General features: G+C 42.3%; 3 protein-coding genes across 9 annotated transcripts; 1 reads left to right on the top strand and 2 right to left on the bottom strand.

The window, feature by feature from the left end:
* Window positions 1–34,737: 34,737 nt before the first annotated feature.
* On the bottom strand, window positions 34,738–35,777 carry LOC109872280 (transcriptional and immune response regulator). The gene has a single exon (XM_020463466.2). The coding sequence runs from the start codon at window positions 35,635–35,637 to the stop codon at window positions 35,332–35,334; it is 306 nt and encodes a 101-aa protein (XP_020319055.1). The 5' UTR covers window positions 35,638–35,777; the 3' UTR covers window positions 34,738–35,331.
* Window positions 35,778–53,103: 17,326 nt separating this feature from the next.
* LOC109882360 (zinc metalloproteinase-disintegrin-like brevilysin H2a) lies at window positions 53,104–66,008 on the top strand. 2 transcript variants are annotated; one of them, XM_020474470.2, is made up of 22 exons: window positions 53,104–53,228; window positions 54,415–54,500; window positions 54,696–54,772; window positions 55,063–55,141; window positions 55,244–55,320; window positions 55,412–55,595; window positions 55,854–55,916; window positions 56,165–56,236; window positions 56,570–56,739; window positions 57,957–58,038; window positions 59,212–59,345; window positions 59,620–59,797; window positions 60,641–60,730; window positions 61,213–61,408; window positions 62,082–62,187; window positions 62,299–62,455; window positions 62,581–62,667; window positions 63,420–63,513; window positions 63,756–63,864; window positions 64,025–64,112; window positions 64,225–64,314; window positions 64,428–66,008. In XM_020474470.2, the coding sequence occupies exons 1-22, from the start codon at window positions 53,171–53,173 to the stop codon at window positions 64,458–64,460; spliced, it is 2,310 nt and encodes a 769-aa protein (XP_020330059.1). In that variant the 5' UTR covers window positions 53,104–53,170; the 3' UTR covers window positions 64,461–66,008. The 2 variants fall into 2 exon arrangements, with proteins under 2 accessions (XP_020330059.1, XP_020330053.1); XM_020474464.2 differs by having other exon boundaries at window positions 64,210–64,314.
* Window positions 66,009–66,278: 270 nt separating this feature from the next.
* On the bottom strand, window positions 66,279–138,904 carry ppp3cca (protein phosphatase 3, catalytic subunit, gamma isozyme, a). Of its 6 annotated transcripts, none has more exons than XM_020474435.2 (14): window positions 138,224–138,904; window positions 121,182–121,379; window positions 117,756–117,880; window positions 92,406–92,517; window positions 87,717–87,862; window positions 86,067–86,206; window positions 83,683–83,760; window positions 80,806–80,900; window positions 79,956–80,081; window positions 79,649–79,726; window positions 79,089–79,179; window positions 76,796–76,893; window positions 71,600–71,626; window positions 66,279–69,564 (listed from the first exon to the last, which is right to left on the bottom strand). In XM_020474435.2, the coding sequence occupies exons 1-14, from the start codon at window positions 138,291–138,293 to the stop codon at window positions 69,422–69,424; spliced, it is 1,527 nt and encodes a 508-aa protein (XP_020330024.1). In that variant the 5' UTR covers window positions 138,294–138,904; the 3' UTR covers window positions 66,279–69,421. The 6 variants fall into 6 exon arrangements, with proteins under 6 accessions (XP_020330024.1, XP_031661405.1, XP_020330032.1 ...); XM_031805545.1 differs by having other exon boundaries at window positions 66,279–69,555; XM_020474443.2 differs by having other exon boundaries at window positions 79,089–79,176.
* Window positions 138,905–144,179: the final 5,275 nt, after the last annotated feature.

The following is a 144,179-nucleotide window of genomic DNA, read 5'->3' as shown; positions in this document are numbered from 1 at the left end:
TGGTAGTAGATCATGCCATTTTAGCATGAATATTCTCCTCTCATCACAACTGACTGCTTGGCATGATTTGATTTGTGGAAGGCTCCCCATGCTCTGAATGAGATTTGAATTCTAACCTTCTCTGTTTGTCAGGAGTTATGTTGAAGTTTTTACCAGATCGATATAGTTCTAACGGAGAGGTGGACACAGTGCCAGGACTGGAATTCACTCATTACTGAAACGTGGTTAAAGGTGTGGTAGATCTACAGTAAAGGCTGCTATAAAGGAAGACAAGGGGCATTACAGAGGAAAGCTCATTCTCATAATGTACGCTATGGGATTTCATCTGTTTGCATGGTAAGCTATTCAATTTTACTGTACCATTACACAGTACATGCAGTCCGTGGGCCCCCTTTTACCAATACTTTGTCACTGAAAACATCCTGGATTAAGTTTAACTCCCAGTGAACCCCACAGCAAAACACTGAATGTCACCCAGAGATAAAAACGTATTGTGTTGCTAAATCTGATTGGACATTGTGAAACACTAGCTCGCCCATTGCAACCAGATCCCAGAGAAATGGCCATGTTCAATTCATTTCCCATGTGGTGCAGGACACTTGAGAGCACAGGAACATGGCTTTTGTTTTGCTAGACGTCTACCGAGCCTGTATATGAGCTAAGAGCTAGCTGATGAGAGCCTGTCACCAAGTGTAATATCTCTGCTGCAAAGCATCTTTGTTTCCATAACCCCCTGACAGTTAATACTGTGCCAGGGGATACCTGTTGAATATTTGAAGCCTTTTTTTTGCAGGCCTCCTGTGGAGTGAGATATATATAAGTCATTTTAACACACTTGCTCTCAATTTAAAAAAAAGATGGCAACAACTGATAAAGCCAGTAGAACATTTGTGACCAGAAGCCTATGTGTTATGTGTGTGTGCGGAGTTTTGAAGATGAGCTGGAAGTACTCAGACTGGTCATATTGTACTGCATGTCCACCTGTAGAAAGGATCCCCTGCAAACTAGTTTCATTACACATCTCCCCGAGTTACTGTTGCCAGGCCCAACAAGGCTGGTGACTGGTGAACCACTGATCCATTCACAACACTTTGTGTTTGCAATTTTAGGGACATCAGAAACAGTGCTTTTAACATGCTGGGGCCATATTCGCATCTCCAAAGGTGTATCCACCAATTAAAATCGTCAATTTAGTTGCACGTGATCAAACGTTACGTGTTAGCTGTTCCCATTACTTACATAACCTGGCTGTCACACCCTGACCATAGTTTACTTTGTATATTTCTATGTTTTGATTGATCAGGGTGTGAGCTGAGTGGGCATTCTATGTTTCATGTCTAGTTTGTCTATTTCTATGTCTGGCCTGATATGGTTCTCAATCAGAGGCAGGTGTTAGTCATTCTCTCTGATTGGGAACCATATTTAGGTAGCCTGGGTTTCACTGTGTGTTTGTGGGTGATTGTTCCTGTCTCTGTGTTTGCACCAGATAGGACTGTTTCGGTTTTTGTTACGTTCTTTGTTTTGTAGTGTTTGTATTGATTCGTGTTTTTACGTTTGTTTATTAAACATGGATCGCAATCTACATGCCGCATTTTGGTCCGACCCTCCTTCACCACAAGAGAACCGTTACACTGGCACATTTATCCCAATGCTAACTGGAGCAGGTTGCCGTGATTATTTCCTGTAACAAATTCTGCAAAGCAATTTCTACTTCCAAATTCAAGGTTTCCTTTTTTCCACAGGGTCTGTCACAATTGTAGAACGCCAATATTGCACGATACATCATTTACTAGGCTACTATCTACTAACATTAAACAAAATTCACAAAGTTTTCGCATATATGACAAAATCCCCAAATGTTTTTGCTCATCCGTTTCACACACATCCATGTGCTTCTACAGAAAAAAAAGATAAGCAGGTCTATACAACATTTAAAAGTCAGAGCCTTATGGTCTTGTCAAATAGCTGTCATGTACCGTCATCATCATTGCTTCCTGGTGGCGCACACCACTAAAGGGTTGACTCTAAAATGAGAGTGCACATTAACCATGGGTTCTTTCAGAAACTGTCAGATACAGCAAATGTCACTGTAAAAGTTTAAAACGTTCTGACAACGCCTCCAGAGACATTTGATCGAGTTCACAATTTTTGTTTATTTTAGAAAAGGCCTTGGCCTAATTCCAATACTTAAAAACTATACAGCAAATAAGGGCGTTATTGTCACCATAAAAGGTGAATGATGGGCGTTTTTCAGGCAGAGTTTTAATGCTTGTTCTCAGGACGGGTCTGATTTATAACGGGAAACATGTGTATATATGGCGTGCACCAAGTTCATAAATCTCTTTTCAGAAATGGCCCACACAGACATTTAGTGTGAAATGTATGCAAAGGTTATAAATGAGGCTCCTGGGATTTGAACTCACAACCTCTTGGTTCACGGCATTCCGATCTTCCTGCTATGACACCATGTCTGTATCAATGACAAATTTCACCTGTACTCCTACACTTTGCACTTCAAAGTAAATCTCAGCTCTCTTAAAAAATACACCCAAAACAAACAATTATATTTAGGGACAGATCACAATTTACTGGGGGGAGGTTTGTCAAACTTATTTGTTTGCTTTGGGAAGGGTTGTGGTCTTTTATTGGACACAGGGAAGGGCATTGCGTTTTTTATCCTCTTTAACATTCGCTCTTTTGCAGTTTTTACAATATAATTTCTTCCATCCTTACCAAATGTACTCATCTGCTTGCATGTGCCTCCACTATATCAAGGTGTTTTAGTACTTCCCTTACGCGCTACGCTTTTCTGTGTGCTAACTTTTACTATACCACAGGTCAGTATAGTCTACCAGTCTAACAATCTATCCCGCCCTTTATCCATCATTCTTAGTGACAATAGTGACAATAGTGCCAGGTGGATTGTTTGTCCAGATCTGCAATGATGTCCTGGTAACTTACAGGGAACTACACAAAGGTTCCCTTGGGATCATCACTTGATGTCCTACCATGCAAACAAAAATGAGTCGTAAGGATGTCCTCGGAACATCACAAAATGGTTGCCTAAAGTGCCAAGGAGTCAGGACGTTGTGTAATTGTCCCATGGATATGTTGTCTAGTTCCCGGTTTGTTCCGGGAACATCCCCAAGGACGTTTTTAGGACTAGACAAAAAAACTCAACAGGACAAAAACTTCCAGGGGATGATGACACATCTTAAAAAATTCCTAAAAACTTCCTTGGGGACGTCTCTGGAACCAAATGAGAACTACACAAAAACCTCCAGGGGACCATGACACAGCATCCCAAGAACGTCCTAAAAATGTTCTCGGGGACGTCCCCGGAACAAACCGGCAACTAGATAAAACCTCCATGTTGTGACAAAGCTCTTAAAAGAAAAAGTGAAGAAAAAAAATGAGAATGGAATGGACTGTACCTACCTACATGTATATTTATCCTACTGTTTTCAACAAACAAATGTAAATTATTTGACAGCATAGCACCACTTGCGTCATGTCTCCAACATTGAAGGACTGGAGAAATTAATGTTCATCCCATCACGCACCACATTAGGTCATCAGATGTCTCTGCAAAAACAAGTGAATGCTAGCTAGGAAAAGACACCGCATTCATACGGATTTTCACGAAGTGGGCAGTTCGGATTTGTCACTTCAAGCCAAAAATATATCATACTTTGACTAAAACAATGACTTATTGACTTACATTGTTGTGCAACATCATAGGTAAGCTATGGCCATTGTCTTTCACCTCGGGAAAAAGCGGATTTCTGGGCATTTAAAGTGACCTAAAAACATGATTCTCTGTCCTTATCCATGCCCAATGGCATACATTATTTAAGATGAACTGTTTGATCTCTCATATCCATATTGTGGCAAAGAAAGAACAACTAACTACATGATGTAGCATGTGATGCAGACTTTTTCTACAGATAATTGTCCTGCTTAGCTTCTGTTCTTCTCCTATGAACGCCGAATGAGAGAATGAGTGATGACAGATTGAAAAACATTGAGTGCCCTGAAGGCGGCAGTCCCTCGCTAAATGACAATGTCAGTGTGCGAGATCAGGCTGATAATACAGACACCTGTCAAGTGAATGGTTCTCTCAGCTGCTGAGGAATGTCAAAGTCACTGTCACTGGCCTCATTGTTGCCTGTGTTTCTTCTCATGCAGCTAAATCACCTGCCTAAAGATGTACAATCCCTTCAGCTATTTGTAGTACATTTATCCATCATGTTGTTAATAGGGTACTGTATACCCAGTGGAATATGACAAGAAGTAGCCTAAATGTGTATTGACTTCCTTTCAAATCACTATTGTGTCCCCTCCTGGCTCTGCACTTTAATCTCTGACGGATTTATTTTTAGCATTTTGAGGTGCTGGAGATTATCAGCGGCACATCAGTGATGACTATTGCAGAGGCGCAACTTCAACATTCCCTTATCGCCATTCTGCAGGGGGCATATAGTAATTGTGACGGTGCTAAGCAGATCTAACCAGGATTACTCAAACTCAGAGAGAGTCCCAAATGGCTCCCTATTCCCTATATAACATACTACTTTTGACTAGAGCCCTATAGGTCCTATGGGTCCCATGGATCCTATGGGTCCTGGTCAAAAATAGTGCACTATATAGGCAATAGGGAGGCATTCGGGACAGACTCTGAGTCTGAGTAATCCTGTTGAGCCTTCAGACTCCGAGCTATACACTCTTAACTGGCGGCCATCTCTTTATTTTTATAATATAACACTGTTCGGCTGTATCTAACCCGTGCTTACAATTTCATTTTTTTTTTTATTCAGACATCCATATGATCTTATCTTCACCTTTAACAGAATTCACAGAATTCACTTACCTTTATAATTAATCAGCGGGGGTCTTAATTGTAATTTTCAGCAAAAAGTCACATACATTTTGAAGCCAGCCTTCCACTGGGGTCTGTGTCGCTTTATTGTGGCATCACTCTTGAGAGTCTCAGAGAAGGTAAACACATTAATGTTTTACAGAAACATTTCATATGACAAATCTTTTTCCCTCTCATTAAGTTACTTTTTGTGCCAAAACCCAGGGCTGTCAAATAAAGCGTAGAGTTATTAAATTACACTAAGTATGCTTCCCACTGAGTTTTTAATCATAAAACTGTTTATCGGATTACAACAAAAGCTATCTTTTTACAGGGGGGAAATGAAAATATGATTCAGTCCGAGAGGAGCGAGAATATATTAGATTCAGATAACTAATCAGAACGCTGTGTATTAAGATGAATAGCACAGTTGTCTTCATGCCCACCATGACTCTCTGTAGATGTTTCTCTTAAAGTGAAGGGTGACTTGCGTGTACATGTATGTAGACAATGTGGGTCCAATTTTTAACAATACATTAACGGATGGTCCAGCTGTGACCGTTGTTGTTTATTTATTTCATTTTGTTGTTCTATGCTCAGATAATTATGCACCTAACCCACTAGGCGTATGCCGGGTGAATCAACGTGGATATCACGTGGGAATTACGTTGAACCAATGTGGAATAGACGTTGAATTGACTAATGAATTCACATTTGCCCCTTGCATTTGTCCATTTGCTCAATCAAGCACACACGGTACCATGCAGTACCACCAGTTATATTAACACTGCACCAGTCACTTTGGTCAACCCTGAAATAGCAACGTCCCGAAGAACAGACGACAGCGAAGCATGACAGTATGTTTTGCTCTGTTCATTTCCACAGACAGGATCAGGGATGTGACATTCTCCATATTCTCCCCCAGCCTAATTGAGTCCCACACCCCCTCCATGCGTGTTCTCCTTGTAAAGCAGGTCATTAAAGATGCATGAGATTTATCCGCCGCTGGTGTGCCAAACTTGGCTGCATGTGGTCTCTCCATCTTTCTTTCTCTGCATGCTTCTTACTCTCTCTTTCTCGCTTTCTCTCTCATCTTTCTCTCTCTCTTGCCTTCTTTCTCTATCCACGCCTCTGTCTCTCTTTCTCTCTGCCCCCTGGATGTTGTCATGAACCTGCTCTGCGCTCCTCTATTCTCCCCCGAGTTCTCCCTCACTCAAGCCGATCAAAGGTTTGAGCGACAACAATGTAAAACAGTTCCCAGGCATCCACCACACTGGGGAATTTCAACACCCTCTCTCTCTCTCTCTCTCTCTCTCTCTCTTTTCACATACAGTGCTACTATGCATCGATTGCCTTGTAAGAGTGAGAATTGGAGTTGATGATCAATGATTAGCCGTGCCTGGCCTGTGTCTTGTAAATTCCTGTCGTCGCGTGAAACGATTCAGAATAAAGACACGTTTTGTAGAGCTCCTTTATGCTGCCTCTGACTGGTCTTAACTTTTTCATGAGTTCTTCTTCTCGCCATCTGACAAACATGTCGGAAGGGGTAGTAGTTGATGGAGTTTGGTAGAAGGGTTTTGACGTGGGTGGTAATTGTGCTGAGCCTGCTGGCGGGGTCAGCTCTCAGCCGTAGGGCAAGGTTGTGCTGCCCCTCCTACAGGTTGGGGACCAAGGTTTGAGCTGGACCGCCACTGTGCAGGAAGCCTGAAGGGTGACTCAATGGGGGACGGGGGACGGGGGAGTGGGTCAAAGGATCAGCACAACCTGCAGTACGACTGTTTGTTAGGCAGAAGTACAAAGGAGTGAAGATGGATACCGTTTATTAAATACTATGAGGGTGGTTGATTAGGCAAGGGGATTCAGGCAAGCGGGGGGGGGGGGGGGGGATTTTGCTTCTTAAAACGACATGTACAGTTTTTCTTTTATGGTTAAGAAACAGGGATGTTTCTAAGTGAGTAACACATCCCACTGGGCACACCATTTGGGTAATATTTGATTGAGACATTGATCAATGAGATAAACCTTTATTCACACGCAGAAAGACAGCCAGACGTTTGTTGAATTCCCTATGTTTTATCACTATGCTTTCAACCTTCTAAAAGCACAACCAAATTCCAATGGGGAAACAACGTCAGAATTTTTGTTTAGTTGACATCTAAATGTGTTATCACTGTGCTACATCTAATAACACAACCAAATGACCTGGATGGCAGTTGAGAGTACATGAAAATACAAAGTGAAAGTGATCCATGTACAGATTACTAGAGCAATTGTGAAAATCTCCACAGACCTGCGACCTTTGCATGCTATATTGAACATGCACGCTTTCTATGATGACATAATCATACATTTATAGTTCTAGTAACCTCAAAGCGTGTCCATGGATGTGTCACTCCTTTTAAGGTTGAATACATTCTGTTACATTAGCTAGTATTATAGCCTTAACTTTAGGCTATTTACTGTATTACAAAAGTCATATTGAATTATGTTTAATTGACAACACAACCAAATACAAGCATTTAAATTATACCTAATGCTTGGATAGTTTCATTTGAGCCACTTACTTAATCCTTTTCTTTAACATTTATTTTTTGTTTAGTTGGAGAAGATTTCAACGTATCATTTGTTAAAGGCCCAGTGCAGGAAAAAAACATTTTTCCTTGTTTTTCGATACACTTTATTAGGTACACACAGTTAATTTGGTACACCCATCTAGAACAGCCTGAATTATTCAAGGGGAATGGTTTCTCAATTGGTATCAAGGGACATTGCGTGTGTCAGGAAAAGGTGCCTGGCCCCGATGATCATACCATACTCAGTCGCTTAGGTCACTCGTTTTGCCCATTCCAATGTTCAATTGAACAGTAAGTGAATACCTCAATGCCTGTCTGCCTGCTTTATATAGCAAGCCATGGCCACGTGACTCAGTGTCTGTAGGAGCGTTACATTTTTGTGAACATGGTGGTGTACCTAATAAACTGACTGTATATTTTATACTTGGAATAATACTGTGAAATTGTGAAAATTATGATAATTCCCTTATAGTGTAAGAGCTGTTTGAAAAGACTGACATTTCAGCCTGTTTTGGTGGGATGGAGTTTTGACCTGCCTGGTGACATCGACAAGTCATAAATGAGTTAATAGACCAATAAGAAAGAGAGTTCCAAACCTCTCTTCCAACAACAGCTAGTTTAAGTTTTCCTCTCCCACTCAGACCACTCGCAGCAAAATTCTAGCTTGAGGAAATATTATTCGCTAAAAAGCTATTTTTGTTTCTTTTTGACAATTTCGATTGAAAACAATCACAGTTTAGGTACTTATTTGTTACCTAGAAATTATTTTGATATTAAGATAAAAACAGATGCATTGGACCTTTAACTTTTCGACAAGTAATAGGGCATTTACTGTATTGCAAGAGTTATGTTTTTATTTAACTAGGTAAGTCAGTTAAGCACAAATTCTTATTTACAATGACAGCCTAGGAACAGTGGGTTAACTGCCTTGTTTAGGGGCAGAGCGACGGATTTTTACCTTGTCAGCTCGGGGATCCGATTTAGCAAACTTGTGGTTACTGGCCCAACTCTCGAACTACGAGGCTACCTCCCGCCCCATGTTGAAGTGTGTTTGGTTGTCAATGCAACCAAAAATCTACATTTGAAGGAGGTGTATCTTTTGTGCCACTGACTTAGTCTAGATTTAACTCTGTTTGTCTAAAAATATATATTTAATTGATATATTGGATTCACGTCTCCATCTCAACCAGAAATTGAAGTTAAAGAATAGTACTAAATCAAATCAAACTGTTTTTAAAGTGCCTTTAAATATTGATTTGATTTGGCTTAGTCCTATTCTTTAACTTCGATTTCTGGTTGAGATGGAGACGTGAATCCAACATATCAATAATTATTTTGTAGACAAACTGGAATTAAAAGCCAGATTAAGTCAGTGGCACAGATGGAAATATCTAAGCAATACATCTCCTTCAAATGTTGCATTGACCACCAAACACAATTCAATATCCAGTTTGTCTACAAACCAACAAAGTTAAAGAATAGGACTAAATCAAATCATACTTTAAATGGACTTGAAATATATTTCGATTTGATTTAGTTCTATTCTTTGACTTTTTCGGGTTGAAATGGAGACGTGAAACCAACATATAAATTGTTAACTTCAAGATTACATTTGAAATCAATTAAAGCTTGAAACCCTATGCCTATATGTATTGTCTATTTTTCATTGAACCCTGGGTTGAATTGAAACAATAGTTGTTGATGACTTCGCAAATGCTATGTAGGCCTAAATAGTATCATTGATGATATACAGTGCCCGCAGAATGTACTCATACCCCTTGACACATTTTGTTGTGTTACAGCCGAAATTTTAATTGGATTTAATAGAGAATATTTTGGGTCACTGGCCTGCACACAATACCACATTATGTCAAAGTGGAATTATGTAAAATATTTTTTTAGGAATGAATAAGTAATGAAAAGCTGATGTCTTGAGTCAATAGGTATTTAACCCCTTCTTATGGCAAGCTTAAATCAATTCAGGAGTAAAAATGTCCTTAGCAAGTCACATAATAAATTGCATGGACTCACTCTGTGTGCAAAAACAATGTTTACCATGACTACCTTGTCTCTGTACCCCACACATACAATTATCTTTAAGGTCCCTCAATCGAGCAGTGAATTTCAAACACAGATTCAACCACAAAGACCAGGGAGGTTTTCCAATACCTCACAAAGAAGGGCATCTATTAAAAAAGCAGACATTGAACATCCCTTTGTTCATGGTGAAGTTATTAATTACACTTTGGATGGTTATCAATACACGCAGTCACTACAAAGATACAGGCGTCCTTCATAACTCAGTTGCCGAAGAGGAAGGAAATTGCTCAGGGATTTCACCATTAGGAGAATGGTGATTTTAAAACAGTTCCAGAGTTTAATGGCTGTGATAGGAGAAAACTGAGGATGAATCAACAACATTGTAGTTACTCCACAATACTAACCTAATTGACAGGAGTAATTGATACAAGTCAAAAGCTGGGACACACCTACTCATTCAAGTGTTTTTCTTTATTTGCACTATTTTCTACATTGTAGAATAATAGTGAAGATATCAAAACTATGAAAGAATACATATGGAATCAGCATATGTGGGAACTCCTTCAATACTGTTGGAAATGTATTCCAGGTGAAGCTGGTTGAGAGAATGCCAAGAGTGTGAAAAAAATAAAAAATAAAGAAAAACCCTTGCATGAGTAGGTGTGTTCAAACTTTTGACTGGTACTGTATATATTATATTGGATTTTTTCTTCACAGTAGTAGTGCACTGGGCCTGCACAAACCACGTCTGCTATAGAGGGCTCTCAAGTCTGATACCCAGGCCCAGGTCCAGCTTTCATTTGAAATGCATGGAAGCTTATGAGCATTATGGCAAAATGGGACGTTTACATGAACAAAAATCTTAAATTGTTAAATCATTTAATGGTGTATTTGACCTGGAAAGCAACAGTAGTTCAGGAAGACAGGGCTTGACAATGGGCGAGTTGCTTTATTAAAGTGATTCCCGGGTACTTTTGTATACTTCTTTGCCAATAGTTCTGAAAGGAGCTCTCACGAGACAAAACTAAAATGCTGAGGGGCTGAAGTTTATTGGCTAGATCTCGAATTGCTAGGGGCCTGGTGCATGTGGGGGAACATTTTGGGAAAATGGCGCAGCACAGCTTCCAGAAAATGTTACTATCAAACTAGGGATTTCTTGGCTAATTGATGTAAGACTGTAATTCTGCTCATAGATTATGCATGTATGAACTACTGTACACGTCGACACATCCAGCCCAAAGCGGGAGGTATGAAAAAATACTTGGTGGTTTCCAATGTTCCGGAGCATGTCTTAAAACGTCAGTAAAACATTTTTAACACATGAATAAACAATTATAGATATACTTTTGAGATAGGCATTCAGTGCTTTTGAGATAGGCATTCAGTGCTTGCCAAATTGTGAGCCTACTAAGCTCAAATCAAATCAAATTATATTTGTCACATACACAGATGTTGTTACGGGTGTAGTGAAATGCTTGTGTTTCTAGCTCCAACAGCGCAGTAATATGTAACAATTCACAACAAATATACAAAATACACATAACCTAAAAGTAAAACGATGTAATTAAGAAATATATAAATATTAGGATGAGCAATGTTGGAGTGGCATTGACTAAAACACAGTAGAATGGAATTCAGTATATACATATGAGATGAGTAAAGCAAAAATATGTAAACATTATTAAAGTGACTAGTGTTCCATTATTAAAATGGCCAGTGATTTCAAGTTTATGTACATGGGGCAGGAGCCTCTAAGGTGCAGGGTTACGTAACTGGGTGGAATAATGGTGAAATAATGGTTTATAATTGGTTGGTTGAATAATGGTTTATTCATCTTGATGGTTGTACAGTCGTCTCAAATAAAACTGTGAAGGACCTCGGCGTTACTCTGGACCCTGATCTCTCTTTTGAAGAACATATCAAGACCGTTTTAAGGACAGCTTTTTTCCATCTACGTAACATTGCAAAAATCAGAAACCTTCTGTCCAAAAATGATGGAGAAAAATTCATCCATGCTTTTGTTACTTTTAGGTTAGACTACTGCAATGCTCTACTTTCCGGCTACCCGGATAAACTTCAGTTAGTGCTAAATACGGCTGCGAGAATCCTGACTAGAACCAAAAAATTTGATCATATTACTCCAGTGCTAGCCTCCCTACACTGGCTTCCTGTTAAGGCAAGGGCTGATCTCAAGGTTTTACTGCTAACCTACAAAGCTTTACATGGGCTTGCTCCTTCCTATCTTTCCGATTTGGTCCTGCCGTACATACCTACATGTACGCTACGGTCACAAGACGCAGGCCTCCTAATTGTCCCTAGAATTTCTAAGCAAACAGCTGGAGGCAGGGCTTTCTCCTATAGAGCTCCATTTTCATGGAATGGTCTGCCTACCCATGTGAGAGACACAGACTCGGTCTCAACCTTTAAGTCTTTACTGAAGACTCATCTCTTCAGCGGGTCACATGATTGAGTGTAGTCTGGCCCAGGAGTGTGAAGGTGAACGGAAAGGATCTGGAGCAACAAACCGCCCTTGCTGTCTCTGCCTGGCCGGTTCCCCTCTCTCCACTGGGGTTCTCTGCCTCTAACCCTATTACAGGGGCTGAGTCACTTGCTTTCTGGTGCTCTTCCATGCCGTCCCTAGGAGGGGTGCGTCACTTGAGGGGGTTGAGTCACTGACGTGATCTTCCTGTCTGGGTTGGCGCCCCCCCTTGGGTTGTGCCATGGCGGAGATCTTTGTGGACTATACTCGGCCTTGTCTCAGGATGGTAAGTTGGGGGTTGAAGATTTCCCTCTAGTGGTGTGGGGGCTGTGCTTTGGCAAAGTGGGTGGGGTTATATCCTGCCTGTTTGGTGGGGTGCGTCACTTGAGTGGGTTGATGACACCCCCTGTCCTGTCTCAGCCTCCAGTATTTATGCTGCAGTAGTTTATGTGTCGGGGAGCTAGGGTCAGTCTGTTATATCTGGAGTACTTCTCCTGTCTTATCCAGTGTCCTGTGTGAATTTAAGTATGCTCTCTCTAATGTTCTCTCTCTTTCTCTCTTTCTTTCTTTCTCTCTCTCGGAAGACCTGAGCCTCAGGACTACCTGGCATGATGACTCCTTGCTGTCCCCAGTACACCTGGCCGTGCTGGTGCTCCAGTTTCAACTGTTTTTCCTGCGGCTATGGAACCCTGACCTGTTCACCGGACGTGCTACCTGCCCCAGACCTGCTGTTTTCAACTCTCTAGAGATAGCAGGAGCAGTAGAGATACTCTTAATGATCCACTATGAAAAGCCAACTGACATTTACTCCTGAGGTGCTGACTTGTTGCACCCTCGACATCTACTGTGATTATTATTATTTGACCATGCTGGTCATTTATGAACATTTGAAAATCTTGGCCATGTTCTGCACAGCCAGAAGAGGACTGGCCACCCCTCATAGCCTGGTTCCTCTCTAGGTTTCTTCCTAGGTTTTGGCCTTTCTAGGGAGTATTTCCTAGCCACCGTGCTTCTACACCTGCATTGCTTGCTGTTTGGGGTTTTAGGCTGGGTTTCTGTACAGCACTTTGAGATATCAGCTGATGTAAGAAGGGCTATATAAATTGATTTGATTTGATTTATAATTGCAACTAAAATGGTCATAAGGCAACCTATTATTTCGTCATGTAAATTTGCAAGGGTTTCACAGTTGAAGAACATTCTCACTTTTAGATGGGATGCATTGGTGCACTTATTTATTTAGCCCAAGAATTAAGGCATCACATCAAGATCTGCCCATCGGTGCAACGCACTCACCTGGCTTTTCCATTTCAAGAAGCTTCAACGGTTAACTTGACCCCGCCCTTATAAAATCAAAATCAAATATTACAGGTGGAGAAGTATCACGTTATTCACTTAGCCTACCACAGAGAATAGAGATGAGAAGCATTTTTCACACACTTTTTTATGGAAACCCAAAGGAGTCATACCTAATCGCAGAGTGGCTTTCCATAGCCCCCTACAGACACGGTGGCGCACCCTGTCCATTGTGCTGAAGTAGCACAGTGGAGATACAGTATTACGTGAGACACAATCAGCATGTTAACGTTAGCTAGCTAGGTACTTGTGTCAACACACCAATGAGTAGTTAATTTTCAATGTAAACACTAGCTAGCTTATTAACGTTCGCAAGCACTATTATTAGTATAACGTTAGCTGGATAACAACTAGGTAGCTAGGCCTTAAACGATAGAAATCATGATAATTATGATAACAGAGATATTGGATGTCACGCGGTATAAAGGATTTGGAGACAGGCGCAGGAATACACAATAGGGTTTTTTAATACACCCAAAACAAACACGTATACAACAACACTGGGCTGTACCCAAACAAAAGAGCGAGGGTAAACCTCATTGAATGACACGGGATGAGACCCGTAATACACAATATATAAAGCACGCAGCATAACAGCTGCACCAACGCATAGGTACTCACACGACCAACGGACATGGGAACAATAACCGACAAAGACAGAGGGAACAGAGGGCACATATATAACATACTAATCATGGGAAATGGGAACCAGGTGTGTGTAATCTGACAAGCGAGTCCGGGGTTGATGATGATGAATCCCCTTCAGTGAAGCCTAGAAAGCCGGTGACGTAGACCTCCGGAACTGGTGAACAGAATGAGCAGCAGTACCGGGAGGATCCGTGACATTGGAGGAAGTTCCCTATAATATATCTCATTATAGCTAGCCAGTGGGTTAATTTTAGAGTGTCCTTTCCTAAATTGTCAAAAATTCTTCTACTTTACAGATTCCCACAAGGTTTCAGACTCCAGGATAGGAAAATGCTTACAAGAAAGAAACAGATGAAGACACAGATGTTGTTTCCATTGTTACTAAGTAATGTTGTATAAAGGGGAGAACAAGACAATCCCATTTTCTCTGAATTAGCTAGCTAGCTACCTAGGCTACTCACCATAGGGCTGCAGATTTGAGTAAATATTTATTTTATGTTATTGAGTGAGTCTATATCTTTGTTTATTCTAATTAATCAAATTATTAATCCAACAATAGAAATCCTTATTATTTTGTAAGGAATGTTTTTACATGTTGCAAGAATATTGACTAAATTAGAAGCTCAGCTTTTGTTTTGTTTTCACTTTGCAATGAGTAGTCAGTAAGCATATGGTAATTACTCATGGGTAACTACAGTGCCTTGCAAAAGTATTCAGACCCCCTGGATTTCTTTCACATTTTATTTTATTACAAAGTGATGTTTTTTCTTCTACAAACTGCACAAACTACACAAAATACAAAATACTCTTGAATGTAAATGTAATATCATTGATACATAAAACAAAATATATAGAACAAAAATATGGTCTTTGCACAATTATGTAGACCCTTTGTTTAGGCAAGCCTCATAAAGAAGTGCAGTGATTAGTAGATGGGTAACAATAACAAATCAGACAGCAAAAAAAAAACAGCAATGGAATAAAAATGTTGGTCTAAATGCGAAGCCTTATGTTTGGGGCAAATCCAACACATCACGGAGTAACTGCCTCCTTATTTGACATCAGTAAAATGCTGGGGAGTTTTTCAGGATACCAATGAATTGGATGGAGCTAAGCACAGGCAAAGTCCTAGAGGAAAACCTACTTCCATTTGCTTTACACCAGAAACTGGGAGAGGAATTCAACTTTCAGCAGGACAATAACTTACAACACAAGGCCAAATCTTGGTTGCCAAGAGGACAGTGAATATTCCTGTCTAGCCACGCTCCCCAACATCTTGACAGAACTTGACGAATTTTGAAAAGAATAATTGGCAAATATTGCACAAGGTTTGCAAAGCTCTTAGAGACTTACCCAAGAAGACTCACAGCTGCAGTCAATACCAAAGGTGTTTCTAACATCTATTGACTCAGGGAGCTGCAACTATTATATTTTTTGTTTTAAAAGTTGTATTAATCAACAACAACAACAAAAATCTACCACTTTGACATCAGAGTATTTTGTGTAGATTATTGACAAAACAATGACACTTCAATCAGTTTTAATCCCACTTTGTAACACAATAAAATGTGAAAATATATAAAGGGACGGAATACTTTGCAAGGCACTGTATCAACAGTTTGTAGGTAATGTACTTACTTGTAACAATAATTACAAGTACCCCTCAAGATACAGTTCATTTTACTAGCTGGTAACTACATTGTGCTTCGGCAGATATTACATGTACTCTGAGGTGTACTAGCGTGTTTATCTTCCCACTTGGATGGTGCTTCCAGAAGCCTTAAAATGAGGGCCAGGATGTAAGGATGAGTAATGTATTATATAAGTACACATTTATTAAAAGTAAGTACCCCTCAAGATACATGTATTTTTAACTTGCAAATCCTGTGTAACACCTAGTACTTATGCAGATAGTACATGTACTCTGTGGTGTACTAGTTGGTTTATCCTCCCGCTTGGATGGCAAGGAGGTTCAGGTTGTCATAACGGGCAACATGCACATTCAGTATAAGTACATTATTAAATTATAGTATTTAGTAAACTCAACGAAATTAACCCAGATTACTGCTACTGTAGCAACAATTAGAAGCTATTGAGACACCAACCTTTCTAACATAATCTGGACACCCAGATTATCTGTCCACGAGAGATTACAACCTTGTGATAGTTGTTACTGAATCGGATGCAGCTCTGAGAAGAAGCAAAAAACTGAATTGGTGATTTTAGTGGAATCTTGCCCATTTGTAACAAGCATGGTAACACACATTTGTTGTTACAGTGTAACTATAAAATATTTCAATACCTGTTACAGTGTAATTCCATATGTAATTACACTGTAATAAAGACCCCTTAAAATGAAGTATTGCCAAGATCTCTCAATAATCATTCTCATGAGAGCACATTGGTAGTAGTCAGTGACAAATTAAGCTTGGCTGGGCTTGGTGTAAACGGATAGCTGTAGATATAACAACTCTCCAGTAGGAGGCGCTGACATCCCTGCCTACTGTTTTTTTTTTTTTTAACATTATTTCAATATTACAAATTCAACATATTTTATACAAGGTTTGTCTATGTTGAAAATGATTTACCATGATATCATAATGCTTACGTTTCCAAATCGAATCCAAATTGACAAATTACGTCTTAAACAACGTTGATTCTACCAGTTTGTGCCTAGTGGGGTGTAAAAGTGAGATTTGGAGTTCATGATCATTGATTAGTAATGCCTGGCCTATAAATTCCCATCTGTCACTGTCACGCCCTGGCCTTAGTATTTTGTGTTTTCTTTATTATTGTGGTTAGGCCAGGGTGTGACATGGGTGATTATGTGTTTGTCTTGTCTAGGGTTTTTTGTAGATTGATGTGTTTGTGTTCAGTGTAGTATTCTAGGTAAGTCTATGGTTGCCTAGAGTGGTTCTCAATCAGAGGCAGGTGTTTATCGTTGTCTCTGATTGGGAACCATATTTAGGCAGCCATATTCTTTGGGTATTTTGTGGGTGATTGTTTCCTGTCTCTGTGTTTTGCACCAGTTAGGACTGTTTCGGTTTTTCCACCTTTTGTATATGTATATTGTTCACGTTATCATCTTTATTAAAGATGTTTAACCATAACCATGCTGCATTTTGGTCCGCCTCTCCTTCCCAGGAAGAAAACCGTAACAGTCACATGAAATGATTGAGAAGGTGGTTGCTTCTAGAGAATAAAGATAATCCTGTAAACAGCGCGTTACAGCCTCTTATATGAGGACAAATATGTATTTTATGTTAAAAGCATGATAGCAATCTGAACCCACTGGGTACAGACGTCAGTTCAATGTCTAATTTTGATTTACATTTGGCTGAGTTGTCAACTAATGGGAATTCAATGTTAAATCAACCAAAATGATCCTGTCACCCTGTCATTGGATTTAGGTAAAGAATTGGGTGAAAAATACAAAATTCCCTTACGTTGATGACTTTTTGCAAATCCAATCAGTTTTTCACATTGATTCAACATCATCACATTGCATTTTTGGTTGAAATGACGTTGAACCAACATTGATTCAACCAGTTTTTGCCCAGTGGGGAATGCACACGTATGTTAATGACGAGTGTCATGCAGCAGTCTTCTCATGGCCTCTATATGGCACAATATGACCGGGCTTTAGATGTGTTTTATCTGGTTGCATACAGTGCACATTCCATGACAATATTGTTGGCTCGGCTGAGTGGGTGTGTGTTGTTATTTTTTCCTATTGCGTGTGTTAGTGAAGCTAAAAGCCTGGTGTGATTGAGGGTAGTAGCATGAGAACAAGCATAAGCGGTTGAGTGCATAGTGCCCTTGCAGGATGACCTGAGCCTGTAGGCGTTTGTGAGTTTTTGCTTCCTGTGGCTGATGGCTACATGAGCGGCTCAGCATAATGGACTTAGACAGAAGCACTGCAGGGGGAGGGGCATGCAGGCAATCTTTTCTGAGTCAAATGTGAAATGAGGTCAGACTAGGGGACAAATTTGAGATTTGTTTTAATGTTACTGAGATACAGGGTGGATGTCTTGACTTGAAATGATCATCCCTCACTGCATGACATCTAAATGAACTGTACTTCTACTACTGAGAAATAATCAATAATGTGTTAACATTACCCCATCTCCTGTTAGTTATATTCTGTTCTATTCTAAGTTAGAACACGCGACAATGTCACAACTGTCAATACATATTACAGATTTAAAAAACACATTGTAGACCACTCCGAGAGTTTAAGGCACTTCAATCCTGCTTCTACCTCCACAGAGAAGACAAGGATAATCAAGATGTCCCTTAAAATGGGTGTTTGTCACAACAGCCATTGTTTCAGCTGAGCACTCACTCACGCAGAGGAAAACACTTTTCAACCCTCTTAACAATTCCCCTGAATCTTAAAAATGTGGATCAAGCCTCCACTATACAGACAGCATAATTATATCCATTTCCTCTGAGTGAATATCTGTGTTCACATCTGAGATCTGACAGTCACTATGCCTCATCTCCATACAGATGGCTTTGCTGGAGACTGCTGGAGATACAGGCTACGTCACAAATGGCACTCTATTCCCTATATAGTGCACTAGTTTTGACCAGGTAGTGCATTATGTAGGGAACAGGGTGCCATTTGGGATGCATTCACAAGCTCAGCTCTCCCACAGTGATTGGTATCCACCACTAGGCAGGCACAGCCTCTGGCAGCAAAACAGCAATTAAGGGAAAATAGCCATGTCAAATTCAATGACTATATTTCTGGTCGTCTTGATAATCATTTCATGTCTTGGAAAACCCCACAATCCCGCCTGCTCAGCAAAGAGGCAGTGTTGTTTCAGAGTGAGAAGTACTCAGAGAGGACAACAGGGAGATAAAGATAAATAAAAGAAGAGTCCCAATACTGTCATTAAATCACCAACAATTAATAAGACTTCAATATCTGACCTCTATAGTATTACTATAGCTAGCCTCAGGCAGTGGGCCAACACTTTCAAACCACCGGTGAACATTGTCCACTTCCGAAATGGTATCCTATCCCCTAAGATAGTGCACTACCTTCAACCAGCGAGACACCCTCCCTAGGCCCTTTGTTGCTCAGCTCTTCTATAAAGGACCTTTCCTTTTTAAAGAGGGCACATGCCCGCAGTTGTGTGTGTTCAGTAATCATTGTGAACAGCTGGCCTTTAGCTGGGGCCTTGAATACACCATGCCCTAGGGTACAGGAAGCAGTACAATGACCTAAACATTGTCCCAGCCCCAGTCCATGCCATAGCCCTATAGCAGCATCAAATACGGTGAAAGTGTGTGTGCATGTATGATAGTGTGTGTGTAGGTGTGCGTGTGGCGTCAGCATGCGCGAGTGTGTGTGTGCGTTGTGTGTGACAGTGTAAGTGTTTGTGTGGGAGTGCGTGGATCGAGACCTGAGAGTGTGCATGGAGCCCTTGCAGATTTGATCAGTGCAGATGGGGGGGATAGCAGCCATTGGTTAGCTATTCAACAGTCTGCTTGGAGACAGAAGCTGTCTCTGAGCCTGTTGGTCCGAGACCTGATGCTCTAGTACCCTTTTCTCTCTGTCTACTCTGTGACCTTTTAGTATTTCATGTGTATTTCATTATTTTTCTCCAAATGTCAACATATTGTCATTGTCCATTAAGCCAGTTGTGCTAAACATGATCTGAAGTTCAAGTCACCTCTTGGGATCAAATAATGGATGTAGTGGACAATACATGTTCAATAAGTAATTAATTATGACCCCCCCCCCCCTTTTTGATAGGTTGAATAAAACATAGAAGAAAGCATGGTTGTTCTTATATCCTCTCCTGTCTTTTAAAAGGGTGAGTCACATGTGGATGTTTTAATGCTCTTTCTTGCATACCTTGCTTCCGTATGCTTGGTATGTCATTGTCAAGTTCTAACCACAATGACCTTATAACAGTGACCATTGAAAACAGCACAACAACATCTTGACTGAAGTGTAAAGTGTCAGAAACAGACAATCAGAAATAGAGCAAATGTCATTCCCATTCCCAGCTCTTCTGGGAACTTTGTTTATTGTCTTGCCCAAAGTCTGAAGTATGTGCTCAGAACAAGTGATGGGATATTTTGTGTTGTTTTTCAATGTTAAAACTTCGATTCTAATTTCATAATAATATATGATCTAATGATGTTAATATGTATGCTTCTTCTGTACTGCACATACCTGCTATTCCAATTCCTGTACATTGCAACTAAAGCTGCAGTGTGCAGTTTGACCACAAGATGGAGGAATGGTGCAAAGAAAAATAAGTTGCAAATGGAGAAAACAGTACGTGTGAGGGAATATAGCACAATCAATTGTTTTTTTTGTTTTCATTTGACTTTTGACTTTTATTTATTACCAATGTTAGTGATGTACATCCCATGGATTTCAACTTCCATTAGACATTGCCCTTTCATCTGCTAGTATGTAAATGATTAATGGTTCATCAAAATCGGGCAAAAAATCACTAGAGATTTACATCGGAAGTAATCTGTAACATACAGTAACTGAACATACAATAACAGTACATCCTTTTATAAATGCTCTGTAGATGAACGATGCTTTGACCTTTAGCCCTGCAACAATTACACAAAAACACCAAGGTTGTTTCCCAAATGGCACTATATTCCCACTACTTTTGACAAGAGTAGTGCGCTATATAGGGACTAGGGTGCCATTTGGGACGCAGTAGCTGCTCTTTTATGGGGAAATTATGGAGATAAGGACTGCATGCTGAAGAATGTGGACATTGTTATCATCTGGAGCTGCTGTCTTGCACTGGCTGATGGGATATATTAACTAATCAGGAACATATGGCAAAAACCTGCATGAATGAAAAGAACAGACTCAGAGGTATATGAATATGTACTATATAGCCTATATATATGAATACATTGAAGAAAAAAGGTTGAGAAGATAGGTAGAGGTACTGTAGAATGGAGGTAGAGGATAAATATGTCATACAGAACACACACAAACACTGGGAGGGAAGGAGTGCCTGGGGTTCAGAGTTCATTGTAGCGTGTCCTGGTGACCTGAACTGGCAGGAGCACAATCTGTTCCGGCCGGGTGGACTCATTAAATCCAGCCAAGTACTCGTTTGTTTACTTGTTTGTTTATTTAAACTACAATTCCATACAAAGGGTTTGTTTGTACCCTAGTCTATCACCAGTAGAGGATGTTTTTAATTTTAAAACGGTAGCAAAGCAAGATACGCTAATACACAGACAGTGCTACATTCTCCAAAAGAGCACTGACAGCATACTAGATTATAGATGGCATGAGCTGGAGTTCTGTATTGCTCTACAGTGTAGGGAAGGTAGCCTAGTCATTATTATTGACTGCATGTTTGTTTTACTCCATGTGTAACTCTGTGTTGTTGTATGTGTCGAACTGCTTTGCTTTATCTTGGCCAGGTCGCAATTGTAAATGAGAACTTGTTCTCAACTTGCCTACCTGGTTAAATAAAGGTGAAATAAATCAAATAAATAAAGAGCGTTGGTCCAGTAACTGAAAGGTCTTTGGCTCTAGTCCCCGAGCTCTGGGTGAAAATTCTGTCAATGTGCCCTTGAGCAAGACACTTAACTCTGGATAAGAGTTGACTCAAATATATATATATATATATATATATATATAGCAAGACACTTATATATATATATATATATATATATATATATATATATATATATATATATATAAAATGTGTAGGGGAAATGCATAATTCAGTCAGTAGATGGAGCTCTTGACATATAAAGTTTTGGTTGGGATTTCCCAGTCCAGTGCACTGCTATAAAAACTTGAACAAATACAATCATCAGGTGAAGTGAGTAAACACACACTCAGCAGGGCACAAGCAGACTGGCTCCGTCCCAATGGGCCCTATATAGTGCACTACTTTTGAGCAAAGCCCTATGGGTCCTGGTCAAAAGTTGTGCACTACATAGGGTGCCATTTGGGATGCAAGAACTGTGACTGATGTTATCAAAGAGTCAATAGACATTTCTTTGTTTTCCAGTCCATTTTCTAGCCCGTGTTCGAAAGTGAGCAGGCTCTAGGATGTACTGTAAGAGACGTTGGTAGAATGTGTGGGCCTGGAACAAAGCTCTGGTGCGTCAACAACAAGACAAAGCAGCTGTCACAAATACGCTGCAGACTGCAGCATCACACTGCCTTAGGCCTCTCTCTCTCTCTGTGTCACTGTCTTTCTCTCTCTCTCTCTCTCTCTCTCTCTCTCTGTCAATCTCTTTCTTCAACCATAATTTTCTCTGCTGCAAACACACACACACACACACACACACACACACACACACACACACACACACACACACACACACACACACACACACACACACACACACACACACACACACACACACACACACACACACACACACACACACACACACACACACACACACAAACAAATGCAGGCAATTAGACTAGTCAAATGACACATGAACACTATTTGTGAGGAGGAGCCGGTGGGTGGGAGGAGAGATACTACTACTTGGATACAGTGTGCCCCTGTCTGGTGAGAGAGCGCGACATTGACAAATAAAACAAGATAAGCAGGTCTGATTTAGCCTGCTGGAGGGTTCTGGGTCATTCCACTAGTTGACAACAATACATGTAGAACACAGCAGCTCGATCTGTGTTGCTTTCTACCCAGACTGCTCTTCCATAGTGTGTGTATGCAGAGAGGTCTTTGGACTGCTCGCTCCCTCGACTGATTGGCAATAAGTGGTGAAGTTTATACCCAGCCAGACCAGTGTTGTGACATAACCTCCTGCCTGCCTGACTCAGGAAACCACCTGACACCTCACTCTGAGCAATAAGCAGCTTAGCGTTTCCATCCATGCTCCTGCTACCTGTTATAGTTTGTGTTGTTGTTTTTATTTACCCCAATTTAAGAGTCATTTGTAAGATGAGTCGTTCCAGCATTAACTTTCTTGATCCACAGTCACACCTTTATCCATTCTATCCTTGGTATTTGAAGAAAAAGCTGATAGGAATTTGCAAGGATTGATTTGAGACTGGCTCAGTCACAAGGTGCTTTAGGCATTGTTACGAGAGACACTGAATTGGATCTGCTCACCAGAGTGTGACAGAACAGCCTCCCGAAGCACATGTAGGACAAAAATACCATACGATATGGCTCTGCATAGAAAAAGAGCCAGAGCTTGAAACGAAATACGAGGTTACGCTTTTCTTAATGCATTATGATGTCTTTATAATACTCAAATGTTCTCAATGTAAATGTTTATATTAAAATGGAATATGCACTGAGTAAAACCAACATTTGGAACACCTTGTTAATATTGAGTTGCACCACCCCCCTTTTCATTTCAGAACAGCCTGAATTCGTTGGAGCATGGACTTCATAAGTTGTCGAAAGCGTTCCACAGGGATGATGGCCCATGTTGACTCCAATGCTTCCCACATTTGTGTCAAATTGGCTGGATGTCAATTGGGTGGTGGACCATTCTTGATACACACAGGAAACTGTTGAGTGTGAAAACCCAGTCACCTTCTGAATGGCACACATACACAATCCACGTCTCAAGACTTGAAATCCTCCTTTATCCTGTCTCCTCCCCTTCTTCTACACTGACTGAAGTGGATTCAACAAGTGACATCAATAAGGGATCATAGCTTTCACCTGGTCAGTCTAAGTCATGGAAAGAGCAGGTGTCCTTAATGTTTTGTACACTCAGTGTATAATGCATCGTAAGTACTCCTAAGCATGTATGACCCACTTATAATATACTATAATCATCTCGTAATGATCCTGATGAAATACTTTCCATTTTAAGTCAGTTGATATTTTGGAGGTGCTTAGCTAGATGGTAATTGTGTCACTGTACCAGGATTTCACCTGTTGCAGTGAGTCATCTGTGTTTTGGTCAGGCATTGGGTACGGGACGGTCATACATCCTGGCAGGCTGACAGATGAGCTGCTTATGGGCTTTAAGTGTTAGGCTTCCGCCCGTGATAAGGTGGCCTGCCTAGCTGGCATACTCTCTGACGCAGCGCCCTCTCCAACTCACTCTGACTTGACTTGCTGTGTTAATCTGAACAGGTTTCAAACCGGTTCTTTGGCTGCGGTACCCAAGCCCAGGCAGCTCTGGTTGGGGTACCGACTGCTGCTACTACTTGGGCCAGATACAGTGTGATACTGTGTGTGTTCTCTCTCTGCACAGCCAGATGTGTAGTTACTGTCTACTCAGCTCTGGGTGTCTGTGTCTTAGATGTTATTTGGACATCTGCTGGTCCTTTTCTAAGAAGCTCTCTGATGTTATTATCTGTCAGACCCAGAGGTTATTCTGGGGTTTGTTATTTTTGCCATGCCCTCAAAAGTTTATCCAAATATCATAATTTCCAATGTTTCTGTTATTTTGAACTTGTTCAAATAACTCTTTCGAAACTTTGGGAGTTTTTTGCCTTGTTACACAACCAATGTTGATGTGATGATGAACTCTACTCTAGTATTGACAGCGTGTCATTGGGAGAAAAGTACTGAGATGGATCCATTGTTTCTTCAATAAATGTGCAGAAACCAACATGTACTTTTTCATCGCAACACAGCAAGAGCCGCTGAAACAGTATAGGAGTGGTGAAACAAAGATCAGTGAGACAGAAGAAATCAAATCGCCAATGACATCTTTGCTCTCATTTATAGATTTAAAGTTGCCCTGGTTTGCACACAGTATGTAGACATATGGAGCTTTTACACTGACTCTACCCTTTTGTCCCCCTTGGCTGGAATTCAGGTGTTAGTTTAGTGTTAGTGTTATATTGATGGGTGGGGGGCTGCAATTGAGTTGAGTTGCATTGACCCAGCGTACTGAGCACTAACCCCTTTCCTCACAGTACTGTACGTTACCCCATGGGTGTGCCCCAAACTGCACCTTAGACTCTGATCAAAAGTAGTGCGCTATAGGAAAAGGACTGAGAGGGAAAGAGAGAGACTGTTTCTTTCGCTGTTTCCTGCATTACTGGTTCACTTTATGTAGACTGAGGATATACAGAAGAGGAAGTGCATTCCACAAATAGAAAGATCCTATAGTACAAAGAGTTCAGTAAGTACTTGAGTTGTTTATTGTTCAGTCAAAGAGACATCGTGTGATGAGCAATATGGAGGCCCAGATAGTGGCTGTGGCTGTATTATAGACTGCAAATCAATCCTATAGACACAAGGAACTGTGTTTTCCACTAAAATACCTTTGCATGTATGCACTGAATAGTAATCTAAACACACAAACGATTGACCCTTCATAACCGCACAACAGATTAGGAAGCAGTCATTTACGGGCCTTAAAGATCTGACTATACGAGAGACCAGAGAGAGGCTAACGTTGGCCTAGCTCCTGAGGTTAGCCAGGCCTGATACGGATCAAGCCGCGAAGCAATAGAGGCTTATCAGTTTCCCTTTCCCTTATCAAGTTCCTGTCTGAGCTGATGAATGTGAGGCGAGTCTGCACAGGGAAAGAGCCATTGGGCTGTATTCATGCTAGCCGACACTCACATAGTGGTTGTTTTGGAAGTGTCGGAAGTGGAACTGCGTTAGAGCTGTCAAATCCACAAGCGGCTCCCGGCATTATACCTAAAGCCGACATTGCCATTGGCTGTATGGAGTCCCATTAAGGGAAACCCCATTCAACCTTGTTTACAAGCGCGAACACTGGAATGTGTGGCTTTGTGACAATGATCACAAGAGCATCTGCTCACCGATTTGACAGTGCCATTACACCTCTGACACTGCCAAAACATCAGCTGTGCGGGTGTTGGCTATCGTCGGTTAACGCTTGATCTGATTTAATCTAGGCCAGGGATCGACAACTATCTGCCAGTTCCCCCTTTTGTAGGCATGCGATTCATATTTTTTGGTCGAACTCAGTCAGGGTCTCAACGTAGTGTTGAGAGTTAAAATAGTAGAATACACAAGGTCAGGGGCATCATGCACCCCAACAATCTGAGGGGGGGCACAAAGTAGGTGTTGTTGTAGGGAGGTGGTCAGAGAATTTTGGCATAATCATTATAATTGTATGAAATTCAGTTCTCAGTTTTCACCATTCCTGACATTTAATCCTAGTAAAACTTCCCTGTCTTAGGTCAGTTAGGATCACCACGTTATTTTAAGAATGTGAAATGTCACAACAGTAGAGAATGATTACTTCAGCTTTAATTTCTTTCATCACAAGGAAACACATGCCGTCATCATTGCTTTGCACAAAAAGGGCTTCACAGGCAAGGATATTGCTGCCAGTAAGATTGCACATAAATCAACCATTTATCGGATCATCAAGAACTTCAAGGAGAGCGGTTCAATTGTTGTGAAGAAGGCTTCAGGGCGCCTAAGAAAGTCCAGCAAGTACAAGGACCGTCTCCTAAAGTTGATTCAGCTGCGGGATCGGGGCACCACCAATACAGAGCTTGCACATGAATGGCAGTAGGCAGGTGTGAGTGTATCTGCACGCACAGTGAGGCGAAGATGTTTGGAGGATGGCCTGATGTCAAGAAGGGCAGCAAAGAAGCCACTTCTCTCCAGGAAAAACATCAGGGACAGACTGATATTCTGCAAAAGGTACAGGGATTGGACTGCTGATGACTGAGGTAAAGTCATTTTCTCTGATGAATCCCCTTTCCGATTGTTTGGGGCATCCGGAAAAAAGCTTGTCCGGAGAAGACAAGGTGAGCGCTACCATCAGTCCTGTGTCATACCAACAGTAAAGCATCCTGAGACCATTGATGTGTGGGGTTGCTTCTCAGGCAAGGGAGTGGGCTCACTCACAATTTTACCTCACACAGCCATGAATAAAGAATGGTACCAACACATCCTCCGAGAGCAACTTCTCCCAACCATCCAGGAACAGTTTGGTGGAAAACAATGCCTTTTCCAGCATGATGGAGCACCTTGCCATAAGGCAAAAGTGATAACTAAGTGGCTCGAGGAACAAAACATCGATATTTTGGGTCCATGGCCAGGAAACAACCCAGACCTTAATCCCATTGAGAACTTGTTGTCAATCCTCAAATTCTGACAAACTCCAAGCATTGATTATGCAAGAGTGGGCTGCCATCAGTCAGGATGTGGCCCAGAAGTTAATTGACAGCATGCCAGGGTGGATTGCAGAGGTCTTGAAAAAGAAGGGTCAACACTGCAAATATTGACTTTTTGCATCAACTTCGTGTAATTGTCAATAAAAGCCTTTGACACATATGAAATGCTTGTAATTATACTTCAGTGCTCCATAGTAACATCTGGCTAAAATATCTAAAGACACTGAAGCAGCAAACTTTGTGGAAATTAATATTTGTGTCATTCTCAAAACTTTTGGCCATGACTGTACACTCAATTATTATTTGGTAGCATTGCCTTTAAATTGTTTAACTTGGGTAAAAATGTTTCGGGTAGCCTTCCACAATCTTCCCACAATAAATTGGGTGAATTTTGGCCCATTCCTCCTGACAGAGCTGGTGTAACTGAGTCAGGTTTGTAGGCCTTGCTCGCACATGCTTTTTCAGTTCTGCCCACAATTTTTTTATAGGATTGAGGTCAGGTCTTTATTTTTCCACCGGCACAGGTTTCATAAATTCACAAATAGCGATTAAATATTCACTTACTTTTTGAAAATCTTCCTCTGATTTGTCATCCAAAGGGTCCCAGCTATAACATGTAGTGTCGTTTTGTTAGATAAAATCCTTCTTTATATCCCAAAAAGACTGTTAAGTTGGCGCCATCGATTTGAGTAATCCACTCATTTAACATGCAGAGAAAGGAATACAAAAATCTACAGCTAAACTTTGTTAAAACAAGTCAAAATACGTTTCTATTGACTCCTCAGATACCCTAACATTTTATCAAACTATAATATTTCATATGCAAAGAAGTATGTTCAATAGAAAAACGATACTAGCAGGTGCGTCTCCTCTTCGTCGCACGCGCTGACACATATTTCCTAGACTGTGTCCCTGTAGTAAAACGTTATTCTTACTCGTTTTGGAAGAAACAAGCCTGAAACCTTGAACATTGAGTGCTGACACCCAGTGGAAGCCATAGGAATTGCATACTGGGAGCTATAATTAAATATTTCCCTATACTTCCTTGTTATGCCTTAGGGGTTTAGTACAACTGCCACACTGGTATATAGTATTATAACTATAAGAATTAAAGCAATTTTTGTCAATTGTGTACATAGCCACAGGAAGTCGGAGTGCTGAGGGTGCTGCAGCACCCCCTGAAAAATAGGAAATTAAAAAAATCTATTATTTTATGTCTTTAAAAAAAATTCTCACAAAGTAATGGACTGGGCCTTTACAAATCCTGTATTTGCGGACTGATATAGCCGTCTGTAGTGCAGGCAACCCTGCCCCTCCCCCAAGCTTTATCAAATTAATTTACAAACATACCCATCAAATCCTACCCATCAAATCAAATCAAATCAAATGTATTTATATAGCCCTTCGTACATCAGCTGATATCTCAAAGTGCTGTACAGAAACCCAGCCTAAAACCCCAAACAGCAAGCAATGCAGGTGTAGAAGCACGGTGGCTAGGAAAAACTCCCTAGAAAGGCCAAAACCTAGGAAGAAACCTAGAGAGGAACCAGGCTATGTGGGGTGGCCAGTCCTCTTCTGGCTGTGCCGGGTGGAGATTATAACAGAACATGGCCAAGATGTTCAAATGTTCATAAATGACCAGCATGTTCGAATAATAAGAAGGCAGAACAGTTGAAACTGGAGCAGCAGCACGGCCAGGTGGACTGGGGACAGCAAGGAGTCATCATGTCAGGTAATCCTGGGGCATGGTCCTAGGGCTCAGGTCCTCCGAGAGAGAGAAAGAAAGAGAGAAGGAGAGAATTAGAGAACGCACACTTAGATTCACACAGGACACCGAATAGGACAGGAGAAGTACTCCAGATATAACAAACTGACCCTAGCCCCCCGACACATAAACTACTGCAGCATAAATACTGGAGGCTGAGACAGGAGGGGTCAGGAGACACTGTGGACCCATCCGAGGACACCCCCGGACAGGGCCAAACATGAAGGATATAACCCCATCACATTCACTGACAGTTGAAATAAAATCAAATGAGGTAGGTCTCATTCTAGTCTACTACAAAGATGGTGGATAGTATACTCTTACTCTGTAAAGATAGTCGACTCAGGCCATTTATCAGTGAAGTTCCGATCTACTTAAGGGGAGTGCTCTCCCATAGACACTAACGCGATAGAGGCTGAGTCTGGTCAGACAGGAAGAGGCGAAGCAAGAGGGATAACTGGGCCCAAAATCTTCTCCAGCAGGCATGACGCCTCTGCACGAGGTACAATTTCTACATTTGGTTGTGCATCAGCAGTTTTACTCTTGTTATGTCAGTCACTGACAATCACCCAATTAGCCCATGCCAGCTAACATTTTTTAATTGTTAAGGTAGTCTAGCCAGCTGTCTAAACTTATAGTAACCATGGTCGATTTACCGATTGGGGCCCCCCATTGATTTTGTTGGTCACTCTCACTCAGATATCATTCTCAAAACTGCAAACATTTCTCTCCGCCCCGTGACAAAATGTGTAGAAATAAAGAAAACTTGTTTTAAAACCCCACAACACCTGGGTCAAGCACCCATTGGCCTATAACTCTATCAGTCTCTGTGTAGGTATAACCAGCCTTATACCAAGTGTCAATGATGGGATCTGTCTGCCAATGTACTCGCCATATTCTCATAGCATGGATGTTATGTGTTATCTGTGGCGACGATTGCACCTGACCAGCACTGATAACAGTTGACCCTTGAAATGGCACCTATATTCAGCCATTACATCAAAGCTACTGTAGCTTGTGTTCACTTTCCAGAGAGAATGTTAAAACATGTCAGTCATGGTGGGTTTTGCTTTTCAAAGATCAAAGACAATCGAAAGACAGAAGTATCCCAGTGTACCATATACAGTGTGTACGCCACAACCTAAGAAAGATGACATTAGGGAATTCATGGCCTTCTTCATCCACAGTGCAGTGGGGCAAGAAATACTCATTCACCTAAGAACCTTTTCATAACCCATCGTTACAAAAATCTTCATCAGTGAGGACCTAAAAGTGATATATAAATAGAAGCTGGGATCTGCCATTGTCTATGTCTTGGCTTAGCTTCCTCCTCAGGCCTATAGTCCAGCTGCACCTGCAGGGCCAGGAGCAGGGCAAAGTGGGGAAGGGGCACTGGGGGGTTGGCGTGAGGGGCGGAGGGGACAGGACGAGGGAGTGAAGGAGAGAACAATGGCAAGGCCGCATGGTGGAACTGGAGCGAGACAGCCAGTCTGCTTGGCGTACTGGCCAACCCAGCCCCAGGAGGAACCTCAGCGCCACACAGGAAAAGGCTTCTCTGGAGCAGCCCCCCCTCCCCCCCACACACACATAGACAGACAGACAGGACAGACAGACAGACACACACACAGCCATCCCAGGTCTACAAGCCCGGCCCCGAACATAACTCCAGCTCCAGGGACGTAACGCACACAACCGAAAGAACAGGAAGTCCTGTCAGAGAGGGAGGGGAGGGAGGAGAGAAATGGTTACACAATCTTAGAAGAACTGCTCTGCATGGAGAGATCCCCCACTAAGCCCTGTTCGGCATTGATGTAGTGCTGAGGTGTACAAGATTACTGTTCATATCAACACCCAATACCTGTGAGTTGAGAAAATAGTTATTCGACCCATTGTGTTAGGTTTAAAGGCCTAGCCTTTAACGGGGACAAACACAGTGCTTGATTTGGGCAGGAGCTAACATTAGCTGAGTACTGGAACCTCACATTTCTACTGCTTGAGCTCCTGTTCCTCTTGTAGAATATAAGCTCAAATGTATTGTGGAGCACCTGCACCTAAATATAAACAGTACCGGCACCTATTTAAGTCCAAGTCAAGCACTTGACAAGCTGACCTGAATGGGACAACCTGGTTATGAAAATAAAAGTTAAATAAATAAAATACAGTAGCAGGTAGCAGGTTTTCATCAAGGATCTCTCTGTACCTTGCTCCGTTCATCTTTCCCTCGATCCTGACTAGTCTCTGAGTGCCTGCTGCTGAAAACCATCCCCACAGCATGATGCTGCCACCACAATGCTGATGCCAGGTTTCCTCCAGACGTGACACTTGGCATTCAGGCCATATAGTTCAACCTTGGTTTCATCAGACCAGATCATTTCTTATGGTCTGGGAGTCCTTTAGATGCCTTTTGGCAAACTCCAAGCGGGCTGTGCCTTTTACTGAGGAGTGGCTTCCGTCTTGCCACTCTACCATAAAGGCCTGATTGGTGGAGTGTTGCAGAGATGGTTGTCCTTCTGGAAGGTTCTCCCATCTCCACAGAGGAACTCTGGAGCTCTGTCAGAGTGAACATCAGCTTTATCACCTCCCTGAATTTAGGCCCTTCTCCCCCAATTGCACAGTTTGACTGGGCGGCCAGCTCTAGGAAGAGTCTTGGTGGTTCCAAACTTATTTCATTTAAGAACGATGGAGGCCACTGTGTTCTTGGGGACCTTCAATGCTGCAGACATTTGTTGGTACCCTTCCCCAGATCTGTGCCTCGATACAATCCTGTCGCGGAGCTTTACCCGTCAATTCCTTTGATCTCGTGGCTTGGTTTTTGCTCTGACATGCACTGTCAATCGTGGAACCTTATATAGACAGGTGTGTGCCTTTCCAATTCATGTCAAATTCAATTGAATTTACAGGTGGACTCTAGTCAATGGAAACTGTATGCACCTGAGCTCAATTTCGAGTCTCATACTAAAGGGTCTGAATACTTATGTAAATGAGGTACTTCTGTTTTTTATTTTTAATACATTTCTAAAAACCTGTTTTCACTTTGTCATTATGGAGTATTGTGTGTAGATTCATAATGAAAAAATGTAATTTAATCAATTTTAAAATAAGGTTTTAACATAACAAAATGTGGAAAATGTTATGGGGTCTGAATACTTTCCAAATGCACTGTATGTGTCCCCACTGATAATGGACTTGTCATGTCAACACCCGTAATAAATCCATGGCAACAGGAAGAGACAGTAGAGTGATGTTTTGTTTGGGAAGTGAAAGAAGCATCAGTGTGTCTCCATGGTTCTCCTCTGGGCTCATGACGGGCCAGCAAGGGTCATCTCAAATGGAACTGACTGACGCAACACACACACACACACACACACACACACACACACACACACACACACACACACACACACACACACACACACACACACACACACACACACACACTGGCCTCAATCTACAGCGCTGCAGGACCAATCCTACACAAATTGCACCAAACACAACCAATACACTGATTCATCCAAAAACAAAAGAGGAACTCAGACTAGAGTTAGTTGTGTGTCGCTGTCTACGACATAATGCCAGTGATTAACAACCACAAGAATGTGCCAAAATCTAGATATCTCAGATATTCCAGAACTGGAACCGAGTCATTTCTGTGTGATTGTTTTGTGTACCCTTTATGAGGTTGTCAGTACTGCTGATGCGCTTGGCTGGCTGGCTGACCCCCTTTGGGAAAAATGAATGAGTCAGACTGTAAGACACACAAAGGAAAAGTATTGGTCAGTTCCTGTTCGTCTCCATCTGTACCTCTAGCAAATTCCTGACTTTCCTGTATGGAGCCCACTTTTTCATCCCATTTGACCTTTAGGAGGTCTCTCTTTCTCTCTCTCTCTCTCTCTCTCTCTCTCTCTCTCTCTCTCTCTCTCTCTCCCTCCCTCTTACTGCTGCCCCCAACCCTTTCTCTCTCTCTCTCTCTCTCTCTCTCTCTCTCTCTCTCTCTCTCTCTCACTGCTGCCCCCAACCCTTTCTCTCTCTCTCTCTCTCTCTCTCTCTCTCTCTCTCCCTCCCTCTTACTGCTGTTATTCACTGTCTGTTGTCTGTTGTGGGGAACACTTGAAACCAAATGAGTTTTTCAGTAGATGGGATGTATGGGTCACAGAGTTACCAGAGCAAATACCAGAACAAACCAGCTTTTTCAATCCTTTATCAAGAGAGAAAATATGAGTCATGAGGGTAACTTGCGGCTGTTATAGATAGGATCTTCCCAGCTAATGCTGACTAATATTAACATCCAGCTCACTCTTAGTTCCTCTTCTAAAGAGCATGATTAAAACCGGTCCACACTGGAATCAGAGGACCGTCCTTCTGATCAGAAAATCCCGCCTCTACTCCCCTCTCACTCTCTCACTCCCTGTCACCATAGCAATGGCACCAACACAGAGGCTAGATGGTCGTCTGCCACAGTGTCTGTTGACATCAAAGCAATGCAGCACTGAGCTGTTTGAAATGGAGGAAGAGTCATTTGAACATAAACCTATAACAATCATGTCAGGCACTTTTTTTCAAACCGAGATGGTCAGTTACTTTTTAGTGTGTTTATGAAGCAAAGAGCTGTGTTTGATTTTCCCAGGGTTAAAAAGCAGATCGCGCAGACACAAAGAACGTGATCTAGTCAGGGCTCTATTTAATCCATAGCGCTGAAGATCGGATTTATAGTGCGATTGACAATCCAAGTCATTGTTCCCACGGTCACGGAGACTGCATTAACAGTAAATGCTGCATATGTTGGCTCAATCGGAAATTACCTTTATATTTTAACGCAGATCTTCTGCGATACGGACTGAATCCGGACACTAGGGTAGTGAAAGAGTGAAAGTGTGTGAATTTGTGTGTGGGTGAGAAAAAGAGAGAGAGACAGAGACAGAGACAGAAAGAGAGAGAGAGTTTGTATGGTGTGTTTTACCTAGCGTCACCGTGCCTGTAGGGTCTGGCACAGGTAGATATTTTCCTGAGAAATCCCCACCCTCAGGCTAGAGGCAGGGTTTCCTGTGTCTGTGGCAAGCAGCGGCCAAGTACATGTTCAGATGTCAGACAAATCATCCATCGACTCTGGTTTGAACTGGTTTGAGACTACCAAAGCAATGAGATTAGCAGACTCTCACTGATCCCTATGACGGCAGCTAATCCAACCCGTAACAAAACCCTGATAAAAATGACAGAACTGATTAAGACCCTAAAAGTGTGTGAAAAGATGTAAACTGTTATTAGACAGTTTAATAGGTGATATTGTTACTGTACTGTCTGATGAAAGACAGGTAAAGGCAGCGTATTGTAGAACCTCTTAACACAGCAGACCTAAACCCTGTAATACTAGTCAAACAAGCTCTTATCTGCAGAGCGGGGATGATGAGATACACCTTAGACAAACACTGCTGTGCACAGCAGCAAACCTCCCCAGCAGAACTGGTTTGCACCGGTCTGGAGTAAGCCACATCAGAGGGGAAACTGATGAAGGTTAACCACATCAAGCAATGTGTAAATCCCCCCCCCCCCCCTCTCGTTTCAGTCCTGCCATCAGGTACTATATAGCACTGCATCAGGTAATATACAGTCCTGCCATCAGGGCGTAGACTTAGGTCTTATCATATATATATATATCTTATAAGCATTTTTATCTCTGTGTGAATGTTGCTGTTTATATGTTTACTATATATATTTATCTTATCCAACTTGCCACAAGTGAAGTTCCATCTGGAAAAACAGTCATTTTATTATATAAAGGTGTAACTTAATGGAATTATTAATAAAGGGTGAACCCCATTTTAGACTAAATGAAGCCTGAAAGAATTACAGTGTATTTACAAACTAAGGTGAAAACAGGCCTATCAGAGAGGATTCAAACAAAGTAATGTGATGTGGAGTCATTTGAAATGAAAGCAAAGAGAATGGACATTATATTTCAATAATAATTTATTAAAGAAATTGCAAAAGGACATTTCATAAATGCATGTCATTATATTGCTGTAACATTTTTGTTATAAATACATTTGTGGCCACTAATAAACCGTGTTTATAGCAGGTATCACAAAGTTAAAATGATACAGAGACAAGGCATATGTTTTCACCGGAACAGGCATTTTCAGGCAGTTTCTTCGGCAGTCTCTTCTTATAATTACTATGTACCAGCAAACAGGCACCTATAAGGTACACATTGAATGTGAAGCATTCGACAGAATGCATAGTCAGTCAGGGAGAGCATCGTGTCTCCATGTTTCTTTGTTCGGGACAACAACCCTCGGTATTCCATTCACCTCCTTCTTTCTCCATCCAGCACGACGTATCCAAACGAACATACCATTACGCATGGAGTGCATGTTCATGGAATAGTCTCACTTTGTTGCCTTCGAAGCAAGTGGCTTGAATTTAGGCAAAATCCATTCGAGGACGTTTCTTCTCCATGACAGGTCGGCATTACCTGACCAACCGCTGCAGCGACATTGTTGGGCACTTCAATTCAACTCATTCAGCAGAGCCGAAAGAGAATGTTCAACGCAGTTTCAGCATGTGGCGAACCAGGCCCACGATCTGGAAGAACTTGTCCTTCTTTCGCTGCTTGAGCGCCATCAGAGCTTTGGCCGTCTCCGCTGGGTCCTGCGTAAAGGAGAAGATGCTCCTCACCCTCTCCTCCGCTTTCTTGTCCCCGGTTTTCTCGAACAGCCTCATCACCGCGTCCTGGTTGACGTTCTCGAATATGTTGGGCACGGCCTTCTTGCGGTAGGCAGTGTCGAATTTGTTCCCGTGGACCGATGGGCTGACACGGCGAGAGTCGGAGGATACAATGTAGCTAGTCATCTTGATGACTCTCTTGTAACGGCTGCGGTGCAGTCTCAGGAACTGGTCCAGCAACTCCTTTGACTGGTGTTGTAGGGGGGAGAGAGAGCACTACTCGCCTGAGAGGGATTGCAGTGAGTGAACGCTGTGAGCGCTGCCTGCGCTATTTAAAGGGATTATAGGGAAGCTCGTGCAGTCAAGCCCCAGTTACAGAAGTGACATCACTGGTTCCAGGGAATGACTGACTCTCTACACCGACTGCAACAGTAAGCTACTTACAGTGCCTTCAGAAAGTATTCACACCCCTTGACTTTTTCCTAATTTTGTTCTGTTTACAGTCTGAATTTTAAATGGATTTAATTGTGATTGTGTGTCACTGGTCTACACACAATACCCCATAATGTTAAAGTGGAATTGTGTTTTAGAAAGTTTGACAAATTAATAAGAAATGAAAAGCTGAAACATCTTGAGTCAGTAAGTATTCAACCCCTTTGTTATGGCAAACCTAAATAAGTTCAGGAGTAAAAATGTGCTTAACCAGTCACATAATAAGATGATATGGACTAACTCTGTGTGCAACAATAGTGTTTAACATGATTTGTAACTTTTTTAATGACTACCTTCTCTCTGTACCGTGCACATAACATTTTCTGAAAGGTGCCTCAGTCAAACAGTACATTTCAAACACAGATTCAACCACAAAGACCAGGGATGTTTTCCAATGCCTTGTAAAAAAAAGCAGGCACTGAATATCCCTTTGAGCACGGTGAAGTTGTTAATTACACTTTGAATGGTATATCAATACACCCAGTCACTACAAAGATACAGGTGTCCTTCCTAACTCAGTTGCCGGAGAGGAAGGAAACCGCTCAGGAATTTCACCATGATGCCAATGGGGACTTTATTACAACAGTAGCATAGTTTAATGGCTGTGATAGAAGAAAACTGAGGATGGAGCAACGACATTGTAGTTTCTCCACCATACTAACCTAAATGACAGATTGAAAAGAAAGGTGCATGTACCAAATAAAAATATTCTAAACCATGCATCCTGTTTGCAATAAGGCACAAAAGTAAAACTGCAAAAAATGTGGAAAATAAATAAACTTTATGTCCTGAATACACAGCGTTATATTGTTATACAGTGTTACACAACACATCACTGAGTACATCTCTTCATATTTTCAAGCATGGTGGTGGCTGCATCATGTTAAAGGTATGCTTGTTATTGGCAAGGACTAGGGAGTTGTTTAGGATAAAAAATAAATGGAATGGAGCTAAGCACAGGCAAAATCCTAGAGGAAAACCTGCTTCACTCTGCTTTCCAACAGATACTAGAAGACAAATTCACCTTTCAGCAGGACAATAACCTAAAACACAAGGTCAAATTTACAGTTGTTTACCAAGATGAATATTCCTGTGTGGCCTAGTTACAGTTTTGACTTAAATCGTCTTGAAAATCTATGGCAAGGCTTGAAAATGTCTGAATTTTACTCTTCCTGGGGTCCAAACAGGAAACAACACAACAAATAAAATACAAAATATTCATAAATATACATACATAGCACTGAGTTTACATTACAATTTAGCCATTCGACAGACACTCCCTTTCAGAGCGACCCACAGCTAGTGAATCTTTTTTTAATTATATGGTTTTATTGCTAGTTTGAGTTACCTGGGGTGGCAGAGAGTTCAATTTAGTCATGGCTCTATTTAATATTGTGTGTTTCCCAGCCTTTGTTCTGGACCTAGGAACTGTGTAGAGACCTCTGGTTGCATGTCTTGTGTGATACTGATGAGTGTCCAATCTGTGTGCCAACTGCTTGAACAGACAGTTCGGTACCTTCAGTACATCAACACCTCGCACAAAGACCAAAAGTGATGCAGTCAATCTCTCCCCAACTTTGAGCCAGGAGAGATTGACATGCATGTCATTGACATTCACCCTCCATGTAAATCTACGTGCAATATGTGCTGCTCTGTTTTGGAGCAACTACAATTTGCCTTTGTCCTTCTTTGTGGCAACTGACCACACAACTGGACAGTAGTCCAGGAGCGATAAAACGCTAGTGCCTGTTGAACGCTAGTGCCTGTTGAGCTTTTCTGATTGACTGAGATATTAAGAAAGCAGAGCAATGCCTTATCAAGGACAGACCACTTCCCATTTTAGTAACCATTGAGTCTACATGTTTTGACCATGATAGCTTGCTATCTAGGGTGACACCCAGCAGTTCAGTCTCTTCAACTTATTACTGTTGCTGTCAGTATTATTACTGCCTTTACTTTCTAAAATATAAAAACAGGTTACATTTAAACATTCCAGTTAGTAGCACTATAAATACCCTTCGTTACTTTTTCCAAAACCAGGGGGGATGTTGTTGTTTTTACTGGCAGGTCTGACTGGGGAGGAAGGGGTGCATCCCGAGACCCAGCTCCATACTGATGATAACAGAGTGTGCATCCCAAATGGAACCTTATTCCCAATTGGCCCTGGTCAAAAGTAGTATAGTATATAGGGAATAGGGTGGCATTTGGGACGGAGCCAGAGAAAGGCGTTCCTCTTTAAAAACGTTGGAATGTATAAACTCCACATCATACACAATCGTCTAGGGCACATATCTTGTAAATACTCACTGTGAATGTTCATTGAGCTTGAACCCTCAAGCTGCCCCCCCATTCCTTAGCATGTTTGCCCTGCCTGGACTGAGGGAAAGTTCCCACTGCCCTTTGTTATGTAGTTCACTCCCCTCATTGATGTACACACTCCCTTACATGGAAACAAAGGTTAGAGACTGTTACCTCTCTCAGCAATTGTTCTGGTATGTGTCTCTAGAGAAGTTGTTTAGAGAGTTGTGCCAAGGTATGGAATGTTGGTTATTTTGTCATTGTCTGTCTGTGCTGAGTGAAAACAATGTACAATACAGAACCCCTCACTTAAACTCCGTTTATGTACTGAGGCCCCAGGGCTGTCTGTACACTGTCTCGCCACAGGATACTTGCCTGTCTCGAGCTGGCATGCGAGTTATGACTGAGGACACAGAATATTAGCCAGGTTCCGGAAAGGTTGAGTCAGCAAAATGGCATATTTATGACCCAAAAGTACTTGAGTTGAGTTTATTTTATTTTTTACATGGACACTGCACATTAATCAACGTTTCAGTAAAAGTGCCGGTTTTAGCCAGCCGGCTAATTTTCAACCGCAGTCCCTGGGCAGGTTATTAAAAACAATTACAATATAGACAATAGCAACATAGGACAAGCAAGACGTAGCATACAGACAGAGCAACATAGGACAAGCAAGACTTGGCATACAGACATAGCAACATAGAACAAAAAGCAGCAAGACAAAATTCATAAAAGCAACAAAGTGTTTCCACACCTCACAAGCTATAGACAACAGACAACATGGAAAGCGGCAACACACAGCTAGGGACCATGTTCACAAATTTGATTGACCTTTAGCCATGTCTTCAAGCATTTTGTGAAAGTGTGATATGTGGTGCAGTTATGTGTGTCTGATGGCAGTGTATTCCAGACATGGGAAGCTCTCACAGAGAAAACGGATTTACTAAAGGTGCTTTTCCTTAAGGGAACTATACATTCACCTCTCATGGTAGACCATGTGGATCTGCTGCCATATGTTTGGGTTTTCTGTTAACAAAAATACTGAGCCAGGCCATTTAGGATCTAGAATGCAAGACATGCGTCGGTGTATTGCACAAGATTTTCCCAACTCAGGAGCTCAGGAGCTTTCTGAGGATGTAACAGTGATGATTGCTATTGGGCTTCCTATCAAGCACTTTGAGAGCCTGTTTGTAGACAGACTGAATAGGTCTTAATGTTGTACAGCAAGCTTGGGCCCAACTAGTCAAGCAGTATGTTAAGTGGGGGAGTATCATAGATTTGAAGTACAGTTTTGCTACCTCTGCAGTCAAACAATTTCGTATAAATCGGAAATTAGATAGGTTGAATTTGGTTATTTGAATTACCTTTTTCACATGCTTTTTAAAAGAGAGGTTGGGATCAAGTATGATGCCAAGGTGCTTAAAATCAGATACCACCTGTAGCTTCTCCCCTGACACATGTACATCTGGCTCAGTAGCATCTGTTGCCCTCTTTGTGAAGAACATGCAAACAGTTTTTTTCACATTGAGATGCAAACACAAGTCACTGAGCCACTTTGTAACCTGGACCATTACATTAGTGAGTTCTTGTGCAGCTTGTTGTTTGCTCTTTGCATGCACTGTATCATCTGCACACATTTGAACTTCAGACCCAGTACAGACAGAAGGCAGATCATTAATGTACAGGCTGAACAGGAGGGGCCCCAGTATTGACCCTTGGGGCACGCCCACATCATAGCTAAGAGAGGGCGACAGCTCATTGCTCACTCTGACACACTGAGTTCCGCCTCAAGGTATGATTTCATCTATCTCAAGGCATCAGGGGAAAAGTTGAACTTGGACAATTTTGTGATGAAAATCTCATGGTTAACAGTATCAAAAGCCTTCCTTAGGTTCAGAAACACACCCCCAACAACGCCCCCTTTGTCCATCTTGGACTTCACATTTTCCAGAAGAAAGCAGTTGGCCGTTTCTGTGGAGTGTTTCGCTCTGAAGCCAAACTGTAGGGCCTATAGTTACTCACATCAGCAGGGTCGCCTGATTTAAAGATAGCCGACTTCCATACCCTTGGAAACACCCCGAGACCAATAGATGTGTTGGTGACCTTAGTCATAGGGCCAATGAGTGACTCTTTGCAGTTTTTAAGAAAGGTAGAGCCCAGCCCAAACACATCTTTGGCTTTAGAGTTATTTAGTGAGCTAATCACCTTGTTCACCTTTGACTCAGAAACCTCCCTTATGATGAAGACAGGTTGAGCGTCATTCACGAGCACTGAGCCCAAGAAACCAGTGGAGGGGTTCTGTGTCAGTACCCTGACAGAGTCAATAAAGTAGGAATTGAAGGCTATTGCTATTTCGACTGCATCCTGTGTTAGATTGTTATTCACTATGATTTCTAGTCTTTTTGCAGTGTTACTATGCTCTTTCCATGTTAACTTTTTTAGATTCTCCCAGATCAGTTTAGAATTTCCCTTTGCTTCACAAATTATGTTAATAAAAAAGTTTGCCTTGGCCTTCAGAGCAGAGACACTGTCATGTGCACAAGTACAGTGAAATGCCTTTCTTGCAAGGTCTAAACCCAACAATGCAGTAATCAATATGTCAGTATGTATAGGGGTAAGGTGACTAGGCATTGGGATATATGATAAACAGAGTAGCAGCAGCGTACATGATGATTCTATGTGAGTGTGTGTGCATGTGTATAGAATCAGTATAAATGTATGTGCATGTTATGTGTGTGTGAGCAAATGAAGTGTGTGTGTGTGCGTGTGCGTGTGCGTGTGTGTGTGTGTGTGTGTGTGTGTGTGTGTGTGTGTGTGTGTGTGTGTGTGTGTGTGTGTGTGTGTGAGCGAGCATGTAGAGTCCTGTTAGTGTGCATAGAGACAGTGCCAAAATATGGTAAACTCAGATAGTCCGCGTAGCCATTTTGTTAGCTATGGCTTGGGGATAGAAGTTGTTCAGGAGCCTGTTGGTATCAGAGTTGATGCACCGGTACCGCTTGCCATACAGAAGCAGAAAGAACAGCATATGACTTGGGTGGCTGGAGTCTTTAACGATTTTCCAGGCCTTCCTTTCACACCGCCTGATATAGAGGTCCTGGATGGCAGGGAGCTTGTCCGCAACACCTTCTGTAGCGCCATGTGATCGAGGGCATTGCTGTTGCCATATAAAGCAGTGATGCAGCCAGTCAAGATGCTCTCAATGGCGCAGATGTATATTTTTGGGAGGATATGATGGCCCATGCCAAATCTTTTCAACCTCCTGAGGGGGGAGATGCGCTGTTGCACCTTCTTCATGACTGTGCGGGTGAGTGAGGATCATTTTCAACTGTGAGACACAGTCACAGACAGCCAGCGCTGCACAATGAGATCTCTTGGTGCAGCCAGCGGGGAAACAGAAGGAGGGGGGTTCGGGCCATTTACCCCGTTCTCTCATGCAGACAAGTGTCCCCGTATTAATCACAACAAAAGGGCGCTAAATTTAGCAAGGGTCAAAGGTCTTGTCATCATTCTTCCCCTTGGGGTCAACTCTGTGGAGACTCCTTTTCCAGACATAAACTGTCTCCGCTTGCTTGGCAGAACAGTTTGTTCATGTCTGAATCATAAATGTGTACTAGACCAACAGGGTCAATGTCCTTCTGTAGCTATCTCTATCCCCTATCCCCATGTCTTGATCTTGTCTGCATCTTGTTTTATGATGGATTCTAAGATGCATTATATGACAGTATATAGTGCCACTGATAACCACTATCTCTATCACTAATATCAGTCAAATTCAATAATATTGTCGTTGTGTCCAGTGTTATGAGCTGGCATTCTAGTGGTTTAAATGAGGTAAACTGATTTTCTTTTAGTTCTTCTCCATCCTGTCTGTGTGTGCATGACTTACCTAACTCTGTCACAGCTGGAGTTCGAGTTGCACCATTGTCGGATATTCTTGGAGCTCTGTCTGGAGTGGATGATTTCATGCATTGTAGTTTGGGATAGGATGTCAACCAGCCAGTTAACGTGCCCATGTCCTATATTAATAATGTAGGGTGTGGGTGTTGATATTTCTATCCAGTATTATCTTAGTGAGGCTTTATGGCAGACTGAGCAGTCTAGGACACTTCTGCGTCCCAAATGGCACCCCATTACCTATTTAGCGCAGGTTATTGCATGTCACTCAGATAACTTTGTCAAATAACTGTCAAATAGGTACGTCAAGCTGTGTGTTGTTTACTCAGCTACTGTCGTTCTGACGGGCACAGTTATTGTCACGTTGGTATGAATGATTCGGGAGACAGGCGCAGGAATGCGTAATAGTTTTTTTTATTACACCAAAATTAAGGCGTGCCGTGTAAAGGCACGGGGACAAAGACCAAACAAACACGTATACAAAACACAGGGTAGAAACCCAAAACAAAACAGCGAGGAGTACCTCAAATAAATAACACAAGCACACAATGATTAACACATGGGACGAGACCCGTAATCATCTGCGCAATCCACAATGGCACGAAAGCCAAAACACACATGCACCACACGCACCAACGGACATTGTAACAATAATCAACAGGACAATGGTAAACCAAGGACACACTTATTCAATTACTAATCACTGGGAATTGGGGCCAGGTGTGTGTGAGACCAGGTTGTTCTGTACTGAACGACACAGTCCTCTTATCATATAGGGTGGGACAATTACAGTTCTGCTGTATTCACTGGGGGGAGGGGTTGCATTTTCATTGTTGGACATAAAAAAACTGTATGTAAGAACATCAGGATTTTAATTTTGGAAATCTGTTCCCAGGTATTTCCACGCATAATAGAGAGACACGTGATCATATACAAATGTAAGTAAGGTTTGAAATGATTATGTTTTAGTCAGATATTATATCTGTTTGGGCTTCTTGCAGTACATTTGCCGTATTCAAATGATTAGTAATTATGTTGCGGCCCCCCGACCATCTGATCAAAAATAAATCATCCAGTGGCTGAATCTAGTTGATGATCCCTGCCTTACAGGAATCTGTGTTGCTGGCAGAAATCATCCCATAACCATGACCCAATGCCACCTTATTACGCAATTCTGAGAAGTGAATTTGGGCCCTGGCTGTGTTTATAACAGATCTTACCCATGGCACCTCTCCAATGGCAGTGGCAAGCCAGCATCTTTTTTAAATAGATTTTTTATTGAACCTTTATTTAACTAGGAAAGTCAGTTAAGAACAAATACTTATTTACAATGACGGCCTACAAAAAGGCCTCCTGCGGGGACAGGTGCTGGGATTTTAAAAAATTATATATTTTTTAATATAGGACAAAACACACATAACGACAAGAGAGACACCACATCACTACATAAAGAGAGGCCTAAGACAACAACATAGCATGGCAGCAACACATCAATACTCATAGTACGAACCAGGCCGGCATACCAGACATATTCCTGCTTCTGACTGGCAGTCAGGCAGGGGCTCAGAGGGATGGAACACTGAACAGGGCACTGGAACACCGAAGCACTGCACTACCGAGGGATATAAACATTATCAGAGTTAACCAACATTACTGGTGTGTGTGTGTGTGTGTGTGTGTGTGTGTGTGTGTGTGTGTCAGACCTCTTTCAAGATGAAATGACATGTTGTCCACCCAATCAAAGGATCAGAGAATGAATCTAGTATTGACCGCATAAGCTACAGCTAGCTAGCACTGCAGTACATAAGATGTGGTGAGCTGTTGACTCAAAGAGAGAGAAAGACAATAGTGGAACAGTTTTGAGATAATGCATTTCTTCAAAAATGAAGGAGAAGCACAAGAGAGAGAGAGAGAGAGCTAGCTGTATTTTCTTGTCTTTTTTTTCACTTTCACTTACTTAGCTAGCGAATGCAGCTAGTCAGTTTAGCCTACTCAAACACCCAGCTCAAACATAGAGGGTAGCCATGTTAGCCAGCTGTCTATGGTTATCAGAACACTGGTGCTTTTCCAAGATAAGCTTTTGGTTTTGTTAATGTATTGCTACCGAGGCCCGCCGGTGTAACTGCTAAACTGCATGTGCTGCATTATTGTAGCCGGTTTACTAACGCGTTAGTTCTAGTAGCTATGTTGATCATGGCGTTAGCTAATAGGATGACAATGATGTAGGCAGGGTGAAGCGGTTATGATGGCTTGGCTTGCAAAGGTTTTTTCACCGGGTCACAGACAGCTGATGTGTTGTGTGCTGTAGATGCGAGAAGGAACACCTAGCGTCAATTTCTGCGGCCCCGGGGAAATCAACTAGCATAATAAAAAATTCACCTGAAAAATGTGTCATTTTAAGTTAGAGATATTGTTGCGACACCGCATCCGCCGATGTCTCATTTCCGAATCTGAGGTGAAGGTGACAGAGCTAGAGCCGGTGTTTGTCAGACCATGAGATGAAAATCGGTCTTCACACAAAATCTATTGTAAGCGTCTGAAAAGTTTGGCCTACAAAACTATTGCGAACCCTCTATGGAAAGAGGAGACTCTCACTAACACGATGGTGTTCTCAGTTCTCCACAAATGTCTTGGGATTGGTCTGAAGTCGGTACAGCCGATCTGCCAACTTCTGTCTGTAGCGTCCAAACAGTTTGGGCTACACACTAACCTTTCCACCCCTCTGTGGGAAGGTGAGACTCTCATGAATGTGTTGGTTGTTTTGCTCTAGGGCGCCCACAGGCCTCACAAGACTTGTATGAAGGTCTCCCGGTACCCGTTGAAAAGATTTATGGAAGTATATATGGAGACTATTTAGAGTAAAAAATAAGGGGTTAAATATATGTAACCAAAAAAAATCCTGATCCTTCTTATACTGTATCTCTCAGATATAGATATAGATACTTCCGAACCTACTTCCTTTCAATTTATTTGGGGAATCTTCTGTTATTCAATGCGTTTTAATGGGCCAAATAAAAAAATCTGTGTTTTAAAATTCAAAATCTAAAAGCTAAATTATCCTGAGTATGACCTTCTTAAAACAATTCTATATAGCTTAGTAGAACCCCCCTCTCCCAGCTTAGACAGGGCGTATACTGTAGAGGGATTTATTAACGAGCAAAGTGATCATGCTGTTTGTATGTGGCTGCTATGAAGGTTACAATTAGTGTTAGGGTTAGAATTAGCTTTAGGGTTAGGAGCTAGGGTTAGATTTAAGGTTAGGGTTAGGAGATAATGTTAGGTTTAGGTTTAGGGTTAAGGTTAGGGTTAGGGTTACGGTAAGAGTGCAGGTTAGGGTTAGGGAAAATACAATTTGAATGGGACTGAATTGTGTGTCCCCGCAAGGCTACCTGTACAAGACTATGTACGTGTGTGTGTGTGTGTGTGTGCGTGTGTGCATGTGCGTGCTTGCGTGATCTCCTGACGGTAACACAGGTGCATTCATCAGTTCACTCATTGGCCTGTGACTGAAAAACACAGAGCAACGCTTGACTGACTTTTAAAGCCTATTATAAAGAGGAGCTCTTCAAGGGGGGTCCAATCCAGTTTTAGTGTCAATAAAAGTGTAATACCTACAGTTATGGGAAATAGGCTTAATAAATCATCTAACGGAGTAGGGTTTACCAGAAAAGGTTTTGTGTTTTAGATGACATCCCAGTTTTTCTGGGATGAGTTTCATAACCCTCAGGGAGCCTGGCGCAGAAGGCAGGCAAGAGAGATCGGGCAACTTTTGGCCAGAAATTCTGGAGGCAGCACTGGCACGCACAGAGCAGGCAGAGCTATAGAGCTTGTGTTTCCTCTTTCTCTCTCTCTCCCTTTGTCCTCCTCTCCCCCAGGGACAGGCCTGAACATGCAGATTAAATGACTGTGCATCGCTCCCACACACAGCCTGGGCACCCAGGCAGGCAGGCAGGCAGCATTACACAGAACCGGCTCAAACCGGCTGCTGCCGGCTCGCCTCTACCTCTGATCATGGTTGGTTACACTAAGACGGCCACGAGGGCCATGGTGCATCTGTCTTCACATCACTATCCAATCAGACTCTGAACTCCAAAGACACATCAAGGCAACACATGATCAGGTACCTCATTAGGGTCACTGCATGGTCCTAGGGGGTCAAGGTGACATTCCAGACTAGGGCACCATCCCAAATGGCATCCTGTACCCTATATAGTGCACTACTTTGGACAAGAGAACCTGGTCCAAAGTAGTGCACTATGTAGGGAATAGGGTGCCATTTAGGATGCATCCTAGAATTATAGGTGTGAATAGCGTAGGACTGTACCAAATCGGGTCAGAAGTTTAAAAAAAAGTTTTTTTGCTTTGTCTTGCATGGAACACACAAGAACATTAATAGGTATCAGTAAAACTTAATGTCTCTTGATATCGTACAGTTTCAGTTACAACATAATAACCACTAAAACCAGAACAAAAACCGACACATTGTTTCCGTTCTATGTGTATCATTACAGATGTTCCGGTTTTCGATGGAAATGGAATGAGAGCCTGTGACACGACTTTTGCTTATGGATGTTAACAAGGCAACACTCCATCTTAACTTGTCCTCCACATTTACTGGATTGGTTGAACAGTGCAGAGAACCTCCCCCAACATTTATTTTCTTCGCATCAAGACCAGTATGTAGGGGATCTAGTTTCAGGCTTTTCTTTTACACCTGCTTAGTTAGGTTAGGTTACCTGTGACGAACACTGTTGTTGTGTCTTTGAGATCACCTGTGGGTCATGTGCCTTACATACCATCTCCATGGCAATGCAGGGACACGAACAGGAAAGGTGAGGGGGAAGGGATTTCCAACAATACCACACGCTGAGGTGACAACAAGATCAGGTGAATGGGGGAGAGGGAGTAGGAGGGTAGGAGGGCAGGGTGAATGACATCAGCACGTTCGCCTGTGTCACCAATCACCATAGTAATGCAGTCCCACTCACAACTTAGTCAGAATGGTTAGTACATTAGAATGTGGCTTCCTGTCACAGTGGCAAATGGTTTTGGCCATATTGTCCGACCACATCAGAGGGATATGGCATCCCTTTCGTCCCACTTATTATGTAAGTGGTTTTGGATAAGATGTTGGCCAAGTGGGCGGTCACGTGTGTTTGAAAGGCAGAGGATCTGAGATCGAGTACCAGTAAGGACTTTTTTAGGAAGGAAGCTATACTGTTAGGCACGCACAGGAACGCCAGTTACAATAGCGATGGACACAATTACTTGAGTAACAATCAAACTGACAGCATAGGTCCTGCCAAGAACAATTTTATCTTGGATCTGTCCTATTGGCTCTGCCGACCTAACATTGAGCCTACAATCCCATGGGGAGTCGTTTGGACTGGCGCCAGGTGAAGGACAGGAAAGTTCCAGAGGAGAGTGGGAGAGGCTCTGGGAGGGACAGGCTCATTGTTCATCCTGGCTGGAGGACAAGGTCAGAGCAGGCAGACTTGAGGCTGGTGCTCCCTCCCCAGGGCTCAGTCTTGCCGACTCCCCTCTCTCCACCCCATGGCTGGGGCCTCCACACTCTCCGCTCCTGGAGCTCCCTCCCCCTGTCCTCATGACTAGAGCCTCCCAACTCCCTATACTCTCCATTTCCCTCTCCCCACAGCTGGGGCCTTTGACTAGCTCCCTCCTCACTCAGTGGTGTAAAGTCCTTAAGTAAAAATACTTTAAAGTACTACTTAAGTAGTTTTTGATGGTATCTGTACATTACTATTTATATTTTGGACAACTTTTACTTTTACACACTACATTCCTAAAGAAAATAATGTACTTTTTACTCCATACATTTTCCCTGACAGCCAAAAGTACTCATTGCATTTTGAATGCTTAGCAGAACAGAACATTTTTCCAAATTAACACACTTATCAAGAGAACATCCCTGGTCATCCCTGCTTTGTTTGTAAATGATGTCTGAGTGTTGGAGAGTGCCCCTGGCTATCCGTAAATTTAAAAACCAAGACCATTGGGCCGTCTGGTTTGCTTAATATAAGGAATTTGACATTATTAATACTTTTACTTTTAATACTTAAGTATATTTTAACAATTACATTTACTTTTGATACTTAAGTATATTTATAAACAAAAACATTATATATATATTTTCACTCAAGTAGTATTTTACTGGGTGACTCACTTTTACGTGAGTAATTTTCTATTAAGATATCTTCACTTTTACTCAAGTATGACAATTGGGTACCTTTTCTACTACTGGTCATATATGGGCTGGCAGGTAGCCTAGTAGTTAGAGCGTTGGGCCAGTAATGGAAAGGTGGCTAGATCGAATCCCTGAGCTCACAAGGTACAAATCTGTCGTTCTGCCCCTAAACAAGGCAGTTAACCCACTGTTCCTAGGCCGTCATTGTAACTAAGAATTTGTTCTTAAACGATTTGCCTAGTTTAAAAAAAATACACTAAGTGTTTCAGCTGGGAAGAATGCAGATGCCTTTAATCATCTGCTAGTGTCTGTGGTAGCCCCTACCTACTGAGAGCAGCAGAGTATGCTGTGTGCCAAAGGACACATTTGGACTGGGAGCACTGGGCCAAAGGCCCTAGAACCAACAGATTGGCTAAGGGACAACATTACAGCACTTATTTACAGTAACTATCTGCAGACTTTGACGGAAACCCTGGCTAAAGCTTGGGATATCCACATCAGCACTTTCAATGGTCAAGCTAGCGCTTCTGAACTCTAAAGAGTAGGGTTGCCCGGTACTACAAAACAAAACGAATGTGTGGTTTTCATTGGTGTAATGGGAAATTATTATTCATTATTTTCCTGTATGTGATTTACTGTTGATATGGATTGATACGTATTACACATGAACGTATGTGTGGGAAGACGCAGACAGATGCATCCCCCTGGGAGAAGGAAAACAGGAGTTAACCATGTATGTTTACGCACCATATTTAATCAAGTAGTTTTCACTTGTTAGTCTACAAAAATCTGTTGTAATTAAGTACTGATGTTCTACCTTTGACCTGTTTAATTGCCGGTATCAAATGTCTGCCCGTCTTGAATGTTGTGGTTAAAGTTTGACGCCCGACTGGATTCAAGGGAACACTGATAATGTGTCTGTGACACTGTGTGATTCTGTAGGAGCTGATGTTGTGACTTCCTCTCGGGGCTGGTGGGGCTGGTGGATGCTGGTGTTTACAGAACATTTGGTACTGTGCGTTTAATATATAACGATCTTCTCAGAGAAGGATCGTTAGACATTTTCTCGGCTTCTGTTCTGGAGGTGTCTCCCAGTTGCAACTTGTAATAAACCACTTTTTATTTATTTATTGATATTATCAACGACTGCTCTCCTTGTCCACCTGGAAATCCCCTTTACAATCGGGCAACGATCAAAGTGGAGCAAAGCTAGTGTAGAGGAGGTCAAGTTACGTCAGACAATCTACAGCTGTTCTACAGCATAAAGGAAAGTGTGACAAATGTTAGTGTCTGTATTGTTTCTATAAAGAATGAATTAATATGACCAACATTTATTACCATTCTCCACACAAAAATATGATAATTAAAATAAATAGGTCATCCAACCAGACAGTACCTCATATTATACAACCTGCAGTGGGGTGTATTTATTAAAATGCAAATCCTACAAAACACCAAAGAGATTTACACATAGTAATACGTAACAATACTCGAATAATAAAAACAGAAGGATTGACCACAACAGAGCTGTCTTGCGACTGGCCCCGCAGGAAACAGTGTGAGCTCAGAGAGGTTTTATTGTGCTTAGCGTGGCTGCTTGGATGAGGAACTGAGAGCCGACAGCTCGGCCATGGACTAGCCAGGGCCTAGTGCAGGGCCTATGCTGGTTCAAACTGGCCAGCCGGAAAAATAAACCAATCTTGCAGATGACTTAACTCACTACAAGGCAGGGCTTTGGATATCCACCAGCATAGCATCAGTTCTAGAGCCACAACATGGAGAAAGCAGGTCAGAGAGGTACAGCAATATCAGTATCAGCAGCTCACCATACAGAGAGAGACAGGCCGGGAATAACATTCAACCATACCAACAATTATTCTCCCAGCATCTCAAGGATGATTAGAAAGTGCACAAGCTCTCCTGGAATTGTATCATAGAATGACGGATAGTGAGGAAAGAGAAGAACAGAATTAGGTCAAACAGACATGACTCTCCAACTCCACAATGAGACTAATTCTATAAAACCATTCACATGTGTTTAACTCTTTCTAAATTTAGCCGAGAAGACAGGAGGCTTATTGTAAGAGATAGTGTTTTGGAGCAGAATAGACCATGTGTTGTAGTAGGCAACATTATCCCTGCTCTGTTGTTTAAGTCCCACACGTGCAGTCGGCTACTCTAGCCCAGTGGATCATTCCAGTCTAGCATGAACTTTCAATCTCTCAGCTGACTTCTGTTGTTTGCGTTGTTCTGGAGTTCCTCCTTTTCAGCCATCTTGGTCAAGGCTGCATCTTCCAATCTGGTGACATTAGCAAAACTCCATGGTAACCGCCTCTGCAGACCAGCACCACAGACAGACAGACACGAGCGGTGTTTGATAACATCCATTGTAGAATGGACGGATCGACAAATCACATTAGACTGAAAAACATCTACAAAACGTCACCTTGTATCCTCAATAACTCAGTCGCGTTTTGACAAAAGTCATGCTGTCTGACGTAAGACAAAGCACCACAGAGCCTCATTTTTTTTTTACGGCTCAGCCCACAGCATTGTGTTACACAAAAATAACTAGACAGTGAATACAAATGAAGGCTCTACTGAGCTTCAGTCATATCATTAATAATCATGCAAATTCTGTAGGTTATATTAGAAATCCCCTAGTTTCAAAGCTTTAAAGGATGCCTAAGTTATTTATATTGATGCTGTATTCTATTAAGAATTCAACCTGGACCACACATGCAAATGTTTTCTGCAGTGGCAGTTCCTCATTTGTATGGTTCCTCACAGTGACTTTCAGCATCGCAGTCTGCACCAACACGCATTAAACCAAGCAGCAATAAAATACATGCATAGACAGCTCTCGTTTGTCATGATAGCAATAGCATAACACTGCAATCCGTTTTACAGGAGAGGCTTCAGCTTCAAAAGGCAGATTTAACCTCCTTCAGAGACAGGGAATCATGAATCATGCAACATGGTGCGTGTTGGAGAAAGAGTTCCGCATAAAAAGATCCAATCCCAAATTCGAGCATAATCTCCCCGTCTCCCAAAAGTGTCTGAGATTTGTCTGATTTGTCTTTCTTTATTGGTGACATGCATTGTAAATGGTGCATACAAATCCAATTATAAAACAGTGGTGCACAGTCCTGCCACACACTTTCCCTCTGTTATCAAGGACAAAAAAACAAAGAACAGATTGCCATGTCCCTGGCAAGGCTCCAACCACAGAGATGAGCAAACAAACCCAGCCAGCTGTCCTCTTTTTGCCCTGTGCTCATATCTGCCCCGGGCAGGCAGGCAGAGCAGAGAGACAGGCAGAGAGGTAGGGAAGAAGGGAGGTAGGCAGAACAGAGCAGGCAGAGCAGAGCAGAGAAGGCATGCAGAGGCAGGAAGAGCAGAGAGACCGAGAGGTAGGCAGAGCTACAAACTCTCACAGTCTCACGTCAAAATTAGACGTTCATCCATGTTTCTCAAACGTCAAATTTCAAAGTGGTTAAGGTTATGTTTAGGCATGATCTCCTCATTTTTAAGGTTAATCATTCACTCCAAATGGTTATGGTAAGGGCTAAGGTTTGGGACAGGCTTAAAGCAAGAATATGAAAACAACTTTCTATCGCTGGATTTGAACATGCAACCTTTGCTTACACCCATACGCCATCCCTGTCCGCAACGCCAAAACCTACTTGAAGGTAATAGCACTGATGCCCCTAGTTGCTGAATTCCACATCAACTTCCGATGTCCTCAGACATGAACGGACGTCGAATACTGACTTATATCACGGGTGACCTGCCTGGGCAGAGCAGGCAGGCAGGGAGGCAGAGCAGGAAGAAAGGCAGGCAGGGAGGCAGAGAGGCAGGCAGAGCAGGAAGAAAGGCAGGCAGGGAGGCGGAGCAGGAAGAACGGCAGGCAGAGAGGCAGGCAGGGAGGCAGAGCAGGAAGAAAGGCAGGCAGGGAGGCAGAGCAGGAAGAAAGGCAGGCAGAGAGGCAGGCAGGGAGGCAGAGCAGGAAGAAAGGCAGGCAGAGCAGGCAGGCAGGGAGGCAGAGAGGCAGGCAGGGAGGCAGAGAGGCAGGCAGGGAGGCAGAGCAGGAAGAAAGGCAGGCAGAACAGGCAGGCTTCTGAGCTGAGCTCCACTGTGGACTGCAGTGATTTACTTGGGATGAGAGCCTGAGGTATTATGAGGAGAGATTGCCCTCTTGTGGTGCTATATTTTCCTCACCATTTTGTATTTATTTTACTCTCAAAGGTTAGTTTCTCCTAACAGACAAAAACAGCTTACCGGAGGCCAGGACTCACATGAGTAAAATAATATAATAACATTAATATGACTCAGTGATTGGTCAGTGTGGTAAGTGGTGAATATTGCTTACATGTAATTGAAATGTTCTGTTTAAATGTGTACGATGTTTTGAAAAATATACCGAGATAGATACCAAATCAAATGTTATTTGTCATACGCGCCAAATATATATATTCTCATTGTACCCTTAGTCACAACATTACAGAGATTAACTAAGTAAATACATGTGTTCATACAGTACTTTTCACTTTATAGTGCACTACCGGTCAAAAGTAGTGTACTTTATAGGTAATAGGGTGCCATTTGGGAAACACAGGCACTGTATCAAGTTGTGTGTACACTAGCTATGACTAACAGGAAGTGGCCATGAACACCACTGGGCCATGAAAAACAAACTCCATCACTGACAGGCTAGGGCCGCCCAATAAGGTGTGGCCTGTAGATGGTATCACATGAGCATGCAACCAGGTAACCCATTAAGCCCCTCAGACCATCACTTGTGTTTCAGTAGCTGTTTGCACTTCGACAATGACACATACACGTCTATTGTGGATCTTTACCCTAACTGCCTCCCTCAATCTCTCAGGTAAGTCATTGGATACACCCGTCTCCTCACAGCACAATGGCACAGGTTAAGCCCTAGTCAGCCATATTCAAAGGGCACTTTATTCAGACTGGTTGCATTAACAGTACAGTGAGTATATAGATACAGAGAGAAAAATTGCTAAAATGCCATCTGGATTATTATTTTTTTACTGCTATATTGATAGTAAATGTAGCAATTGTATAACAAGGGAACAACATTCCCACCTTTTCATTGTCAATAATTCAATTTTGCCCATATTCTTGATGTTAATAAGCTCACCGGTTAGAGACCAAAAATCAACCAAATCTGCTGAACAGCACTGCAAATAGCTCTATATTCAAAATACTGACTGAAGAAGAATTGTTCAGAGATTAAATTATTTAATCACTTTCTACTGTGTTTTTGCGGTTTAAGTGATTTATTTTTTACTCAGACACCCCCAACCCTTTCAAAACCTCCCACTCCAACAGTCAAGAATCACTGATTTATAGTGATAAATCCTTAGCCAAGTCTCATTCTCAAAGCGACTATTGGGAAACATCACTTTAGTAGTGTTAGTAAGTGTTGACACACCAGGTGCTGTATGGATGGAATGACAAGACAGAGATTATTGCATTATCTGGTAAACTCACACTGATTGTGGTGGACATCGCCCATATGTCAAAACCTTGTGCTGTGGAAGTGTCTGGAAACGAGATGACCAATTTAATTACATAATTCCCAATGTTCCTCTACGGCCCAATCATGGCTCAATGGGCCAAGGTCAAGTACAAATCAAACAGGCCTGACATAGAACAAGAAAGGGTAATGAGGAAAAACTAAAAAAACATCTGTCCATGTGTCAGCCCTTGACAAACACTCTCTAACAAAACAGCACCTAGTATAATGATCATATACGAGGGTCAAACAGCCTGTGTTCATCATGTATCTGAGGTATTCATACTGTAGTTTTATTAGACAATGTGTAAACGTGAATGAAATGCATTGAATATAAGGAAAGCTGGGGTTATACTGCTGTAGTTCAAGGGTAAAACACTGCTATGCTGCCATCTGACTGTTCCTTACCAATGGACCAGTCAATGCCTGAAAACAAGGTTCAGCTTATGACACGTTTAGAATAGAATGGAAACAGACAAAGATGGTCCATTCTTGAACTCTCTCTATCCCTCACGTTCTCTCCCCACAGTGAGTCATGTTCCTCTTGAAGGAGTGAGGGACTATGAGGTAGTCCGACCCATCAGACTACATACTCTGCGGAAAAGAGAAACCGAGGTACATTCGTCTCCTGTTCTTCCTTCCTGCACAGGAGCTGTTTTGCTGTGAAGTACTCTGTAGACCTCAATGCCAACCTATTCTTTGTTAACAATTGTGTTTACTGCTTGTAACAAAGTGGTATAAGAGACCATGTTAATATACTGAGGAGAGATTATATCTATGGTATCAACTAATCCTAATCCTCTCTCTCAGTCATCCAGGCCAGAAACGTTGAAGTATGCAATGAGAGTGGGTGGGAGAGACATTGAGATGCATCTGGAGAAGAATAGGTATGTACTCTGGCAAAAGACTCCTATCTCATTCTCCAAAATGTTGACCTCTCACACGAGTAGGATTATCACATGCTTCTTCTTTCCCCTAAATAAGGAACGGCACTATGTGGAGAACTGTCTTTCCACAGTCTTATCTTAGTTGCCATTTGTAGCCACACACTGCATCCTCAAATATATATTTTTTAAAATACATGAATTTTGTTATCACCTCATGAATTCCTTTGAACATGTAGGTCAGTCTAAGGAAATTATGTAATAAATAACTTAAAAAAAAAAAATCCCCTCAGGGAATTACTCACGAAAGACTATAGTGAGACTTACTACACTGAGGATGGCACACCAGTCACCTCTACGCCTCAGGATATGGTAAGTGATTAGAACATACCCTTGATAGGTAGCCGTAGGCTGTTTATAAGTGTCTTGATTAAGGCCCTTTAACCTCGCCTTCTACTTAATTCTCTTCTCCAGGATCACTGCTACTATCACGGCAGTATTGTGGATGACAGTGAGTCTACGGTCAGCATGAGCACCTGCGATGGACTCAGGCAGGCAGCACTACATTCCTATTAGTCCACAGTGAAACACTATTTCATCCCCTAAATCGATTGTATAATGTCTTATGTGTTTTTATTTTAGTGGATATTTCAGAACGGCCGCCCAAAGGTACCTGATTGAGCCCCTGTCAGGGGGGGATGATGGTGATCACGCAGTGCTAAAATACGAGGACCAGAGCTCCAAGCCTATGCTGTGTGGAGTCACTAATATTACCTGGAACGAAGACTACCCTTCCATTACTAGCAGGAGCCGTTCTCGAGCCTCAGTAAGACATCCAATCCATGAATACGCCCTAGTTAAATATAGTCTGATATTCCCTAACAGGAAATGATGTGTTCTGATGAAGGCCATTGATGGCCGAAACAACACATTTTTTACTTTGCGTGAATAAAACATTGAGTTTTTAGTGGTGAGCGAGCGTTGAGCCTTTTCAATGATGATCCCAATCCTTTATTGGTTGCACCTCAACTCACATTGGTTTAGCGCCCTCCACTTCTAACCACAACGTTTTCCTGTTTACTAGGGTCCATCTATACTTCAACAGCAAAAATATGTTGAGCTTGTCCTCGTTGCAGACAACCGTGAGGTAAGAACTGACAATACACCAGAAACACAAGTGCCTCACCTGTACCCGAATCAACACAATAAACTTCAACATTTCATTCTTATCATTTATTTGGCCAATATTTTTTGACCAAATAATATTTAGGAAAGCAACATAATATCTATAAAATAATGTTAATAATCATATCTAATTGGTGAGCAATGCATCGTGACAGGGTGTCCGTTGTTCTCCTGTGCGCACTAAAACATATCGCATCCATACTGTTTCAGTACAAGAAGATGGAGAGTAATCGGGGAGAGCTGCGTAAGAGGATATTTGAAGTGGTTAACTTTGTCAACATGGTGAGTCAGTCACATGGTGATGCCAGCTTTACATACCTACGAGATCCCCTTACAGCACCGTGTCCCTGTTGGCCTGGTAACCGAATATCAAACACCTTCACATTTAATCAGTTTATCACCACAACTTTTTGATGTTCTGGCTCTGCTTGGACAGTACTTGTTTGCTTCTCTGCCTTATGAAGGTCATTCAACTCAAACCACTCTATGTTTTAATTGCTTTCCGATGAACTGTAATGGTTTCCAGGACACCGATTAGGCCTAGTTCTGCTAAACCACCCCTAATTGTTTTAATGGGGAGAGTTTAACCTAACCATGAAACAAATCTGCCTGCAGGTGTATAAGCCCCTCAACACCTTTATTGCCCTGGTTGGTCTGGAGGTGTGGTCAGACAGTGATAAGATATCAGTGACCGCCCCTGCTGGCGCCACCCTGGACGCCTTTACCACGTGGAGGAACAACGACCTGGTCAAGACTAAGCCCCACGACAACGCACACCTCATCAGGTAAGCCATGACGTACACACCTTATTAGATAGGCCCCAACACAAACCTCATCAGGTAAGCCCCAACTCACACCTCATTGGGTAGGCCTGGACATACACACGTCATCAGGTAGGCCACAACGCAGATCTAATCAGGTAACTATAGGACTCAGCCAAAGAAATGGAATTGTTTGTCTAAATGTCCTCACCTCTATCTCTGACTGGTTTAAGTGTTTCATCTCTGTGAGTCACTCATGGTTGAATATAAGGTAAACAGTGAGTATAAAATAAGAGGCAGATAACATTCACTTTGGACATGAACGCAAGTCCTCCAATGTCTGCCAAACCATGAAATGTTTGGTTTGGGGACACTTTTCACACCACTTCGATACAGCTACGACCGGAAGTGATTTTCGTAGCAGGTTAGGCGATCATTTTTTGCTAACCCTAATTCTCCTAACCTGTTACGAAAAAGGTCACTTCTGTTCGTAGCGGTATCGAAGTGGCTTAAAAATTGTTTTTCTCTTTTAGTGTGTGCTTGTCAGACACCTTTATAGGGTCAGCTGATGGTCACCTGATTAGGCCATCTTGGTTTGGAACATTGTTATTCTTGATAGACTCATATTGAAGAATTCATAACATGGGTATTTGACATCAGGATCATAATCTTCTTTATTCACCAAGTACATTAAAGCAATAAGGCCTGAGGACGGATGGTATACGGCCAATATACCACGGCTTAAGGCTGCTCCATTTTGCTCGACACAATGCGGAGTGCCTGCACACAGCCCTTAGCCGTGGTATATTGGCCATATACCACAAACCCCCGAGGTGCCTAATTGCTATTATAAACTGGTTATCAACGTAATTAGAACAGTAAAAAAATTAAAATAATGGTCATACCCATGGAATACGGTCTGATATACCACAGCTTTCAGCCAAGCAGCATTCAGGGCACGAACCACCCACTACATAATTACACATACCCAGTCCACAGACATCATACAGATACAATATCAGTATTTTGGTGACTGAGGACAAAAGTTTGTGAACAAAAACAGCTGGCAATGTGTCTCTAATATTCAGTTGCTCATCCTGAGTGAAAGTAATCGTCATTCGTCGCATATCCATGAGTAAACAAACAAAAACAACGAATACATAGGCAGCACAAAAACACTGTGGCTGACATGAATACATACGTATGTGGGGTTGACATGTTTCTTGTTCCCTGTGTTTCAGTGGCATTGACTTTGAGGGATCGACGGTGGGTCTGGCCTTTATCGGCACTCTATGTTCAGGTCATTCTGCTGGGGTGGTCCAGGTAAAGTACATTCATTAGGTGTACATTTTGCCTACACAATAAGTTGCCATTATTTGAAATGTGGAAGTAGGATCGTTTTTGCTTGAGGAATTGAAGAAGAAGTCAAATGGGACAATGGAGAGGTTCTACCAAGTATTCAAAATGTGACGTTTACAAAGCAGAAAGGGAAAAGATTGAATTGCAAGATTAACTTCTTTAGAAATAGTTGTGAGAAAAATGGCATGGTAATGAAATGTATTTTACAGTCCCATCTAGCTCAGTTGGTAGAGCATGGTTCTTGGGTTCAATCCCCACAGGAATACAAAAAAGTACAACAAATATATGCACTCACTACTTCATGTCGCTCTGGATAAGAGCATCTGCTAAATGACTCATGTGGAAAAAAATTATGAAAAGTGTAATCATTAGCCCCAGAGAAGTCATTAAAGACTTCTCTGGGTCTAGTTAGGGACCATCAATAAATTACACAATGTAAATGGGACAATATTTTCATGTTGCACAACTTTAGTTGTCTCATTAAATGTTTTCAATATTTGTGAATGAATTTCTACAACTTATAGTTGGTTTGAGTTTTTTAAGTCATTGAAATTTGAAGCTATTGACATCATTTTTATTTCCCATGTACATTGTGTAATTTACTGATGGTCCCTAAATAGCCCGGGATATCGAATGTCATTGGGCATTACGATCGGGTTGCATGCAGCTGCGCTATCAATTGAGGATTATTTCGGTGCTGTGGGCATTCGTGCAGGATTTAAACAAACCCAACCCAAGGGTGGAAAAAAATTGCGAACCCTTTATTCTGTGACACACAATTTTTTCCTAAATCTCAGTTTTGGACGAGACAGATTTTATGAGCAAAAGTATCCTATTTACACTTTGTAGTAAAGATTGACAGTAGAATAAATGTTTCTGACTCATATCAAAGCCACGTAGGAATTTTCAAAAGGAGAAGTTGCTTTTTGCTCTAATCAACCAACATGCAGAACAAGATGTCTAAATCAGAAAAAGGAAGCTCGATTAGATCTTAGCGCATTTTGATAGAATGAGACAGTGACAGTCATTTTATATCAATTTAATCTCTAACCTATTCATCCAGGTTAGTTTCACTGATAGAACATGTCATCAAACACAGTCAATTCTATTTCATGTTAACTATTTACTTCCTTACAGGATCACAACCCCAGGGCCATAGCTGTGGGGGCCACATTGGCCCACGAGATGGGCCACAACCTGGGCATGAACCACGATGACTCCAGTGCCTGTGCTTGTTCTGGGAATAGCTGTGTAATGGCTGGGGCCCTCAGGTAAGGACTGTTATTATGAAAAGTTTCAAGATATATAATGTTGTGACTAGATTGGAATGCTGTCAATGATAAACCATATGATTGATTGTGGTTTACAAGCAAGAGGGAACTTGTATTAAAGAATACTTACAGGCATTGTTTTCTCTGCTCATAACACACACAGAGCAGCCATAGAGTACTAACCCCTTGGACAGCACAGTGGTTTGTGCTACAGTGGTTATATTGAAAGTCAGTAAATGACCTTATGGGTAACTTAACAGTTTTTTTCTTTCAGCTGGGATATCCCAAAGTCATTCAGTAGCTGCAGTAGTTTGAGCTATGACCAGTTCCTGTATAATCGTAACCCTGAGTGCCTACTGAACAAGCCAGACTACCGAAATGTGGAATCAACCCCAGTGTGTGGGAATGGCTTTCTGGAGAGAGGAGAGGAGTGTGATTGTGGCTCCCTGGAGGTGAATTAACCTTCTCATTCTATTCCATCTACCCACCATTTAGATCAACAATGTAGCAATCAAATCAGACAAAAGTTGGTTCTCGTGGAGTTAATACAAGTATGTCAAGTGATTACATTACATTTCTGGGAATAACATTTCAGATTTACGTGCGTGATCTTGCCTGTTTTCCTTAGCTAGGGGCAAAATGGAGAATGCCTTTAACAAGCACAGGCCTATCCTGATATATATATATATATATATCCACCACCACCAGCCTTAGAAAATGTACATATTTACTAACATAGCAGTAATGCAATGATAAGATTCACTAGATGATTCACATTTCCAGACATTGCAGTCTATACATTTCCACATATAGTACGATATTCACGGCTATATGGTGATCTGGTAAAGGACATTTTGAAAGTAACAATCAATGAACATCTGTTTACATTCCAGTCAGAGGGAGTTAAGTGTGCAGAGCAGTTCATTCACGTTAATCTGTCCAGACCTGTTAAGTCAGTCGTATAAGATACCATGTTTTTGTGTAACTATCTTGCTAAACTACACCTCTCCTGCCAAGTCGTGTTTGTATCAGATGCTTGTAATTCCTATTCATAGCCTACTGGGGTACAATGTTTGTTTTAGTTAGTTAGCGTGTCTTACTGTGGTATAATACTCTAGAGGTAAACATGGAGTGGGGAAACCAAGTTATCTAGTTAAAGCCTACACATACATAGTGGCTTGACTTTGAGACAACTTACACACTGGATGGACGTACATTATGTTCTCATTCCTTAATAACTTTCTGATCCCCCTCATAGCATCATCATAATGACATGTAGGATGTTGATGTTATAGGAGTGTACAAACCCTTGCTGTAATGCCACCAGCTGCACACTGACCAAAGGCTCAGAGTGTGCTGCAGGAGAGTGCTGTGAAGACTGTAAGGTGAGACCCGACCACATAGCCACCATGCCTCTCCGTCTGCTCTAGACATCCGGATGTGTTCCTTTGATTCTTACAGCCCTCTCGAGAACATGCAGCAGACACGTATAACTATGTCAAAGGCTTTTTATGACTCGAAGTGCATTGAAGACATTTCACTTGCATTCCTTTATTTGATCAAACTTAAAAAAGAATGGAATTAGTGGAAGCAGAATATTTTCCATGTCATCACTTGAAAACAAATCCTCTTGAATGCGTATTTTGTTTAGAACTAGTCTGGCAAAAGCAACTCGCGGTGTACACGTGGATCTGCGCGTCAGTCAGACTAAATTAATCTTCTATTTCGGCAATCGGAGTGGATTCAGAGTACAGATGCAGCTTCACATCTCCTTCACCAAGCTAATAGACTATACATTCTATACTCATGACTGTCGGGAGACTAACAAGCTAGTGATAGTGAACATAGCAACAACCACTCTCCACAGATCATGGCCTCGTCCACAGAGTGCAGAAGGAAACATGACGACTGTGACCTAGCGGAGTACTGCACAGGGAATTCAGCCGTCTGTCCTGAGGACGTCTTCTCTGTCAATGGGATCTCCTGTGACAGAGGGAGGGGCTACTGCCGCAACGGCCAGTGTCCACAGCATCATGACCAGTGTGTGAAAATGTATGGCCCATGTAAGTGTGAAAGCATTTCCCTGTCTCGTCATCACGGAGTCACCTCTCATTAGATCAGGTGATGGAGGTAGCTAGCTCTTCTGGTCTTTTTTTAAAGATACATTTTCTGTCATGAAATGGTCAAGTCAAGTGTATTCTAATGCTAATGTTTAAAGTCTGGAAAAAATTGTAACTTTTGTTGTTGCAGCCTTTTTGACACCTGGTGGTTCAGCCCAGAAGGGAAACACGAGCGTGGTCGTATCAGCAGATACTGCACCAATTTGATTCAAACTCTATTTACATGCTATTTAAATTTGACCAATTATAAAAATGCTTCTTCAATGCCGGATGTCATGCGCAACCATGCCCTGGTGTCTCTTGCTACATTTGCTGCTGTAACTAGCTGTTACTCGCTATGTTTGCGGTTTCTGATATCCCACCACCACCCCAGCCTCCACCTGTGGGTTCTGTTTCTTCCATCGGTGTATCTGATATATATCGTGCTCACTGCCTGTAGTTATATTATCATCTTCATATGACGCTTCGCTCTGGCAGATACCCTGAAGGAGCAGAACCCTAACGCCAAGACTATGCGTTGTAATATGTTCTAATATATGGTTAAACGTACACGTGGTGTTTCCTTGCTGAACTACTCTAATGCATTGTGTAACATTGGGTGTTATTCCCTCCTCAGCTGCTGAAAAGGCAACAACGTACTGCTATAACCAGAACACCAGAGGACTGTACTATGCCTACTGCAGACGGCCTTCACAGGACCAGTTCATCCCCTGCCAGAGCCAGTGAGGCCTAACGAGCAATACCATGTTATTTCAATAGGCTGCTTTTACTACTCAGATTGTGGTGTTGCTTATTTAAGCGGCATGTCACTGATATGACGCTCTCCTCTGTAGAGATGTGCAGTGCGGGAAACTCTTCTGCAAGAACGGTAATGATGACCCCAACTATGGTCGCATGGTGAAATTCTCCGACTGCAAAGCCACATTCTACGGTGATCACACCAGTGACTTTGGACAGGTGAACACGGGGACCAAGTGTAATGATGGGAAGGTAAGGTTACTTTTGTCTGTTGCTACTGGGGCTACCTCTAGTTTTTAGAAATGAAATCAAATTGAATGTGTACCGTGTTATTTTCTCATTTATTCTTGTGCCCATTCCTGTCTTCTATTCTAAAGGTGTGCAGCGAGAACGAGTGTGTGGATCTTGAGACAGCCTACGGACCCAAAGCCACCAACTGCTCAGCACGGTGCAAAGGACATGCTGTGAGTACAGCACCCCGTCGCTGGTTTGGTATTTGTGATCTCAGGAAGAAACACTGCTAATAAGGAGCATAGGCCATTGACAAATGTTCTCCATCTCATTCGGTTTGAGGCAAGATTTTCCAGGCCTCACCAGTTGAGGCTGCTTTTTGTCATCTCTGCTTGGACGTCTCTCCTCCAAGTGTTTCTTGGTTGCGCTTTCTTTTTGGTGAAAAAGCCAAACTAATTTTGAATTACATACCTGCTGTAGGAAAAGGATAATATTTTCTTTCTAATGTCAATTTTTAAATTCTCAACTCCAAATATTGAGCAAATTACACTCATTGGAGCCAATTGCACTCACTGGATTATTTGACATAGGCTTTGAAAACGCACCATTACGGCAATTTGCTGCTGGTAAGCTTTCTTGACTTGGACATACATTTTTGCCAACACATGGCTAACCTTTGTTTAACCAGCTAAACAGCTGCTCTTAGCAAAAATGTGTTTGGGGTTACCTTTCATGCTGATAGGCTGTTAGAATTTATACTTCCTCTAAAAAAAATGTATGTGGGAAGGTCAAAAATAACGAAACTATCTACCAAATCTATTCATTTTAAAATTGTGATTACTTCGTCTTTCCATTATCATTCACCTTTTTGTTAATGTATTATGGGGTTGCCGGGTTTGCCTGGGAGGGGGTTCCCTAGGCAAGTAAAGGTTGAAGACCCCTGCCTTTATTATAATGTATGCGTTTCTGTGTTGTGACACTGCAGGTGTGTAATCACAGAATGGAGTGCCAGTGTGAACCTGGATGGTCACTTCCAGGCTGTGATACAAAGGATGGAAGCTTCACGGGCCTCTCCAGAGGTAGGCCCCTAACAACATAAATCTGAAAATCGTGTTAAAAAAACAGTTTCAATTGATACAAGATTTAAGCCTTTACTTTATTTACATGTTACTCCAATATTGCTAGAGTAATTAGTGTTACTACAGGAATTTGAGCATCTTTATGTATAGTTTTGCCAATAGGTTTGGTCTGTTTTCATTGTATTCAACTTCTGTATAGACCTTTCCTTAACCTTGCCAACCTCTCTTATGTGTGATTGTAGAAGGAGTGATTGGCATTGCAGTGACAGTCTCTCTGCTGCTTCTGGCTGCTATTGCTGGGGCAGTGGCTGTGTTTCTAAAGAAGAGACGACAGTCCCCCACTCTGCCTAGGTTAGTCCACCACGTGGGGCATATATAAACATTCACTGCTAAGAGAATTCTTTGATATATTAAGATGTACTCAATTGTCAGGTCTCCATTGTAAAATATGTATTCTGACATCATTGGGACTTCCTGGATAAAAATACAAATCTGTCTGCCCATCCACCAGCCACCATACCCAGAAGAAAATCCATGACGTGGACAACCACATCCATAAACTGCCAATTCCCAGCCAAAATAAAGCTATGCCACAGCAGGTAACGAAATACCTTTTGATTTATACAGTATCATCTCAATGTTGGTCTTGGTTGATAAGGTTCTTGTGTCCGTGCTCTGTTGCCTATTTATGAATAGCTTTACTATTTCCAGCCCAAGCGACCAAAAGTAGCTCCGCCCCCACCCCCTCCAGCTGCTAACCAATCACAAGTCCCGGTCTATGACTTCAGGGCCGCACGACAGGTAAGAGACTATTAGCATAATTTTAGATATTACAATGGCACATAGGTGAATTAATCCATTTAGATATGAATGGGAATAACATTTAGTATTAAGTAAATATTACTTTCTCTCAGGCTCTGAGACCACCACCACCACCACGTGTCTGATGCCAACATCTAAAGGAGAAGAGTGGAAACATGAGGATCTCAACCCTTACCAAGACCTCAAATGCAGGGCCACAACTGCTAGGCCAGCCAGTGCACAGTCAGTCCAGAGACCTCACTTCTTTGGGATAATTTTACAGAACCCTAGACTAGAGACAAGTTGGCTCTGCCACCACTTCTGAAAAAGCCTGGTCCCAGATCTCTTTGTGCTCTGGCCAACTCCATTGCTCAGTGTTTGGCATGACAACGAGTGACAAGGAATTGGCATGATGGCACAAACAGACTGGCACTCAGGCTACCTATGAAGCCCAAGGAATGTGTTTGTGCCAATGATGTGCATGATGGGTAAACTCAGTATAGTCACAAATATGGAAAGGACTGAGGAGTCCTCTTTACAAGGAACGTCTTAAAAAATGACACTTTTTAGTATTCATTTTCTACCTGTAATTTATTTGTCACTGCCATGTCAGGGAGTGAGTGTTCAGTATGTGATAATATGCCATTTATTTTCATACTATTACATTTATCAATGGTGACTGTATATTCCTGACTTTGGCTGAGTGCTGAGTCTACAGTAAATATTTTTTATTAATTCAAAGATTTACTGAGCACAGCCATTGCTGACTAAAGTTCTGTATAAAAAAAAATACATGCTCAATACTGATAAAGTAACTCAATTTTAGATTTAGGAATTCTAGTGAGCAAGAATTTAAATATTTTTTAAATATTTTTTTCTATTTTTTTATAGAACATTCTTAAATTCTGAGAATACAACTGCAAAACTATTCAGACCCCTTGGATTTTGTCACAAAGTGGGATTCAAATTGATTTGTCATTTTGGCAATCAACACAAAATACACAGTCAAAGGCAAGTATTTTTTAAAGATGAATAAAAATGTAACTAAAATAGTCGTTGCACAATTATTCAGCTCCCTGAGTCACTACATGGTAGAAACACATTTGGCATAGATTACAGCTGTCAGTCTTCTTGGGGAAGTCAAATCTTTACACACCTGGATGACTATGTATCTGGGTGATTTAATACATAATCCACAGTATTATATTAACCATGTTTAAAAGAGATATTCAATGTCTGGTAGATGGGTAACTAACAAATCAATCACTGCCCTTCTTTAAAGCTTTCCAAAAGCTCCCTGGTCTCTGTAGTTGAATCTGTGCTTGAAATTCAATAATTGACTGAGGGAGCTGAAAATGTATGTATGGGGGGGACTGAGGAAGGGTTAGTCATTCCAAAATCATGTCAACCCCTATTTGTTACCCCTATTTCCTGAACTAATTTAGGCTTGACTAAACAAAGGGGCTGAATACTTATGCAACAATATATTTAGTACTGAATGTATTAAAAGAAAGTGAAAGCCAAGGGTTCTGAATACTTTTGCAAGGCACTGTATCTGTGTGTGAACGTGTCTGATTTGCTATTACAGTATACCATTACTTGAACAGCCTTTTCTGTAATCACAATCTCTCTCTCGGATTGTAAAAAGATGCCACCTGATTAACATGTCAGGCATAAAATGCTTTTATTTTTGACATGACTGTCCTGCTTATGTCGAACTTTGACATTTATAAACAACTATTCGGCTCGCAACATTTTAGACACTGAAGTCTACCAGAGGACATGCATCCACCCATTCAACCAGACGTGTAGAGAATAGATTAGCAACATGTAGTATAATTCAGATCAAGAGATACCTAGAATGTAGGCCTAACACGAGCAACTGAAGCGAGAAGGTATCTGGCACACTGTCCTCAAACCTGCAGAGCTAAAAACTCCAGACAGCCACGACAGGGAGAACAAGAAACATTGCATTTAAATTTTATTTTTTTAAGTGATACATCTACATAGATTTCATGGCCTTGCATGACAAGCACTGGACTTATTTTTCCTCACCCTTTTTTTACAGCTATTAAGAGACTTTAATTACAAATATTTTTGTACATTCGAGATATGTTTAGAAACTGACAAGAGGTGAGAAATACGGCCCTCCTACGGGGCCTGTACATCCCCTAACTCGGAGCACAATACAGGGAAGAGAAACAAATCACATTTTTAAATAAAAAACAAAAGTATCTGGGCCATGACACAACTCAGATAAACCTGACCCATGTTGAGTTGAAACAGGCGCCAAGATCTCTCCATGACCACTGCTGAACACAAGAATGGGACATTCTGATTTCCCTTCTCCTCACCAGTCACACACAGGTGTTGGCGTGTGTTTTGGTAGTGGCATGGCACATTGAATGCAACTCGTTTAAAAGCCTTACAATATATATATTATAAAAGGGAAAATTCACATGAGAATAAAAATCTTAAAAGCTCTTCTTGAATGATAAAACACAATAGAATAACTACATGTGGCGCGACGGGAGGAGTGTCAGACAAGCAGTTGTAGCCCCCAAAAATCTAGGGCTAAAACTAAGCACCGGTTCATTAAGTCACAAGTCCTAAAGAATCAAGTCAAACCTTAAAGGGTTGAGAGCGGGTGTTATAAAAGTAGTGTCAGTTCCTGCCATGGAGGGTCAGTTCCTGCCATGGAGGAACAATTACTATGTATATGTTAAGACCATATAATACTCACAATCAAATTAATTCAGAAGAACCATCAGACATTACTACATGATCAATGTAGAGACACTGTAGGTCCACAGCTTTGATTCTACCACAGATAGTGAAAACTGTCATAGGGGGAGATAACTCATAGGATGGACAAAGAGCCACTAAAAAGAATGGAAATTCCGATAACATCAATCTTCACAGCGTCTCACTGGATGACTCAATCCACTCCTCTTCGGGGTACTGCTTTCCTCAAACTGCTAGCAACTAAAACATTGAATTGGAGCCAATTTGGAGGCCAGCTTTCCCTTACGTTTCCAACATTGGAGTCATTTGAACGCATCTGCATCAAATCAACAGTAGATGGAGACATTGACACAGCTTTTGTCAAGAAACGCCCCAAATATTTCCTTTATGTAGCGTTGACAAGGAAAGCAATATGAAATCAAATTAAGCGTCATTATTATTTCAACAGAGATTTTTTTTAAATCTTAAAACATAAAATAATGAACACGAAGAAGCTTCAGTTCATTTTGGGACATATCTGTGGCGTTACCATTTGCTCCATGGGAAAGATTTCTCCACCATCTTGTCACGGAGGGCATTGAGAAGACACCACTGGTTGTTCTTCCCTTGTGTTTAGTATGTTTCTTCACCATGAGGACTTTCTTCCTTCCACATTCAGCACATCACTCAAGAATAGTAGGCCGCTCCCTGCTCAATGTCCCAGAAAAGCTAACCAAATGGGGGCACCACACACCCAAGGTACCGGTGGCTGTCTTCAATACATACTGTCGGCCTATATCCCTTTTGAATCAAACTTTGCCTTTGCAGAATATCTACACCGAGTGTACAAAACATTAAGAACACCTGCTCTTTCCATTACATAAACTGACCAGGTGAATGCCATGATCCCTTATTGACGTCACTTGTAAATCCACTTCAAATTAGTGTAGATGAAGGGGAGGAGACAGGTTAAAGGAGGATTTTTAAGCCTCGAGACAACGGAGACATGGATTGAACAGAGTATGGTAATAGGTGCCAAGCGCACCGGCTTGAGTGGGTCAAGAACTGCAACACTGCTGGGTTTTTCATGCTCAACTGTTTCCCGTGTGTATCAACAATGATCCACCACCCAAAGGACATCCAGCTAACTTGACACAACTGTGGGAAGCATTGGGGTCAACATGGGCCTGCATCCCTGTGGAACGCTTTCAACACCTTGTAGAGTCCATGCCCCGACGAATTGATGCTGCTTTGAGGGCAAAAGGGGGTGCAACTCGATATTAGGAAGGTGTTCCTAATGTTTTGTACACACAGTGTATATATTATATAAACCCCCCCCAACTGACCTCAGTTAAACACACTAAGTAACAGTTGGTTAGTGACAGCTTGCAAACAACAACTATCAAAAAACTATTTAGAACACCTAGCACTAGAAAAATGAATCACCGCCCATTGATACATCACATCAATGATCGTAGCAAACTAGGATCGATTCTGTCATGGTCTTTTTTTCATTCTTTGACATTATCATTTGGAAATTCTGTGCAGTTTCTCAAGGATTGACTAAAGGCTGTCAAATTAAATCCTGTTTAACCTAACTATAAAATATAGGAGCAACAAGTTGACCCAAAGCAGCATAAATAGCATTCAGTGGTTTCAAGGTTTTTACCAAAGAAATTGGATGAAAGAACAAAACAGTTCTACTGAACTTCTGCTGGAGGTATAAAATAATCTTCTGCAATGGTGTCAAATCGTTCCCTTCATTATTTTCTCTCTACTTAACACACATATATTTTTTTAAATGGACAACGTGTATGAGAGCACACAAACTGTAGATATCTGTAGATTCAGTCAACTTTCCCTTGCAAAGCACATAAAATAACAGTAGAAACACTTGCATTGACTAATAAAGGATAAGGTCTCCTTTACTAGCTACCTCAATCCTCAACTCAAATTTACAAAATGGTCTTTATCTTTGACATTTACCATAGTTATATGCTTATTTGAACATCTTAGAAATGTATGTGTTCATTCAATTGTAGCATTACATAATATACCTAATATTATTAATTTAATAAATAAAATTGTTTTTTTGTTTATTTTCATGGTTGTACTCTGTGGTGGCTGAAACCATTCTCCCAGTGTGGTGGTGTCTTCCCTACCTACATGTCCTGTGCTTGTCCAACTATAGGCCAGCTGGGTGAAGAGTCACAATGGGACAGAGAGATAGATAGATAGATAGAGATAGAGAGAGAGAGAGAGAGAGAGCGAGAGCGAGAATGAGGGAGATAGAAAACAGAGAGCGAGAGAAGATAGTTTTGGTGTATGAGACAGGGCCATGGCCTGTGTCTGGTGAGGATGAGAGGGGGGTCACTCTCCGGGCCTAGTCTGTGCCATTCTTGGGGGCATTTGGGTTGACCGGCTGCTGGCCATCCTTGCGTGGAGGCATCCTCTCGTTGACTTTGTCCAGGCTCTGCGCCTCCGCAAAGTCCTTGATCTTCCTCGTGGGAGAGAAGCCTTGAATAGCTAGAAGGAAGAGGAGAGGGCAAATTAGAAATCAAAGGAAAAAAATGGTTTGAATGCTTCAACTTGAAAAGTTTGTGAAAAATATTTAGCCATCTCTTTTAAGGATCTGCAATAAGGATCTTCAGGTAAAAACTGCAAAATTAACCTATTTGTTTTGCCTTTATTGTATGTCCTTAGTAAACTCCAGGTTCTTATGCTTACAAATGCAGGTAATAGCTGACCATCCTTAGACAAACAGTGCAGACATACAACAGCTGTACGTACGGTGAATACACAGTCCTAGTACTGTTGACAAAACCACAGAACAAGCTACAGTACAACACCTCACAGTGAATGTGGGACTTACTGTAAAAATCCAAGTGCCAAGTAAAAACCACAAAGAAAACATGGGCAAACGAGAGATATACTGTAAGTAACTATTCAACAACAACAAAATCGATAAGGCAAACATTTAGAATAAGAGGAAAATATGGACGTTTTACAGTTGACAATAGGAGAATGTGATCAATGACACTACACTCATAGAAAACAGATCTGCAATTTTAAATAACATCTTAAGTTAGTTGGTTTGTTAATGAGAAATGTATCATTGCAAGGCAAACATTAGTTGTAGTTGAAGGTGCAACTATGCAGAAATCTGAAATTGCTAAAATTCTAATAGTCGCCTAATTTCCGTTTGGTGGCAAAACAAGCAAGTATATTGTAGAGAATCATTGTACCATCTGAACTGTTGTGAAATATCTCTTCCATAAACAAAAATATAGTATTTTCAGCTGATGTACAAAACCGAAGGTAAAACACGCAAAAAAAATAATAATCTGGAAGCCTAGATATAGGTCACCTAGAACAGATCTACCGCTTCTTAGACTTGCTTTCAATGACAGATCCATAACTCACATTTTTATGTGAATTTGGTCAACTTTCCCAAAAAGTTACATATTGCAGCTTTAATAGGTGGCTATAAATCAGGGGTCTCCCCAATCCGGCCCGCGGGTGGTTTGAGTAAAAGAATGACAATAATTTAACTACATTCATACAGTTTCTTGACCATGTCCAGCTCGCTAATAATCACCTAAATGAAAGTCAGAAAGTCAGGGAGCATCGGAAATTCTAAAATCCATGGCTAGAGGACTTTCTTCAGAAAATTTTGACAGAGAGGAAATAAACTTTCAGTGCGGCCCTCCGGAACCTCGTTGAAGACCGAATGTGGGCCCCGGGCCAAGATGAGTTTGACACCCCTGCTATTAAACATGCTCTGACATCAACAAAATATATTTGGACAGAAACCAAACTACCTATTACTACTCCAAATGTGTATGCGATCAAAGAGTGTATCTGAATGCTAGAACAGTAACATGCCAACAGAAGCAGACAGTGACAGAGTAGCAACAGCCAAGCAGCGTAACAGGATTAGACCCTGAATATATCCCTGGATAGCCAGGAGGAGGAAGGAGGTGCTCCCTAGGCTAGCAGAGTCTTAGCTGGCTTTGCTCAGGGACGAGCTGCCTGCAGCAGTGGCAAGGAATCTAGCTCCCACCCATGTGACCTCTGCCTACAGCTGTTTGTTAACAAGTCTCTGTTTCTCAACATGTCACTGTTAGGCCAAATGCCTGACTCTCTGTATCGGTATCTATATCTATAGCCTATCTGTGAAGATTGTGTTTAGGCTTTGCCCTTATGTTATCAATGGTCAACATAGTGTAATTAGGACCCAGGAACAATGTAACTATACAGTGCCTGTTGAGGTTCAAGCTAAAGTCCTTCCTACCAAATGGAGTGCCCACTGTATTTGAGTCCTATCATGCATGTACAGTAGTAGCAGGAACTGGTAATGCAAGAGCAGCAATTTTGCAAAGTGAAGTACACCAATCCATGGCAAAACTCACAAATCACACACACACACAGTGAATGTACAACAATAACAAAATGATCATTTAAAAAAGGGACAACAGGGGTGCATAGAGAATGAGGGCCCTGTTGGAAGGGTTAAAAGTAACAACACACTGAGGGAGGGATCCGGGGACCGCTTGCGTACCTTTTGCCTCCGCTGCCTCAGCGGCGGCTATGTAAATGTGAGTAGTGGTGAGAGGAGAAAAGTGAGTCATCAATGCAGAGAACCAGAGATCATCAACCACAGAACAGACAGTCCGAATCATCCAAAACAACCAATCATAGACGAGATCCCCCCCATTATCAACATCACGATCAGAGAAAACACAGGCAGGCAGGAGAAAAACATCCCTGACAAACATAGGCGGTATAATAATAATTATAATAATATAGAATTAGGTTGCGCTTACAGTGTATTCGGAAAGTATTCAGACCTTGACTTTTTCCACATTTTGTTACGTTACAGCCTTGTTCTAAAATTGATTGAATATTTTTTCCCCCTCAATCTATACACGTAATATCCCATAACGACAAAGTAAAAACAAGTTATTAGAAAATTTAGCAAAAAACAAAATGATATATTACATTCACAGAAGTATTCAGACCCTTTACTCTGTACTTTGTTGAAGCACCTTTGGCAGCGATTACACCCAAGTCTTCTTGAGTATGACGCTGCAAGCTTGGCACACCTGTATTTGGTGAGTTTTTCCAATTCTTCTCTGCAGATCCTCTCAAGCTCTGTCAGGTGTTTGATGTTTGATTGGGTTCAAGTCTGGGCTCTGGCTGGGCAATTCAGAGACATGTCCCAAAGCCACCCCTGCGTAGTCTTGGCTGTGTGCTTTGGGTCATTGTCCTGTTGGAAGGTGAACCTTCGCCCCAGTCTGAGTCCCTGAGCACTCTAGAGCAGGTTTTCATCAAGGATCTCTCTGTACTTTGCTCCGTATATATTTTCCTTGATCCTGACGAGTTTCTCAGTCCCTGTGGCTGAAACACATCCCCACAGAATGATGCTGCCACCATGCTTCACTGTAGGGATGGTGCCAGGTGTCCTAAAGACGTGACGCTTGGCATTCAGGCCAATCTTGGTTTCATCAGACCAGAGAATCTTGTTTCTCATGGTCTGAGAGTCTTTAGGTGCCCTTTGGCAAACTCCAAGCAGGCTGTCATGTGCCTTTTACTGAGTAGTGGCTTCCATCTGGCCACTCTACCATAAAGACCTGATTGGTGGAGTGCTGCAGAGATGGTTGCCCCTCTGAAAGGTTCTCCCATCTCCACAGAGGAACTCTGGAGCTCTGACAGAGTGACCATTGGGTTCTTGGTCACCTCCCTGACCAAAGCCCTTCTCCCCTGATTCCTCCGTTTGGCCGAGCATGCAAGCTCTAGGAAGAGTCTTGGTGGTTCCAAATTTCTTCCATTTAAGAATGATTGAGGCCACTGTGTCCTTGGGGACCTTCAATTCTTCAGACATTTTTGGGAACCCTTCCCCAGATCTGTGCCTCAACACAATCCTGTCTCTGAGCTCTACAGACAATTCCTTCGACCTCTGGCATGCACTGTCAACTGTAGGACCTTATATAGATAGGTGTGTGCCTGTCCAATCAATTGAAATTTACCACAGATGGACTCCAATCAAGTTGTAAAAACATCAAGGATGATCAATGGAAACAGGATGCACCTGAGATCAATTTAAAATCTCATAGCAAAGTGTCTGAATACTTATGTAATTAACATATTTATTTGTATAATTTTTTATACATTTGCAAAAATGTCAAAAAACCTGTTTTCACTTTGTCATTATGGGGTACTGTTCGAGGAAACTTAAAAAAAAAATCAATTTTAGAATGAGGCTTTAACGTAACAATAAGTGGAAAAAGTCAAGGGGTTTGAATACTTTCCAAATGCACCGTGTATAGTGGTGGAAAAAGTACAAATTGTCATACTTGAGAAAGACACTCATAAAAAATTACTCAAGTAAAAGTCACCTAGTAAATCACTACTTGAGTAAAAGTCTAAAAGTATTTGGTTTTAAATATACTTAATTATCAAAAGTAAATATAATTGATAAAATGTACAAGTATAAATAATTTCAAATTCTTTATATTAAGCAAAACAGAAGGCACAATTTTCTTTTTTTCCTTCTTTTTTACAGATAGCTAGGGGCACACTCCAACACTCAGACATAATTTACAAACAAAGCATTTGTGTTTAGTGAGTCCGCCAGATGAGAGGCAGTAGGGACGAACAGGGATGTTCTCTTGATAAGTGTGTGAATTAAACCATTTTCCTGTCCTGCTAATCATTCAAAACCTATCGAGTCATTTTAGGTGTCAGGGAAACTGTATGGAGTAAAAAGTACATTATTTTCTTTAGGAATGTAGTGAGGTAAAAGTTGTAAAAAATTTATAGTATAGTAATGTACAGATACCAAAAAAAAACGACTTAAGTCGTACTTTACACCTCTGACTGTGTAGCTCTGTTTCACTGTATGTACAAGTGGGTAACCTGTACAGGTGTGAAATGGAAATGTTTATCTTGCATATCCCACTGCCCCTGAGACGTCCTCGGAGAGTGGGGTCACAGCCAGGGATCAGACATTATTGACGGCGATCCTGGAGCAATAAGGGCTAATTGCCTTGCTCAAGTGCAGAATGAGATTTTTCCTTGTCGGCTCTGGGATTCAATCCAGCAACCTTTCGGTTACTGGCCCCTCGCTCCTAACCGCCAGGCTACCTGCCGCATCTACACATGTTATAAATGCTTCTAAAGGCTACTTACAGAGAGACCGTACAATTCAAATACACCTCAAACTGTTTTAAGTATGATAAAATCATCTGCATCCTTAATGGCACTTTATTCCTTTAGAGCTCATAGGGCTCTGGTCAAAAGAAGTCCACTATTGGGAATATAGTGTAATTAAGGACACACCTAGAGTGAGAGATGCCTGCTGGAGTCCTTAAGATGGTGCTTGCTGGCGTTAAACAGCCATTGGGGCTTAGATGTGGGCGGACAAAGAGATGAGGGGGATTTTGCTGCGCAGTGAGCACACACACACATAGGCCTTTATATAGGGTTATTCTGGATCTTGTTATGGGAACCAAATCAATTGATGAAGTCTGCTGGGAGGAGAAGGGAAATGATTTCCTGTGAAGTCAATAAAGGCAGCTCACTACGTCTCACATTGTCATAATGAAGTGTGTTTAGGCTCAGTTTTCAAAAGGATGTGATGAAGACATGAGAACTGTGGTGAGATGACAGATTTAATCTTTCTATTTGAGTTGTTCTTAATGAGGTGCTTTGTTACTGGTGTCACTCACAGAATAACTGGTGGTGAATCTAGCTATAAGACCATCTTTAATTTGTTATAGTCATTCAGGCAGCGGGTAGCCTAGCGGATAGAGCAGGGGGGGGGCAAAGTACGGCCCGCCGGGCACTGCAACCCGGCCCGCAAGACATCCCTTTTTCCCGCCCCAATTTCGTGGTATCTAATTGGTAGTTACAGGCTTGTCCCATCGTTGCAACTCTTGGGAGAGGCGAAGGTCGAGAGCGGTGTGTCCTCTGAAACACGAACAAGCCAAGCCGCACTTCTTCTTTACATGCCTGCTTAACCCGGAAGCCAGCCGTACCAACGTGTCGGAGGAAACACCGTGCACCTGGCGACCGTGTCAGCGTGCATGCGCCCAGCCCGCCACAGGAGTCACTAGAACGTGATGGGACAAGGACATCTCTGCCTGCCAAACCCTCTCCTAACCCGGACGACGCTGGGCCAATTGTGTGCCGCCTCATGGGTCTCCCAATCACGGCCAGCTGTGACACAGCCTAGGATCGAACTCTGGTCTTTAGTGATGCCTCAAGCACTGCGATGCAGTGCCTTAGACTGCTGCGCCACTCGGGTGATTTCGATGCAGCTATCCGGTGTGTGTGACAATAAAACATCTTCTAAGGAGTGGAATAGAAATAGCTAGGCTAAGGCATTTCCCTTCTTAATTTGGCACGGCATGTTTTTAAAGAGCACTGCAGTCAAAACTGGACAGCGTATCCCTAAAATGTCACTAGAGTACTGCTAGGAAGCAGTGAAGAGAAACAACAAACGGGATGTAATGAACCAGAACACACATCTGACTGGAGGGACTGACAGACACAGGGTGCGTCCCCTAAATGGCACCCTATTCTATATACAGTGCAATACCTTTGACCATTGCCTATAGGGCTCTAGTCAAAAGTCGTACACTCTATTGTGAATAGGATGCCATTTGGGACGCATACAGACAACGGCATTCTGGTAAAGGTCATGTCATGTGGTTTCCGTCCGAATGCTCACAGCTCTAACTCTATTCGCTACACCTCTGCCTCGCCTGGGAGGAGACCAGCCCCCAACCCCCAGCATTCCCTTCTCTCCTCCCTGCTGACAGACCAGGTCCTCCTGTGCAGTGTGTGTGCATTCCCCCAGCTGGCTGAGCTGGTTGACCTTTAGCTGGGCTGGTTGACCACATCAGTGACAGGCCACTTTGGTCCAGCACCGCTCCAACCGCCCGCCCGCCCACAGCTCAGTCTCCCTAACCTTCTACCCAACTAGTCTCGAAAACCTGGCCCTAGGCAACACTGTGACTAGGGTCTGGTTTCAATGACTTTTGGCAAAGAAGAACTACGACACTGCCTTCGTTATTACTTTATCGGCTTTAATAAAAAACTAAATAATAGCTAGCAAGATGGAGAACAAAGAGGTTCTTTTTTTAACGAGTGCATTAAGTGGCTAGTTCGCATTAAATCAAATTTGTCACATGCGCTGAATAGATCTTATAGTGAACTGCTGGGTAGCCATTTGACTAGATGGCACATCAGCTACCATAAACTAAAAGGCGGTGTATTTTAGGCAGTGACGTAGTTCCTCTATGCCAAGAGAGTCATTGAAACCATTCTCTGTTGCCTCGGGTCGGGTTTTCAAGACTACTACCCAAAGCGGACAGCTGGCTTGACACAGAGCCCCAAACAGACAAAGGCTGCGTCCCATATGTAGGCTTCAGTGGCAGTGATAGTTTCCCTCTCGACTGCATAATTGAAAACGGAACACAGAGGAGCAGGGTCTATGATTTGTTTTCCATAATGAAATGTAAAAATTGAAAAACGTTCAGTGAAGCGTACATCCTTCAGTTTACCGTGCGGTTGGGCTAAGCCTGTGTTGTTAGCGCAGGGAGAACGGCAGTGTTAAATGACACCCCAAGGTCCTCTGTGGGGGTAGGGCATGGGGGACATGGGGGCTTCAGAGAGAGAGAAAGACAGAGACAGCAGGGTACGGGAGGAGAGGGGAGTTTGAGGGGGTGAGGAGGGGGAGAGAGACACGTACCGGTATGCAAGGTCTCTTTGCCCCCTGACAACACTCCTAGAGGCAGCGACCCAGTGGGGGTCAGTCCTTTGAGTGTCAGCACACTCTCACTCTCCTCCCTGAAGAAAGAGAGGGAGCGAGAGACACAAACACCTTAGAGATCTAACAAAGCTTTCAGTAACTAAACTCAGCAAAAAAAGAAACATCCCCTTTTCAGGACCCCGTCTTTCAAAGACAATTCGTAAAAATCCAAGTAACTTCACAGATCTTAATTGAAAAAGGTTTAAACACCGTTTCCTATGCTTGTTCAATGAACCATAAACAATTAATGAACATGCACCTGTGTAACAGTCGTTAAGACACTAACAGCTTACAGACGGTAGGCAATTAATTAAGGTAACTGTTATGAAAACATAGAGGACACTAAAGAAGCCTTCTACTGACTCTGAAAAACACCAGAAGAAAGATGCCCAGGGTCCCTGCTCATCTGCGTGAACGTGCCTTAGGCATGCTGTAAGGGGGCATGAGGACTGCAGATGTGGCCAGGGCAAAAAATTGCAATGTCCGTACTGTGAGACGCCTAAGACCGCGCTACAGGGCGACAGGACGGACAGCGGATCGTCCTCGCAGTGGCAGACCACATGTAACAACACCTGCACAGGATCGGTATATGCGGACATCACACCTGCGGGACAGGTACAGGATGGCAACAACAACAACCTGAGTTACACCAGGAACACACAATCCCTCCATCAGTGCTCAGACTGTCTGCAATAGGCTGAGAGAGGCTGGACTGAGGGCTTGTAGGCCTGTTGTAAGGCAGGTCCTCATCAGACATCACCGGCAACAACGTTGCCTATGGGCACAAACCCACCGTCGCTGGACCAGACAGGACTGGCAAAAAGTGCTCTTCACAGACAAGTCCCGGTTTTGTCTCACCAGGCATGATGGTCGGATTCGCGTTTATCATCGAAGGAATGAGCGTTACACCGAGGCCTGTACTCTGGAGCGGGACCGATTTGGAGGAGGGTCCGTCATGGTCTGGGGTGGTATGTCACAGCATCATCGGACTGAGCTTGTTGTCATTGCAGGCAATCTCAATGCTGGGCGTTACAGGGAAGACTCCCTCCTCCCTCATTCTGGTACCCTTCCTGGTCCTGACATGACCCTCCAGCATGATAATGCCACCAGCCATACTGCTCGTTCTGTATGTGATTTCCTGCAAGACAGGAATGTCATTGTTCTTCCATGGCCAGCGAAGAGCCCGGATCTCAATCTCATTGAGCACATCTGGGACCTGTTGGATTGGAGGGTGAGGGCTAGGGCCACCCCCCCCCAGAAATGTCCAGGAACTTGCAGGTGCCTTGGTGGAAGAGTGGGGTAACATGTCACAGCAAGAACTGGAAAATCTGGTGCAGTCCATGAGGAGGAGATGCACTGCAGTACTTAATACAGCTGGTGGCCACACCAGATACTGACTGTTACGGTTGATTTTGACCCCCCCTTTGTTCAGGGACACATTATTCCATTTCTGTTAGTCACATGTCTGTGGAACCTGTTCAGTTTATGTCTCAGTTGTTGAATCTTATGTTCATACAAGTTTGCTGTTAAGTTTGCTGATAATAAACGCAGTTGACAGTGAGAGGACGTTTCTTTATTTGCTGAGTTTACATACGTTAAAACACTCATCATTTCTGCTCATACAGAGCTGTAGCGGCTGCAGCATCCCATGATATCTCTGTATATGGGCCACTGTGAAAGACAAACTGCTCTATATAGAAATAGGCCTACTTCTAGAACAAACTTGAATTCTAGGATCTCTGTGCTGATCTACATATCTCCCTTTCCCCATTGCAGTTGTGTGGCAGGCTAAATCACAGAGACAGCATTAATCTGGAATCATGTCTAATGGCATTATGCAGCCTCACCGTGTGCTGCCTCGTGACTCACTGTTGCCTGCTCATTCATCCTTATCGAAAAGCAGGCACTGTGTTTTTAAACACAAAGTCATTGTGCACTTTCAAATTGCCTTTACTCATTTCATAAACTAGACTCATTCTAGTCTCAACTAAAAAGAGACTCCAGTCTATTCCCACCCCTCTCTGCTCCATTCACTCCAAGTCTGACTTTCCCTTTTCAGTATGGTTGAGTCCAAAATGGCAACCTATTCCCTGTATAGTGCACAACTATTGACCAGAGCCCTATGGACCCTGGTCAAATGCAGTGCACTACATAGGGAATAGTGTGCCATTTAGGTCAGCCTTTATGCTGTCGTGTGTGATGACAAGACAGAGAGAGCGAAAGGCTTTTTCACCTGAGAACAGAGAAGACTCTGGCCATTTTCCCGATGGCTCGGATCTTGTTCCGGATCACCTCCTTGCGCACTGCTGGGATTCCACCATCTTCTCATAAAATACAACAATAAAATATTCTAAGCATTTGGTTGGGCATTATAATGCGTTCTACTGCTTTAAATAGTCTGTGAACATCATAGAGCAAAAAATGAGAAAAGTAAGGGAACAGAGGGAAGAAAGGAGAGTAAAGAGGAGAAAAGGAAGGAAGTAGAGGGGAACAGGAGGAAGCGGAGGAGAGGGAGCGGAGGGGAGAGGAGTAAAGGAGAGGAGCGTACAGTGGAATGTCGAGTTGAGCTCCATCAGATCTCTAGTGACTCCTGAGATGTTCTAGATGAACTCCAGACATGAGACTGTGTGTGGTTGTCTGACAGAGCTATTATGACATGCTGTGGATGAACCAGCTGTCATGAAAAATGAAGCTACCAGCTTTACCTTCTTAACACTAGTGATAATGTGGAGTTAGGAGGGGTGCGTGCGGGGGTCTTAACGTGCCTCATTAAATCCTGGCTGTTCCTCTTACCTTCACACAGGTCGTCTCCTTCTGACATGAGTTCATCATCTGAGCAGATGTTCAGCACATTCACCAGCATCTCTGTCACTGTGCGGAGAAGGGAGGTACCACCACAACTCAGCTAGCACCACCACCAAAACGCTCTTTGCTACATCTTTTAGGGTGCAACCCTAGTACTGTTTTTTTGTAGTTGCATTTTTACCACCAAAACACACCCCTCTCATGCTAGAATTTTCCAATGCTCATTCCTGGAATTCTACTGGCACATTCTTAACTCTGACAAAAACACCGATATGGACAGGGAGCACATACATACCTTTCTCTCCGACAAAGGGCAGAGACCAGGTGAAGACGTCCATGAAGTTGGGCAGCCAGTAGGGGTGGGGGGAGCAGTTGAACTGCCGAATGTTCATCACATTGTTCTCATACTTTAATACAGCAGCTGGAAGTTGGAGTGAGATGTAAAGAACAAAAGAATGATCAAGTTAGCCATTCTGACTAACAAGACTAAATGTATCACTGACAAACAATACTAGCCAATTGTTGTCATATTTTGGGGACAGCCCAAGTGGACCTGGAGGGGCAGAAAGGTCAGAGGGACGGGAATCAAAATCCCAGATTTGTGAAACCTGACCCCCGTGGTTGTATGCCAGCCAGCAGACAAGCGCTATAGATCCATTTCCCGGCCCGGTCATGAATAGTTGCCCACACGTGTGTATCAGAAAGTTTGTTTACATGGAAGGAGGATACGATCACATGCAACTTCAAATTCAGCTTGTGCAAGTCAACAAGCACGTAATCAGATGGTTATCATCTACAACGTCGCAGACGTCGTCAAAAGGGTTGATTACATAGCAAGCCAGCAACGCAAAGTAAAACATCACAAACAGAGCTAGATAAAGCCAGAAGAATAGTATACTTGTCGAACATAGCTATAGCCACCAGTCTTGCATGTTTTCATGGTCTTCACTCTCTCACTGGACGTTTGTCAAGGTCCCGACATCAACGTTAGCTATCCTGTTAGAGATTTTTGATGGAGGGATACGCGCCTCACTCGAACGTGACGTTTGATGGTAAACAGAAAATGGCTCTTTACAATGCCACAAAGGCACGTACTACACTATGCATATAACCCATCACAGTCTTGATATAAAGAGTACACACACCTTTATTGTTGTATACATCTAGGTAATTTGGTGCTGAGAAGATTGTAATTAATGAAGGAAAGCCTGTAGTCTGGCTTTTTCTGTACATCCGATACCTGGGAAGAGAGACAAAATTACCTTAGTTTGAGAAATAAAATGGTGAAGAGAGAGCAACATTTTCTTTTGTAAGGCCATACAAATGTAATGCACTGTACAACAGATGTGCTGCTTCACATTTCTCAAAATAGTCAAACAAAAAAAAATGTGTGTGTGTGTATATATATAGCGATTATATAGCGATTAATTTAATTAATATACAATTATTTTTGAGAAATCAAATATTTTTATTTTTTATTTTTTTATTTTACCTTTATTTAACCAGGTAGGCAAGTTGAGAACAAGTTCTCATTTACAATTGCGACCTGGCCAAGATAAAGCAAAGCAGTTCGACAGATACAACGACACAGAGTTACACATGGAGTAAAACAAACATACAGTCAATAATACAGTATAAACAAGTCTATATACAATGTGAGCAAATGAGGTGAGAAGGGAGGTAAAGGCAAAAAAGGCCATGGTGGCAAAGTAAATACAATATAGCAAGTAAAACACTGGAATGGTACTTTTGCAATGGAAGAATGTGCAAAGTAGAAATAAAAATTATGGGGTGCAAAGGAGAAAAATAAATAAATAAATAAAAATTAAATACAGTTGGGAAAGAGGTAGTTGTTTGGGCTAAATTATAGGTGGGCTATGTACAGGTGCAGTAATCTGTGAGCTGCTCTGACAGTTGGTGCTTAAAGCTAGTGAGGGAGATAAGTGTTTCCAGTTTCAGAGATTTTTGTAGTTCGTTCCAGTCATTGGCAGCAGAGAACTGGAAGGAGAGGTGGCCAAAGAAAGAATTGGTTTTGGGGGTGACCAGAGAGATATACCTGCTGGAGCGTGTGCTACAGGTGGGAGATGCTATGGTGACCAGCGAGCTGAGATAAGGGGGGACATTACCTAGCAGGGTCTTGTAGATGACATGGAGCCAGTGGGTTTGGCGACGAGTATGAAGCGAGGGCCAGCCAACGAGAGCGTACAGGTCGCAATGGTGGGTAGTAGATGGGGCTTTGGTGATAAAACGGATTGCACTGTGATAGACTGCATCCAATTTGTTGAGTAGGGTATTGGAGGCTAGTTTGTAAATGACATCGCCAAAGTCGAGGATTGGTAGGATGGTCAGTTTTACAAGGGTATGTTTGGCAGCATGAGTGAAGGATGCTTTGTTGCGAAATAGGAAGCCAATTCTAGATTAAACTTTGTATTGGAGATGTTTGATATGGGTCTGGAAGGAGAGTTTACAGTCTAACCAGACACCTAAGTATTTGTAGTTGTCCACGTATTCTAAGTCAGAGCCGTCCAGAGTAGTGATGTTGGACAGGCGGGTAGGTGCAGGTAGCGATCGGTTGAAGAGCATGCATTTAGTTTTACTTGTAAATGATTCGCTTTGCCATTGTAATAGGGTTCTGTTCAATCGAGGTGAATCAAATCATTTGTGAATCGCAAACGGTAAAAGGAAAACATGTTAGCTGTAGCCTTACAGATTATTGTCGCTGCAAAAAAATGTATTTTGTAGATACTTTAAGTTGATTTGGACATTTATGGAACATTGCACCAATAGATGCCAGAAGTCAGCCTGAGGTAAACATTTCTTAGGTAAGATACAGTATATAGGGCCCTATAAAATCTGCAATATGGAAAAGCATGCCAAAACAGTCAATTCTAAAGGTTACCCTTTAAAAAAAAACATGCCAATTAAAATGTAGGCCTACCTTGCAGAATGATATCATGATGCTTGGTATCAAATCGGGTGCTCAATAGCCTTTATTTCTGCTAATAGTCACAATGGTCTCTTGCTAGGAGGCAGTTCAATTATTTTTTATTTAACCTTTATTTAACTAGGCAAGTCAGTTAAGAACAAATTCGTATTTACAATGACGGCCTAGGAAAAGTGGATTAACTGCCTTGTTCAGGGGTAGAACGACAGATTTTTACCTCGTCAGCGCGGGGATTCGATCTAGCAACATTTCAGTTACTGGCCCAACCCTCTAACCACTAGGCTACCTGCGTGGTTAGGGGAACCACTACAGAATAACTACATTCGCTGAAGAAAAAAGTGCGCTTGCTTCAGCCGCCTTATTTGTATGGTAGTGGGAGACGTGTAGAACTCAAGCTAAATAGTTCAAGCAGAAACTGAAGCAGTTCAGTATAGTAAGAATAAGTCTAATTAGTTTAGTAGACTGCTATCAGCAGCACATCAATTATTAAAAATGTTAGATCTATGCATCTGTGACTAAAACTGGGTTAGTGGATCTGTCATTCCAAAACCATTATACTATCATGATCCTCGCTATATGAGCAGCGTTACAATTCCCACCAAGAGGGTTTACCCTCTGGCCTTTGACCCGGTTTTGATTCCCTGCCACGCCGTTTGCTAAATTGGTGCAGAGGTGGGAAGACGGCCGTGAGGAACACACGGCCAGGACGTACTAGGGTGCCGAGTAGTCAAAGCGCGGGGACGTGCCTCCCGTTCGGAAAGGGCACTGTAGCGATGCTCGCTATATGAGCTACTTTATAATTCCCACCAATTAGATTTACCCTATTGGTGCGATGTGTAGGGTCTTTGCCTTTCACAGACAGCATCCCATGTTCTATTCCCTGCCCCTCCAGTCACTGCAATACCAAAAGGCTCAAATCTCTTGAGGTCACTAGGTGTTGTCCTAAGATTGTTTAATATTATTACAAGGCGTACAACTTATACATTTTTTATATTATTATTAGGATTTTTTCCGCCTCACTTTAAATAAAAATCCGTTATACGGTTAAATGTATTACTCTGTAAACAGTGAAACTTACCCTGCATCCTGTGCTTCGTGTGCTCTAATTACCGACAGCAAGTTATTATTTATCAAAAAGTCACATACTGCCGGGTAACTGCAAGGAAAGAGAGAGAGAAAAACAGCCAATTAGAACAGCCAGTGGAGTGAGGTTAAAGCTGGACCTCACAGTCAGTCTTGGCAGCCATGTAGTGTGAGATATGACCGAAATTCTTTGAGGAACAGCGTGTGGCCATTAGAAGCATTTTCTGGCTGTTCTTTACTTTTGGAAATACATTTGGAATTCCTGTCAGTATCTTGCCCTCTGGCCTGGGAGGTAGGGAGGGTTTAATTGAACCACTGAGGCCAGAGCAGAACAGTGCCAAGGAGGGCTGTGGTATTTATGGACTCTTATAGCTGCTCCAGAGGCAGCCAGTAGGCCACAGCCACAGGAGAGCAGACCTGGTGTGAATCCCAAATGGCACCCTATTCCCTAAACAGTGTACTTCCTTGATCAGAGCTCTATGGGCCATAGCCGAAGGTAGTGCACTATATAGGCAATAAGGTGCCATTTGGGAAGCAGCCCATCTATGTGGCTGACCGGCTTTTACTTGGGTTTCTACAATGACCCCACCAGCCTACTCCACCTCTCATCAAAGACTGCTCGGGCAATTAGCCGGACACCTGCATTTAGTTAGCGTGGCAAAAACCCATCAACAGCGGAAAGAGATATACAGTGCATTCGGAAAGTATTCAGGCTCATTCACTTTTGTTACATTACAGCCTTATTCTAAAATGGACTAAATACTATTTTTCCCCTCATCAATCTACACACAATGCCGCATAATGACAAACCAAAAAGGTTTAAAAAACTGAAATACCTTCTTTACATAAGTATTCAGACCCTTGCCAAGAGACTCGAAATTGAGTTCAGGTGCATCCTGTTTCCAATGATCATCCTTGAGTTGTTTCTACAACTTGATTGGAGTCCACCTGTGATAAATTCAATTGATTGGACAAGATTTGGAAAGGCACACACCTGTCTATATAAGGTCCCACACTTGACAGACAGTGCACATCAAAGCAAAAACCAAGCCATGAGGTGGAAGGAATTGTCTGTAGACCTCAGAGACAGGATTGTGTCGAGGCACAGATCTGGGGAATGGCACAAAAACATTTCTGCAGCATTGAAGGTCCCCAAGAACATAGAAGCCTCAATCATTCTTAAATTGAAGAAGCTTGGCACCGTCAACTCTTCCTAGAGCTGGACGCCAGGCTAAACTGAGCAATTGGGGAAGAAGAGCCTTGGTCGGTGAGGTGACCAAGAACCCTATGGTCACTGACAGAGCTCCTTCCAGAAGGACAACCCTCTCTGCAGCACTCCACCAATCAGGCCTTTATGGTAGAGTGGCCAGACGGAAGCCACTCCTCAGTAAAAGGCACAGGACAGCGGACTTGGAGTTTGCCAGAAGGCACCGACATGACTCAGACCGTGGAAAACAAGATTATTTGGTCTGATGAAACCAACCGTCATGCCTGGAGGAAACCAGGCACCGCTCATCACCTGACCAATACCATCCCTACGGTGAAGCATGGTGTTGGCAGTGTCATGCTGTGAGGATGTTTTACAGCGACAGGGAGACTAATCAGGATCAACGGAAAGATGAACAAGGCAAAGTACAGAGAGAACCTTGATGAAAACCTGTTCCAGAGCACTCAGGACCTCAGACTGGGGGGAGGTTTACCTTCCAACAGAACAACAACCCTAACTAAGCACACAGTCAAGACAACGCAGGAGTGGATTCAGAACAAGTCTCTGAACACGGACTTGAACATCTCTGGAGAGACCTGAAAATAGCTACTCCCCCTCCAACCTGACAGAGCTTGAGAGGATCTGCAGAGATGAATGGGAGAAATTCTCCAAATATAGGTGTGACAAGCTTGTAGCTTCATACCCAAGAAGTCTCGAGGCTGTAATCGTTGCCAAAGGTGCTTCAACAAAGTACTGAGTAAAGGGTCTGAATACCCTAAATGTGATGAGTTTTTTATTTTGAATACATTGAAAAAAAATCTAAAAACCAGTTTTTGCTTTGTCATTAAGGGTATTGTGCGTAGATTAATGATGATTTTTTAAATCAATTTTAGAATAAGGCTGTAACATAAAATGTGGAAAAAATGTCTGAATGCTAGTACTGCTAGGGAGGCAATGGACTGGCGTTTCCTCGGGTCAATACCTTACAGTACACTCCCAAACTGGACAGTGCAGGGGCCTATACTTCAACTAACTAAAACACAGATCTATCCCTGGTGCGTCACCAGTAGCTCTTCAAGTAGCAAACTGTATTATTTTCAACTTATGGCCAGTATTATTGGCCATATAAGTTTCTTATGTAGCTGAACCTTGATATAGAGCAGGTAGCATACCTGAAAAAGTAGGAGCAGCCTCGAACAGAGTTGTGGTTGAAGTGTTCTGCGGTCTTCTCACTGCCGTAGTCCTCTCCTGGGTCAGCCCAGATCAGGTCACACATAGGGCCGAATGCTGGAGGCTCCTTAAACCTGTCTAACTGTGGAGCGCACACACACACGCACAGCACCATGAGTCAAAGAAAGTTGATTGATCAGATTTTTTTTTATCCACTAAACTCAGCAAATAAAGAAACGTCCTCTCACTGTCAACTGTGTTTATTTTCAGCAAACTTAACATGTGTAAATATTTGTATGAACATAAGATTCAACAACAGACATAAACTGAACAAGTTCCACAGACATGTGACTAACATACATGGAATAATGCATCACTGAACAAAGGGGGGGGCAAAAATCAACAGTAACAGTCAGTATCTGGTGTGGCCACCAGCTGTATTAAGTACTGCAGTGCATCTCCTCCTCATGGACTGCACCAAATTGTCCAGTTCTTGCTGTGACATGTTACCCCACTCTTCCACCAAGGCACCTGCAAGTTCCCGGATATTTCTGGGGGGGAATGGCCCTAGCCCTCACCCTTCGATCCAACAGGTCCCAGACGTGCTCAATGGGATTGAGATCCGGACTCTTCGCTGGCCATGGCAGAACACTGACATTGCTGTCTTGCAGGATATCACGCACAGAAAGAGCAGTATGGCATTGTCAAGTTGGAGGGTCACGTCAGGATGAGCCTGCAGGAAGGGTACCACATGAGAGAGGAGGTCTTCCCTGTAACGCACAGCGTTGTGATTGCCTGCAATGATAAGCTCAGTCCGATGATGCTGTGACACACCGCCCTAGACCATGACGGACCCTCCACCTCCAAATCGACCCCACTCCAGAGTACAGGCCATGGTGTAACGCTCATTCCTTCGACAAACACGAATCTGACCATCATGCCTGGTGAGACAAAACCGTGACTCGTCTGCGAAGAGCACTTTTATTTGAGGGCCTACAAGCCCTCAGTCCAGCCTCTCTCAGCCTATTGCAGACAGTCTGAGCACTGATGGAGGGATTGTGTGTTCCTGGTGCAACTCGGGCAGTTGTTGTTGCCATCCTGTACCTGTCCCACAGGTGTGATGTTCAGATGTACCGATCCTGTGTAGGTGTTGTTACACGTGGCCTGCCACTACGAGGATGATCAGCTGTCCGTCCTGTCTCTCTGTAGCGCCGTCTTAGGCGTCTCACAGTACAGACATTGCAAGTTATTGCCCTGGCCACATCTGCAGTCCTCATGCCTCCTTGCAGCATGCCTAAGGCACGTTCACGCAGATGAACAAGGACCCTGAGCAACTTTCATTTGGCGTTTTTCAGAGTCAGTAGAAAGGCCTCTTCAGTGTCCTAAGTTTTCATAGCGGTTACCTTAATTTCCTACCGTCTGTAAGCTGTTAGTGTCTTAACGACGTTCCACAGGTGCGAGTTCATTAATGGTGTATGGTTCATTGAACAAGCATGGGAAACAGTGTTTAAACCCTTTACAATGAAGATCTATGAAGTTATTTGGATTTTTACGAATTATCTTTGAAAGACAGGATCCTGAAAAAGGGCCGTTTCTTTTTTTGCTGAGTTTAAATTCATCCAAACTTAGTTTGCAGTCAAACACGGACTTACTTTCCTAATGTCGTCTAGGCAGTTGATTTCTGGCGAGAGCCCACCATGTACACACAGGAACTGTTGGTTGAGGAGAGCAGCGAGCGGCAGGCAGTCAAAGGCTTCCATGCAGGCATCGTACACGCGCTCTGAGTACTTGATCTTACCTAAACATGGAACAGGGGATTCACATAAGATATGGTTCACTATCGCTTTCAGAGCACATCTACTTGCGCTTGCTAAACTCTTGATTAAATGAGGCAGTACCACTTCAATTGTAACCAAGGTCAAACTAAGCTTCACTACATGCCAGGTTTTTTCTGCATAAGTGTATATATAATATATAATATAATATATATATAATATATAATATATATATATATATATATATATATAATATATAATATATATATAATATATAATATATATATATATATATATATTTTTTTTTTTGCATAAGTGTATATATAATATATAATATAATATATATATAATATATAATATATATATATATTTTTTTTTTTTGAATACATTTTCGGGATTGGAAAACAATTTCAGTGTAAACTTTGACAAAAATCATATATAATGTACGTAGAAAAGATAATGGACCTAGATACAGTGTACAAAACATTAGGAAGATCTTCCTAATATTATGATTTTTTTTGCCTTAAGAACAGCCTCAATTCGTCGAGCATGGACTTTAAGGTGTCGAAAGCGTTCCACAGGGATGCTGGCCCCGCCTCCAATGCTTTCCACAAATGTGTCAAGTTGGCTGGATGTCCTTTGGCTGGTGGACCATTCTTGACACACAAACTCAAACCAGTGAGCCTGAATTCAGGAGTATTGATTTTGTTATAATGTTTAAGCATTGAATTTCAGAAAAAAATTGCTTTAAAACTGCAACAATTTCTCTCAGCTCCATGGCAAAATGTGTAAAATTGCTAAAAGTTTGCTTTAAAACACAGAAATGCTCTCCACAGCCAAGATGGGGGGCCTCAATAATTGGGGCTGACCATTGCCCCCACTCACCACCTAAGCCACATTTTGATCCAGAAAAACCATGCATGCCAAAATAACTGCTAGGGAATCATCTCAATTAGCTATAGCCTGGGTTTTCAGAGGGTGCTGTTGTTTTTGTAACCTATATGTTGGTAACCTATATGTTTTCAACCACTAACTCCACAGTTACTAGCTACTCCTCAGGGGATGCGTGTTCTCCTAGGTGATCCACACCATGTTTAAAACTTCAAAAGACAAGATAACCCATCCACCTGACAGGTGTGGCATATCAATAAACTGAATAAACAACATGATCATTGCACCTTGTGCTAAGGACAATAAAAGGCCACTCCAAAATGTGCAGTTTTGTCACACAGCACAATGCCACAGATTGGCATGCTGACTGCAGGAATTTCCACAAGAGCGGTTGCCAGAGAATTGAATGTTCATTTCTTTACCAAAAGTCGCCTCCAACGTCATTTTAGAGAATTTGGTCCAACCTGCCTCACAACCGCAGACCACGTGTAACCACGCCAGCCCAGGACCTTCACATCCGGCTTTCTTCACCTGCGGGATCGTCTGAGACCAGTCACCCGGACAGCCGATGAAACTGAGGAGTATTTCTGTCTGTAATAAAGCCCTTTTGTGGAGAAAAATGTATTCTGATTGGCTGTGCCGGGCTCCCACCCATGGCAACACCCCTGCCCAGTCGTGTGAAATCCATAGTTAGGACCTAATGCATTTATTTAAATTGATTGATTGATTTCCTCATGTGAACTGTAACTCAGTAAAATCATAGAAATTGTTGCGTTTATATTTTTATTCCGTATAGATGAGAAGGCTGGGCAAAAAACTGCTGAGCGCAAAATCCCCCAGGCTGATTGTGCGAGCACAGCAAGAATACAAGACCATGGACAAAGACGTAAAATGAGTGCTTGAAGGGATAAGAGAGCCTTTGTCCAGGAATTGGCCTGTAAGGCAGAACAAGCTGCAGCAAGAGGAGAACTAAGCACTGTATATAAGATCACAATACATCTCTGTGGCCAAGCTAGCAACCACACAATGCCAGTCAAAGACCAGGTAAAATGTTAACAACCAAAGAGGAACAAACTGCAAGATGGAGAGGTCCTCAACTGGCCAAAGCCTAATGATCCAGCAGACCCACCACCCCCGGATGAGATTGATGGTATAGACACCGATCCACCAGTTGAAGCAGAGGTCCAAGCAGCCATCAAGGCTATGAAGAGTGGCAAAGCACCAGGGATTCTCTCAGCAGGCTGAGCTACTTAAAGCTGATGACAACACAGCTACCAAGGTGCTGACTGATCTCTTCAGCAAGATCTGGGAGCCACAAGACTGGAGAAAAGGCCTTATCGTCAAACTGCCAAAGATCGGAAACCTCAGCGAATGTGACAACTGGCGAGTTAAAACACTTCTTTCCACCCACAGCAAAATCTTTGGTGGACATTTCTGCAGTCAGCATGCCAATTGCATTCTCCCTCAAAACTTGAGACATCTGTGGCATTGTGCTGTGTGATCAAACTGCACATTTTAGAGTGGCCTATTGTCCCCCGCACAAGGTGCACCTGTGAAATGATCATGCTGTTTAATCAGCTTCTTGATATGCCACAACTGTCAGGTGGATAGATTATCTTGGCAAAGGAGAAATGCTCACTAACAGGGATGTAAACAATGTTGTGCGCAACATTTGAGAGAAGCTTTTTGTGTGTATCTAAAATGTATTTTATTTCAGCTCATGAAACGAACACTACAGGTTGTGTTTATATTTTTGTTCAGCATAAAATGCTTAGTGCTGGACAAGGGCCATTCTCATTGAGAGCTCAAGGAAAGCAAGATAATCTGTGAGTCCCTGGGGTGAGAGAGAGTAGCTAGCATTCAAACGATTTCAAGGGTAGGGAAGGGAGAGAGCACGGCACTGCACCACCGCAGTCCCTTCATTTGGCCTTCAGGGTTTGAAGTCAGTTAGTATGGAACTCATGATTCCTGATATGGTTAAAATGTTCAGAGGCCTTTCTAGCAACACAGAAGTTAATTTATCAGTCTTGCACAAACCCAAAGGCTGAAGAACCAACCAAAACAACAACAGTCAAACAGCAAGTCTCTTTGAAATACTAGGGCTAGACAATAGCCAAGCTAATTTAATCTACAGCTGAAGATGTAACCGATCAAGTGAAAAAGTCATGTATCTCCCCAAGGTGCATAAAGGACCCAGAGATAAACTGTCAGTTACATGAACTCCTGGCTACGTAAGAAGGACATCCGGAGAGGAGAAATAATAAGGTCCTGACAGATGGGGGTGGACCAGGGTGGATCAGTGCTGCAGTTACAAGACCAGGCTTTAGTAACAACAGACAGACAAGGACTGACTGGGCTCAACGGTTAGGCGCAGCCTGTGTCCCAAATGGCACCTGTAGGGCTCGGGTCAGAAGCAGTGCACTACATAAGGAATAGGGTGCCATTTAGAACGCGCACAGTGTCTTAGACATGTCGCTTCTCAAAATGCCTGAGAAACATACAGGCACACCCACTCTCTCCGGGGGTGTTCGAGGTCATAGTTTTTCAGATGATTCGATCTCACAACACCTGGAGAAACATCCCAGAAACCACATTAACATGATCTAGAAATCTTCAGCTGTGCAGCGTGACTGCTAAACGACGACCTGGAACGCCACCTAAATCTAAAGCAGGAGGGGAGCAGTCTATTTTTACAGTATGTTGACTTTCATCCTGAAGAAAAGAGCAACACTTATCAGTGGAGCCATCTGCTGCTTAAGGCTAACTGCCTCTGTCAGCCCAGGGCTTGTCAATTAGTTTAAATGCATGCTAATGAATGCATTCATTATAAACTAATTAGACTGAAGCATCTTTCTTTCCAATAGGTTCTTCCCATTCAAATGCTGTTTGCCAATGTTGTTGCTGCCTCTCCTGTCCTGTCCGCCAACGCAAGGTTTGTTTCTTTGATGCGGTTTGCATACTAATGCCTAACACCTGTGCCGCCACTTGAATGCACAGCGATAAGTGTTCACTCACACATACCCATACTCGTGCACAAACACACACCTTGTGGGTGTGTCAGCTCTCTTTCATTGTGTGTAACAGTCTGAATAACGTCATCTGCATGGCTGGCTGCTCTCCATGCCTCAGCAGCTCGCCGTCTGGCTGCACCGTGAAGAGGAGACGTGGTCTCTATGCACGATGGATAAAGACACCTGAACAATGAGATGTTCCTATTGGGAACTGTGGCAGACAGGCTTCCCGATCCTGATGTGTCAGAGTAGAGGGAGGCTGTTCAATCAAGGAGACAGCCACCAGGCACAGGCAGGGAGGGGTCTGTCTGTTTCTTTGTGCCTGTGTGCGTGCGTGTGTCTGTCTGTCTCCGTGAATGACTCAGTCTCTCTGTCAGAATGTCTGTTTATCTCTTGGTTTGACTCTTTGTCTGTCACTGACCGGTTGCTAAGCTCACCAGCCAAAAATACTGCGCTATAGTAAGAGCATCAATAAGCCACAGAGCTAGGGGGAAGAATGTCCCCTTCAAGTATGTACTTCATGTCTGTTTGCAGAGTAGGGCCAAGTCTGCTTCTCGAGGTTGCAGAGGGCCTTTGATCTCTAAGTAGGACCCTATGGTGTTGCATCACATTAGGCTTGCCCTCATTGGTGTGACATATCATGCTGCAGTGACAGTATACTTACATTCCTGTTTGAAGGTGAAGTACTCTGTGAGGTGCCGGCACTCGTGGTTCCCTCGCAGGAGGAAGAGTGTGGTCGGGTGATTGATCTTGAGTGACCAGAGGTACAGCACACACTGTGAGAGGAGAGAGCGAGTGAGGGACACAAGGCAACCAGGGCATGAAAGTCAAGCACACAACCCCAACGTAGATCCTGAATGCCCAACATGAATTATAAATCACAAATCTCTATACAAAATAAAGATTTACATTCTGTTGAGGCTGAGAAGGTCAAAAAACACAAAATGATAGAAGAACCACAGGACCAGGCCCCTCAGATTGTAAGGACGAGGAGAATTGTCAACTGCAACAGGTAGTTTAAAACGGATACGCTCCAGCCAAAAGGTTTGTCTACACCTCTTCAACCAACCAGATGGCCTGTGTCTACAGTACAGTGCAAAAATAAAAACAATAAAACAGCGCATTAAAACTGGGGTCGTATCCACAAAGTGCCTAAGAGTAGAAATCGGTTGTAAGTGCTGAGAATAAAGACTTTACACCTATCCTTATGGGTAAAAATAAAAGCTATACATTAAGCCTCTTTAGGTCATAAGAGTCCCATCTAGGCGACAGATACTGTATTTAGGACACCTCGTGAGCAGTGTGCCACACGCAATTGCTTTGGAGTTGTTAAAGGGCCAATTTTTATCTCAATATAGAATAATTAGTGCCTTAGTGTTATTTTTTTAAATGATTAAAATGGTTCAAAATAGCTTCTTAGCAAAGAGCAATTTCTTAAGCAAGAATTTTGCTACAAGCGGGAAGAGGACTCCTGCGGGTTCTCATTTGGTTGTTATCAGTTGTGTACAGGCAACTGTCTCGTGAGCGCTGAGCAGCAGCCAAAACGAGCAGTTGCTAGGCTACTCACACGCAGAGCGCCTGTAGTGGAAACAAAGACTTCAGGCAATATCTTTCGGTTTTGACTATAAGAAGTGACTTTTCGTAGCAGGTTAGGAGAATTAACGTGGTAGGTTGGGATAATTAGGTTAAGGTTAGGAAAATGTTAGGGTTAGCTAAAACTGTCTCCAACGCGACTCGAAAGTATCTAGCTACAACCAGGCTGCGTATAAAAGTTTGCATGGGTCGGAAGTGATTTTTATCGAGATGGGACAGACAAGTATGCGAAAACATTTGACAGGACAAGATGGACAATCATTCATTTTTCACTCCTGTGTCAACCTCAGAGTGGTCTGAGTGATGGGCCTAATTGGACAAGCCAAATGAGAGGGATATGTAACCAGGAAACTCTGATATTGGCAGAGGTTTGAAACTCTTTGTTATTGGTATATTAACTTATACCGCCTGGTGATGTCACCAGACAGGCCAAAACCCCATCCCACCAAAACAGGCTGAAACTTCAGTTATTTTCAAACAGCTCTTACACTAAAATGGCATTATCATCATTTTTACAGTTTCACTGAATTATTCCAACCTCAGTGTGGAAATGTAGAGTACACCAAACATTAGGAACACCTTCCTAATATTGAGTCGCGCACATTTTGCCCTCAGAAGAGCCCTTAATTCATCAAGGCAAGGACTCTACAAGGTGTCGAAAGCATTCCACAGGGATGCTGGTCCATGTTGACTCCAATGCTTCCCACGGTTGTGTCAAGTTGGCTGGATGTCCTTTGGGTGGTGAACCATTCTTGATACACACATGAAAAACAGTTGAGTGTGAGAAAACATGCAGCCTTGCAGATCTTGACACAAACAGGTGCACCTGGCACCTACTACCATACCCCGTTCAAAGGCACTTCAATATTTTGTCTTGCCCATTCACCCTCTCAATGGCACACAATCCATGTCTCAATTCTTACAAGGCTTAAAAATCCTTAATTAACCTGTCTTCTCCCCTTCATCTACAGTGATTGAAGTCTATTCTAACAAGAGACATCAATAAGGGATCATAGCTTTCACCTGGACTCACCTGGTCAGCCTGTCTCATTCTTAATGTTATGTATACTCAATGTATATAAAACTAAAAGGTAAATCACATTTTTGACTGCACTGGGCCTTTAAAATAATGTTTTGATATCTATATTAGATCAAGCCATAAATAATCTACATGCAACAGTATCTCTTGCACTTTAACAACGATTTCACGAGGCCTATTTCACATTATATGCAATGTTGTATGCAACATTATCAGCTAGTGACTTGATGTTAATGTGTTGATATAACAGTCAAAGTCAAAATTCTGCTTTTAACAACCATCAGAATAGGTTAAACAAAAAGTTATTCCAACATACTGTATTTGTCAATTATTAAGAGTAGGCAAAGTGATTATGTCAGGTGAAAATTATATCAAATGTTTAAAGGGCCAGTGCTGTCGTAAACATGATTTTCATGTGTTTTAAATAGATTTCCACACTATGAGGTTGGACTAGTACTGTGAAATTCTGAAAATTATGATAATGCCCTTTTAGTGTTAAGAGCTGTTTATTTGAAAAGACCGCCTGAAACAGCAGCCTGTTTTGGTGGGATGGAGTTTTGGCCTGCTAGTGACATCACCCGGCGGTAAAATGAGTTAATAGACCGATATAAAAGAGTTCCAAATCGCTCTGACAATAACAGCTAGTTTCCCATTCCCCACCCTGACCACTACCAGACAGTCCTAACAACATTTTTGCTTGAGAAATTAGTCTTCGCTAAGAAGCTATTTTTGTTTATTTTTTACCATTTCAATTGAAAACAAATCACAGTAAGGTACTTAATTGTTACCCAAAAATGATTTGATAGAGATAAAAACAACTGCATTGGACCTTTAACCATTGCAAAATTTGATGCAGTCACATTTACTGTGGTTGTCTGAAGCGTGCTAGAGTTACCAGCTGACGATGCCTCATCACAATTCGTTATTCCCCATTGCGCTACCCACAAGCATTTCGCTACACTCGCATTCACATCTGCTAACCATGTGTATGTGACAAATAAAATTTGATTTGATTTGATTTGAAACAATGCCAATGAGCATCATCACAATCTTTCCTTTGCCTCAAACTACAGTGACTACCAGCTGAGATACACTTTTATGAGTTGATTTTAGTCCTGGCTCAGAGTTGGCCTGGGCAGTGTCTTAACATCGTCCTAAAATCTACTCAAAGGACCTTTTTAGCGCTGATTTGTGGCTACGGGCCCAGGTCTCCTCTGAAAAGCAACAGACTAGTCATTCTCTCCCCATTTAGGGCTTTCAATGAGAGAGGATAAAAAAACACCAGATTCAATCAAATTTAATTCATCCTCAGACACTCTTTGATGCAGTACCCAAATAGAGTTCGGGCCGCATTTAATGTGTGACGACAATATGAAAAGCGGGCTACATTTACAATCCAAATGAGATTGCTTCCCCTTCCACTTTCCAGCCTCAGACGACAGACAAACAAGGTAGCAGCACTCATTAGTCTCCACTTGGCATGCCACTCTCAGTCTCCCTCCATCTCAGCCCCCTCACTCTTCATCCTCTACTTTAAAATACAGCCAGGCAGGAACACAACCAGAGCCCTACATTAAGTCCCTAGAACAGGATGCCAAGGCAACCAAGGCCAGCAGGTGTCCATTCAAATAATACACAATAGAGAAGTGGGCATTGCGCTACCCATCATTCTTTGGCATGTCAAACATCAGTTAACTATGACTAGGGGACTGGTTGACCATGGGGAGAGGTTCTAGCCAGTGAGGGAGCCAGGGTGAGGAGAGGGGCAGTTTAGAGTCAGTGAAAGGACCTCTAGTCTGAGTGAGGGGCTTTGAGTGGAGTGCCTCAGGCTGAAGGGCGATTTAATGAGTCTCCCCCCCCCCCCTCTCTCCCTCCCTTCCTGCCTGCGTACGTTGAGCGGGGGAGGCAGACAAAGGCAGCAGAACAGCACGTTGTGTGTCAGACAAGTGGCTGCTACCTCCCTCACCTCGAAACACACACACTTCACTTCAGACAGCAGTGTGCTGCCTGGTGGTGGCTGGAGGCTGGGAGGAGTCTATAGGTTATAGCACTTTCCTGCATCAAAGAGGAGAAAGGAATGAGGAGGCGGTGATGCAAAGGAGGGCCAACAGGAGAATCAAAATGGATGGCTCACACATACTCAATTTAGACCGAGCAAATGTCTGGCCTGAAATGGTAAAGCTACCTACCTTCTACGAAAGGATAAGGTCAATCTTTCCATTCTTGGCCTTCATATGGAACTAGAACACAGGTTTCTGAGCCCATTTCCACTAAATCAAAATCAATCTGGGTGTACAGATACAAGTACCTGCCAAAATAAAGAACATACCACCAAGTGCCTTAACAGGGCATTGGGGCACCACGAGCTAGAACAGCTTCAATGCACCTTGGCATAGATTCTACAAGTGTCTTGAACTCCGTGCGACACCATTCTTCCATGAGAAATTCCATCATTTGGTGTTTGGTTGATGGAAAATGATGTCTCAGGCGCCGCTCCAGAATCGCCTGTGTGTTTAATTGGGTTGAGATCTGGTGACAGACGGCCATGGCATACGGTTTCCATCGTTTTCACACTCATCAAACCATTCAGTGACCATTCATGCCCTGTGGATGGGGGCATTGTCATCCTATGGGGGCATAGCCTGGTAGCCAAAATAATGACTAAGCATGATGGGATGTTAACTGCTTAATTAACTTAGGAACCACACCTGTATGGAAGGACCTGCTTCCAATATACTTTGTATCCTTTATTTAGCCCAAGTATCTCAAGTATCCATTATTCTGGCAATTACGTGTAGAGCTCACCATGTGTCTCCCTATTCCATATGTAGTGCACTACTTTTGACCAGAGCCCTATGAGCCCTGGTCAAAAGTAGTGCACTACATAGGGGAAAAGGGTGCCATTTGGGACGTATCCACCCATAAATCCAGTGAGTTATGATGTGGTCCACCTCTGGCCCATGTCCAATGGTAGATCTCATTACTGGCCTAGTCAACACACTGGTTTAATTTACGCAGCACATCAAAGAGAGCTTCTCGTTGCCAGTCCTTCTAAGAGGGCAAGGCACTGGCAGTACCCTCCTCCTTACCCCTAGACTAAAGCACAGTCGGTCATCATATTAGCAGATACTTGATGTGTAACAGAAAGCACATGGAGTCATTTCATTCTTGTCATTTTAACCAGGATAGTCAACTAAGTAACACTTGCCACTGTTAGGGCCCTAGAAAATCTGTGTTGCAGAGAATGTGGACAGAATCAAGACATTAAAACTGAATTTTAATTAACACATTTTCCCAAGTTTATCATAAGACATGAACAAAATACATCATATTTTACTTCAACTTTGTGAAGAGGCAACAGCACAGGAATGCCCTAGTTTGTTTGTCTACTACTTTGTGTAGCCTATAGTGATGATGCTATTTTAATGACAATCGTCTTCTGGTAAAAGGTTCCCAAAAACATGCTCAATTAAATGATAACTACAAAGTAGTCTATGCCTACCTGGCAGAATGATATCATGATTATTTGCATCAATCCAGTGGCCATGTGTTTTGCAAACTCTGCAATCACAAGCGTTACAGAAACACTGCTAACCAAACAGTCTCTGGCTGGTGCGCAGTTGCATTAAAAGGTTAACAACACCTCAAATAAAAAAATGTCTGATTTTTCACAGACCTCAAAAGTAGTCTCCTGATGTGGTTTAAGCATTGTTGTGGACTTGAACATCCACTTTTGTTGTTTTTCTATTAAAGTGTGATTTTGGAAATTTGGAAAAAACTGAACGTAGTCGGCAAAATAAAATAGATTTTAATAGGGCCTCACACTGTTTTCCTGGGAGTAAAGTGAAAATCAAGTGAACACCAAACAACGCAGGCTTGACTACAAAATAAGCGTTTCAAAAACTTTTTGGTGAGTGAAATGAGCCTTGATTTTTTACAGGCACATAACTCCATTGTGCTTCCAGAGGAGTCATTGATGGACATTAGCCTACCTATTTCCTGTGAGTCCTGTCTGGTTATGAGGGGAAGAGAACATTTAATCTAGAATAGCTGATCAATGGCCCAGGAGTCATCCGTCATTCCCTATGCTCTTTCACCGACACCTTTTCATCTGTGACATTTCACCTATCGCCTCCCATCAAAAGCCCCCCAGAACCACAGACAAAGCAGGTCGATGCTTAGCCCAGTTAGCCGTCCAGGCCCTATGGCCCTGTTGACTCTTCCATTCAACCCCCCTCAGCCCTATACCCACATCGACTCTTCCATTCAACAACCACAGGTCATAACTCAGCCAGCCCAGTTCTGCACCCTGAGGACTAGTCAAACTCTGCAGAAGTTTGTATTCGATACCAGGTTTAGTGTCACAATACTCGATACCATTACAATACTCAAAACCAAAAAAAGCAGGCTTATTAGACAAAGTTACAGAATGGTGCTTGAGCCAGACAGATCTTTTGAGTTGAATATCATTACATTTGAAATTTAGAATCAATATGACTGTTATTTACCAATCTAACTACATAATGGTAATCACTTATTTGAATAGTACATCTCTAATGATAAACTCAGTAAATCAAGCTGTAGGCCAGCCTAGGCCTATTCACAATACAGGTGTGAGTACATGTAGTGAGTTATTGACCTCGTTTTGGCTGATTTCATGGGCTATAGATGAAACACAATCTGTTTCCTTTCCATTTGGGACTTATTTATTGTACTGATCGACAATATTTGCATAGAAGAAGCAATCTTATTTTATGAAAGTGTCTCATTCACACATGCAGTCAGTTCGAGGCTCGCACAAAGATCATCTTGAAAAGGTAGAGACGCGAGGCGGGGGAGACTAAGTGAATGAATAAAGTTTTTGGTGACAATCATCTTAAAAAAAATCGGCAATATTTTGCTGATACTAGGGTAGTGAATTGATGTTAGCTTCAGCTGTATGCCAGCAAGGAAAGTTAGCCTACAAAGCTGGATGGTACCTGTATCTTCTTGCATTAAGTGTTCTAGCCTGTAATGGATATGCTTGTGTGAACAGTAATTCCGTAATAAAAAAAAATAAAAAAAATAAACACAGCGTTACATTATGCTGCAGTTAACACACTTGAATAAGTGTTGAATGTGAATCAGCCCAGACTCCCAGGGAGTGTAGTGGTTCATCAGGACAGGCTAGAGCTAGCAACGACTAAGAGGAGCAGGCACGGTGCACTCGCTAGGATTGAATACTTTCCCGGTATTTTACAAATGTTCCATCCCGACAATAAATCACTTTTCTCCCGGGTAACCCTCTATTCCTGCCAAAACCCGAAGTGTCATTCTAAAGCATATAAATAGGCCTGTCTGGATTTGATTAGAGCTTTGATAGAAAATGCATGCCTGATGTTAACTGAGCCTGATGAGCCATACAATAAATACATTTCATGAGCCCTATTTTAAAATACATTTAACATCTTTATTTTTTACTATTTTCTGCATAGTAGAATAAAAGTGAAGACATCAAAACCATGAAATAACACATATGGAATTATGTAGTAACCAAAAAAAAAAGTGTTAAACAATTCAAAATATATATTATATTTGGGATTCTTCAAATAGCCACCCTCTGCCTTGATGACAGCTTGGCATTCTCTCAACCAGCTTCATGAGGTAGTAACCTGTAATGCATTTCAATTCGAAAGGTGTGCTTTCTTCAATTTTTATTTGTGTAATTTATTTTCTTCTTAATGCATTTGAGCCAATCAGTTGTGTTGTGACAAGGTGGGGGGGGGGGGGGGGGTATATAGAAGGTAGAACTATTTGGTAAAATACCAAGTCCATATTATGGCAAGAACAGCTCAAATAAGCAAAGAGAAACAACAGTCCATCATTACTTTAAGATACGAAGGTCAGTCAATACGGAACACTTGAAGAACTTTGAACGTTTCTTCAAGTGCAGTCGCAATAATCATCAAGTGCTATGATGAAACTGGCTGTGTAAGGGCTATTTTACCAAGATGGAGAATGATGGAGTGCTGCATCAGATGACCTGGCCTCCACAATCCCCCAGCCTCAACCAAGTGGAGATGATTCGGGATGAGTCAGACCGCAAAGTGAAGGAAAAGCAGTGCTCAGCACTGGTGGGAACTCCTTCAAGACTGTTGGAAAAGCATTCCAGATGAAGCTGGTTGAGAGAATGCCAAGCATGTGCAAAGCTGTCAAGGCAAAGGGTGGCTATTTGAAGAATCTCAAATATAAAATATATTTGTTTGTTTAACACTTTTTCGGTTAGTACATGATTCCATGAGTGTTATTTCATAGTTCATGTCTTCACTATTATTCGACAATGTAGAAAATTGTAAAAAAATAAAAAAATAAACCCTTGAATAAGTAGGTATTTAAAACTTTTAAGCAGTAGTGTATGATGTAGGCTATTTCACATTACACACAACAGAAAAACATAAATGTCCATAGATGTAGCTAGATATACAGTCGTGGCCAAAAGTTTTGGGAATGACACAAATATTAATTTTCACAAAGTCTGCTGTCTCAGTTTGTATGATGGCAATTTGCAGATACTCCAGAATGTTATGAAAAGTGATCAGATGAATTGCAATTAATTACAAAGTCCCTCTGCCATGCAAATCAACTGAATCCCCCAAAAACATTTCCATTGCATTTCAGCCCTGCCACAAAAAGGACCAGCTGACATCATGTCAGTGATTCTCTCATTAACACAGGTGTGAGTGTTGATGAGGACAAGGCTGGAGATCACTCTGTCGTGCTGAATGAGTTCGAATAACAGACTGGAAGCTTCAAAAGGAGGGTGGTGCTGGGAATCATTGTTCTTCCTCTGTCAACCACGGTTACCTGCAAGGAAACACGTGCCGTCATCCTTGCTTTGCACAAAAAGGGCTTCACAGGCAAGGATATTGCTGCCAGTAAGATTGCACATAAATCAACCATTTATCGGATCATCAAGAACTTCAAGGAGAGCGGTTCAATTGTTGTGAAGAAGGCTTCAGGGCACCCAAGAAAGTCAAGCAAGCACCAGGACCGTCTCCAAAAGTTATTTCAGCTGCGGGATCGGGGCACCACCAGTACAGAGCTTGCTCAGGAATGGCAGCAGGCAGGTGTGACTGCATCTGCACGCAAAGTGAGGTGAAGACTTTTGGAGGATGGCCTGGTGTCAAGAAGGGGAGCAAAGAAGCCACTTCTCTCCAGGAAAAACATCAGGGACAGACTGATATTCTGCAAAAGGCACAGGGATTGGACTGCTGAGGACTGGGGTAAAGACATTTTCTCTGATGAATCCCCTTTCCGATTGTTTGGGGCATCCGGAAAAAAAACTTGTCCGGAGAAGACAAGGTGAGCACTAGCATCAGTCCTGTGTCATGCCAACAGTAAAGCATCCTGATACCATTCATGTGTGGGGTTGCTTCTCAGCCAAGGGAGTGGGCTCACTCACAATTTTGTCTAAGAATACAGCCATGAATAAAGAATGGTACCAACACATCCTCCGAGAGCAACTTCTCCCAACCATCCAGGAACAGTTTGGTGATGAACAATGCCTTCTCCAGCATGATGGAGCACCTTGCCATAATGCAAAAGTGATAACTAAGTGGCTTGTGGAACAAAACATCGATATTTTGGGTCCATGGCCAGAAAACTCCCCAGACCTTAATCACATTGAGAACTTGTTGTCAATCCTCAAGAGGCGGGTGGACAAACAAAACTCCACAAATTCTGACAAACTCCAAGCATGGATTATGCAAGAATGGGCTGCCATCAATCATATGGCCCAGAAGTTAATTGACAGCATGCCAGGGCGGATTGCAGAGGTCTTGAAAAAGAAGGGTCAACACTGCAAATATTGACTCTTTGCATCAACTTCATGTAAATTGTCAATAAAAGCCTTTGACACTTATGAAATGCTTGTAATTATACTTCAGTATTCCATAGTAACATCTGACAAAAAAATATCTAGACACTGAAGCATCAAACTTTGTGGAAATGTATATTTGTGTCATTCTCAAAACTTTTGGCCACGACTGTATACTCTCTTGGGTAAATGGATTATACTAGCTGTAGTAGGCTAATATTTTGAGCGTGAACTGTATTATATGGACTGGAATTACGCACATTGTTCAAACCATTCTAAAACAAGGAGAGAACATGGGATTCTGGTGCAGCACATGGCCTTCAAAGGTATAGGCCGACGAATTTGATTGAAAAGGGCCTATTTGTCTAGTTAGTAGGCTGAGTAACCGAGTGGCGCACCGGTCTAAGGCACTGCATCTCAGTGATAGAGGCAACACTACTACAACAGACCCTGGTTCAATTCCAGGCTGTATCACAACCGGCCGTGATTGGGAGTCCCATAGGGCGGTGCACAATTGGCCCACCGTTGTCTGGGTTTGGCCGTCATTGTAAATAAGAATTTGTTCTTAACTGACTTAATCAAATAAAAAAGGTTTTAAAAATATTTCCCCTAATGTTCTTAGCCTAGTAGGCTCTTTTGCGCTATATTGTTGCTTAATTCCTTCCTCTCTTTCAACAGTTAAATGAAATAAGTTTTGTTGTCCTGATCTTCATCATTCTAATGACATCCTTAATTATTATAGGACTAGAATCAGATGCAGAAGTCTTTCCCTTCTCACGAAGATTGAATGGTTATGGGTCTGAAATTATAACTGCTTTTGCCTTTCTCCATCACGTGTTCACTCTTTCAAACTACCAGTGATTTCTAGTGGCTGCTGTATTTAACATTCAGCAAACAAGCTTGTGTACCTGTGAGTCTATTGGTATAAGAAATGCTAAACCATTATGTCCAACAAGGTCTAGCTTTTCCTGCATGGGACTTGATGTTAATGACAAGATGGCACCAATAGAGATGGCAGCTTCGCTTCTAGTCCTTAGGAAACTGTGCAATATTTCTTTTAAATGTATTATTCCTTACATTGTTAGCCCAGAAAACATTAAGTGTCAGAGAGACGTCAACTTAACAGCCAAACAGCACTACGATCAAGAACACGACTTTCCCAAAGCGGATCCTTTGTCTGCACCGCCCAGGGCATTTGAACTGATTCCAGAGGCCGACCCAAAACAACACCGCCGGAGGAGGGGGTACCGGAGCGGTCTTCTAGTGAGGCTTCCAAGTATATTACTAATTGCTCATTTCCAAACTGGAAACCATATATCCTGAGGCTGCATTTATTGTAGCTGGGGATTTTAACAAAGCTAATTTGAGAACAAGGCTACCTAAATTCTATCAGCATATCGATTGTTCTCCACGAGCCAATAACATGCTCGACCATTGCTACTCTAACTTCTGTGATGCATACAATTCCCTCCCCTGCCCCCCTTTTGGCAAATCTGACCATGACTCCATTCTGTTGCTCCCCTCCTAAAGGCAGAAACTAAAACAGGAAGCGTCCGTGCTTAGGTCTATCTAACGCTGGTCTGACCAATCGGATTCCACGCTTCAAGATTGCTTAGATCACGTGGACTGGGATATGTTCCGGGTAGCCTCAGATAATAACATTGACGTATACGCTGAAAATCGGTGAGCGAGTTTATAAGGTAGTGTATAGGAGATGCTGTACCCACTGACTATTAAAACCTTCCCTCACCAGACACTGTGGATTGATGGCAGCATTCGCACAAAACTGAAAGCACATAATACAGCGTTTAATCATGGCAAGGCGACTGGAAATATGGCCGAATACAAACAGTGTAGTTATTCCATCTGTAAGGCAATCAAACAAGCAAAGTATCAGTATAAAGACAAATTGCAGTCGCAATTCAACGACTCAAACACGAGACGTATGTAGCAGGGTCTACAGACAATCAGATTACAAAAAGAAAACTAGCCCCGTTGCAGACATCAATGTCTTGCTTCTAGACAAATGAATCAACTTCTTTGCGCGCTTTGAGGACAATACAATGCCATTGACGCGGCCTGCTACCAAAGACTGTGGGCGCTCCTTCTTCGTGGTCAATGTGAGTAAAACATTTAAACGTCTTAACCCTTGCAAGTCTGCCAGCCCAGACGGCATCCCTAGCCGCGTCCTCAGAGAATGCGCAGACCAGCTGGCTAGTGTGTTCACGGACATATTCAATCAATCTCTATCCCAGTCTGCTGTCCCCACATGCTTCAAGATGGGCACCATTGTTCCTGTTCCCAAAAAAGCAAAGGTGACTGAACTAAATGGCTATCGCCCCATAGCACTAACCTCTGTCATCATGAAGTGCTTTGAGAGACTAGTCAAGGATCATATCACCTCCACCTTACCAGTCACCCTAGACCCACTTAAAATTTGCTTACTGCCCCAATAGGTCCACATACAATGCAATTGTCATCACACTGCACAATCCCATCTGGAAAAGAGGAATACCTATGTAAGAATGCTGACAGCTCAGCATTCAACACCATAGCACCCTCCAAGCTCATCATTAAGCTTGATACCCTGGGTCTCGACCCCGCCCTTTGCAATTGGCTCCTGGACTTCCTGACAGGCCTCCCCAGGTGGTGAAGGTAGGAAACAACATCTCCACTCCGCTGATCCTCAACACTGGGGCCCCGCAAGGGTGCGTTCTCAGCCCCCTCCTGTACTCCTTGTTCACCCACGACTGAGTGGCCATGCACGTCTCCAACTCAATAATCAAGTTAGCAAACGACACACCTGTGGTAGGCTTGATTACCAACAATGACGAGACAGCCTACAGGGAAGTGGTGAGGGCCCTCGGAGTATGGTGTCAGGAAAATAACATCTCAATCAATGTCAGCAAAAGAAAAAGCAAAAGAAAAGAGATTATCGTGGACTTCAGGGTGCACACCCCCTATCCACATCGACCTGACAGCAGTGGAGAAAGTGGAAAGTTTTAAGTTCCTCGGTGTACATATCACCGACAAACTGAAATGCTCCATGCACACAGACAGCGTGTGGTGAAGGCGGAGCAACAGCGCCTCTTCAACCTTTTGGCTCATCACCAAAAACCCTGACAAACTTTTACAGATGCACAATTGACAACATCCTGTCGGGCTGTATCACAGCCTGGTACGGCAACAGCACCGCCCTCAACCGCAAGGCTCTCCAGAGGGTAGTCTGCACATTGCATCACCGGGGGCAAACTACCTGCCCTCCATGACACCTACAGCACCCGATATCACAGGAAAGCAAAAGAGATTGTCAAGGACAATAACCACCCGAGCCAATGCCTGTTCACCCCGCTTCCATCCAGAAGGCGAGGTCAGTACAGGTGCAGCAAAGCTGGGAGAGATAGATTGAAAAACAGCTTTTATCCCAAGGCCATCAGATAGCACAAAGAGGTGGCTGCTTACCTACAGACTTGATATCATTGGCCATTTTAATAATGGAACACTAGTCACTTTAAGAAAGTTTACATATCTTGCATTACTCATCTCATATGTATATAATGTATACTGTATCCTTCACCATCTATTCTTTATAGTCAATTGCATCTTAGCCACTCTGTCACTGCTCATCCATATATTTTATACTTATATATTCTCATCCCATTCCTTTACTAGATTGTGTGTATTAGTTCTGTGTTATTTGTTAGATAGTGCTGCACTGTCAGATCTAGAAGCATAAGCATTTAGCTACACTCGTAATAACATCTGCTAACCATGTGTATGTGACCAATAACATTTGATTGGACTTCAAGAGCTAAGGAGAGTGTAAGGAGAGAGGCCTGTGGAGCACATGTGCATGCATATTGTGCAAGAGACAGAGGCTATAAGTTAGAAGCTTATTATGCATAACCCATCATTAATTAGCTAACAATAAGCCTAATACAAAATTGAATAGATTACCTGGAAGAGGTAGGCTGGGACATCTGTATATAGGGTTATACAGTATATCAACTAGAACAGAATGATCTATTTCTGGTGCAATTTGAATGGAATTGATGAGAACACAAGACTGTGAAAGAGTGATTGCGTGTGTGCACTGATTTCAAGCAACGATATTCGAGTGATAAGCTGTTTTAAAATAACGCTGTAAAAAAAATCTTTACAATAAACAAATTAGGTGACCCCCAAAAGCCAGATGGAGACGGGTAAATTAGACAAATATTCAATCTTTATACGCTGCTCAAAAAAATACACTAAAATAACACATCCTAGATCTGAATGAATGAAATATTCTTATTAAATACTTTTTTCTTTACATAGTTGAATGTGCTGACAACAAAATCACACAAAAATTATCAATGGAAATTACAAATGTATCAAGCCATGGAGGTCTGGATTTGGAGTCACACTGAAAATTAAAAGTGGAAAACCACACAGGCTGATCCAACTTTGATGTAATGTCCTTAAAACAAGGCTCAGTAGTGTGTGTGGCCTCCACGTGCCTGTATGACCGCTCTACAACACCTGGGCATGCTCCTGATGAGGTGGCGGATGGTCTCCTGAGGGATCTCCTCCCAGACCTGGACTAAAGCATCCGCCAACTCCTGGACAGTCTGTGGTGCAACGTGGCGTTGGTGGATGGAGCAAGACATGATGTCCCAGATGTGCTCAATTGGATTCAGGTCTGGGGAACGGGCGGGCCAGTCCATAGCATCAATGCCTTCCTCTTGCAGGAACTGCTGACACACTCCAGCCACATGAGGTCTAGCTTGGTCTTGCATTAGGAGAAACCCAGGGCCAACCGCACCAGCATATGGTCTCACAAGGGGTCTGAGGATCTCATCTCGGTACCTAATGGCAGTCAGGCTATCTCTGGCGAGCACATGGAGGGCTGTGCGGCCCCCCCAAAGAAATGCCACCCCACACCATGACTGACCCATCGCCAAACCGGTCATGCTGGAGGATGTTGCAGGCAACAGAACGTTCTCCACGGCGTCTCCAGACTCTGTCACGTCTGTTACATGTGCTCAGTGTGAACCTGCTTTCATCTGTGAAGAGCACAGGGCGCCAGTGGCGAATTTGCCAATCTTGGTGTTCTCTGGCAAATGCCAAACGTCCTGCACGGTGTTGGGCTGTAAGCACAACCCCCACCTGTGGACGTTGGGCCCTCGGGGAGTCTGTTTCTGACCGTTTGAGCAGACACATGCACATTTGTGGCCTGCTGGAGGTCATTTTGCATGGCTCTGGCAGTGCTCCTCCTTGCACAAAGGCGGAGGTAGCTGTCCTGCTGCTGGGTTGTTGCCCTCCTATGGCCTCCCCCACATCTCCTGATGTACTGGCCTGTCTCCTGGTAGCGCCTTCATGCTCTGGACACTACGCTGACAGACACAGCAAACCTTCTTGCCACAGCTTGCATTGATGTGCCATCCTGGATGAGTTGCACTACCTAAGCCAACTTGTATGGGTTGTAGACTCCGTCTCATGCTACCACTAGAGTGAAAGCACCGCCAGCATTCAAAAGTGACCGAAACATCAGCCAGGAAGCATAGGAACTGAGAAGTGGTCTGTGGTCACCACCTGCAGAATCACTCCTTTATTGGGGGTGTCTTGCTAATTGCCTATAATTTCCACCTGTTGTCTATTCCTTTTGCACAACAGCATGTGAAATTTATTGTCAATCAGTGTTCCTTCTTAAGTGGACAGTTTGATTTCACAGAAGTGTGATTGACTTGGAGTTACATTGTGTTGTTTAAGTGTTCCCTTTATTTTTTTGAGCAGTGTATTAAAGATTATGCTGCAACAAATGTAGGACTACCTGCCACAAGACAAAATGTTACCATGATGAGATGATCGATCGACACATTATAAAAACTGCGCTCCAATCTGAGATGGGCTGTCTGTCCCCACCCTGAGCATTGAGGATTCATCATGCTGAGGCCGTAGAGAAATCAAATCAAATGTATTTATATAGCCCTTCGTACATCAGCTGATATCTCAAAGTGCTGTACAGAAACCCAGCCTAAAACCCCAAACAGCAAGCAACGCAGGTGTAGAAGCACGGTGGCTAGGAAAAACTCCCGAGAAAGGCCAAAACCTAGGAAGAAACCTAGAGAGGAACCAGGCTATGTGGGGTGGCCAGTCCTCTTCTGGCTGTGCCGGGTGGAGATTATAACAGAACATTGCCAAGATGTTCAAATGTTCATAAATGACCAGCATGGTCAAATAATAATCACAGGCAGAACAGTTGAAACTGGAGCAGCAGCACGGCCAGATTTAGACAACCCATATCATTTAACAGTTCCATTTCACGCCATGCTGTTCATATTAATAATACATTATAATTTATTGGTTTCTTGCAGTTATTTATCCTGGGAAAAGGGAGTGGTTTTGGGCAGTAAATCTCAGTTACCGCGTTCCCGCCATTCAACCCTAGTGCTTGCGTTGTAAAAAGGGAAGATTGGCTGTGATGGTAGACAGACTTGATCCTCTCTCAATCAGTAGACGACATGAAACATTTGACATAAGTATCAAAGTAACAAAACGTCTAGCACCAAACTGTTTCGATACTAGAAGATGAAAAACAGTTAAGACATTTCGGCATACAGTGCAACACTACTCTGCTGTGAGGATCCAGGTTTCCATTCTAGGGGTCAAGTCTACCCGTTCCTGCTCTTCTTTTTACTGGCTGCAAAATCCATTATTTAAATCCTCTATCAACGTAAATAATGGAAATGCTTTAATCCACTTTACATGACAACGGCTCCTGGACAGAAATGTTCATTTAACACTCTAATTTCAAACTAACAGAAATGCTAAATCATGCAGTTACCATGATGACCATTCAGAGAGCACAGGAAATCAGCAGAAAGAAAACCCATTAAAAAAAAAAAATCCAACAGCAGTCTCATTTTCGTTTTTTTCTAGTTTCAGCAGACCCAATTTCAGGAGGCCACAAAAGCTATATGGGGATACAAAAATGGGTCTGATCTACATTAACCAAATCTGTCACGGCAAAACATGTCAAATCAGCACTCAATAGTAAGCTTGGGCTGTAAGCATGCATCCCAAATGGCACGCTATGCCCTATAGTGCTGGAATTAGTCCTAAAGCTTCATATTACCCATTACTTCAAAGTAACGTGCTACGTTACAAAATTACTTTCTGTGCAGATTAATGAGTTCTATTAATTGTCATATTACTTATAGTAAAATATAACTGAATTAAACTGAAATATATTTTTCAACTTGAGGAAAGCATGGAATCGCAGTTATTCTACAAAGTGATATTTTTAACGAAATTCCGTCTGCTGGTGATTGTCAAGCAAATAACGGTCAGTCTCACGTTAATTCACCGTTAATTAACAAACACATTTAGCATCTCCTGGCTTCCACAAATAGCCTACAAGCCATTTTAAAAAGTCAAATAAATCCATGTAATATAGCCTACACCTTCACAATAAATCCAAGTCTAAAGAAACATGATATGAAAAAAAAAAGTCCTTATGTTAGGTCCTGATGTGGCTATGCCAAATGACTGTGTGCTACACCAGTTGCTTTAGCATACAATATTTGCTTATAATCTGTGGCATTATAGTATGAATACAATTAAACAAAATGTTAAATATATATTTTTTTCCAAACGATGAGGGAGTACGCACATGCGGCTATTCTGTGTTGAGCGGCTAACAAAGAAATATGTACTCCTATATGCTTAATTTAGAGTTATTAATGTAACTTTAGTTGTTCTACAACAACAAAAAATACCCCCAAAAATATTGGGCTATATGTTTTGATTTTTAATACATTGTAAGGCTGCATGATGAGACTAAAGATTATTTGAAAAAAGTTGCTTGAAAGGCATGAGCTTTGTATATACAGTGCCTTCGGAAAGTATTCAGACCCCTTGCCTTTTTCCACATTCGGTTATGTTACAGCCTTATTCTAAAATTGATTAAATTGTTTCCCCCCCTCATTAATCTACACACAACACCACATAATAACATAACAAAAACAGGTTTATAGAAATGTTTGCTAATTAATAAAAAATAAGACAAATATGGCATTTCCTTAAGTATTCAGACCCTTTACTCAGTACTTTGTTGAAGCACCGTTGGCAGCGATTATAGCCTTGAGACGTTTGGGGTATGACGCTACAAGCTTGGCACACCTGTATTTGGGGAGGTTCTTCCATTCTTCTCTGCAGATCCTCTCAAGCTCTGTCAGGTTGGATGGGGAGCGTCGCTGCTACTTTCAGGTCTCTCCAGGGATGCTTGATTGGGCTCTGGTTGGGCCACTCAAGGACATTCAGCCACTCCTGCGTTGTCTTGGCTGTGTGCTTAGGGTTGTTGTCCTGTTGGAAGATGAACCTTCACCCCAGTCTGACGTCCTGAGCGTTCTGGAGCAGGTTTTCATCAAGGATCTCTGTACTTTGCTCCGTTCATCTTTGCTTCGATCCTGACTAACACCCAGTCCCCACTGCTGAAAAACATCCTCACGGCATGATGCCGTCACCACCGCACTTCTACATAGGGATGGTGCCAGGTTTCTTCCAGACATGACGCTTGATATTCAAGTCAAAGAGTTCAATCTTGGTTTCATCAGACCAGAGAATCTGGTTTCTTATGGTCAGAGTCTTGAGGTGCCTTTTGGCAAACTCCAAGCAGGCTTTCATGTGCCTTTTACTGAGGATTGGCTTCAGTCAGCCACTCTACCATAAAGACCTGATTGCTGGATGGCTGCAGAGATGGTTGTCCTTCTGGAAGGTTCTCCCATCTCCATAGAGGAACTCTGGAGCTCTGTCAGAGTGATCATATGGTTCTTGGTCATCCTCCTGAATTTAGGCCCTTCTCTCCCGATTCCTCAGTTTGGCCGGGTGGCCAGCTCTAGGAAGAGTCTTGGTGGTTCCAAACTTCTTCCATTTAAGAAGGATGGAGGCCACTGTGTTCTTGGGGACCTTCAATGCTGCAGACATTTTTTGGTACTCTTCCCCAGATCTGTGCCTCGACACAATCCTGTCTCGGAACTCGAGAGACAATTCCTTCAACCTCATGGCTTGGTTTTTGCTCTGTCAACTGTGGGACCTTATATAGACAGTTGTGTCTTTCCAAATCCTGTCCAATCAATTGAATTTACCACAGGTGGACTCCAATCAAGTTGTAGAAACATCAAGGAAGGTCAATGGAAACAGGATGCACCTAGGCTCAACTTCAAGTCTCAAAGCAAAAGGGTCTGAATACTTATGTAAATTTGCAAAAATGTCTATAAACCTGTTTTCGCTTTGTCATTATGGGGTATTATGCGTCAATGGTGCGACAAACAAACAAAAAATCCAGTCAGCGGCAGTCCTGTGGCTGAAAACAGCTCGATGATGAGAGGATGAAGGAGAAGCTAACAGGCGGGCCACAAATGGACAAGTAACGGCACAGTACAACAGTGGTGTGCAGAACGGCATCTCGGAACACACAACTCGTCGGCCCTTGCAACAGATTGGACCACACAGCGTTCCATTTTTATAAGCAAAAAACAAAAAGCGGCTCCAGTGGACAATTGAGAAGTGGAAAAACATTGCCTGGTCCGACGAGTCCCGGCTTCGGTCGTGTCATGCTGATGGCAGTCAGGATTTGGTGTAAAGCAGCATGATTGGTACAGGTACAGGCTGATGGCGGTGGTGTAATGTTTTCCTGGCACACGTTAGGTCCCTTGATACCAACTGAGCAACGTGTAAATCCACAGAATAATTCAGGTTGTTCCAGAGGCAAAGGGGGGGGTTCAACCCGGTACTAGATGAGTGTACCTAAAACTGGCCACTGAGGATATATAACGCACAGGCAGAGATATGATTCTGAAAGTATAATTGAAAAAGTAAACAATTCTATTATCCAATTTTAAAAAGTGACACGTTTTATTACTGTTTTAAAGTAATCTGATTACTGTAATGCGTTACACTCAACATGGATGCCATATATAGTGCACTACTTTTGACCAGAGCCTAAATGGGCCTGTAGTGCCATTTGGACCTATCAGCAGCAGGGCTGTCTAAGAAGTGCTACAGCTCATTAGGGTCAAAACTCACCACCATCTTGCTGTCTCACCACTGATGCACTAGATTCCAGACACACAGGCAGTCTTGAGGGTGGATAGTCTGTGGGTCTGTCACAGAGGTGGAGGCCTGATTATACAAAGACAGCTGGTTCTGTGAGGGGGCCTCAGACTTAGCTATGTGAGACTCTCTTTTAATGCACGCACAGCCAGTCTCCTCGCACACCAACAACCAATGAACCCTACTTAGAAGCAAACACAAAAAATACTAGTCTACACCAGTGGCAAACCTGCCAACCCTGTCCAACTTTTTAGAGTACCAGACACGGGCGGGGAAATAGGAGATGTAACACTCGCTGAATTGGGGTACTTTAACCCCGCAGATCACAAACTGGCAACACAAAGTTTAAGTAGGCTACCACAAAGGGAATCTGAACACTGTTCGCTAGAACAGTCTGGTGTTTCAGATTATGTAAAGGTGCCTATTGTATTTCTTTGCAGCGCATACATTTCAGATTTTCGAAATTGATAACATCTCAAAAATAAGTACAAAGGCATTTTAGAAGCATTGCCTTTATAGCTAATACCGGACACGCATTCATTCACTCCCCCCCCCCACACACACAATGTCAAAGTGGAATTATAGTTTTACAAATTGCATTTTAAGGATGGAATGTCTTGAGTCAACCCCTTTGTTATGGCAAGACTAAACATTTGCATAACAAGACACATAATATGTTACATGATCTATAAATGACATAATAAGATAGTGGTTAAAATGATTTAACGTTAAAACATCTCTGTACCCCACACATACAATGCATTCAGAAATTATTCAGACCCCTTGACTTTTTAAACATTTTTGTTACATTATAGCCTTATTTCTAAAATGTATTAAAATACAAATTCCTCAAATCTACACAGAATACCCCATTATAACAAAGCAAAAACAGGTTTAGAGATTTTTGCGAATGTATTACAAATAAAAAAACAGACCCTTTGCTTTGAGACTCAAAAATGTATCTCAGATGCACCCGGTTTCCATTGATCATCCTTGAGATGCTTCTACAACTTGGAGTCCACCTGTGGTATATTCAATTGATTGGACAAGATTTGGAAACGCACACACCTGTCTATATAAGGTCCCACAGTTGACAGTGCATATCAGCACAAAAACGAAGCCATGAGGCCGAAGGAATTGTCCGTAGAGCTCAGAGACAGGATTGTGTCGAGGCACAGATCTGGGGAATTGTACCAAAACATGTCTGCAGCATTGAAGGTCCCCAAGAACAGTGGCATCAACCATTCTTAAATGGAAGAACTTCCCAGACGTACAACAATCTCTGCAGACCTCCACCAATCAAGGTATGATAAAGGTATACCTTACAATCAAGGTAAGGTATGATACAAAAATTGTGGGAGGTTTTTTATTAGACTTTAGTGCATGTTTTGACATCATTGATCACAATTTGCTGCTGGAAAAACTTATTGGCTTTACACCCCCAGCTATATTGCCTCTCCAACACAATCCAGGCAGAGTCAGGTATTCCCCAGTGCAGCTATCTAGGCCCCTTAATATTTTCCATCTTTACTAATGACCTGGCTCAGATTAAAGCATGTGTGTCCATGTATGCTGATGACTCAACACATCAGCTGCCACAGCACGTGAAATCATTGCTGCAGTTCGTTTCAGAATGGGTGGCAAGAAATAAGTTTGTCCTAAACATTTCATAAATGAAAAGCATTCTATTTGGGACAAATCATTCACTAAACCCTAAACCTCATCTAAATCTTTTAATGAATAACGTGGAAATTTAGCAAGTTGAGGATACTAAACTGCTTGGAGTAACCGTGGATTTTAAACTGTCATGGACAAAACATATTGATGCAACATTAGCTAAGATGGGGAGAGGTCAGTCCATAATAAAACGCTGCTCAACACTAACAACAAGACCGGTCCTACAGGCTGTTATTTTGTCGCATTTGGACTACTGTCCAGTCGTGTGGTCAGGTGCCACAAAGAGGGACTTAGGAAAATTACAATTGCCCCAGACAGGGCATCATGGCTAGCCTTCAAAATGTACACAGAGAGCTAACATTGATATTATTAATGTCAATATCTCCTGGCTCAAAATAGAGGAGAGACTGACTTCATCACTACTTGTATTTGTGAGAGGTATTGCCATGTTAAATGCACCGAGCTGTCTGTTTAAACTACTAGCACACAGCTCAGACACCCATGCATACCTCACAAGACATGCCACCAGAGGTCTCCTCACATTTCCGAAGACCAGAACAGACAATGAGAGGTGCACAGTACTACATAGAGCTACGACTACATGGAACTCTATTCCACATCAAGAAACTCATGGAAGCAGTAAACACAGCAAGAACAAAAAATATATATATATATATATATATATATATATATATATATATATATATATATATATATATATATATATATATATATATATATATATATATATATATATATATATATATATATATATATATATATATATAAAAACACACCTTATCGAACAGTAGGGCTCCCGAGTGGTGCAGCATTCTAAGGCACTGCATCTAATTTCTAGAGGCCTTACCACAGACCCTGGTTTTAACTTGCCTAGTTAAATAAAATAAAAATGTAAAAATTAAATAGCGACTGTGTAGAGACACACGATAGCATAGATTTTGTGTTGTGGATATGTGGTAGAAGGGTAGTGGCCTGAGGGCACACACTTAATCTATTGTGAAATGTAATGTAATGTTTTTTGAATTGTATATAACTGCCTTAATTATGCTGGACCCCAGGAAAAGTATAGGGATCCATAATAAATAAATACAAAATGGCTGTCTAGCAATGATCAACAACCAACTTGAAGAATAGCTTGAAGAATATATATATTTTTTAAGTGCAAATATTGTACAATCCGGGTGTGCAAAGTTCTTAGAGACTTACAGCTGTAAATCACTGCCAAAGGTGATTCTAAGATATACTGATTGACTCAGGGGTTGAATACTTGTCAAATCAAGATATATTACATGCTGACCACACCGCTCGCATAGCAAAATAAATGTTACTCAATCATTGCACCCACACTGCTCGCACACGTGAAGAAGCGTCTGCGTAGCCAGGCACTAAAATAGACCGTGGTTATATTTGTGACGCAAGAACCGCTGCCTCTCCCATCTCCTCATTGGTTTATAGAAGCATATACCCACGTGGGTGATTGAAAGATGAACTGAGGTCCACACTCCAGTCCAGTTAGTAGTGCACCTTACAGTTGGTTGTCAACTGTGATATAGTCCAAAGAAGAAACAGCCTGAAGTAGGAGAGATTTCATTTCTAATACTCTGTTTACTCTTATCTGTGGATTAATTGTCCAAGTAGAGGACCTTGTGCATTTCAGGTAAAATAACAACCCAATGTTTATATCCCAGGACAAATGATCTAACAACAGCAAGCTAGCTAGCTAAATTGCCATAAATGATTTTCGACCTGTCCCCAAATTAATATAGTTGGATCAGAGTTTGTTTTGATATTTCAACCAGCGTGTCCTGATCGCGTCTGGTGTGGGTGGACAAAATCAACATGCGCTCGATGGTGGACGCACGCACGCGAGCGGTCTGGTCAGCATGATAGTTATATATATATTTTACAAACGTTATAATTTTTCTTCCAGTTTCAAATTAGTATTTGGTGTAATCGTTGACAAAAGAAATGAATTTAACAAAAAAAACTTTAACAAAAAAATGTCAATGGGTGTGAATACTTTCTTAATAAAGCACTGTAGGCCTTAATAAAGCACTGTGGTCTACACACCCAGTTTACCCAGAATAATCTAGCTAACTAACTAACTAGAGGACACTGACCCCAATTCACATGCTCTGCCTTGAGAAGAGCAACAAAAGTATGACCACGAACCAAAATGGCAGCTGTTATTAAGGTTTTGATTATGTGATGTAACAAAAGACTTAGCAAACTTGACCCTGAGCAACGTTCAGACATGAAATAATTCCACGTGAGAGCACAGCAGAGTGGATGTCCCTCAATGGGCTTGAGAGGTAAATACAGAGCGAGAGATGTCTAAATGAAACATGGCACACTAGTCCAGCAGGGCCAGATACACATCACCGTGTTATACAGTTGAAGTCGGAAGTTTACATACACTTAGGTTGGAGACATTAAAACTTGTTTTTCCACCACTCCACAAATTTCTTGTTATAGTTTTGGCAAGTCGGTTAGGACATCCACTTTGTGCATGACAAGTCATAATTCCAAAAATTGCTTACAGACAGATTATTTCACTTATAATTCCCTGTATCACAATTCCAGTGGGTCAGAAGTTTACATACACTAAGTTGTGACTGTGCATTTAAACAGCTTGGGAAATTCCAGAAAATTATGTCATGGAACTAGAAGCTTCTGATAGGCTAATTGACATCATTTGAGTCAATTGGAGGTGTACCTGTGGATGTACTTCAAGGCCTACCTTCCAACTCAGTGCCTCTTTGCTTGACATTGTGGGAAAATCTAAAGAAATCAGCCAATACCTCAGAAAATAAAATTGTAGACCTCCACAAGTCTGGTTCATCCTTGGGAGCAATTTCCAAATGCCTGAAGGTACCACGTTCATCTGTACAAACAATATTACGCAAGTATAAAACACCATGGAACCACGCAGCTGTCATACCACTCAGGAAGGAGACGTGTTCTGTCTCCTGTACTGTGAAGGGAGTAGTACACAGCATTGTACCAGATCTTCAGTTTCTTGGCAAATTCTGGCATGGAGTAGCCATTATTTCTCAGAACAAAAATTGCCTGACGAGTTTCAGAAGAAAGTGCTTTGTTTCTGGCCATTTTGAGCCTGTAATCGAACCCACAAATGTGGATGCTCCAGATACTCAACTAGTCTAAAGGCCAGTTTTAATGCTTCTTTAATCACAACCACAGTTTTCAGCTGTGCTAACATAATTGCAAAAGAGTTTTCTAATGATCAAGTTGGCTTTTAAAATTATAAACTTGGATTAGCTAACACAACGTGCCATTGGAACACAGGAGTGATGGTTGCTGATAATGGGCCTCTGTACGCCTACGTAGATATTCCATTAAAAGCCGTTTCCAGACACAAGTCATTTACAACATCAAAAATATCTACTGTATTTCTGATCAATTTGATGTTATTTTAAATGAACCAAAAACAAGGAATTTTCTAAGTGACCCCAATCTTTTGAACGGTAGTGTCCCTCTGCCGCTTTGCTCGCCTTCAAACACAACACAGGGAATTTCCTCCTGCAGCAGGCTCTAAATAAGGCCAATCGTATTTATCTTCTCCCTTTGAGTGCTCTGGAATAGACTCACCAAGAAGTCGCCAAACCTGATCCCCAACTTTTTATTCACTCCTCCGCTTCACCCCAATTCCGATTATCCTTTTTCATTGGCAGACTCAAGGAGAGGGGGAAATTGGGTCAGTATGGTAGAATCACCTCAATACTGAAGTAGCCTCGGTCTACGTAGTCTCCAAGGAAAAGATAACGTGTGTTGCTGGGCGAGCCTCCCACTTCAAACAGCTTCATTAGGTCAAAGAACTGGCCGTGGACATCTCCACACACTAAGGACAAACAAACAACACTGTTAGGGAAGGAAACAAATAGGTCATTATCCTCTAGTACAGGAGAGACATGGTCTGATATGACAATACTTTGATATGCACAAGAGTGAGAGTAATTTCAGAGTTACCCAATTCTGTCTATGACAAAGTAATCTATTCATATACAGCGAAGACATGTAGGCCTATTTGCATCTGATTGAGGCTGTGTGTGAGCACTAGCATGGTGCAGAACAGATATGCTAAGCTGGACCAGGACAGTAAGGACAGCTGTGTGAAACTGGGAGTTCAGTTCAAAGCCATTTGATGACACCCATAACTCAGGCCAGCAAAATGGGTCCACTCCAATACACCTTCTGTCAACAGATACAGTTAACAGTTGTGTGGTACCATGGCATAGTGCCCAGGCATGTGCTGTGTTTACTCTGGGCCTGGTTGGGCACTATTCCATGGCACTGTGCGAATGTCTGTCTGCTGGGTGCCAGAGAAAGAGAGTTGTGCATGTACTATCCTCACTCACTCAGCATGTGTGTAGGCCAGAGGGAGCAGGCTAGCCAGCAGCATACCACCCTGCATCCCAATGCTGGCTTGCTTCTGAAGCTAAGCAGTGTTTGTCCTGGATGGGAGACCAGATGCTGCTAGAAGTGGTGTTGGAGGGCCAGTAGGAGGCACCCTTTCCACTGGTAAATGTTTTGTTATCCCAATGCCCCCGAGCAGTGATTGGAGACAATGACCTGTGTAGGGTGGCGTCTTTCGGATGGGACGGTAAACGGGTGTCCTGACTCTCTGTGGTCACTAAATATCCCATGGCACTTATTGTAAGAGTAGGGGTGTTTACCCCGGTGTCCTGGCTAAATTCCCAATCTGGCCCTCATACCATCCCGGTCACCTAATCATCCCCCCTCCTCTCCCCGGTAACTATTCCCCAGGTCGTTGCTGTAGATGAGCATGTGTTCCCAGTCAACTCAACTGGTAAAATAAATTACAAAATAAAACCCTGATGGAACTAGTCTAATCCCTGCGTTCTCACCATTCTATTTCACTTGTGCAGTAAAACAATGGAGAGATCAGGCTGGTTTCACCAGCCGAGGAGAGTTAAGTTTTATGAGTCGTATGTACGGTATACACATGGTATACACTGTCCAATGAAATGCTTACTTGCGGGGTTCCTTCTCAACAATGAAACAATAAGAAATAATAAAAGGATAGTACGAACATAAAGTAAAAGCCTCATTAGAATAGAATACAGTTGAAGTCGGAAGTGTACATACATCTTTGCCAAATACATTTAAAAACTGTTTTTCACAATTCCTGACATTTAATCCAAGTAAAAATTCCCTGTCTTAGGTCAGTTAGGATCACCACTTCATTTTAATAATGTGAAATGTCAGAATAATAGGAGAGAGAGTGATTTATTTCATATTTTATTTATTTCATCACATTCCCAGTGGGTCAAAAGCTTACATACACTCAATTAGTATTTGGTAGCATTGCCTTTAAATTGTTTAACATGGGGTCAAACATGTCAGGTAGCCTTCCACAAGCTTCCCACAATAAGTTGGGTGAATTTTGGCCCATTCCTCCTGACAGAGCTGGTGTAACTGAGTCAGGTTTGCAGGCCTCCTTGCTCGCACACACTTTTTCAGTTCTGAGGTCAGGGTTTTGTGATGGCCACTCCAATACCTTGACTTTGTTGTCCTTAAGCCATTTTGACACAACTTTGGAAGTATGTTTGGGGTCATTGTCCATTTGGAAGACCCATTTGCATCCAAGCTTTAACTTCCTGACTGATGTCTTGAGATGTTACTTCAATATATCCACATAATTTCCCTTCCTCATGAAGCCATCTATTTTGTGAAGTGCACCAGTCCCTCCTGCAGCAAAGCACCCCCTCATGATGCTGCCACCCCCGTGCTTCACGGTTTGGGTGGTGTTCTTTGGCTTGCAAGCCTCACCCTTTTTCCGCCAAACATAACGATGGTCATAATGGCCAAACAGTTCTATTTTTGTTTCATCAGACCAGGGGACATTTCTCCAAAAAGTATGATCTTTGTCCCCATGTGCAGTGGCAATCCGTAGTCTGGCTTTTTTATGGCGGTTTTGGAGCAGTGGCTTCTTCCTTGCTAAGCGGCCTTTCAGGTTATATCGATATAGGACACGTTTACTGTGGATATCGATACTTTTGTACCCGTTTCCTCCAGCATCTTCACAAGGTCCTTTGCTCTTGTTCTGGGATTGATTTGCACTTTTCGCACTAAAGTACATTTATCTCTAGGAGGCAGAACGTGTCTCCTTCCTGAGCGGTATGACGGCTGCGTGGTCCCATGGTGTTTATACTTGCGTACTATTGTTTGTACAGAAGAATGTGGTACCTTCAGGATGAACCAGACTTGTGGAGGTCTACATTTTTTTTCTGAGGTCTTGGCTGATTTCTTTAGATTTTCCCACAATGTCAAGCAAAGAGGCACTGTGTTGGAAGGTAGGCCTTGAAATACATCCACAGGTACACCTCCAATTGACTCAAATTATGCCAATTAGCCTATCAGAAGCTTCTAAAGCCATGACATAATTTTCTGGAATTGTCCAAGCTTTTTAAAAGGCACAGTCAACTTAGTGTATGTAGACTTCTGACCCACTGGGTAAAAGTGACAATCTGTCTGCAAACAATTGTTGGAAAAATGAAGATGTCCTAACCGACTTGCCAAAACTATAGCTTGTTAACAAGAAATTTGTGGAGTGGTTGAAAAACGAGTTTTAATGACTCCAACCTAAGTGTATGTAAACTTCTGACTTCAACTGTACATTTTTGTGCATAAGTGTAATACAGGAAGGCACAATTTATAGTTCAATATTTACATGTCTTTTGGGGAAGGGGAAATTGGGGAAATTATTTAAATTGTGCAGTATTTAGCAATCATAAGTCTGGTTGCAGCAGTTGATGTGTGTAGCATGAATGAGTGTGTGTGCGTGCTAACGTGTGGAGAATCAGATCAGGTGGTCAGTCCAGTTCAAGAGTTCAGCAGTCTTATGGCTTGTAGATCAAAACTGTCTCTGAGCCTGTTGGTATCAGACCACATGCTTCAATAAAATGTGCAATAAAATGCTAATTAATTACTTAAATCATACAATGTGGATTTTTGTTTTAGATTCCGTCTCTCACAGTTGAAGTGTACCCATGATAAAAATTACAGACCTCTACATGCTTTGTAAGTAGGAAAACATGCAAAAATCGGCAGTGTATCAAATACTTGTTCTCCCCACTGTATGTCTCAAACGGACTAATAAAGTACTATTCTTCCCTTACCTGTGATGGGTGCCTCTACCTCCAGCATGCATTTCTCCTGTCTCAGGATGTTGGCGCCGTCGTTGATGACCCGGAGGGCCACCTCTTCCTCCAGCCGGCCCTCCTTCACTAGGTGGGTGCGGAGCGTCTCTGCGTTGGGCTTGCCATCCTCAAACAGCTCCTTCATAGAGAGACGCTGCTGGGGAGGGTACGGCACGGCTTGACAGGGGAAAAGAGGGTAAACAATATTAAGGATGTGTCCCAAAAAAAAAGCACCCTTTTCCTATTTAGTGCACTACTTTTGAGCAGGGCTTTGGTACAACCTAGGTCCACTGGGTCCCACCCACAGAGATTTCTCTTGCATTTAGCTTTAATACCTCCATGAGTCAGTCAGTGTGCAGTGATCTACAATGCATTATGTCTGACAGTGTTCTACAGATTGCTCATTTGTGCTGGCAAACCGCATACTATCTAAACTCAGCAAAAAAAGAAACATCCCTTTTTCAGGAATCTGTCTTTCAAAGATAATTTGTAAAAATCCAAATAACTAAACAGCTCTTCATTGTAAAATGGTTTAAACACTGTTTCCCATGCTTGTTCAATGAACCATAAACAATGAATGAACATGCACCTGTTGAACGGTCGTTAAGACACTAACAGCTTACAGACGGTACGCAATTAAGGTCACTGTTATGAAAACTAAGGACACTGAAGAGGCCTTTCTACCGACTCTGAAAAATACCAGAAGAAAGATGCCCAGGGTCCCTGCTCATCTGCATGAATGTGCCTTAGGCATGCTGCAAGAAGGCATGAGGACTGCAGATGTGGCAAGGGCAATAAATTGCAATGTCCATTCTGTGAGATGCCTAAGACAGCGCTACAGAGAGACAGGAGGGACAGCTGATTGTCCTCGCAGTAGCAGACCACGTGTAACAACACCTGCACGAGATCAGTACAGCCGAACATCACGCCTGCGGAACAGGTACAGGATGGCAATAACAACTGCCGAGTTATACCAGGAACGCATATTCTCTCCATCAGTGCTAAGACTATCCGCAATAGGCTGAGAGAGGCTTGACTGAGGGCTTGTAGGCCTGTTGTAAGGCAGGTCCTCACCAGACATCACCAGCAACAACGGGACTATGGGCACAAACCCACCGTTACTGGATCAGACAGGACTGGCAAAAAGTGCTCTTCACTAACGAGTCGCGGTTTTGTCTCACCAGGGGTGATGGTCGGATTCACGTTTATCGCCGAAGGAATGAGCATTACACCGAGGCCTGTACTCTGGAGCGGGATCGATTTGGAGGTGGAGGGTCTGTCATGGTCTGGGGCGGTGTATCACAGCATCATCGGACTGAGCTTGTTGTCATTGCAGGCAATTTCAATGCTGTGCGTTAAAGTGAAGACATCCCCCTCCTCCTTTGACCCCCTTTTGTTCAGGGACACATTTTTCCCATTTATTTTAGTCACATGTCTGTGGAACTTGTTCAGTTTATGTCTCAGTTGTAGATTCTTGTTTATGTTCATACAAATATTTACACATGTTAAGTTTTCTGAAAATAAACGCAGTTGACAGTGAGAGGACATTGCTTTTTTTTGCCGAGTTTACATACATACGTTTACACAAATTCGCCTAGAGAGCCCACATCTTAGGCAATAAAACAACAATAACCCATCAAGTAGTAATTTAAGACAAACTGATGGAAAACCTTTCCCATCTGCATCCAGTGTCTACCCCAGCCATTAATAGATTATATGGCAGCAGGCAGCCGTATCCCGTGGTAGGCTTGTCAGTCAGTGTCAAATTGCACACCTGGTCGGGCGGTAATCTATTCTACAGTCCCACAATCCTTTGCAGAGTGCAAAAGGTTGCTATCGTGTAAAATCCTTTATTGTTTTAGATACTGGACTCTCAGCTGTCAAAACAATTAAGAGAGAAATGTCCATCTTTTGTTAAAAAAAAAAAGAAAAAAAAAAGGGTGAATTGTTGTGATGAGTGAAAAAAATACAGTTACATCACAATATTATTTTGGACAATATTATACAGATACTTTGACTATCGATAGCATTAGCTAGTGCTAGTCGACTGTACCTGCACCAATACACCAGTATTTTTCATCCTATAGCTTGTTCTCTTTAAATAGTGAGCCAACATGTTTTCAGCACTTATTTCAATGACTGATCAAAACTTGTTTTAATTATGCCTCTCGTGTCTCGGCAGCTGACATACACAGAGTATACAAAACATTAAGAGCACCTGTTCTTTCCATGACAGAATGACCAGGTGAATGCTATGATCCCCCATTTATGTCACTTGTTAAATCCACTTTAAATCAGTGTCGATTAAGGGGAGGAGACAGGTTTAAGGGATGATTGTTAAGCTTCGAGACAATTGGGACATGGATTGGGTATGTGTGCCATTCAGAAGGTGAATGGGAAAGACAAAAGATTTAAGTGCCTTTGAACGGAGGATGGTAGTTGGTTTTTTTCACGCTCAACAGTTTCCCATGGTCCACCACCCAAAGTGCATCCATCCAACTTGACAACTGTGAGAAGCATTAGAGTCAAAATGGGCCAGCATCCCTGTGGAACGCTTTCGACATCTTGTAGAGTCCATGCCCCGACAAATTGCAATACATATTGTATTGCCACCTAAGTATCACGATAATATCGAATTGTGAAGTCCCTGGCAATTCCCAGCCCTGCTAAATTGCATAGCAACTAGAGGTCGACCAATTATGATTTTTCAACGCCGATACCGATTATTGGAGGACCAAAAAAGCATTAATCGGACGATTTTTTAAAATATGTATTTGTAATAATGACAATTACAACAACACTTATTTTAACTTAATATATACATCAATACATTTAATTTAGCCTCAAGTAAATAATGAAACAGGTTAAATTTGGTTTAAATAATGCAAAAACAAAGTGTTGGAGAAGAAAGTAAAAGTGCAATATGTGCTATGTAAGAAAGCTAATGTTTCAGTTCCTTGCTCAGAACATGAGAACATATGAAAGCTGGTGGTTCCTTTTAACATGAGTCTTCAATATTCCCAGGTAAGAAGTTTTAGGTTGTAGTTATTATAGGAATTTTTCCCTCTATACCATTTGTATTTCATTGACCTTTGACTATTGGATGTTCTTATAGGCACTATAGTATTGCCAGTGTAACAGTATAGCTTCCGTCCCTATAGTTAGCGTGCGCTAACTAGCTAGCCATTTCACTTTGGTTACACCAGCCTCATCAGCTGATAGGCTTGAAGTCATAAACAGCACAATGCTTGACGTACAATGAAGAGCTGCTGGCAAAACACACGAAAGTGCTGTTTGAATGAATGTTTACGTGCCTGCTTCTGCCTACCACCACTCAGTCAGATACTTGTATGCTCAGTCAGACACGCTAGATATTATCTAGTAATATCATCAACCATGTGTAGTTAACTAGTGATTATGATTGATTGTTTTTTATAAGATAAGTTTAATGCTTATCAACTTACCTTGGCTTACTGCATTCGCGTAACAGGCAGTCTCCTTGTGGAGTGCAACGAGAGAGAGGCAGGTCGTTATTGCGTTGGACTAGTTAAATATAAGGTTGCAAGATTGGACCCTCCGAGCTGACAACGTGAAAATATGTGGTTCTGCCCCTGATCAAGGCAGTAAACCCACTGTTCCTAGGCCGTCATTGAAAATAAGAATGTGTTCTTAACTGACTTTCCTAGTTAAATTTAAAAAATTACATCGGCGCCCAAAAATACCGATTTCCGATTGCTATGAAAACTTGAAGTCGGCCCTAATTAAATCGGCCATTCTGATTAAATCGGTCAACCTCTAGTAGCAACACCTGCAAGCAATTAGAAAAGATTATGACAATGATGCTGCTTTTAGGTGTAGACTATACTACTACTATACGTATGGAACTTGGAGGTGGGTCGGCAGTTGGAATACAGGAAGCAACCATCTCCATTCCTTAAAACAGAAAAGCAGTGTGTTTTCATTTTAGAATTCAACAGCCAGCCACCCAGACAGACAGGGTCGTGATAAGGCTTTTACCACATATTTGTGCCCATGCTATTATTTCCAGTGTGGCAGGTACTGTAGGTAGGGCCTAACATTCCCTTCGACCTGGTTGTTACATTGGTAGCAGGTCAATTGACCTCGAAGCTTTCATAGAGCCACAGTCTCTTCATCTAACCTACTACTAGCACAGGGGAGTAAAGACTAGAGACACTAGTCTTCTTTAGAAAACAATGACCAAATCAGACACATCGAATCAATCTTGGATCTTCTGTCTCTCAACTCTAGCCTGCAGGTGAATGGAAATATTGTATTGCTGTCCCGCCTAGTATGACAAAGCATGAGCATACAATGCATCAACAATGAGCTTAACAGGGCTCTAGACTAACTTTTTCCAACAAAGGTTTTCAGTTGATGGCACCAGCACATGATATGGTCGCACCAATTTTTCACCGCTGCAAGGTGATTAGCGAAATGCTTGTGCTTCTAGTTCTGACCATGCAGTAACATCTAACAAGTAATCTAACAATTTCACAACAACTACCTTATACACAAAAGTGTAAAGGAATGAATAAGAATATGTACATATACATTTATGGATGAGCGATGGCCGAACGGTATAGGCAAGATGCTGTAGATGATAGAGTACAGTATATACATATGAGATGAGTAATGTAGGGTATGTAGACATTATATAAAGTGCCATTGTTTAAAGTGACTAGTGATACATTTATTACATCCAATTTTTAATGATTAAAGTGGCTAGAGATCTGAGTCAGTAAGTTGGCAGCAGCCACTCAATGTTAGTGATGGCTGTTTAACAGTCTGATGGCCTTGAGATTGAAAAACAGCTTCTGTCTCTCGGTCCCAGCTTTGATGCACTTGTACTGACCTCGCCTTTTGGACGATAGCAGGATGAACAGGCAGTGGCTCGGGTGGTTGTTGTCCTTGATGATCTTTATGGCCTTCCTGTGACATCGGGTGATGTAGGTGTCCTGGGGGCAGGTAGTTTGCCCCCGGTGATGCGTTGTGCAGACCTCACTACCCTCTGGAAAACCTTACGGTTGTGGGAGGAGCAGTTGCCGTACCAGGCGGTGATACAACCCGACAAGATGCTCTCGATTGTGCATCTGTAAAAGTTTGAGTGTTTTTGGTGACAACCCAAATTTCTTCAACCTCCTGAGGTTGAAGAGGCGCTGCTGCGCCTTCTTCACCACGCTGTGTCTGTGTGGGTGGGCCATTTCAGTTTGTCCATGATGTGTACGCCGAGGAACTTAAAACTTTCCACCTTCTCCACTACTGTCCCGTTGATGTGAATAGGGGGGTGCTCCCTCTTCTGTTTCCTGAAGTACACGATCATCTCCTTTGTTTTGTTGACGTTGAGTGTGAGGTTATTTTCCTGACACCACACTCCGGGGGCCCTCACCTCCTCCCTGTAGGCAGTCTCTTCATTGTTGGTAAAGAAGCCTACCACTGTAGTGTCTTCTGCAAACTTGATGATTGAGTTGGAGGCGTGCATGGCCACGCAGTCATGGGTGAACAGGGAGTACAGGAGAGGGCTGAGAACACACCCTTGTGGGGCCCCAGTGTTGAGGATCAGCGAGGTGGAGACCAGACACCTGTGTCCCATAATGTGCCTGCATTCCATACAGAACCAGGCTAATAACGACAAGCCATATTTTAAATTAGCATGCCCTTGCAGGGTTTGACATTCAGGTAAATTTGCCAGTGGCAACCCAGGCCAGTGCCAACTGAAAGCTATTACACCGAATGGAAAAAAAATTACTGCCCCGGAATGTTCGCAGCATTTAAATGTATGTTTAATTTGTGGGCTGAGCAAGTAGCCTGTAATGACCTACCCTCCATACACACAATTACATTTTAACTTGACAATATCATTTTTACAATTGATTGTTTGGCAGAAAAAATAAAACGATTGCGCAACCTCAAAAAAGGAGGTTATTGTTAGCGATTTTGAACAGTCACTCTACAGTTGTAGGGCCCTCTAAAATAAGTTTGATAGTTTGGTAAATTTTGTTGTCTTTTTCTCCAGATCTCAGAGTTTTCAGGTTTTTGCTCTCAAAATAATTCATAAAATAGTCCAACCATGCAGAAATAAGTCCACAACCATGCCGAAACCAGATCAGGAGACCACTTTTGAGGTCTGGTAATAATCCCCCCTCAAAAATGTGGAGGGTGTAGCTGCTCTTTAATTTAATTGCACGCCTAGCAAGAGACTTATGTTTGGCTAGCAGTATTCTTGTACTGTACAATGTACAGTGTAGACTAGAGGTCGACCGATTAATTAGGGCCGATTTCAAGTTTTCATAACAATCTGTAATCTGCATTTCATTTCATTTCTCATCGAATCACAGCCTACTTCGCCAAACGGGTGATGATTTAACAAGAGCATTCGCGAAAAAAGCACTTTCGTTGCAGCAATGCGTACCTAACCTTAAACATCAATGCCATTCTTTAAAATCAATACAGATGTATATATTTTTAAACCTGCATATTTAGTTAATATTGCCTGCTAACATACATTTCTTTTAACTATGGAAATTGTGTCACTTCTCTTGCGTTCCGTGCAAGCAGTCAAGGTATATGCATATGCAGCCGTTTGGGCCGCCTGGCTCGTTGCGAACTGTGTGAAGACCATTTACTCCTAACAAAGACGTAATTAATTTGCCAGAATTGTATATAATTATGACATAACATTGAAGGTTGTGCAATGTAACGGCAATATTTAGACTTAGGGATGCCACCCGTTAGATAAAATACGGAACGGTTTTGTATTTCACTAAAATAATAAACGTTTTGTTTTTGAATATATAGTTTCCGGATTTGACCATATTAATGACCTAAGGCTCGTATTTCTATGTGTTATTATGTTATAATTGGTCTATGATTTGATAGAGCAGTCTGACTGAGCGTTGGTAAGCAGCAGCAGGCTCGTAAGCATTCATTCAAACAGCACTATTGTGCGTTTGCCAACAGCTCTTCGCTGTGCTTCAAGCATTGAGCTATCAACTCCCGAGATTAGGCTGGTGTAACCGATGTGAAATGGCTAGCTAGTTAGCGGGGTCCGCGCTAATAGCGTTTCAATCGGTGACGTCACTCGCTCTGAGACCTTGAAGTAGTTATTCCCCTTGCTCTGCAAGGGCCGCGGCTTTTGTGGAGCGATGGGTAACGATAATTCGAGGGTGGCTGTTGTCGATGTGTTCCTGGTTCGAGCCCAGGTAGGGGAGAGGAGAGGGACGGAAGCTATACTGTTACACTGGCAATACTATAGTGCCTATAAGAACATCCAGCAGTCAAAAGGTTAATGAAATGGTACAAATGGTATAGAGGGAAATAGTCCTATAATAACTACAACCTAAAACTCTTCCCTGGGAATATTGAAGACTCATGTTAAAAGGAACCACCAGCTTTCATATGTTCTCATGTTCTGAGCGAGGAACTTAAACGTTAGCTTTTTTACATGGCACATATTGCACTTTTACTTCTCCAACACTTTGTTTTTGCATTATTTAAACCAAATTGAACATCTTTCATTATTTATGAGGCTAAATTGATTTTGATGTATTATATGAAGTTAAGTGTTCATTCAGTATTGTTGTAATTGTCATTACAAATATATTTGATTTATTTACTTATAATTATTTTTTATTTTTTATATAAAATCGGCAGATTAATCGGTATCGGCTTTTATTGGTCCTCCAATAATCAGAGTTGAAAAATCATAAATCGGTCGACCTCTAGTGTAGACTACATGCGATGGCAGAGTTTGAAAACAAATGCCCCGCGATTGATACAAATCATCATGGTATCATTCTGCCAGGTACCCCTACTTTTTAGAAAACATTTAATTGGGAAGGTTTTTTGGAAAAGCCTTTAGAAATTTTCATTCAAACAGCGCATGATGACAATTGCACATCGCAAAGATTCAACAAAGACTTCAGACCAAACTTCTTTAATAAGCTACCTGGTCTGCATACAAATTGTGGCACACATTGCAGTTTCAATAAAACTTGATAATAAAATAAAGCTAATTGTGAATCAAAAACTAACGTGACCAGCAACAAAATGTAAATCACTGGCAACCAATAAAAAAAACATTGGTGTTGCACTGCCAAGTTAAAGGGACGCAGCTTTGAACCCTGCTTAACACACTTACTAGAAACTGGAACCAGCCACGTTGGGTGTGTGAGCATTGCAAAATAAATGTACACATGGGCATTTCCGTCAAAGGACCCATGAGCATAAACATGTGAAGTTCATAGGGGCATATACAAATTGGGTGTCAAACTAAAGCGAAGAGTCTATATTTTGGGAGAATGAATAAATGCTTAAAAATTAGGCATAAGTAAAGGCTTTGGTTTCTGGATAAACAGATGGAAAAGGGATCTTTGAAAACATTTACCAGAAAATGTCTTAACTTCTTTGGGATAGGGGACGGTATTTTGACGTCTGGATGAAAAGCGTGCCCAAAGTAAACTGCCTGCTACTCAGGCCCAGAAGTTAGGATATGCATATAAATTGGTAGATTTGGATAGAAAACACTCTAAAGTTTCTAAAAACTGTTGAAATGTCAGAGCATAAACAGAACTTAATTGGCTGGCGATACTCAGAGAAAGCATCCAGAATTTTTTTTATAATTGAGATCACGGTTTTCTATTGGTTTCCTATAGGAAACTAGATTTGTGGCATTTGGTTGCAGTTTCTATTGCTTCCACTAGATGTCAGTCTTTAGAAATTGGTTAATGTTTTTCCTTTGAGAAATGAAGAAGCAGAATGAGTGTAGAGCCAAGTGTACTCTTTTGTTTGGTGAGCGCGCCAGGTCTCACGCGCGCCACGTTCATTTTATCCTCTATTGAACACTTTTTTCCATCTTAAATGTAATAGATTATTTACGTTTTAGGATACCTAAGGACGGATTAGGAAAGTTGTTTGAAATGTTTGGACAAAGTTTACAGGTAACTTATTAGATATTTTGTAGTCATGTTGGGCGAGTTGGAACCGGTGTTTTTCTGAATCAAACACGCCAAATAAATTGACATTTTGGGGATATAAAAAAAAGGAGTTTATCAAACAAAAGGACCATTTGTGATGTTTCTGGGACATATTGGAGTGCCAACAGAAGATCTTCAAAGTTAAGGCATGAATTATATCGTTATTTCTGACTTTCGTGTCGCACCTGCTTGGTTGAAATATGATTTAATGTGTTTGTATGATGGGGCGCTGTCCTCAGATAATCTCATTGTTTGCTTTTGCCGTAAAGCCTGTTTGAAATCTGACACGGTGGCTGGATTAACAAGAAGTTAGGCTTTATTTTGGTGTATTGCACTTGTGATTTTATGAAAGTTAAATATTTATAATATTTGAATTCGGCGCTTTGCCATTTCACCAGATGTTGTCAAATCGATCCCGCTAACGGGATTTGATCCCTATGAAGTTTTAAAAAGGTATCAGAAATACACCAAAACACAATGTTGACAGAATGAACCCTGCCAGCTAATAACACTTATATTTCGTTTTGGATACATTGTTTACCTTCAGTAAGTTTAAGAAATATTTCATTGTAATTCAATTACCAAAAACCCACAAGATATTTCTAATTTATCTCCCTCATGAGGGAGAATAATGAAAGTTCACAGAAGTAACAAGTAACGGTAGAGCTACCAAATGGTGATTACTGATAATAATACATAAACAAGTGATAAATGTGCAATACCGTTACCAATTACCAAACAAACAAAAATCAGTAATGGAATTAATGCAACTGAATTGGCTACAATGGGAAATAATAAGTCATAAACCACAGTTTGGTCACCAACTACTGGCCTCCCTTCCAGTGGCATACTGTTACAGTGCAGTCGGAAAGTATTCAGACCCCTTGACTTTTTACACATTTTAAATTTGATTAAATTCTTTTCCACACAGAATGCTGTTGCCACTACCGTGCTTCACTGTAGGGATGATGCAAGGTTTCCGCCAGATGTGACGCTTGGCATTCAGGCCAAAGTGTTCAATCTTGGTTTCATCAGAGCCGAGAATCTGGTTTCTCATGGTCTGAGAGTCCTTTAAGTGCCTTTTAGCAAACTCCAAGCGGACTCTCATGTGCCTTTTACTGAGGAGTTGCTTCCATCTGGCCACTCTACCATAAAGGCCTGATTGGTGGAGTGCTGCAGAGATGGCTGTCGTTCTGGAAGGTTCTCCCACCTCCACAAGAGAAACTCTGGAGCTCTGTTAGAGTGACCATCAGGTTCTTGGTCACCTCCCTGACCAAGACCCTTCCCCCCCCGATTCCTCAGTTTGGTCAGGCGGACAGCTCTGGAAAGATTCTTGGTGTTTCCGAACCTCTTCCATTTAAGAATGATGGAGGCCACTGTGTTCTTGGGGACCTTCAATGCTGCAGACATTTTTTGGTAACCTTCCCCAGATCTGTGCCTGTACACAATCCTGTCTCGGAGATATACAGACAATTCATTCGACCTCATGGCTTCGTTTTTGTTCTGACATGGACTGTCAACTGTGGAACCTTATATAGACAATATAAGCCGCACCAATGTGTCGGAGGAAACACTACAACTGGCAACCATGTCAGCGTGCATGCGCCCAGCTCGCCATTTTAACTTACGTGCCATGAATGCGTCTGGTGGGGATGGACAAGAATCAAAATGCGAACAATGACACATGCACAGAGACGGTTTGGTCAATGTGTTAGGATCACATACACATTCCAGGCGGGGCCATGTCTGGGGTGTAGGGATGCACATTTCTGTCAACGTTGCTACAGACTGCCTCCACATTTCTATGGTTGGATTTTGGCAAGGCTACTTTGAAGCAAGGCAAGACATTCCTCATTATTTGAAGTAAAGCAAAACGTTCACATTTCAAACAATTATACTGCATCCAGCTCACATTGTAAAGTGGTGGGTGATATGCTGACAGGCGTATGGTAGGCAGGTATGCACGCTAACGGCAAATAGGAAGCAAGCTTTAATTACAAGTTGAGAAATAAGAATAGTAGCTCTTTTTAAACCGTGGCCATCAAAAAAGTTTAAACCTATATAGACCGATAATGTATTGTCAGCGTCAAACCGGTTAACTGTGGGTTCATGAACAACTGTCTGCTAAACCACACCCCTGACAATCTGTGCCATTAGATCCATACCACTGTCCAGACTGTTACCTCAGGTGCCTGAGAAGAGGGCACAGGCGGGGTTAAAGTCCGGATCAGGGGCCACTTAGTCTCCACATGGCTCAGGTTGTAGCACCGCACAGAACATCAACAGAGATTCGAGGCCACATGGCAGGCTCACGAAAGCCACACAAACCAATGGCTGGAATATGATTGAGCTCTACTGAGCTTTTGTGCGGGTGTGTTTAAATCAGTGTGGCGGCACCTGACTGTCCAGAGGACCAGAGGCAGCCTGATGCATTAGGCTACAGCCTAACCGTACCTACTATCATCAGTCACAGGTTTCCAGGAGGTTGAGGCCGGTCTGGAGAGATGAGGGGTTTGGTTGACTTGTGCAATGTGTCAGCAGCAGAATCAATTGATAATATTACCTGTCTGAGAAGCAGTCTGACACACCATTTGTCATGCTGAAACAAAATGCCACGTCTCTCTACTCCACTGGCATCTTCGACAGGTTTTGGAGCAACAAATCAGTCAAATGCAAGTCCATCCTATTCCCTCCATAGTGCACTACCTTTGACCAGAGCCTTGTGGATAGCCTACTATGAGTCCAGCAGCCTTGTTTTGGTGTGCAGCACAGGTAGGGTGTAGGCTGGCTGTGTGATGAGCTGGCTTGGGATGGGGAATGGGGGAGGGGGATTACTGGCACGGACCTGGCTGGCCTGCCGTGGGATTGTACCAGCAGAACACATAGTGAGCTCCAACTTGGTCAGCCTATGATCAATACAAGCTGTCATGCTCTGACAAGTGTGGTATAAATAAACAGTAAGCGTTCCTGGACCTACAAGGCAGGCAATGAAAGGAACTGTAAGCTGGGTACAAGCGTTAAGAGATTAGGCAAAGCCTCTATTAGCAGGGGATTTGAAGTTCAGACTCTGTTTATTTAGAAGCCTAGCTAGCTAGCTCCACTGATGGCAAGATCCTGGCCGCAAGGATCCAAGAAAATATGGATGGATGGCAACTCAGTGAGGTGCGAAGGCAAGGCAGGCAATAGCTAGCATGTGTCAAGGGCTAGGCCTATTGGCCAGTTATTGGGAACAACAACACCATCTCAGTGAAACTGACTGGAGCAAGAGGGCTGGATCACACGTCGCACAGATCAGCCATAGTATTCTAGGGTCACCTGCACATGATCCCAGTCTACAGTGGTGGTGACTAAATCCACTGCAAAATTAGTGTTGGAGACGAGATTCAAACTGCTATTGGTCAGGAGGACCAAGGCTTATCCTAACCTGAGTTTATATACACTACATGACCAAAAGTATGTGGACACCTGCTTGTTTAACATCTCATTCCAAAATGGGCATTAACATGGATTTGGTACCTCCTTTGCTGCATTAACATCCTCCATCCACTCTTCTGGTAAGGCTTTCCACTCGATGCTGGAACATTGGTGCGGGAACTTGCTTCCATTCAGTCACAAGTTGCTTCCATTCAGTCACAAGAGCATTAGAGAGGTCAGGCACTGATGTTAGGCGATTAGACCTGGCTCGCAGTCGGCGTTCCAATTCATCCCAGCGATGTTTGACAGGGTTGAGGTCAGGGCTCTGTGCCGGCCAGTCAAGTTCTTCCACACCGATCAACAAACCATTCCTGTATGGACCTTGCTTTGTGCATGGGGGCATTGTCATTCTGAAACAGGAAATGCCCTTCCAACTGTTGCCACAAAGTTGGAAGCACAGAATTGTCTACAATGTCATTGTATGCTGTAGTGTTAAGATTTCCCTTCACTGGAAATAAGAGGTCTAGCCTGAAACATGAAACTGCCTCAGACCATTATTTCTCATCCACCAAACTTGACAGTTGGCAGTAGAGGTCGACCGATTAATTAGGGTCGATTTCAAGTTATCATAACAATCGGAAATCGGTATCTTTGGGTGCCGATTTTTTTACATTTTATTTTTTTATATACCTTTATTTAACTAAGCAAGTCAGTTAAGAACACATTATTTTCAATGACGGCCTAGGAACGGTGGGTTAACTGCCTTCTTCAGGGGCAGAACGACAGATTTTCACCTTGTCAGTTCGGGGGATCCAATCTTGCAGCCTTACAGTTAACTAGTCCAACGCGATAACGACCTGCCTCTCTCTCGTTGCACTCCACAAAGAGACTGCCTGTTACGCGAATGCAGTAAGCCAAGGTAAGTTGCTAGCTAGCATTAAACTAAATCTTATAAAAAACAATCAATCATAATCACTAGTGAACTACACATGGTTGATGATATTACTAGATATATTATCTAGTGTGTCCTGCGTTGCATATAATCTGACTGAGCATACAAGCACCTAAGTATCTGACAGTGGTGGTAGGCAGAAGCAGGCGCGTGTTCTGAGCAAGGAACTGAAACGTTAGCACATATTGCTCTTTTACTTTCTTCTCCAACACTTTGTTTTTGTATTATTTAAACCAAATTGAACATGTTTCATTATTTACTTGAGGCTAAATTGATTTTATTGATGTATTATATTAAGTTAAAAGAAGTGTTCATTCAGTATTGTTTTAATTGTCATTATTACAAATACATTTGAATTTTTTATAAATCGTCCCGATTAAATCAGTATCGGCTTTTTTGGTCCTCCAATAATCGGGATCGGGATCGGCATTGAAAAATCATAATCGGTCGACCTCTAGTTAGCACTATGCAGTCCGGCAGGTAGCGTTCTCCTGGCATCCACCAAACCCAGATTAGTCCATTGGACTGCCAGATGGTGAAGTGTGATTTCATCACTCCAGAGAACGTGTTTCCACTGCTACAGTGTCCAATGTAGGTGAGCTTTACAACACTCCAGCCGACGCTTGGCATTGTGCATGGTGATCTTAGGCTTGTGTGCGGCTGCTCGGCCATGGAAACCCATTTCATTAAGCTCTCGACGAACAGTTCTTGTGTTGACGTTGCTTGCAGTTTGGAACTTGGTAGTGAGTGTTGCAACCGAGGACTGACGATTTTTACACACTCTGCAATCCCTTTCTGTGGGCTTGTGTGTCCTACCACTTCACGGCTGAGACATTATTGCTCCTAGACATTTAAACTTAACAATAACAGCACTTACAGTTGCCAGGGACAGCTCTAGCAGGGCAGAAATTTGACTACCTGACTTGTTGGAATCCATCCTATGACAGCGGCACATTGAAAGTCATTGAGCACTTCAGTGAGGCCATTCTACTGTCGGTGCTTGCCTATGAAGATTACATGGCTGTGTGCTCGAGTTTATACACCAGTCAGCAACGGGTGTTGCTGAAAAAGCCGATTCTCCTAATTTGAAGGGGTGTCCACATATTTTATATGACAAACAAGACATACGACTTAATGACAAACAAGACCTACATCTCACCCAAATTGGCATAACAAACAAGACAAAGGGCCAATATTTATTCAATCTTTGTTTCAGATTTGGATGCTGCTGGTATAGAAATAGTCGTTCTATTAATTGTATCAAACACTCACAAAAGGGGACAATGACACACTGAATGATTAGGCTATAGAATCAGGATGCCAGCAGCATACCACCCTGCATCCCACTGCTGGCTTGCTTCTGAAGCTAAGCAGGGTTGGTCCTGGTCAGTCCCTGGATGGGAGACTAGATGCTGCTGGAAGTGGTGTTGGAGGGCCAGTAGGAGGCACTCTTTCCTCTGGGCAAAAAAATATATATCCCACCCTGTGTAGGGTGCTGTCTTTTGGCTGGGATGTTAAACGGGTGTCCTGACTCTCTGAGGTCATCAAAGATCCCATGGCACTTATCGTAGGGGTGTTAACCCTGGTGTCCCGCTAAATTCCCAAGCTGTCCCTCATATGGTCACCTAATCACCCCCAGCTTATAATTGGCTCATTCATCTCTCCCCTGTAACTATTCCCCAGGTTGTTGCTGTAAATGAGACCGTGTTCTCAGTCAACTTTCCTGGTTAAAAATATGGCTCAGGTAGCTGTGGGGGGAGTTGGACATTATGTTGTCCTCCCATCCGAATTGCCCTAATCACTGAACACATTACTCAGCCAAATTAGATAATTAGTGTAGATATGGACAAAAATCCAAATTACTATAAATTGTCAGAATTGATATGTTAACGGATTTTATAGGGCCCTAAAATATCCTTTAAATTACTACTAGTTTGATGGTTGTAGACATTGATTGTCCCATTAACAATAACCCATATTACCATACTTACTTCATTTCGAACTTCACATCTCTCTAGTATAGGCTACTTATCGTAATACATTATATGAGCAAAATGCCTGCGATAAGTGTTGATCATTTCTGGCTTATCGTCCCAGCTCTAACACAGAGTGGTGGTCCTCTCTGCCACTGAGTCAGTGACATCACATGCTCTGTGCATGGCACAGGACCAAGCTGGGCCTCTCCCTTTCAGACAGGCAGACATGGTTAGCATACACTCAGGTTCAATCTGGTTCAATTACCAAATTCCTGATATTTGAGGCTACCCCTAAATCACATAAAGAAGTGAAGCGCAAAATATCAACTCACCAATAAAGAAAAAATTATGAATATCTGTCATTTTCCATCTGGACTACAGTTGTGGTACAAGTAGAGCACTTGTACAACACATCCCATCCACCTCTTTAATAATGTAGGCTATCCACAAAGGAGAGGATTTCATATTGAAAACAGAAAGTGTCAGTTTTAGTGTGAGACAACAGAAAAAGGTGGATAGTACCACTATCGGAAGATTAGCAGCATCATTCTACTCATCAAGCCTCTCCTTAGCCTTGGTACAGTTAAAACTGCCATGCCGGGACCCCACTGGATGTACAAACAAATCTCTTTCTCCCACTCTTCCTCCCTACTTTGCACTTTCTTCCACAATCCCGCACCCCGTGGCTAGACAATGTCGGCCACGTTACTGGGGAGATTCTTTCCGCAATTAACTCACCCTCTCCCTACTGGCATACATATACATTTTGATCCCCTGCCAGGGCATTCTCCTGCTCCTGGCCCTCTCAACCTGAATTGGTGGGTAGCGCTGGGCTGGCCGAGGGGGAGAGCTGGCTTGTGCTCAGGTGCACAGACCCTTCAGGCCAGGCAGTGCTAACAAGGTCCACAAGAGCTGAGTTAAGAAATCCACCTTGCCAGCCTAATCACAGCAATAGCAAACCTCTCACGGCCCACTCTCCCTCAGTGGCCCTTGTGTTGCACACTGCACAGTCACTACATTTCTCATGATGAGATATCATTGGCCTATCTAGACTACCCCACTGAAACATGCCTAATGATACCAAGTACCTTACATCACTTTCCATGACCATAGACTAAGTAGACCTCCTGGAAGAACGTGTCAGACCGCAACCACAAAGCTATGCCCTGGTGATTTAGAGCCAGGGGGTCACATGTGCCTCTTGATTCACCTCTGGTCACAGTAAAGCTTCATGGCAGGCCTGCTATAAACCATGTCTTGAAAATATACTGGCCACTATCAATCCTTTCTCAAACCATTCTGTGTATCGTCGTGCCCGTTGACTTCTACATGTGGGGAGTGAGTTATATATAAATATATAATATATAACATATATTTATAATATATAATATATGAACAAGTTAACTCATGTGTCCTACTGTTACTTAGCGAAATTGAACATTGTGACAGAACTAAATTAAACTAAGCTAGTTACTGCAACCAAGTAGATATAGTTCTGGTTGGTTCAATATAAAGTTAACTAGTTAATTACTGTAGCATGTTCTTGCAGCTTTATTTGGTGTAACTACAGTAACGTTACCCAACTTGTCAGTTAGCCAACATTTGGAATGTTAAAACAGAACGTTAGGTAATTTACATAGCGAGCTAACGGCACTGTAGTTAGCTGCGTTTGCAAAATCGACTCACCTTTTACGAGCCGCTCAGTTGTAGATTGTTTTTCTCCGGCGTTCTCCTTGTCTTTGTCTTTTCCAGACATGTTAGTTCCGTCTGGTCTCCACTCAGGACCAAGTTTGATGAGCTAGTTTTACTAGCTAGTTTGCAGCGCTAGCTGGTTACTCCGTCTTGAAGTTATGAGAGTGACTAGAGATTTGTTTTCTTTCCGAGAGGATTGATTTGATTAGGTTCGATTACTAACAGCGTTAATCCGTGTCAAAATGTCACAAATTGATATGGACCATAGAAAACAGAGAAGTGGTGATTGTCCCGTGTAGCAAAAGTCTTCACTATTTACTTAGTGGATAAATTTAATTCGATTTTAAGAGTTAGCTAGCAAACTAGCTGGGTATTAGATTGACAAATCACTTGCAATCCATTTGAATGCTAATATAAACGTTAGTCAGTAACCTCATCATCAAATTGCTTGGATTTACTTAGATGACTCATCAATAAAACCTGTCGCTTTTAAACCAGCGTTTCCTCGCGGTTATCGAGCCCTGTTCCAGGTGTAACTAGCTATTGTTCCCGTTCTGACCGTAACCCCACGGATTAAACTCTAATCTGACAGCGCACACAGACGGTCGTCCCTATTTACCACAACCACAAAGTAATAAACCCCTCCTATTTCTAAAATGTATCTTCTTACAATCTGATTTTAAACCTAACCTTAACCCTAACCACAATGCTAACCCTATGCCTAAACTTAAATTAAGACAAACAAAGCAACACAATATTAATAATACATTTTTACGATTATAGGAAATTTCGCCTTTGTGACTGTGGTAACTAGTGGCAACCCAGAGACGGATTTCCTACAATATGGCGGAGGCGGAATTGACTCCCTAACGAAATGACGTAGCTATGGTAACGTAATGCGTACACGTCAAATCAAATCCAATTGGATTTGTCACATGCGGTGAAATCAAAAGGGTTGGACCTTACTGTGAAATGCTTACTTACAAGCCCAACAATGCAGTTTTAAGAAAAATAAGAGTTTAGAACATATTTACTGAATAAACTAAAGTTAAAAAACAAAAGAGCAACAATATGATAACAATAACGAGGCTACATACAGGCCGTACCGAGTCAATGTGCGGGGTACAGGTTAGTAAAGGTAAATGAGGTAATAGGTACAGTACCAGTCAAAAGTTTGGACACACCTACTCATTGAAGGTTTTTTCTTTATTTTTACTCATTTCTACATTGTAGAATAATAGTGAAGACATCAAAACTATGAAATAACACACATGGAATCATGTAGTAACCCCCCAAAAATGTTAAACAAATCAAAATATAATTTAGATTCTTCAAAGTAGCCACCCTTTGCCTTGATGACAGCTTTGCACATTCTTGGCATTATCTCAACCAGCTTCACCTGGAATGCTTTCCCAACAGTCTTGAAGGAGTTCCCACATATGCTGAGCACTTGCTGGCTGATTTTCCTTCACTCTGCGGTCCAACTCATCCCAAACCATCTCAATTGGGTTGAGGTCGGGTGATTTGGACTCTTCAGTCCAAAGGACCGATTTCCACTGGTCTAATGTCCATTGCTCGTGTTTCTTGGCCGAAGCAAGTCTCTTCTTAATATTGGTGTCCTTTAGTAGTGGTTTCTTTGCAGCAATTCGACCATGAAGGCCTGATTCACACTAGAGGTCGACAGATTAATCGGAATGGCCGATTAATTAGGGCCGATTTCAAGTTTTCATAACAATCGGAAATCTGTATTTTTGGGCGCCGATTTGCAGAATTTTTTTTTTTACATTATTTTTTTATACCTTTATTTAACTAGGCAAGTCAGTTAAGAACACATTCTTATTTTCAATGACGGCCCAGGAACGGTGGGTTAACTGCCTTGTTAAGGGGCAGAACGACAGATTTTCACCTTGTCAGCTCGTGGGATCCAATCTTGCAGCCTTACAGTTAACTAGTCCAACACGATAACGACCTGCCTCTCTCTCGTTGCACTCCACAAAGAGACTGCCTGTTACGCGAATGCAGTAAGCCAAGGTAAGTTGCTAGCTAGCATTAAATTTATCTTATAAAAAACAACCAATCATAACTACTAGTTAACTACACATGGTTGATGATATTACTAGATATTATCTAGTGTGTCCTGCGTTGCATATAATCTGACTGAGCATACAAGCATACAAGTATCTAAGTATCTGACTGAGCGGTGGTAGGCAGAACCAGGCGCATAAACATTCATTCAAACAGTTGTGCGTCAAGCATTGCGCTGTTTATGACTTCAAGCCTATCAACTCCCGAGATGAGGCTTGTGTAACGGAAGTGAAATGGCTAGCTAGTTAGCGCGCACTAATAGCGTTTCAAACGTCACTCGCTCTGATCCTTCTAGCAGGTGTTCCCCTTGCTCTGCATGGGTAACGCTGCATCGATGGTGGCTGTTGTCGTTGTGTTGCTGGTTCGAGCCCAGGGTGGAGCGAGGAGAGGGACGGAAGCTATACTGTTACACTGGCAATACTATAGTGCCTATAAGAACATCCAATAGTCAAAGGTTAATGAAATACAAATGGTATAGAGGGAAATAGTCCTATAATTCCTATAATAACTACAACCTAAAACTTCTTACCTGGGAATATTGAAGACTCATGTTAAAAGGAACCACCAGCTTTCATATGTTCTCATGTTCTGAGCAAGGAACTGAAACGTTAGCTTTCTTACATAGCACATATTGCTCTTTTACTTTCTTCTCCAACACTTTGTTTTTGCATTATTTAAACCAAATTTAACCTGTTTCATTATTTACTTGAGGCTAAATTGATTTTATTGATGTATTATATTAAGTTTAAATAAGTGTTTATTCATTATTGTTGTAATTGTCATTATTACAAATAAATACTGATTAATCGGCTTTTTTGGTCCTCCAATAATCGGAATCGGCGGTGAAAAATAATGGTCGGTCGACCTCTAATTCACACAGTCTCCTCTGAACAGCTGATGTTGAGATGTGTCTGTTACTTGAACTCTGTGAAGCATTTATTTGGGCTGCAATCTGAGGTGCAGTTAACTTGTCCTCTGCAGCAGAGGTAACTCTGGGTCTTCCTTTCCTGTGGCGGTCCTCATGAGAGCTAGTTTCATCATAGCGCTTGATGGTTTTTGCGACTGCACTTCAAGAAACGTTCAAAGTTCTTGAAATGTTCCGCATTGACTGACCTTCATGTCTTAAAGTAATGATGGACTGTTGTTTCTCTTTGCTTATTTGAGCTTGCCATAATATGGACTTGGTCTTTAACCAAATAGGGCTGTCTTCTGTATAGCAACCCTACCTTGTCACAACACAACTGATTGGTTTGGATGCATTAAGAAGGAAAGAAATTCCACAAATGAACTTTAACAAGGCACCCCTGTTAATTGAAATGCATTCCAGGTGACTACCTCATGAAGCTGGTTGAGAGAATTCCAAGCGTGTGCAAAGCATCAAAGCAAAGGGTGGCTACTGTGAAGAATCTCAAATATAAATTTCATTTAGATTAGTTTATAACTTTTTGGATTACTACATGATTCCACATTCTACATGTGTTATTTCATAGTTTTGATGTCTTCACAATTATTCTACAATGTAGAAAATAGTAAAATAAAGAAAAACCCTTGACTGAGCAGGTGTTTCCAAAGTTTTGACTGGTACTGTACATGTAGGCAGTTTTATGGCCTGGGGAAGGAAGCTGTTAGGAAGTCTTTTAGACCTAGACTTGGCCGCTCAGGTACCACTTGCCATGCGGTAGCAGAGAGAACAGTCTATGACTAGGGTGGGTGGAGTCTTTGGCAATGTTTAGGCCTTCCTCTGAAACCACCTGGTATAGAGGTCCTGGATGGCAGGAAGCTTGGCCCCAGTGATGTACTGGGCTGTACGCACTACCCTCTATAGCACCTTGTGGATGGAGGCCGAGCAGTTGCCATACCAGACGGTGATGCAACCAGTCAGGATGCTCTTGATGGTGCAGCTGTCAAAGATTTTGAGGTTATTTGTGGGTACTATGGTGTTGAATGCTGAGCTGTAGTCAATTAATAGCATTCTCATGTAGGTATTCCTTTTGTCCAGGTGGGAAAGGGCAGTGTGGAGTGCAATAGAGATTGCGTCATCTGGGTATCTGTTGGGGCGGTATGTAAATTGGAGTGGATCTAGGGTTTCTGGAATGATGGTGCCTTTCAAAGCACTTCATGGCTACAGACGTAGTCCTTTAGGCAGGTTACCTTGGTGTTCTTGGGCACAGTGACTATGGGGGTCTGTTTGAAACATGTAGATATTACAGACTCGGTCAGGGACAGGTTGAAAATGTTAGTGAAGACACTTGCCAGTTGGTCAGTGCATGCTCGGAGTACACGTCCTGGTAATCCATCTGGCCCTGGGCCTTGTGAATGTTGACCTGTATTAAGGTGTTACTCACATTGGCTACGGAGAATGTAATCACACAGTCATCCAGAACAGCTGGTGTTCTCATGCATGCTTCAGTGTTGAAGCGCGCATAGAAGTCACTTAGCTCATCTGGTCGTCTCGTGTCTTTGGGCAGCTTGCGGCTGGGCTTCCCTTTGTAGTCCGTAATAGTTTGCAAGCCCTGCCAGATCCGACGAGCATCGGAGCCGGTGTAGTAGGACTCCATCTTAGTCCTGTATTGACGCTTTGCCTGTTTGATGGTTCGTCGGAGGGTATAGTGGGATTTCTTATAAGCCCCCGGGTTAGAGTGCCACGCCTTGAAAGCGGCAGCTCTACCCTTTAGCTCAGTGCTGATGTCGCCTGTAATCCATGGCTTTTGGTTGGAGTATGTACACGTGCAGGTCACTTGAGGTGCATTCAAAATCCACAACGTGTTGGATATATCAAAAAGGGATAAGGAAAGGGGAATACCTAGTCAGTTGTACAACTGAATGCATTCAACTGAATTGTGTTTTCCGCATTTAACCCAATCCCTCTGAATCAGAGAGGTGCGCCGGGCTGCCTTAATAATCAACATCACGTCATCGGCGCCCGGGGAGCAGTTGTTGTTGGGGGTTATGCCACATTCAAACCAACTGGGAACTTGGAAATCTCTGACTTCCGATTTCAGTGCGTCCAAAACAACTCGGAACTCAGGGAAAAAAACAAGCTCTGACTGGGAAAAATCTATTTGAACGATCATCCTACTCGGAATTCCAACTCGGAAACTTGGGTCTTTTTCTAGAGCTCTAAGTTTCCGACCTGAACATCACTGACGTCATGATTTTACCTCATATTTTTCCTGAGTTACCAGTTGTTTTGAACACATCAATGCCGCATTCATATGCTAGTCGGAACTAGGAAACTCTGACATTTCTGACCTGCTGATTCTTTGAACGCGGCACATGTATAACTACAACCAGTTAGCAAGTCGAAAATGTGAGTTTCTTTGTTCCAAATAGCATGTGAATGTGGCATAACAGCAATTGCTTAGGGGTAAAATTACAGATTTGAACATTGTCGGCTCGGGGATTTGATCCAGCAAGGTTTTCATATATACAGTCATTGGTTTAACCTGTTTTATAAGGTCCTTGGGTTTAACAGTCCATTTGTTTGTCTTAATCATACATTTGCTATATTCAATGCACACATCTACCAGGCAGCCCACCTGTCCTAATCAATTTCATTTTTGGGAAGGTCAGAATATCTTCATTTCAGGAACATCAAAATATACACCTAAATATTCTCCCAGGGTGGGACATCATATGCAGTGGTGGAAAAAGTACCCAATTGTCATACTTGAGTAAAAGTAAAGATTCATTAATATAAAATTAAAGTAAAAGTCACCCAGTAGAATACTATTGGAGTAAAAATGTAAATAGTAAAGTACAGACACCCAAACATCCACTTAAGTAAAAATACTTTAAAGAACAATAAGTACTTTACACCACTGATCATAATAACTAACCTCTAGCCTTTGCCTCAAAAGTAGAA

This window comes from Oncorhynchus kisutch, linkage group LG3 (genome assembly GCF_002021735.2).
Source record: "Oncorhynchus kisutch isolate 150728-3 linkage group LG3, Okis_V2, whole genome shotgun sequence".
Taxonomy (NCBI): domain Eukaryota; kingdom Metazoa; phylum Chordata; class Actinopteri; order Salmoniformes; family Salmonidae; genus Oncorhynchus; species Oncorhynchus kisutch.
The sequence above is the reverse complement of the archived record's forward strand: the minus strand, read 5'-3'. Positions and strand labels throughout refer to the sequence as shown.

Coding starts and splice junctions, on each gene's coding strand:
- LOC109872280 (XM_020463466.2), bottom strand. CDS start 35,637: ATGACTAGCTACATTGTATCCTCCGACTCTCGCCGTGTCAGCCCATCG.
- LOC109882360 (XM_020474464.2), top strand. CDS start 53,171: ATGACACATACACGTCTATTGTGGATCTTTACCCTAACTGCCTCCCTC. Junction 59,346..59,619: donor GTAATGGCTGGGGCCCTCAG/GTAAGGACTGTT, acceptor TTTTTCTTTCAG/CTGGGATATCCCAAAGTCAT. Junction 61,409..62,081: donor TGTGAAAATGTATGGCCCAT/GTAAGTGTGAAA, acceptor TTCCCTCCTCAG/CTGCTGAAAAGGCAACAACG.
- ppp3cca (XM_020474435.2), bottom strand. CDS start 138,293: ATGTCTGGAAAAGACAAAGACAAGGAGAACGCCGGAGAAAAACAATCT. Junction 83,761..86,066: donor GGCTGCTCCTACTTTTTCAG/GTATGCTACCTG, acceptor CTTTCCTTGCAG/TTACCCGGCAGTATGTGACT. Junction 79,727..79,955: donor GCCCTTTGTCGGAGAGAAAG/GTATGTATGTGC, acceptor TTCTCCGCACAG/TGACAGAGATGCTGGTGAAT.